The 119,758-nt window shown below is 35.4% G+C and overlaps 19 protein-coding genes and 1 pseudogene across 33 annotated transcripts; 9 read left to right on the top strand and 11 right to left on the bottom strand.

Annotated features, from left to right (window-relative positions):
* Positions 1 to 5,080: 5,080 nt before the first annotated feature.
* LOC18032811 (protein argonaute 10) lies at positions 5,081 to 15,130 on the top strand. Of its 5 annotated transcripts, none has more exons than XM_024180629.1 (23): positions 5,081 to 5,370; positions 5,700 to 5,756; positions 6,332 to 6,996; positions 7,323 to 7,531; positions 7,795 to 7,944; positions 8,051 to 8,184; positions 8,287 to 8,396; positions 8,484 to 8,590; positions 8,814 to 8,952; positions 9,045 to 9,161; positions 9,823 to 9,930; positions 10,025 to 10,096; positions 10,582 to 10,692; positions 10,790 to 10,949; positions 11,036 to 11,157; positions 11,476 to 11,613; positions 11,712 to 11,854; positions 11,972 to 12,034; positions 13,001 to 13,064; positions 13,152 to 13,287; positions 13,390 to 13,463; positions 13,999 to 14,125; positions 14,627 to 15,130. In XM_024180629.1, the coding sequence occupies exons 3-23, from the start codon at positions 6,508 to 6,510 to the stop codon at positions 14,818 to 14,820; spliced, it is 2,967 nt and encodes a 988-aa protein (XP_024036397.1). In that variant the 5' UTR covers positions 5,081 to 5,370; positions 5,700 to 5,756; positions 6,332 to 6,507; the 3' UTR covers positions 14,821 to 15,130. The 5 variants fall into 5 exon arrangements, with proteins under 5 accessions (XP_024036397.1, XP_024036386.1, XP_024036393.1 ...); XM_024180618.1 differs by having other exon boundaries at positions 10,582 to 10,704; XM_024180625.1 differs by lacking the exon at positions 5,700 to 5,756 and having other exon boundaries at positions 10,582 to 10,704.
* A 9,532-nt stretch (positions 15,131 to 24,662) lies between these two features.
* On the bottom strand, positions 24,663 to 33,129 carry LOC18031948. Of its 4 annotated transcripts, none has more exons than XM_024181094.1 (11): positions 32,271 to 33,129; positions 31,686 to 31,950; positions 30,331 to 30,493; positions 29,442 to 30,219; positions 28,903 to 29,332; positions 28,614 to 28,795; positions 27,814 to 27,988; positions 27,073 to 27,300; positions 26,633 to 26,983; positions 25,804 to 25,905; positions 24,663 to 25,270 (listed from the first exon to the last, which is right to left on the bottom strand). In XM_024181094.1, exons 1-11 carry the CDS (start codon positions 32,798 to 32,800, stop codon positions 25,031 to 25,033), a joined length of 3,444 nt encoding a protein of 1,147 aa, XP_024036862.1. In that variant the 5' UTR covers positions 32,801 to 33,129; the 3' UTR covers positions 24,663 to 25,030. The 4 variants fall into 4 exon arrangements, with proteins under 4 accessions (XP_024036862.1, XP_024036867.1, XP_024036871.1 ...); XM_024181099.1 differs by having other exon boundaries at positions 29,442 to 30,204; XM_024181103.1 differs by having other exon boundaries at positions 29,442 to 30,201.
* A 3,519-nt stretch (positions 33,130 to 36,648) lies between these two features.
* Positions 36,649 to 40,835, top strand: LOC18032163 (meiotic recombination protein DMC1 homolog). Of its 3 annotated transcripts, XM_024181112.1 has the most exons (15): positions 36,649 to 36,880; positions 36,985 to 37,067; positions 37,822 to 37,913; positions 38,004 to 38,075; positions 38,164 to 38,202; positions 38,366 to 38,423; positions 38,532 to 38,577; positions 38,687 to 38,732; positions 39,071 to 39,132; positions 39,268 to 39,334; positions 39,415 to 39,507; positions 39,591 to 39,659; positions 39,743 to 39,821; positions 40,068 to 40,234; positions 40,353 to 40,835. In XM_024181112.1, the coding sequence occupies exons 1-15, from the start codon at positions 36,864 to 36,866 to the stop codon at positions 40,395 to 40,397; spliced, it is 1,035 nt and encodes a 344-aa protein (XP_024036880.1). In that variant the 5' UTR covers positions 36,649 to 36,863; the 3' UTR covers positions 40,398 to 40,835. The 3 variants fall into 3 exon arrangements, with proteins under 3 accessions (XP_024036880.1, XP_024036878.1, XP_024036884.1); XM_024181110.1 differs by having other exon boundaries at positions 40,068 to 40,835; XM_024181116.1 differs by lacking the exon at positions 39,415 to 39,507 and having other exon boundaries at positions 40,068 to 40,835.
* LOC18032147 (stem-specific protein TSJT1) lies at positions 40,736 to 42,969 on the bottom strand. Its single transcript, XM_006419981.2, has 4 exons — positions 42,659 to 42,969; positions 41,568 to 41,808; positions 41,316 to 41,436; positions 40,736 to 41,151 (listed from the first exon to the last, which is right to left on the bottom strand). Exons 1-4 carry the CDS (start codon positions 42,856 to 42,858, stop codon positions 40,964 to 40,966), a joined length of 750 nt encoding a protein of 249 aa, XP_006420044.1. The 5' UTR covers positions 42,859 to 42,969; the 3' UTR covers positions 40,736 to 40,963.
* A 2,547-nt stretch (positions 42,970 to 45,516) lies between these two features.
* On the top strand, positions 45,517 to 46,110 carry LOC112096736. The gene has a single exon (XM_024180351.1). The coding sequence runs from the start codon at positions 45,517 to 45,519 to the stop codon at positions 46,108 to 46,110; it is 594 nt and encodes a 197-aa protein (XP_024036119.1).
* A 439-nt stretch (positions 46,111 to 46,549) lies between these two features.
* Positions 46,550 to 47,495, bottom strand: LOC112101132. Its single transcript, XM_024191503.1, has 4 exons — positions 47,453 to 47,495; positions 47,270 to 47,365; positions 47,038 to 47,166; positions 46,550 to 46,938 (listed from the first exon to the last, which is right to left on the bottom strand). The coding sequence occupies exons 1-4, from the start codon at positions 47,471 to 47,473 to the stop codon at positions 46,780 to 46,782; spliced, it is 405 nt and encodes a 134-aa protein (XP_024047271.1). The 5' UTR covers positions 47,474 to 47,495; the 3' UTR covers positions 46,550 to 46,779.
* Positions 47,496 to 48,822: 1,327 nt separating this feature from the next.
* Positions 48,823 to 49,709, bottom strand: LOC112096735. Its single transcript, XM_024180341.1, has 3 exons — positions 49,185 to 49,709; positions 48,951 to 49,115; positions 48,823 to 48,864 (listed from the first exon to the last, which is right to left on the bottom strand). The coding sequence occupies exons 1-3, from the start codon at positions 49,707 to 49,709 to the stop codon at positions 48,823 to 48,825; spliced, it is 732 nt and encodes a 243-aa protein (XP_024036109.1).
* Positions 49,710 to 51,086: 1,377 nt separating this feature from the next.
* Positions 51,087 to 54,486, bottom strand: LOC18031189 (transmembrane emp24 domain-containing protein p24beta3). The gene is made up of 4 exons (XM_024191607.1): positions 54,185 to 54,486; positions 53,282 to 53,468; positions 52,936 to 53,043; positions 51,087 to 51,366 (listed from the first exon to the last, which is right to left on the bottom strand). The coding sequence occupies exons 1-4, from the start codon at positions 54,401 to 54,403 to the stop codon at positions 51,233 to 51,235; spliced, it is 648 nt and encodes a 215-aa protein (XP_024047375.1). The 5' UTR covers positions 54,404 to 54,486; the 3' UTR covers positions 51,087 to 51,232.
* Positions 54,487 to 58,399: 3,913 nt separating this feature from the next.
* Positions 58,400 to 61,376, top strand: LOC18032040 (perakine reductase). Its single transcript, XM_006419978.2, has 7 exons — positions 58,400 to 58,620; positions 59,405 to 59,575; positions 59,728 to 59,931; positions 60,046 to 60,218; positions 60,340 to 60,436; positions 60,586 to 60,739; positions 60,948 to 61,376. The coding sequence occupies exons 1-7, from the start codon at positions 58,561 to 58,563 to the stop codon at positions 61,121 to 61,123; spliced, it is 1,035 nt and encodes a 344-aa protein (XP_006420041.1). The 5' UTR covers positions 58,400 to 58,560; the 3' UTR covers positions 61,124 to 61,376.
* Positions 61,377 to 61,898: 522 nt separating this feature from the next.
* On the top strand, positions 61,899 to 62,793 carry LOC18032368 (early light-induced protein 1, chloroplastic). Its single transcript, XM_006419976.2, has 2 exons — positions 61,899 to 62,153; positions 62,253 to 62,793. The coding sequence occupies exons 1-2, from the start codon at positions 61,998 to 62,000 to the stop codon at positions 62,673 to 62,675; spliced, it is 579 nt and encodes a 192-aa protein (XP_006420039.1). The 5' UTR covers positions 61,899 to 61,997; the 3' UTR covers positions 62,676 to 62,793.
* A 2,810-nt stretch (positions 62,794 to 65,603) lies between these two features.
* On the top strand, positions 65,604 to 66,553 carry LOC18032149 (early light-induced protein 1, chloroplastic). The gene is made up of 2 exons (XM_006419975.2): positions 65,604 to 65,866; positions 65,967 to 66,553. The coding sequence occupies exons 1-2, from the start codon at positions 65,705 to 65,707 to the stop codon at positions 66,357 to 66,359; spliced, it is 555 nt and encodes a 184-aa protein (XP_006420038.1). The 5' UTR covers positions 65,604 to 65,704; the 3' UTR covers positions 66,360 to 66,553.
* A 414-nt stretch (positions 66,554 to 66,967) lies between these two features.
* Positions 66,968 to 67,850, top strand: LOC18032143 (annotated as a pseudogene).
* An 859-nt stretch (positions 67,851 to 68,709) lies between these two features.
* Positions 68,710 to 75,536, bottom strand: LOC18032734 (dymeclin). Of its 2 annotated transcripts, none has more exons than XM_024182437.1 (18): positions 75,008 to 75,536; positions 74,348 to 74,587; positions 73,958 to 74,021; positions 73,746 to 73,875; positions 73,514 to 73,658; positions 73,113 to 73,361; positions 72,790 to 72,874; positions 72,342 to 72,444; positions 71,901 to 72,026; positions 71,710 to 71,823; positions 70,671 to 70,789; positions 70,476 to 70,551; positions 70,255 to 70,347; positions 70,044 to 70,136; positions 69,731 to 69,850; positions 69,536 to 69,627; positions 69,225 to 69,282; positions 68,710 to 69,054 (listed from the first exon to the last, which is right to left on the bottom strand). In XM_024182437.1, exons 1-18 carry the CDS (start codon positions 75,195 to 75,197, stop codon positions 68,974 to 68,976), a joined length of 2,178 nt encoding a protein of 725 aa, XP_024038205.1. In that variant the 5' UTR covers positions 75,198 to 75,536; the 3' UTR covers positions 68,710 to 68,973. The 2 variants fall into 2 exon arrangements, with proteins under 2 accessions (XP_024038205.1, XP_006420036.1); XM_006419973.2 differs by having other exon boundaries at positions 70,044 to 70,133.
* A 7,244-nt stretch (positions 75,537 to 82,780) lies between these two features.
* On the bottom strand, positions 82,781 to 84,508 carry LOC18032490 (heat stress transcription factor A-6b). Its single transcript, XM_006419971.1, has 2 exons — positions 84,215 to 84,508; positions 82,781 to 83,569 (listed from the first exon to the last, which is right to left on the bottom strand). The coding sequence occupies exons 1-2, from the start codon at positions 84,506 to 84,508 to the stop codon at positions 82,781 to 82,783; spliced, it is 1,083 nt and encodes a 360-aa protein (XP_006420034.1).
* A 5,899-nt stretch (positions 84,509 to 90,407) lies between these two features.
* LOC18032152 (1,2-dihydroxy-3-keto-5-methylthiopentene dioxygenase 2) lies at positions 90,408 to 94,446 on the bottom strand. Its single transcript, XM_006419969.2, has 7 exons — positions 94,332 to 94,446; positions 92,253 to 92,364; positions 92,075 to 92,169; positions 91,701 to 91,815; positions 91,499 to 91,623; positions 90,890 to 90,960; positions 90,408 to 90,774 (listed from the first exon to the last, which is right to left on the bottom strand). Exons 1-7 carry the CDS (start codon positions 94,344 to 94,346, stop codon positions 90,708 to 90,710), a joined length of 600 nt encoding a protein of 199 aa, XP_006420032.1. The 5' UTR covers positions 94,347 to 94,446; the 3' UTR covers positions 90,408 to 90,707.
* A 1,138-nt stretch (positions 94,447 to 95,584) lies between these two features.
* Positions 95,585 to 97,446, bottom strand: LOC18032474 (1,2-dihydroxy-3-keto-5-methylthiopentene dioxygenase 1). The gene is made up of 5 exons (XM_024180961.1): positions 97,385 to 97,446; positions 97,207 to 97,294; positions 97,024 to 97,118; positions 95,941 to 96,180; positions 95,585 to 95,836 (listed from the first exon to the last, which is right to left on the bottom strand). The coding sequence occupies exons 1-5, from the start codon at positions 97,394 to 97,396 to the stop codon at positions 95,708 to 95,710; spliced, it is 564 nt and encodes a 187-aa protein (XP_024036729.1). The 5' UTR covers positions 97,397 to 97,446; the 3' UTR covers positions 95,585 to 95,707.
* A 383-nt stretch (positions 97,447 to 97,829) lies between these two features.
* Positions 97,830 to 102,026, bottom strand: LOC18032134 (protein TIFY 4B). 4 transcript variants are annotated; one of them, XM_024180955.1, is made up of 10 exons: positions 101,572 to 102,026; positions 101,253 to 101,381; positions 100,988 to 101,102; positions 100,690 to 100,780; positions 100,432 to 100,603; positions 99,831 to 99,890; positions 98,854 to 98,917; positions 98,535 to 98,746; positions 98,427 to 98,449; positions 97,830 to 98,233 (listed from the first exon to the last, which is right to left on the bottom strand). In XM_024180955.1, the coding sequence occupies exons 1-9, from the start codon at positions 101,693 to 101,695 to the stop codon at positions 98,433 to 98,435; spliced, it is 984 nt and encodes a 327-aa protein (XP_024036723.1). In that variant the 5' UTR covers positions 101,696 to 102,026; the 3' UTR covers positions 97,830 to 98,233; positions 98,427 to 98,432. The 4 variants fall into 4 exon arrangements, with proteins under 4 accessions (XP_024036723.1, XP_024036714.1, XP_006420029.1 ...); XM_024180946.1 differs by having other exon boundaries at positions 100,988 to 101,118; positions 101,233 to 101,381; positions 101,572 to 102,022; XM_006419966.2 differs by lacking the exon at positions 98,427 to 98,449 and having other exon boundaries at positions 100,988 to 101,118; positions 101,233 to 101,381; positions 101,572 to 102,022.
* A 2,793-nt stretch (positions 102,027 to 104,819) lies between these two features.
* LOC112098563 (EPIDERMAL PATTERNING FACTOR-like protein 4) lies at positions 104,820 to 105,808 on the top strand. Its single transcript, XM_024185175.1, has 2 exons — positions 104,820 to 105,087; positions 105,221 to 105,808. The coding sequence occupies exons 1-2, from the start codon at positions 105,015 to 105,017 to the stop codon at positions 105,433 to 105,435; spliced, it is 288 nt and encodes a 95-aa protein (XP_024040943.1). The 5' UTR covers positions 104,820 to 105,014; the 3' UTR covers positions 105,436 to 105,808.
* A 3,153-nt stretch (positions 105,809 to 108,961) lies between these two features.
* Positions 108,962 to 113,092, bottom strand: LOC18032144 (DNA-directed RNA polymerase III subunit RPC9). The gene is made up of 6 exons (XM_006419963.2): positions 112,594 to 113,092; positions 111,425 to 111,559; positions 110,901 to 111,006; positions 110,643 to 110,760; positions 110,408 to 110,560; positions 108,962 to 109,400 (listed from the first exon to the last, which is right to left on the bottom strand). The coding sequence occupies exons 3-6, from the start codon at positions 110,906 to 110,908 to the stop codon at positions 109,188 to 109,190; spliced, it is 492 nt and encodes a 163-aa protein (XP_006420026.1). The 5' UTR covers positions 110,909 to 111,006; positions 111,425 to 111,559; positions 112,594 to 113,092; the 3' UTR covers positions 108,962 to 109,187.
* A 223-nt stretch (positions 113,093 to 113,315) lies between these two features.
* On the top strand, positions 113,316 to 117,578 carry LOC18031821 (hsp70-Hsp90 organizing protein 3). Of its 2 annotated transcripts, XM_006419962.2 has the most exons (8): positions 113,316 to 113,676; positions 114,202 to 114,295; positions 114,380 to 114,430; positions 114,536 to 114,709; positions 114,941 to 115,120; positions 115,376 to 115,495; positions 116,285 to 116,418; positions 117,081 to 117,578. In XM_006419962.2, the coding sequence occupies exons 1-8, from the start codon at positions 113,543 to 113,545 to the stop codon at positions 117,154 to 117,156; spliced, it is 963 nt and encodes a 320-aa protein (XP_006420025.1). In that variant the 5' UTR covers positions 113,316 to 113,542; the 3' UTR covers positions 117,157 to 117,578. The 2 variants fall into 2 exon arrangements, with proteins under 2 accessions (XP_006420025.1, XP_024044674.1); XM_024188906.1 differs by lacking the exons at positions 116,285 to 116,418; positions 117,081 to 117,578 and adding an exon at positions 116,165 to 116,203.
* Positions 117,579 to 119,758: the final 2,180 nt, after the last annotated feature.

The following is a 119,758-nucleotide window of genomic DNA, read 5'->3' as shown; positions in this document are numbered from 1 at the left end:
TAAGAAATCATAAGCGATCTACTTTTTTATGTATACAAATAAGTTTAATTCAACAATTGTTTGATTTAACCCAAAAAAATGGTAATTAGACTTAGATTTAATATTTTATATATATATATATATTTCTATCTAAAAAAAAAAGTGAATAGGGGCAGAAACATCATTTTGTAACTAATGGTAGAGATAGATTGTTACAAATTATAGTGGTAGAAATATTATTTTATAACTAATTTACTATTTTCGTTAAAGTTAACGAAATGTCACCCACTTGAATATTTTTAAAAAATATACCCATTTGTAAAATTTGTTAAAACGTATGTCACATGAAATAATTAACCCATAAATAAATGAAGATCTTACACAGCTTTGATCCTACCACTGGTATGCCAACAAATTACAACAGGCAATTTAACACATCCAGTACAACATAAATTTTTCCCCCCCAAGAAGAAAAGGCATCTACTATACCAAGTTCCACTAAAATGAATACCCAAAAAGTGCTTTAGTAAAATTTAAGAGTAAAAAGGCTGTCGATGGCCTATCACTTTATTAGTAGTTTGAGAAGAAGGAAGATAAAGAGGAGAGATCAGAATGGAAGGCACATGCTATTGCTATGTGGGCAAGTGCTACTATTACTTTACATTTTATCATGCTATCGTAAAAAGTCATGGCTTTATATACAAATCCCCTTTTGTGACAACTCACGTATTCCATCACGGCCTTCATATTCAAATTATTAATCATATGATCTAATTTTGTATTTGGTCACATCTCTCTTTTTAATTATGAGGTCCACATTGTGATATGTTTGAAGATGTTGACACCCATAATACAAATTGGGTGCTTGGACATATGATTTGCATCTACTTGCAAAAAGAATGAAATGATTAATGCTGTGGAACGCATTGGGACCCTTTCATTTATTTTTTTTATCATAAATGAGAATAAGGTTAATTGGATAATGATATCCCAAAAATATGAAACGTAACCCTCTTACTTTTAGCCACTCAAGACAATAATTCCAAACCCAAACCCTAGATGTAACACATCGAGTTGTTGTTGTTGTTTTTTTTTTTTTAATTACTACTATATTAAAACATATTTGAATATGAAATGTATTAGGAATTTTGATACACGCATTTATAGTATCATTTAGAGATTTTTCGAGCATAACTTATAAATTTATCGCTACTAACAACAGGATAGAAATTAGTCTCTATTTCATAATTTATGAAGAGAAGAAAGGCCTTCACAGGAGACTCGAATTTGTGCCCTTCAAGTAAGCCAAATGACAACATATTACGTTTAATATAATTAAACAATAATTTAAGGGATAGAAAAACTTTGAGGCTCTAAGGGCTTTTTAGAAAAGGTGTCATGTGTGGGTGTTGTAGAAATTTACTTCGATTTAGTATTAATTTTTTAAATTTTGACCCTCTCAAATTTATAATTTTTATGTCACGGAATTTTGTACTTTATAGTTTCTGTATTATGGTTCTATTGAACCAAAATTCTGTTCCACCATTTGCATCGATTTGAGAGCGGATTGCACATAAATGAAAGTTAATATACCACTTGACCGAGGAGTCAAAGAGGTTGCTGCTTTTTCAAGAAAGCTAATATACAGCTAAATGTAGCTCCAAATATTAACAATTATCATATTCCCTTGTCACAAAAGGGGTCTTTTATTGAAAAAAAAATTAAGAAGAAGAAAAAAAAAACCAAGAAATGAAGCCAATCAGGGAATGACACACTAACAATTTTAAAAGAACAAAAATAAAAATTGTGGCAGCACACGCATGCATCGGCAAATCATTAAGTAGTGTATTAAATAATGGGCATAAAAGAGGGTAGGAAAATCTTAACACGATATCTAAACATAAATGCTAAGCAGATGTCGGCATTGCTATGATGGCTGCCTTGTTTCATGATGGGGAGTAATAATATCATATACTTGTTCGTTTTTATTTAATTGCTTTATCCATAACCCCCAGCAAGTTGTGAAGATGACCATCCCTCTCCTACATTCGACCCATTATCTCTTCCCAAAATGTAGATCGTTATGTTTAAAAAAAAAAAAAAACACACGTGAACTTGGTACATGATCTTTATTAATTTAGTATCGAATTGCAAGCAATTTATAAAATGTGGATAAATTTGAAGAGAGGTCATTCAAAAGGGAGGATCAAGTAGTCAAGTACCATTGATGAATGATGGGGGTGGGGTTGGAAGCGCAAATCAAAGGTGCATGGGGGGGATGTGCATTGTGTGATGTTTTCAATTTGCTAATCTTAGAAGCACAATGTTGAATGAATGTTTCCAACAAAGCAAAGCACCCAACAAAACAGTGAGATGGGTGGAATCATAAGCAGCAATGGAGCAGTGCAAAAACAATGCAGCTAGCATCCGTTGGGATGTGTGTAATGTGGAGAATAGACCCCACCACACGCATACTTCCTTTATACAATTTTTTTTCTTCTTTTCTCATTGGGGCAAAACATCGAACACTTACTTGGGAGCCTCAACCTCTCCCTCAAATATCCCTCGCTTTTGTCCGCCTCACTATTATTTTATTTGGTGACAAAACAGTAATCCCCTAGCAGAGCTCAAAGCAAAACAAACACTGCCCATCTTGTCATAGTGTGTATATATTTTCCTAAACGATTTATGTATATCTATCTCCATTGATTTGAATTGGAAACATCCAAAATTTTTGCGTCAAAACAAAATAAAGGCCCATACGCCACAATTCTACGCTAACATTACCCTCCTCTTTTTTTTTTTTTTACCTTGTGGGAGTAATGATTTGTAGCATTTATTGTGCAATGGAACTTTGTGTTCATGCCCACCAGAACCGTCCAACAAAAGGGTACATTCTTTATTTCCTCACATCACAAGATCTTGTGATGGTACCTATCCGTTCTTTTGCACATTAATTTACAGGCCTTTTTTTTTTTTTTTCTTTTAAATTTCACTCTCTACGGAGTCCGAGACTCTGTTGTGCTGTGGTCCTGCGCCCTTTATTATTATGGTTATTGACGTTATTCATGTACTGGGTTTTCACAGCTCTGTTACGTGTCGAATTTTACGGTGTGTTTATTATAGCCTGTGGTGCAAGTGCAACGCAGGCTTTAAGCATGCTTAGCCGAAAAAATCAGCTTTTTTAGTGTAGCCACTGCAACTTTGTGTAGTTTTATATCTGTTGTGTCTACTAGTTTAAAGACAAGAATACGAGTTAGGTTTCCCTTGTCCTTCTCAGCTGCCGCATCTACGATTAACACAACGATATTTTCTTGGAGTGCAGCTGCTATTGGTTCAATCACTGTCTATTTCTCTAAGCCACTGTTTGGCATTGTGTAATGGACGCTCTATCAGTCGAAAATAACGAACTGTGCTGGTCAGAACAAATAGAGCTTAACCAAAATGACCCTATGTGTGTGTGTTATATATATATATCTATATATCTATAGCCAACTTTTGCTCTCAACTAACAGACAGCAAAAAAAAACATCAAGACCAATTGAGCTATATCCGATGGACAACGATTACATTAAGACTCTTAATAACATATGATGGACAAAACTAGAGTGCAGCCAACATACTATAAGTGATTTTGAAATATTATCATTCTAGTATAGGGCTCGAACTATGACATCTTAGGGTACTGTATCACACGATAGATAGATATCGTTAGATAATCAGAAAATTAACGAAATTTAATCTTTTAACAGCGACTAAGTTGTGGGACGGTAATCAAAGCCCTAATCTAGTTTGGTAACTCACCGGCCAATATTAAAAAGCACAATTTCGTTTTACAGCAATATGATATCATTAGTTGAGGAACACATTTTCTTCAGTATACATATTTTCTTCACTATATGGGTCATCACACTCAATAATTTCTAGCCATCTTCAAACTGGGTCAACAAAGTAATGATCCCACCCAGTGCCCCAATCACAACCATCCAAACTACAGTGAGTAGGCTTTCATGAAGCCAAGTTTGATTTTCGGCAAGAAAGATGGCTTCTTGGGACCCAACATCTCTCTCAAGTCCATGTTGTCATAATAGGCAATCACTACTCAGTACTCCCCGCACTCACTCCTCTCTGGCTATACTGCCTTTTGCTCCCCGGTGTCAATGCCGTACCTCCCTAATCTCCATCCCGTTTTCATGACCACTCCCTACCATTTGATCCTTGGACCCACGTTCACGTATTATCAAATCAGACAGCTCACAACATTTGAATCTCATGGTGATATGACTTGTGCCGAACTGTTTGTCTTGAACATTTGATTAGCCATATATTCTTATCCAAAACTCAACTCATAATGGGGGCCAGTACGAGGGTGGTGGAGCTTATTCAAGAAAGCAGTTTACGTTTAGCTGTTAATTGTACATCTTGTAAAGCGTGATCGAATCATTAAGTATAAGGGGAACATTTTGGATATTATGGGTTGCAATGCAGAGGATGTAAACCGAGGGATTGTGGCCCCAGAAAAACAAAGAGAAAGCGCTCTAATCTCTATACTGTATCGACCGTTACGAGGCTTAGCGACTAAACTAATAAGCAGCTAAAAGATGGGTGGTGGTGGTAGTGGTGTTATAATATATTTTGAGTGGAAGCATTAAAAAAGAGTTTAGGACATAATAACATTTTACATAGGGACTGGAGAGAAAATAATAAAAACCCAAAAAAAAAAAAAGAAAAAAGAAAAAGGAGGACTGAGCACAAATGGAGAAGTCTGCAGGAGAGATGTCTGCAAGTTCGAATTATTCTTCTTCTGTGTATGATTGCTTTTATATTACCCAGTAGCTCTTTTGGCCTATCCCACCAACATTTTTCCTTTTTTAAAACTTGTAATACATAGTCTAATCAGAACCAAAACGCCCGTGCGTTAGTGAGAGAATTTGGGTTTTGTGTTTATGACTTTTAAGTTTGTGAAGGAAAAAAAAAAAAAAAAAGAAGGTGAGCAACTTAGCAAGCATAGCAAAGGCTTTTACACGTGATAAAGAAAACACCAAAAGCACTTGCATGCGTGTATAAAGAAAGATTCATCATCATCATCATCATCTCTTTTCTTTTTCTTATTGTGAATTGTTCTGAATCTCTCACAAGAAAAAAACCCATCTTTTTATTATTATTATTATTTTTAACGTTAAGCCAAAAACCCATCTTTTTTATCGTTACTTTTTGGTTCTCCTTTAATAGCATCATCACATTGTTTAGCAAAGCTCATCTTTTTAAACCCTTCCCCCCCACACTCCCCCTCTCATTTTCTTCATTCAAGCTCACTGCTCAGTGGAGTACTTAAAACCTTGACTTAGCTCTTGCAACTGGGTTTGGTTTGGTTTGGTTTGTTGGTTGGTGGTGAGTCTTCAAGACTTCTTCTTTTTGGTGCTTTTAAGATTGTTTGTTCAAGCTATTTGGTGGGTGGTTACTCTCTTGAATTTTTTTTGTATAGCAATAAATTTTGATAGGTATCCATCCTTCACTTGGATAGTGATTTCACTGCCCTTTTCAATGTTTATTCCTTCTCTTTGTATATATGTTCTTGTTTTTTGTTTTTTTCTAGATGGTGCTATTCTCTTTCTATAGCAGTCTCATGGTTCCAAATGTATCTGTACAATAAAAAAAATTAATTTTTTTATGCTCTTCTTGTGTTTTCATCTTCTTGGGCTTATTCATCAATCTTTTAGCTGGATTTTGTAAGTCTTGGATAGGGACAAGCCTATGAAAGTGGTTCTTAGTTGCAGGTATTTCCATTTCTTGGGTTTCTCTTTGATTATCTTATTGTTTTAATAAGCTCCTTTTCTTCATAGTTAAGCTCATTGTGGGGTTCTTAATTGAAGCATGTGAAGAAGAAGATTTTTTTTTTATTTTTGTCTTTGCATTCATCTCATGAGCTGAGCAAATTCCTGTTTGGGGTTTCGTGTCTTGATTTTCTTCTTTGCTTGGTCTGACATTTTGAGCAAAATTTCATGGAAAAAAATCTTCGTGAAGAATGAAAATCCCTGTATGATTGTATATTCTATTTATATCATATTTTTCGTATGAAGAGTTATGGTTGAAAGAAATCGTTTCTCTTGTTTTTTTGGCCTTTTTTTATTTTAAAAAAATTATTACGAATTATTATTTTTAAAAAAATTTTTGCATAGGAATAGTAACGCTTGTAATGTTGCAACAAAGGCTGGACATTTTACCCATTCCGTTTTATTGTGTGTGTGTTCAACTTTGATGCTGCTTTAACATCGTCATTATTTCCACTTCTTTACAGTTTCTGCAGCTTTGGTAATGTGACTGACATACATTTTCCCTTTTTTGTTATTAGGCATTTTCCAGCAGAATTAGTCCTCGAAATCTTTGAAGTAAAGAGTAAAGACTAGAAGAAAGACGCTGGGTATTTGCGTGTAACATTTGGTGAAAAACGGAGAACCCATCACCAAGTCTGTACTGCTCTTGCATTTCCAGTTTTCAGTGACCAAAGTAAAACCAAAACGCCAAAGCATGCCTATAAGGCAAATGAAAGATAGCTCTGAACAACATTTAGTGATCAAAACCCATTTGCAAAATACCATGAATCAATCACAGAAACAACCCAAAACTGCTCAAAATGGCAAGGGCCCTCCGCATCAAGAACTCCAGAACTCAAAACCTCATAATCAAACTTCACCACCAACAAAAAATAGAGGGAGAAGAAGAGGGAGAGGTGGAAGAAAATCTGATCAAAATGATGTGTTTATGAGACCAAGTTCAAGGCCTTGCACTGTGGCGCATAAGCCAGTGAACCAAGTTTGTGATCTTGTTGGTAGTAATGCAAATGGGGCTGTTGGAAATGGTCGTAGTTTGTGTGCAACGGAGATGGGGTTCCCTACTTCAAGCAAGTCTTTGAGTTTTGCTCCTAGGCCTGGTTATGGTCAAGTTGGGACAAAATGTATTGTTAAGGCTAACCATTTCTTTGCAGAGTTACCAGACAAGGACTTGAACCAGTATGATGTAAGTTATCTCTATCTATATTTCTTTTTTTGCCTTCTTGGCTGTTAGTGTGCTTAAAGCAAAAAGAATTAAATTTTGATCTCTTTTCTTTTTTGTGTATTTCAAATTGAGTCATGGCAATTGGGCCCCTAAATCTGACAATGAACATGGTGGTGTTATTGTTTCATCTTATTTTCTCTCTTACAATTGCAGATAAAATTGAATAATTTTTATATTTTAGACCTTGTCCTTTTCTTCTAATGGCATTTATGAGATTTAAATCTTTGCCTGCAACATTGTTCTTATTGTTTGCCTGCCTTTTGCCAATCTGTGTTCTGTTTTTGCAGGTTACCATAACTCCTGAGGTGGCATCAAGGACTGTGAACAGAGCTATTATGGCAGAGCTTGTGAGGCTGTACAAAGAATCTGACTTAGGAATGAGACTACCTGCTTATGATGGCAGAAAGAGCCTGTACACAGCTGGTGAACTTCCTTTTGTTTGGAAGGAGTTCAAAATTAAGCTTGTAGATGAACTGGATGGAATCAACGGTCCCAAGTAAGTTTTCTTTTTTGCCTTTGCTTGTTCTTTTTACATTTCGCTTTATAACTTATTTTCTTTTCTACTATCTTGGTTTTTCCTCTCTTGGTTGGTTAAAATTTTGATCACTGCAAATTGCAGTATTGATAACCATCCATCATAGCAAATTCAACATGCCAAATATCTCTCTTTTTTTTTTTTCAAATACAACGAGTGTTGCCTTGACTTCATATGTCTATGCTTCCTTGGAAGTAAATTTAGTTGATCCATTAAATTTTCAGAAGAGTGAGAGAATACAAAGTGGTAATCAAGTTTGCGGCAAGAGCCAACATGCATCATTTAGGCCAGTTTTTGGCTGGTAAGAGGGCAGATGCTCCACAAGAAGCTCTTCAAATTCTTGACATTGTCTTGAGGGAGCTCTCAACAAAGAGGTATAATTTCTCAAGTGATTGTGATCATATTAAATTCTGTTGAAGATTAATGAAAAATGCCATAGTCAAATTCTTATTTATTTGATATTGCTTTTGATTTGTGAAGGTATTGTCCTATTGGGAGATCCTTTTTTTCACCTAGTATTAGAACACCGCAACGGCTCGGCGATGGGTTGGAGTCATGGTGTGGGTTTTACCAGAGTATAAGACCTACACAGATGGGCCTGTCACTGAATATTGGTATGTAATAACTGTAACATTAATAACGGATGAAAGTTACCTGGCTGTTTCTTAGAGTGATCTTTCTCATTTTTCCTTTCTCGTGCTTTATTGTGCTCGTAGACATGGCTTCAGCTGCATTTATTGAGCCTCTTCCTGTAATAGAGTTTGTTGCTCAGCTTCTTGGAAAAGATGTTTTATCTAGAACATTATCTGATTCTGATCGCGTGAAGGTACTTTTTTAATCCTTATGAAATTGTTTTGGAATTATTTATGGGCATTTAGTTTACTTAGAACATTGCTTTCAAATGTTTAACCAGATTAAAAAAGCCCTTAGAGGAGTGAAAGTTGAAGTGACACACAGAGGTACTGTAAGAAGGAAGTATCGTGTTTCAGGATTGACGTCTCAACCTACAAGAGAACTAGTGTAAGTTCTGATCCTTTCTCGACACTGAATGAGATAGCCGTTCTCTTCTTAACTTACAGGTTTCATTGAGAAAGCATGCTGATTCGTACTATATAGTAAAGGCCTTTGGTTTTCTATGAGAAGGCTATACAAAGTATTCATCTGTTTCAGTCTTTTCCAAATAATTCTTGAATTTGATAAGTTTTGTGAATGTGTTCTGATCATTGAAGGTTCTTTTGTTCAGGTTTCCTGTTGATGACAATTCAACAATGAAGTCAGTGGTTGAGTACTTCCAAGAGATGTATGGCTTCACCATTCAACATACTCATTTACCTTGCCTTCAAGTGGGAAACCAGAAAAAGGCAAACTATTTACCTATGGAGGTCGGGAAAGATGTCAAAACTCCTATATCTATGTTGATTGATTTCTTTTCATTTAATTCGTGCATCTTATCTATATGCTTTTGATTTGCCAGGCTTGCAAAATTGTCGAAGGACAACGCTATACGAAAAGGTTGAATGAAAGGCAAATTACTGCTCTCCTAAAAGTTACATGCCAAAGACCTAGGGATCGGGAAAATGACATTTTGCAGGTATTTCTTTAGTTTAAATTTTCTCCTTGAATAAATAAGCTAATGTTTCTGATAACTTTAAGAGCTTGGGTTTCTGGAGTTAGCTTGCACTAGATTTTTCTAGATTCTTCATGCTCACAAAGAAACAACAAAAAGGGAGAAGCTTTAAAACACACCATCTCAAAACATTTTCCTTGGTCATTTTGCCAACCAGATTATACGATGTTGACTTTGTATAACATATTATTCTTAAGGATTTACATTGTTCAATTCGGAAGCTGTAGTGCACTCAGATGATTTGAAAGAAACAACAAAAAAGGGAGAAGCTTTAAAACACTCCATCTCAAAACATTTTCCCTGGTCATTTTGCCAACCAGATTAAATGTTGTTGACTTTGTATAACATGTGGTTCTTAAGGATTTACATTGTTCAATTCGGAAGCTGTAGGGCACTCAGATGATTTGAAAATGAGACTAAAATTGATGCTCACTAGGAGTCATAAAATTGACAATTACCTTATGTGCTGGAGTTTTCAATCATAGTAGCTTTGTTATGAATCAAGCAATCTTAAGATAGTGCAGGCCATTAACAATAGAAGTAGTTTTCTGGATATGGCATGTATTGCTTGTTGGTTTTGGATCTTCTACTAATAATTTATCCTTGAACTTTTGTATCCAAGCAGACTGTTCAACAGAATGCTTATGATCAAGACCTATATGCAAAGGAGTTTGGGATCAAAATCAGTGAAAAGCTAGCATCTGTTGAGGCTCGAATTCTTCCTGCCCCTTGGGTAATAAGCTTTCTCTAATTGTTTTGACTAGTTTAGAAAAAAGGCGCCGTGTTATTTTCCATTGTTTATCATCTCATGGCTCTCTTTCTTACAGCTAAAATATCATGAAAATGGAAAGGAAAAGGATTGTTTGCCTCAAGTTGGTCAGTGGAACATGATGAACAAGGTACCCAACATTGTGCTTTGCACTCTTCGTTTTTCCAAATATTATTAACTAAAAGAGGCCCCTAGGGTCTGGGCTGAGTGGTTTTCAAGCAGCCTTTTTCAGTTGGCCACTTGAGGTCAAATCCCAGGGGAGATAGGGGACTGAAAAATTTATTTAAGGTTGCCTACCTACCTATCCTTAAAGAGACTAATCAAAATTAAATAATTTACATAGGAATGCTTAATGAGTAGGTCTTTTATCAATTAGATTTGCGGGTTTTCACCAAACCAATTTCATATTTGGAATTGATAGAAAGCAACAATTGATACTAGTCTCTATTCTTAAAGCTTTGTCAATGTTGGTTTCAGTTTTTCAGAAATTTTGTACAGTGGGTTGATCAACACTTATGTAAGCAATGGACTCCCAAGTGACAAAGCCATTATTAGTTTTGTGCTATTCATTATAAAATTTCTACTGCTTATCTGATCTGCTGCTTTGTGATGCAGAAAATGATTAATGGGATGACTGTAAGTCGATGGGCATGCATTAACTTTTCACGAAGTGTGCAAGAGAGTGTTGCTCGCGGTTTTTGCAATGAGCTTGCTCAAATGTGCCAGGTATCTGGCATGGTAGGTTTCTTCTTGTATCAATCCCTTTTAAGATCAAGTGCTTTAGTTCTGCTAACAATTGGAGTTTTAATCCATTCTCTTTCAGGAATTCAATCCAGAGCCTGTCATTCCAATCCACAATGCCAGGCCTGATCAAGTAGAGAAAGCTTTGAAGCATGTTTATCACTTATCAATGAGCAAAACCAAAGGAAAAGAATTAGAGCTTCTATTAGCTATTTTGCCAGACAACAATGGTTCCCTATATGGTAGGTTATATGTGTCAACTGTAAAATCAGACCTGATATATGATCGTGAACTGACACTGTTGCTCTTATATATTTCTATTTTGCAGGCGATCTCAAGCGAATATGTGAAACTGATCTCGGTATAATATCCCAATGCTGTCTGACAAAACATGTCTTCAAGATCAGCAAGCAATACTTGGCTAATGTGTCCCTTAAGATCAATGTCAAGGTTTGTTTAAGTTTTAATAGCTCAGTCGGGCTCAATACAATTCTATGCTACTGAATACGATCATCTTGCATTTATTAATATCAATGACGACATGTCCAAGTCCTGGAATATGTGGGCTTTTTTTATTATCATGGATAACATGATTTGCACCAGAAAGTACTTAGGTTAATAATATTTTGAGAATGGCATGGTATGCATCCTATTTAAAAATCTTAAAATTTTCCATAGATATATGCCTTGTGTCGGGAAAAATATGCACTTTTGAAGTCTCCTCTCAATATTAACTGAATCTTGATTTATCCTTTTATCCTTATGAAGATGGGTGGCAGGAACACTGTCCTTCTGGATGCTATCAGTTGCCGTATACCATTAGTTAGTGACATACCAACCATTATATTTGGAGCAGATGTGACTCATCCAGAGAATGGGGAAGACTCCAGCCCCTCAATTGCTGCTGTACCATTCTTTACCTAATTTTATGCCTTCGTAGACCTTTCCATTCCCCAAATAGTTATTGAAACATTGGTTGATAATATCTGTTGGTCTGACTGTAGGTAGTAGCCTCCCAGGATTGGCCTGAAGTGACAAAATATGCTGGATTAGTTTGCGCTCAAGCTCATAGACAAGAACTCATACAAGACTTGTACAAAACATGGCACGATCCTGTTCGTGGGACAGTGAGTGGTGGCATGATCAGGTACATAAATTAACTTCCTATTCATTTTTTCCCCATCTATGTGCCTCCAACCAAACCCACATCATCAACACAGCATATTTAAGTATTAAATTTCTATGCTACATATTCTTTCTGCAGGGATCTTCTAATTTCCTTTAGGAAGGCAACTGGGCAGAAGCCGTTACGGATTATATTTTACAGGTCATTATTCTTATCTGTACTGAGAGTTAAAGTGGAAATCATTTCTATTTGTGTATGAACATTCTGTGACTCGGCGGTGACATGCTGAGGCAGCAGCTGGAGTTACCTCACAACTTGCTCTAGTTTGGTGTAATCTCCCTGTTCTTTTATCTTCGTTAGAATTTTACTCAAATGTGGTATGTCATTTGAAACTTCTATGGGAGGAAAACTAACTTGGGTGGGGTATTGTCGTGGAAGGAACAACAAAGTACTTACCCAACTTTGGTCAGCATTAGCAAAGTACAGTTTTTTGCTTCCAGAGAGAATTTGAAACAAAAGCCATCCATATAGACTTAAAGAGAAAAAGAACTTTTATGTCACAAGCAGGAGCAAAGTTAGAACTCCCTACTATCATAAAACCATCTTACCTTTGCATTGTGTGCTAATTCCTTTGATTTTGTTCTATTTATCTATCCCATTAATGTTATTCAAATATGAGGGTTTCCTTGTTTAATCTTAACCAGTGCATCTATCGGCTAATCATACTCTATAGAGTTAGGATATTCCAAGACAAAAAGATAGAACCTCTAGAATTTAGAATTTTGGGCTTGGCCCACTTCTCTATAGTCAATTATCATTTGTTGCCTGGACCATGCCAAGAATGTTGCTGCATTGACCTAGAGTGGTGGATCATAGGAATTACATGTGCCACTAGATTGTTTAGAAGCAGTGGTACAAAACATCTGAACACTGTACATTTAGTTGCATAGTATCTGTGTCATTCAGATATATGATTTTTCATCGATCGATATGCTGATACATTCTTTGTGTACAGAGATGAAAGTAGTGAAAAGAGAGGAGTTGCCCATTTTTATGTTTATGCATTTTTATTACACATGCAATGCACGAGAATTTCACTGCATATGTTGCATAATATATATTCATCATAAAGTTTTTAGATAGAGTTCTAAAAAGTGGTCTGAACAGGGATGGAGTAAGTGAAGGGCAATTTTATCAAGTTCTACTTTATGAGTTGGATGCGATTCGAAAGGTGAGAGAGAAGTCATACTGGTTTTCTCGTGTTCTATGTTGCAACCGTAAAATGTCAGTGGCTTTATATATATAAATCTCTGTTTAGGCCTGTGCTTCTCTTGAGCCGAATTATCAACCACCTGTGACTTTCATAATTGTACAAAAACGACACCATACTCGGTTATTCGCTAATAACCACAGGGATAGGAGCAGCACAGATAGGAGTGGGAACATTCTGCCTGGTAATTATAACTTCTTGGAAAATAAATAATTCCTGCAGTACATACCTGTGCATCTTTTTGTTTTGTCATTGCTTATCTAATGACATGCAATGTGGGTTTCAGGCACTGTGGTTGATTCTAAAATATGTCATCCAACAGAATTTGATTTTTACCTATGCAGCCATGCTGGTATTCAGGTGACGTTCTCAATTTATGATTCTATGTGATCCTGGAACCATGTGGGTTTTGTTTTAAGAGAAATAGAAACATTTTGGATGGATGATTCTTAATAACATTATAAGGGGTGGTTGGAGACTCTGTCTATCCATAGGTGTCCTACAGAACACACAGATGCGTGTGAGCGGAGACAGCATATCTGTCTAAGAGTATAATGTGATTTCCAGTCTCAATGGCAATCCAATCAATTAGGAATATAACAGATAATTTTATCTGATTTCCACTCTGACTGCATATGATTCTTTCCCAATCCAATTAATAATGATGGATATATTTTACTCCGACTGGATTTCAAACCAGACCTGCATTGAGTTGCTGTAATTGGTGCTTTGCCTATTTTTCGTCAGATGTTTGACTGATGACTGTTACACAAATCAATTGCATGATCATTTTAAATAAAATAAAAATCATGAGTAGTTTTCTGATTTGATGTGAGTAGTTTGCCGCATATTTATTGAATCTTAAAAAGAGTTCCTTTTGCTTCTAATGTAACAGGGCACAAGTCGACCGGCACATTACCATGTGCTATGGGATGAGAACAATTTTACAGCCGACGGAATCCAGTCTTTGACAAACAATCTTTGTTACACATACGCAAGATGCACACGCTCTGTCTCTGTGGGTAAGAAATGTTTTTCTCAGATTACTTTATGGTTGAAGATTAACCCTTTTGAGGTTTACGTATTCCCTGAAGAATTGGAAAACCTAGGATATGGCCATGAAATCAGTACTGAAGTTCTCTTCTGCCCCAAAACATTAGAAAATGGTTGATCTAATGGATCAAGTTCTGTTCTTGAAGGAAAGCTGTTTTAGTTTGATGGAACTTAGAGAAGAAAGATCTAATTGACTCATTGTTGAGGAATTTAATTTAGCTGAAATTGTGTTAACATAAATCATAAATGAAAAGCACCCTTGCTTACAGCAGAAGCATGTGAATACATAAAATGTTAAAGGGGTTATCTGTTTTTGCGAGAATGTATTATATCCCCTTGCCAAGCTTATCCAATAATAAGATTTTAGGAAAATTCTATGATTTAACAAAGATGACCGAGGAAAGATAGAGGAGTGGCTTATTGTTTTAAAACATTATGCTGATATGGCAGCACATTTGGTTTCTGTGTAGTTCCTCCAGCATATTATGCACATTTAGCTGCTTTCCGCGCCCGTTTCTACATGGAACCAGACATGCAGGAGAATGGCTCGACCGATGGCAGTGGTCATACCTCCACTAAGAGCACTCGGGCGGTAGGAGAGTCTGGTGTCCGGCCTTTGCCAGCATTGAAAGAGAACGTGAAGAGGGTGATGTTTTATTGTTAAGATGGGGGATAAGGAGTTGATAGTAGCAGGGGAAGAGTAGTAGCTTGGGGATATCAATGCAGCAATCACGTTCATTTCCAAAATTTCTTCTGTAAATGTATGATCATGAAGATTTGGCATTGCTGCTAGTTTCTCCAACTTAGATCAGTGATTACATAATTAAATCAAATAGTTTTAGCCTGTAGGCCATCAATCATGTGTAGAATGTGAACAAGCGCTATGTAAAGTAATGTTTTATCTTATTATGAATCCATGTCTAGGAAGTTTTGCCTCAATTTCAATATAACCAGCTAATCTAGTTCACATCACGCGATTCAAACTTGAAAAGCTTCAGAATTATTGGTACGAGAGAATCCTATTTTTCAGGACGACACTTAGTCCTTTCTTCCATTCTGAGGACGAGGTGTCGGCTTTGTGTTTTTGGCCGAAGACGTTGTCAGTTTAGCTATGTTAATGCAACGACAATCACAAAGGATTCTGATATTTCAATAATTATAAGGAAAATGATACCAAGGAAGCAGCATTTCAAAACTTCAAAATAATAGAGCTGCTTGCAAATAACTGCCATTTGTTATCACATATTGGGTACATGTACCTTGTGTGGCAGTGACCCAACTAATTGATTTTAAGTTTTTAAGGAAAATTGATTGATGGAAGAACTCTTTGACAAAAATTTGGTTTGACATTTGAGTTTTGGAGCTATAATATATTCTGTACGAACCTCGATTGCATTAAAGTCTTGGGTCAAACTCAAGATTATGGCTGCTGTAAATTTATAACCATCATCAGTCGATGTTGAATTATCTTAAGAAATAATTGTTAGGGTACAAAAAAAAAATTGCTAGAAGTGTAAACAAAAGAAGCTGAATAATTGTAATCAAATTGGTTGGTGGTTGGTGTTGAGGTGAGCCGAAAGTACTTTCAAATCTCAATAATTTCTCGTGTTTCTCACGGTGCCTTTTTATATGAAATAGCTAGCTGCAGAAGCCTTTTCAAATTGTACTAACCACTCATTGTGCTTTAAAGGGGTAATGCGACAATCATACTCGACCAACCAAATTTGTAGGACTTGCAACAATGATTTTGAGAAATTTAAATCTCAATCTTTAGTTATTTACATTTCAAACTTTTTTTCCTTTTAGCCTCTTTTTTCTGAAATGTTTAGCCAAAATCAGGTGTTGTATGAAGATTCTTTTTTATTTTCTCTTCCATATGTTTCCTCAAAGTTATATTTCAGTCACCATGATGCAACAGCAACACTTGCCTAGAATGGAACATTAGCTAATTCCATCTTGTATTTTATGCATCATTCATGAGATTGAAACTGTAGCTTGGTGTAAATCTCAATACAATTTCCACAGCTCCCTCAAAACCCTAGTTCTAGCTAATAACATAAAAGGTGATCAAATAAGAAACTGAGGTAAACATTTATTTTTATTTTTGGGTTCTTAGTTTCACTGTTGAAAGATTGGTCTTCGATTTATGCATGAACTCACAATTTCTTCTTGTCGTCCATTAAGGCGGGATGATTTCTTTCTTCGATTTACACCTCATAACAACTATGAGGTGTGAACGTCTGGACTTTATAAAAATACAAATGACAAATAATTACAAACTTCAATAATTAGCTGAATCCGTATGTTACAAAATCCAGACATATGCACCCAATAAGGATTGTTCATCTAATAGCTTGATCGAGACTTGCAAGTTGGCATATGACAAAACTAACTAAACAAGATGGATTAGTTCGTGATTGAAGCTTTTGATATCTCATATGCTCATTCATGATCATATACGTAGAAGAAAATTAAACACAGGTGATAGCATATATACACGTGAATATTTAAGCCTGGTGTGTGTTCATGGGGATATGCAAGTACAAAGCTTTTGATATCTCATATGCTCATACATATGTAAACGCGTTTAATTCTTTGAACAGAAGCATAAATCCAGCATTGAACTGGTTTAAGCCTCCTCAATTTGTTTTGATAAGTTAGTCCTATGTGTATGTAAGCACTCAAAATATTTCCAGAAACTGAAATTTTCCAAAGATGGCAATGAATAGTAAGAGCTTCTTGTAGTATTTTCTCTTGAATTCAATATTTGACCTAATTTGCAACTCAAATGGATTTAACTCGAAATTTGAAATCCAGTTGCATTATTATCAAATTAAACAATATACAAATCAAGTGAACATGGGCAAGGTATTTAAGAAAAGAAACAAAGCAGTGTTTTTAAGTATGCATTACACTTCATAAATTATCAATTTTGCAACAAAGTAGCATATATAGCAGATAACTACTACAATTCTGAAAAAGAAGAAAAAAAAATTGATTCTCTTACACATCAACTCTCTTTAATACACACACAAAAAATTCACTTGCTTTTACTGATATCTCGCTTTCAACAATTGATCCAGAAATGCAACAAATTAAAATGATTATAATGCCAGTGCCTAACACTAGTGTTCTTCCCAAGAACATCCTTAAATGGCATGTAACAAGCACTCATCCTCCAAGAATCCTCCACCTAGCTAGCTAGCTAGCCTTATTCATGAATATGATTGCTGACAGATCAAAACCCTGGAAATAATAACTTGGGAAAATCAAAGTGATGACATTTTTTCGATTATTTGTGTACTTATATGATGGCTACATGGAATCTTGCCCACAAGGAGCTTCTTACAAAACACCATCAATAAAGGAGAAAGCAGAAAGCAAATTAACTTCTTGGTCAGAGAGAAAGCTAGCTAGCGGCAGCAGTAGTTTGTAATTCATACATACATTTTCGAAATTCTGAATTCTGTTTAATTTTGAATTGAAACCAAAAAAAAAAAAAAAACAGATTTGCTATTGAGTTTAAATGGTTTTACATAGGACAAACTCACTATTCCATTGCAGTGTGATGATCATTTGCAGCTTGCTTCTCTATTCCACGTACTGTTTTCATGAACATTTGCTTTGCTTGAGAAGAAAGATTATGTGTAGAGATCTGCTTTTTCACCACAGCTACAATTTTGATGATACGCCTGACAAATCTATATTTACATTTAAGGAAGCATAATCTTCTCTCTCTCTCTCTCTCACACACACAGAGACACAGACTGACTGACAAACACACAAACTTAACCAGAGGAGTTTATCACTGAAGAAGAAGAAAAAAAATGGAAGTCTCAAAAAACATTTGAGGAAATTAATGTTCAAAAGTTCATATTTAATCTTTGTCTGAGTTATCTAGTTGAATCACTTGTTCGAGCCACTTTGTAATTAGTCTTAATCTTTAAGGGGCAAGCGTCTAAGTAAAGCTCAAGATGTCTCCCCTGTGCTTTCTCATCAATTCTATTGTAGTCCGGATAAGAATGAAAAACCCACCATGGAAACCCTAGCAAATGGAAAAACTTAGGGTTTTAAACCCACCATGGAAACCCTAGCAAATTGAAAAACTTTTTACTCCCAAATCGGTATTCTAAAAATCCTCTAAACCAAAAAAGGAAAAAAAAGAAAGAAAAAGATATGGTGTTCAAATTTGTATCTTATGCAAAGCAATTTAAGAGATTCATACCCGATTTAACCAACAAAATACTGTACAGAAGATTAAAGAATTATGTCATAGCTCGATCACCAAAGAAAAAGAGTAATTAGAGGGATATTTTTGAACTCATCGAAGTGCCCCGAGACCCAAAATTCCTATCACTCAAAAAGTGAAAACCCTAACACAAACCTAGGACTACTACTCAAGTTTCACATGAGAAAAGAAATGATGAAAACACAATAATCAATAAAACACTGTACATAAAAGAAGCAAAATATTAGTAAAAACAAAAAGAAAAATGAAACCTAATTCCCTGATGAGCCAAAATCATTTACAAGAAAATCATCACTTACCCTACAGTAGTCATGTAAGGACATATGTAGAAATGGAATTAAAATATAACTGGACTCGTAATTTCGTGCAACCAACGAACAGGTGAAACTGCCGCATGATCTGTATCATTCCTCGAGCAAAGGAGGAAAGTTAAGATCATGCTGGCAGCTTCATCTGATAGTGGTGCCCGATAACATAATGTGCATCCTCCAGTAGGCTGTGCCTACTAGGGCACGCAAACACATTTGATTCTTGCTCGAGGTGATGAAGAGAAGAGAGGATAAAAGGGTGTATAAATAGATGGACGAGGGGAGAGGATCAGAGGGTAATTATCAATTTGATGGAATTTTTAGTATAGGGGGACTGAAAAGCTAAAGTTTTAAAAATATTAAATAAAAACAAAATTATGTAAGAGATTGTAATAAGCTAAGCGTGGTCCCAGGTGATTGCAAATTGAATATTGTCACGCCAAGGCTTAGGCTCCATGCAGTTTGCAGACAGGTTAGTGAGTGTTTCCATATATATTGTAAGAGCATTAATAACTTTTAGGTTGGGGCCTGTGAGTTGTAGGGGACCCTTACTCTTTCCCTTTCTTCTCTTTCTCTTTCTCTCTAGAAGAAGAAAGAGGAATCAACCATGAGCCAAAAGAGTGCGTAAACGCTACTTGTTTTATGAGGGGACCATTTTGCATGGTTTCTTATATGTTGCATAAGGTTCACACATAAAAGAAGATGAGAGAAGAAAATAATCTAATTTAAGGTTAATTTGGGATGGTTATTAGTTAATATGCTTCTAAGGAAATTAATAATCAGATGTGTCATAAAGTAATGTTGGTAGACTACAATGTTAAGAGTGGTGCAAGTCTCAAAAGTAGTACATGCTTTTGATAAGTTTTATTATTTATGACATAGTATTTAATAACAAATGGATGTAATTTTATTTATTCACATAATTCACTTTGGTTTATGATAAAATTGTCTTTTCTTCGAAAGATATAGTAATATAAGAGTGAATTTGGATTGTTAAAAAATACTGAATAAGTTTCTTTGAACGTTTTAACTGTAATCTCATATGGGGACCATATGAAATCTCGCGAATCCCTCTCTTTCTGTTTCGGTATATATATTTGTTTTTGTATGTGATATTAAGAGATATGCAATTAATCCGATACCTTAAAAGCATCTCTTCTTTGTGCATTGAGCTGGCCTTTTCTTTACGAACGTTTGCCAAATGTTGATACTTGCTAGTCCTGCATCACATTGGTGCCAGCTACTCAAACACTAGTTGTTAGAAACAAATATTTGATAGGCAATCAAGAAAATGACCTTTATTATGTTTAAACTTTTGAGATCATGTTAATTACTTAGAAATCCAGTAGCTATTAATTTAGTTTTGTTCCCTAGCTCTAGGTGTGATGATGGAACCAACACTTGCGCAACAGCAGCCGCTCTCCAGAATAATGCTTAATTCCGAAACAGATCAATAAGATGAACATATAATGATCATTAATTAGTATTCTAAAATCTGGTGAGATTTGCTTATCCTCTGGAGATTTTGGAAAGATGTATGGAATACTTAATATTTTTTAAAACCTCTATATATAATTGGTTTTGAACCTTTTTTTTTACTTTGAACATATTCGTTTGGTGGATATATCCTTCAAACTACCCTAGGAAAGTTCCTTGAATCTGTATAACAGTTAGCCAATAAATACTTGACATTAATCTAATTCAGAAAATATATATTTCTCAATATGACCAAGCTAGGTTATATATTCTAGCTACCTTGGCCTAGGGCGGCGGGGTTATGGCTTATATTCTCCATATTTAGATTCTTACACACACCCACACAGAGACAGAGACGGGTCCTCAAATGTTTGACTTCAAATAATTTAATGGCACTTGTAGCAAATTGTTATATGTAGGAGAAGATATGGTCATTATTCTAGATATCGAATATCTGAGTTCCATCTGGATTCATATCTCCCTCATAATCCAAGTGTCAGTGGCGGAAAATCATGTGTTTGATATGATATGCATAATTAACAGAATTTCATAAGCCTAGCAAAGAATTGATTAATTAACAAATGTCTAGAGTATATATCCATTGTTTATTATAAATTTGATCATTGTGAACTAAATATTAAAATAAATCACTAGCATCTATTCTAAAGTATAAGTTGCCACGTTAAATCAATATAAGGTTTATATCCAACAACAAATTACGAGCTTTCTCTTCGATTTGATCTGATGTTTTGTATCTGACGTGTTGTATTCCTTCACTTTAAGGTATATCGCTATATAATATCTTTAGGAGATTGCCACTTTACCTCTTTTAACGAATCGTTTTGTAATGGGGGTCAATTCTTAGCTATATATTTATAGAGAGAGACAGAGAGTAATAATGAGGTGTCTTAAAAAAAAGTAAGCAGTACCATCAAGCGCATAGATCGGTTGGCATGAGGTTGCTCTATCTTAACCAAGGTTCGAGATTTGGGAATGATGCTGCGTTAAATACTTGTTGGGAGAGCTTTGCCACTCGGTCCTACTTGGCTCGAATCTGAATACCAAATGTTTTAATATACCAACAAAAAAAATGTAAGCAGTTAAGTGAAAAAAAAGGCCAAAAACATTACAGAGAGAACATCAATTTCTATAATAATCTTAATAATAATCTCGGATATATGCTTATGGAGACTTTTTCTGTATTTCGCATTACCCTTTCAACTTGCCCTACTCTCATGTAATAATGACGTGGTCTTGAATCACTTTATTGAATACCCCTAAGTTTCTAGGCTTAATTGTAAAGGAGCTCAATTTGGTAGATTTTTAATTAGTTCAAATTTATTGATGAATCTTGTGCTAAAAAAGTAAAACCGTCATGAGACTTTATCAAAGGCAATGCTATGGCATGCAACCACACTCCCCCGGCGGCAAAAAAAAAAAATGAAAGACAAAGATGTTATTCTCTTTTAAGGTAAAAAAGGAAAAAAAGAGAGAGACACTTTAAATTTAGGGATTATTACAGATAATGTTAATCTATTGTTGTGTATCTTAAAATTACGTATTAAAAGAGCAAATTTATTAGTGAGATAAAAAAAAAATGATCTAGAGTATATAAGTTAATTTAGTAGATGTCTAGAATTAAGAAGATAAATTAATTTCTTATGGTATTCCTAACTTCTTAGAGATAAAATTAAATTGTGCAAGATATCCCGGTCTCATTTCGGGCAAATCTATATATAACAGGAGCTATCAATTCATCATATTTCACCAAAACCGAAGCATGATACGTGGTTTTAAAGAATTAAATAGAAGATTGACAATTCAATGACCGGAATGGGAGAATGCCGATTTTGAATTTCAAGAGAGATTTTAACAAATAGTATATTTTTATTCACTTTATTAATAACTGAACTGGTTCTAGTGTATATATCATAAAAAACTTTGCCTTTTTCTATATTTTCATTGCGATTGGATAAAAAATTAGTACTTCTTGAATAAGGTATTCAGCAACATGAATGATTAGAAAATGAAATCATTAATGGTTTTACAAGCGCTTCAGTTCTCTATTATAAAAACTCCAAATTTTTCTATACATCCTTAAGTTTTAGTCATTCGTCAACCAATTAAGCCATGCATCAATTCTTATTTAAAGGTTTCTAACGCATCTCTAAAACAAAATATAACTTGTTCTTAATTACAGAAGGGCGGCAGCACTGGAGTAACTGGACCACGCCTGTGAAAGAGGCGTCTAACATGGGCGAGTGGTGATGCTAATTTGCTGAGCCTGAGATATATTTATATACATATAACACATTTTTGGCCTCATCAACTACAACTTTGTTTATTGTGGTCCAGTTTGCTGCGCAGAGGCGTGCTGTCAGCGCGCTAGTTTTTTAGTTACATCACTTATTTTGGAAGCCTTCACGAAAGTCCTCTGCTATCTTCCTCCCCATGCTCATCCATTTGCTCATTCAATAACCTTTAGCTTCTTAACACTAGACTTGGAATTATCATCACCTGCCGTTAACCTTAAACTTCCTCTCCTCAGAGCCTTTTTTTGTTTCCACAAACTTCACTTCAGATTGTTAAAGAAAATTAAACTTAGGTTGGATGAACGTACCACCTCGTTTATTCCTACATTCGATCACTAAGGTTTTGATTGGAATTAGTCAATCATATAGCGAGAGAATCAAAATAAAACACAAGCGGGCATGAGGCGATCGGACACTTACACCTAATATATATACATATACATATACATATATATTAACATCACAGTTATTAATTTAGCTTAGCAGATACCAGAAAAAATTAACCGTGGAATTGGATAGCAAACAAGGGGCACATGCAGCAGTGGGCGCCAAGCAGAATGAATGATGCCTAGAGATGCGTCAAAACACGCATTTTAACTGCTGCAAGAGGGAGAGTTTCACAAGCAAATGCAAAGACTTGGCCCCCCACTCCCTGTACAACAAATATTATATATATATATAGATATTCCTGCAGGGATGTGATTCTCTTGGTGTTTGTATATGCGAAGTGTAAGCTGTAGAGAGAGGTATCTAATATTAATACCTGTTACATAGAGCCTAAGTTATTAAAAGCTCTGCTTTCTGATTTCCTGTTTTGAGCAAGGGTTAAAGCCACTTGGGTTTGAATGGGGGGGTTAGCTAGCTAAGCTGGAGTGGTCCCTTGCGTACAATTTAGGGAACATTTACTCTCTCTCAGAAGCATACATTTTATAGTCACAAAATAGGCAACACCAGCACACTGTGGGAGGATACAAGCAGATACTACCCAATTCATTTTTGGAAGGCTAGATAGTAGCTATTGTCATGCACTTCTAACCCACAGGTAGACTTGGATAGTTACATACATATGATGGTACTACTACTACTACTATTACAGTATTACTCACTTCACTTGTCTGTTGTTTTGGGTTCCCAAGACCACCACCACCCCACCCACTATGTGTATCTTAGTCACCTTCTTTTCCATTCATCAGAAAGGATTCGAAAGCGGAAGCCACCCACATATATACATTACCTTTCAAATCTCGCATGTGCGTTGGTGGGAGAAGATTTATTTATTTCAAAGTGAATGCAGCCTAGATATTATGGGATATGAGAATTTCTAATTTGTTTTAAATTAATATTTTATAAATATAATGAGATAATTTTACTAATGACATTCTTAGGGCCCGTTCGAAATTACTTGTGGGAAGTTCAAAAGTAATTGAAAAGTTAAAAGTTAATTTTAGTATTTAGTAATTTTTTTGAAAAATCACTTTAGTCAAAATCACCACATTGAGGCTTTTCAATTTGATTTTGAGAATTTATTTTACACTTATTACATTTTCATATATACCCTCACATATATTATAGAAATCTAAAATTATATTTATTCAATTAGGAAATAAAATCAAAGAATTTAAAGAGATTAATATTGATACCAATAATGTTGATATGAAATAAAAATATTTATCTTAATTATCAATTATTATATATGCACAACAAAAAATATTATTTCCACAAAACATTATTTCTACAGAAAACTAACAACTATTCAAACTCAGTAACTCTTACTCATTATTATCAATTATTATAAAGTTTATTGACCAAATGGGAGAATAGACGATTACGTCACTAATGAGGTCATGCTGCTTCTAATTGATTAAGGTCACCTAACCCCAAATTTAACACCTTTTAACAATTTCTTGTTAACCTGTAATATTATTTGCTAGCAAATACCCAACTAAGCACGAAAAAAGCTTGTTGAATTGATTTAGAAGTTCAATCCCAATCGATGAGGTGATCACATAACTCATTAAAAAATTTAGCAGAGATCCCAGCAAAATTTACATAACAGATGCCAATGACAATTTTAAAAGCTGCAATTGAAGAGAAAGGGAAAGTAATAATAATAATAATAAGGGAGAATATTTTAACTTAATTGAGACAACTTATTGTGAACAAATAAAGTGATACCTGAGAATGGTACAACTTCCTTGTTGGATTAATTTAAAGAAGAAAAAAAAATATATAGATCTACAGCTTTTGAAAAGGGGGAAAAATAACTACAAAATTTACAGATGTTGGATATTAGATACATGCTCTGCCGCATGCACCCAACCCCTGGACATTATTGGTACAGAAAATGTGATACAGCCTGCTAAATCAAAATCTAACCACTACAATTGAGGTAAATAAAATTACTCAAGTAAACCCACAAGTTGATCCCGAAAAGAATAAAATTTTACAGTGAATGTTGGAGCATCCTAGGGCTACAAAAATTTGGGAATGGGGCAGGATAGTCACGCATATGAGAATCTGCACTGGCTCCTAACTCCTTGAACTGATTGAACTACTTGTGCGTGCAACGAACATTTCATATAGATCTCCAGCTTTAGGACGTTCTGTTGGATTTTCCTCCGTACAACGGCGAAACACATCAACAAGGAAACTAAGTGTTTCTAATTCTGCCTCCGGTTTCTCAAACCCTGAGCCGGATTGAGCGACTTCATGCTCATGGCACGATCCTAGGGCCTCCAGTTCATCTGTTAGCCGCGGGCGCTTACCCATCTGCAATGATCAGAAGCAATAAACTTCTTATTAACTTAAACAAAATATGATGAATTTTCACATTTAAAAAACCACATGTCAATATACATATGAATATACAATAGAAGTATAGGTATCGCTTATTTATTATTGAGTTTAGCCAAGTGATATTGCAGAAAAGTTCAACCAAAAAAGTTTTAACATAGTGATACAAGAATCATCAGTGTCAACATTAGTAAGAAGTGGAAGCTTAATAAAAATCAGGACCATGACATTTTTGTTTTATTCTCAAATATAATATAAGTTCCAAGCAAATTCAAAGGTCATATCCAACCTCACTTGACAATCAAGAGCCCATGAATAGCTTAATCCAAATGACACTTTCTCTATTATTTAAGCATCTGGCATTTTAACATAATTGATTTGAGTAACAAGACTCATATCAGAGTATCTTAAATAATTTACACAAGATTTCCTTTTCCTTAAACACAATACACACACAGGGGGAGAATATAGAGAGCTAGATAGATACATGCAGAGAGAGAGAGAGAGACCTGAATAAGATCGTGAATCTCTAGTTCAGACAACCCCATATATGGGACTTGCAGAGTCAGCAACTCAAGCAGCAGGCATCCATAGGACCATATGTCAACTTCCTGCAGCCACATTGGAAAGACTTTAAAATTACAGAAAACCAAAATCAATTTCAAGAAAACACTGATAATAATGGAAGCTGAATGCCAAAATAAGGAGTTCATTCTTAGGGAATGTTTGGTTTCAATATATTTTACAAGGGCCTAATGTTCTAGAAGGAAAATTCATGTACCAAAAATAGATAGCCATTGCTGCATCACCATTGCATATGGAGGGGGGGAAAAAAACCCATTGCAAAAATTCAGCAACAGATGATCTATCCACTACGTGGAAGTATAACAGAATGTTTACACAATACCCAAGCCGCACATAACTTCATTTCGTCTCAAAGTCCATTCAATCTTTCATTAAAAGCTTATCAAATTTCTATTAATCCCAGCTCTTTAATTAGAGGCAACAAATTCCAGCTGTTAGTAAACAGTCTATATACGCATACAAAATTCTCCTCCAATGAATTTCATTTTCCATCCTAAATTATATATGCCAGCTATTGCTTTGTATACAAACTCAAGTTAATCTTTACATAAACATATCAACAGCATTTTTGTGCCCAATATAACCAATTAGACAGAGGACATGCGCATATCATGTCAGATAGTGGTAGAAGGTGCTCCTTTCAGCAGGAAAAAAATGGTAGAATAATTTCAAATAACGAAACTGAGGAAATATTACCAAGCAGATTATCAATTTAGACTCCACCTTAAACTGACAGAATAAGGAAGAACTTACTAGTCCATATAGATTTGGTTTATGCATTGCCCGCAAAACCTCTGGAGCCATCCACCGTGGTGTTCCAACACAAACGTCTGGAGCAGGTATCCCCCTATGAGCAATACAGCATGTGTGCAAAAAAGACCGCAGAGGCACTGCTCTATCAAAATCACAGAGCTTCACAACAGGCTTTCCGTCAGCTTTCTTCCTCTCCAGATCAATCAATATGTTTTCACTTTTTATGTCACGATGCATAATATGCTTTGAATGCAACTCTACCAATGCTGCTGCAACATCTTGAGCAATAAACAATGCCAACTTCACTGATACATGTTTCTCACCAGTTTCTGATAGCTTCTCTATATAATTCTGTTACACAACAAGGAGGAAAAACAGTAAGGCATCTATCAAAAGTTAATCAACAGCAGTAACTCAAAGCAAATAAAATGGCTTATTACCTTCACAGATCCCCCCTTAACATACTCCATGAAAATCGCAGACTGTAACAAATGATGCTCTGGATTTCCATCTGCCGAAGGGAGCCACTTGGAAGATATCTTATGCCCATACATTTCTACTATGCAGGAATGTCTCAGAGCACCCAACATTCTCACTTCTCCTAAACAACTATATTCAAAGTTTCTGATTTCATCAGCTGAACTCCCACAAACCTTTAAGGTATGCACCTGAAACCATAAGCAATGTAAAATTACTACCTGCTTCAACCATATTATTAAGGTGTGCTCTTTAAAAAATATATATATATATATATATAAAATTAACTAAAAGAGGAAGACACATCAGGAGTTATACTGAACTGATGAGACAATACTTTTTCTAGATGTACTTGGTCAAAACTGGAGAAGAGGGGAAAAAAAGAAGAGATTCTTTCAACCTTGTGCTTGCGTTCTCTGCACATATTTCCGGGACAATACAGCTAGAAATAACTTATCTTTGCATAAGGGATATGTTAAATCATAAGTTAAACACATGGACTATAATTATCTAAATTTTTTTAATTTTCTTAAATTTTTAATAGAGATAGGTCAAAATCATAGTATAAGCCTATGGACAATAGCTATTTGAATTCACCGACAATCATTGACTAAAAATAATTATGTGGAAAGAGCAAAAGAAGGATGAGTTGGAAATTCTACTTAATTAAAAAATAAGACTGATAAGAATATTATGGGAGAAACCTTTGCTGCAGCATCAGCTGATCCAAATTTGCACCGAAAAAGAGAACTTGAAACTGATTTCCCAGCTTCATCACAGGAGCTCAGGGAGGGAAAAGAACCAGGATCAAGACCAGAACAAGGACCGTGATCACTTTCAGTTGAAAAAGGAGCTATTGTCCTATAGAGAGGAATGTACCTGAAACAACAAAACATATCCATAAGAGACCATAGCAAAATACAACAGTCCACAGCAACCCTGTGTCTTCGTTTCTTAATGAGTAATTAAATTCAAAAATACAATTGATTAGACGTGGAGGCATAAAATGACATATAAGCTAAGATGGTTTTTGCATATCATTATCGTCATAATAGCTCTTTTTGATACACATACAGTTAAAGAGGTAGAGCAAGATGGATTCTCATAGTAAAGTATCTCAGCATATAAATTTCTATATGGGACTCAATGGGCATACTCTTAAGTCAGCCAGAGTGAACTAAGCCACTCCAAATAATGCAGTAAGCTAGTAAATGCACCCACAGACACAAGTAAATAATCACACTACTAGTAATCACTAATCATGCATACTTCGGAACATTTTAGGCGTACGGACTTTCAAATCAGATGGTATAAACTGACAACAGATCAAACAATAAAAAAATCTAAATTTTAAACAGAGTATGATGCACAAAGGGAGTATCTGCTTATGAAATCTGATTCACAACATACCGATAAACTGCTAAGACAGTACAAGAGGCACAGATCATCTTTAAAAATGAAGTGAATTCCCAGAACCATATACGACAAAACAGAAGAGAATTACCTAATAAAATATTCTGGATCTGCCTCTTCTCTTATATCATGTGGACGGCATGCATCGACTATCATGCGAATCCATGAATCACCCTTCTTAACAAGGATGGTATTCCACGCATGTGGTTGGAAATCCAAGTAACCCCTAACAAGCTCGCAAGGAACAGGAGGTTCAACCCTATCACATAGATACTAGAGCAATTGAATTTGTATCAGATTATAAGGACTAAGATATGAAGACATAAACAAGCAGATTGAAACATAGAAGTGTAGAAACACAAATACAGTGAAACAATTACCTTCAAAAGCACTGCTCGGTGTCTACAGACACCAAACTGCACACTCCCTATAGGAACTACAACAGAATTTCGCTTTGACTTAATAGAACGCAGAGATTTTTCACAGAGATCAGATAAAACTATATCTTCTACAGCATCCAAAATCTGTTTTTGGGAAGTGTTAGCACTGTCGCTGTTCCCAGTAGAACAAGTACAAACAAAAGGCTTCCTGTAATTTGAACCAGATACAGTTTTTCGTGTCCTTTCAACAATACCACTTCTGTCACTGCCTCCAAAATGATCTGATACAAAAAGAGCAAGCAACAATGCTATCTGCAGATTATCAACAGGTTCTATAACCCCATCTTTGGTTAAACCATTCAACTGCTTTAAATGAAGTACTAAAGCTTGAGCAGAAAGAGCAATTGCATCCAACTCTTCATCACTTTTTCTAAAATAGATAAACAAATAAAACCACATGGTCAGTTGCATATGATATGTCCATCATGACGATAATAAAAAAGTAATGACACTCTCAATATTAGGTATAAAAAATAAACCTGTCCACAAGGATGACTTCACGGGAGTCGAGATGCGGAGTTTGCTCATAACCTGTCAACTGCATGAAGGGCCGGTCACGTCCGGCATCATAAAAACCATCTGGCAGACGATCCTCAATGCTGCAAAAAGAGACACTACTATATTTCTGTGATGCATTGGAGTTCTCCCCCATCGATTTTCGGGATTTGCATGGCTTGGGATTATCAAGATCCCTGTCAGAATGCCTCTTTGTCTTACAAACAGCTTTAGAATTTTCAGAAGATGAACCTTCATCCTGCTCAGTAGCTCCATTTGCTGTAGAGAGTGAAGATGAATCATGCTTGGAACATTCATCATTACCCTCTTTTCCTGTAGACTCAAGACCAGCACACGAACAATTCTCTACATGTAACCCTGTGCCGGATCTGATTTTATCATCTTCAACACTTAAAAGCAAATTTTCACTTTCAGCCTCTGGAGAAAGTAATTGCTTATCATCATCATCCAGGCCTATGATGTCTGATGCTTCTTCTGAAGGAGTTTCAGAGGCCAAGGCATCTAAATTGCCCGATTTGTATCTTTGACCTTCCTTCATTGATGTCTGTGCGTGTCCTTCACCTCTCCACTTCCTGCTGTTGTTTAAACGTTCTTGTCGAGCTCTCTGTTGCAGATGATGTCGCTTCCACTGCTTACTTGACTTTCGAGCTGTCAGAGATCTACTGTTTGAGGAGGATACAGTTGATATGCTAGACGAGGTGTGACGGGAACCTGCATCACTTTCTGCTAACATAAGATCAGCTTCACATATAAGCAATAATGAAAAGTCAAATTAAAAAATGAAAAATAGAAAAGATGGTATCTAAAAAGGATTTAAAGGAGAAAAAATTAAGGAAACTTCACAGGCCTTACCACTAAAAGAAACATTTCCATCATTCTCCAGCATCGGGCCTTCATATACATCCATTTCTGCCGAGGAACTGATGAAATCATCATTGGATGAGTCTTTGCCATTTCCTTCTAAATTACAGCATATCCATGAAGGTACTTGACAATAACTTAGAAGCTTATTGTACTGGAACACACATGAAAAAATCAGAAACAGACAAAAAAAAAATTAGATATAGAAACCAGAAAAGCTCTATGCAAAAATTAGCCAAGTTATCATGACCAACCCACAGGATTACTGCTTTCCATAACAAATCTGAGAAACAAATAGAAATGCATGAGCAGAAGTACAAATAGAACCAAAGCCAATAAAATAATCATTTTCATTATCATAGTTCTTCATATAATGTGCAAACCACAAGCAGCTATCAACTTAAGTACTACATCAGTTTAAGTAACAGAGGAAAGAAGTGATATGATAAATCCAGATCGAATGACGACCAAACATCTGCTCCACTAAACCAGTAAAGACTAAAAGGACAAGAAGCAATCTTTTCTAATTAAAAATTCTATAGCACTTCAACAATCTTAAGTATAGCATTAAAACAGATAAATAAGAATGTAGCAGATAATTCGGTGAAAGGTGCAAATTTAAGACTCTACTTGTACTGGCCAAAGTGAAAACCCCAAGAAGATAGGCACAAATATGGGGCAATGAAATAGAAATGTGAAAAGGAAAAGTGGGAGATATATAATGAACTAGAAAAGGGAGATAAAAATAAGACTTGGGAGAAGCCCAATTTCCATTATACCAAAAATCAATCAAAGTCTTTGATTCAGAACCAAACATAAGGCCGAATAGATTCTAATTGTTTTGGTTTTTCATCATTAATACATTTACTGGCTTCACATTCCCCCCCCCCCCCCCCCCCCCCCCCAAAAAAAAAAAAATCAAAAACCAACCATAAGCCCAAATTAATGGTGGCCAAAACTTGATAAGAGATTCCAGGTATATATAAGTCTTGCATCCATGCATAAATATGTGTAGATCTTTAAGATATCATACATCCGCCAATGTTAGCAACCTATATAAAAGAAGATTCAGCCCTAAGGAATGGAAACAGTAATTCCTAGCCAAAAGAGCAAATTCTGTATAAGGAATAATTGTATAAAGGACAAATAGCAAATGAATTTTGCTAGATTAAAAATTCAAGAAAAAAAAAAGTATTTGACAAGCAAACATTTAATACGCTCTTCCTAATCCATTCAAATTGAATAACAGGAATGAAATGAACCATAACAAAATCAGTAATGTCTAATTAAATCCTTACTGATTATGACGAAATGATTGATCTTAATTATAAGTTATTGACATGTACCTGAAGGTTCAAATTCTGAAGGTTGTGCATTAAGCAAAGGTCAAGAGAACCCAATGAAGTCAGCCTATTATTCGAAAGGTCCAAGTTCTCCAGTCTTTGCAATAAGTATAAACCAGAAGGTAATTCTACCAACTTATTATTCGCAACCTTCAGAGATATCAAAGCCTTCAAATAACATATTTCAGTAGGCAAATACTTCATCTTATTGAATGAAAGATCTAACTGCTCCAAATTACTTAAGCAGCCAATCTCAGGAGGAAGGTATCTACAACAAAAGAAAATATGCATGTATTAAATACTTCCAGTTAATCAACATATATAGCTCATTAACTATGTTCATTCGACCAAAACTACACCAATGTGCCCGCCTATTCTACAAAATTTCAATATGCTATTCAGAAAATCTGAATTTACACTCTTTTTATCCTGTCATATCACGCCAGTGCGAGTCCCAGTATTACTTCTACTTCTAATGCATTTTAACATCCTAGCATTTAGAGATTCATACTTTCTCTATTCCTACTTCTTCCTCAAAAGAATTCAAAAATTAAGCACCGAAAAGTAAAAATGTTTAAGAACACTAACATAATAGAGAAATGACAAACAGAGAGCTTAGTCAGGCACTTGAGCCCAGCAATCTCACTCAACAACGTCAAAACTGAGGGTCGCGGAGGAACCTTACTCAGCTCAAGCTCCTTCAACCCCTTCAATTTATTCAAAGCGAACCCATTAACCCCCGGTGACGATATTTTTATCTGCAAGCATTCTAACCCCAACAAATTCCCGACCTCAGACGGAAACAAATTTATCTCGTTTCCAAAAAATTTCAAATTTCTCAACTTCTCGTATCGACCCACCGATTTCGGAATCAAATTCAACACATTCTTGTACAAATACAAGCCCTCGACCGAATTATCGCCGCCCCTGTTACCGTAACTCTCAATTAACGGAAAATCAACGGTCTTCCCGGAGACGTCAATGACTGAGTCGTCGTCGTCGTCGTTAACACTGCTGTTTTTCTCATTATTGGTTTTGTTGGCTTCTGATGGAAGTTTCTCTTTTATGGGACCCTCAGGAGATTTCTGAGCGATTTCAACGGAATTTGTTAGCTGCATTTGGTCAGTTGATGAATTAAAGAAAACAAAAGGATCAATCTTGGACCTATTTTCCTGCTAACAAAAGGAGGGGTTTTGGGTAAGTTGTGTGAGAGTTGAAATTGAGATCTGTTTGGGAGGAGGAAAAATTGAGAGGAAAAGGCATATGAAGGAAAGAAAATTGAAAAGGAAAGTGAGGGAAAAATTCGAAGCCGCTGGCCCGCTCCAGGATGGAAAATTTGGGAGAGAGAAAAATAAAGAAACCCTAGGATCTAGACGAATCGTACTGCAGTTATTTGAAGGAAGCTACCCGCTACGGCAGTGGTTTCCACTCGGCACTACGATTGAACTTTTTCTAAACGGCGTCGTTAAGAAAGTTGTTAGAAGGTCGCAAATAACCTTTGCCCAAGGATTTGAAAGTGGAGTTCAGTCAAAGTTTGTGGCGGGTCAAAAGAAAATTACGACGTGGAGTGCATCAAAAGACTTAACGTTATTTGTAGGCTATCTACACCTGCGCGTTAATCTTTAAAAAGAAATTAAAAATTATCATAATTCTCTTCAAAAAAAAAATTTTTTGAAGACCATCCACGAATATTTTGAAAATTATGTATATATTTTTTTTATAAACATTTCAATATTAAAATATATTTTACCAATAAGCCTATAAAAATACACAAATTACTTCAAAAAAATCCAACTCATATAAGCTCACTAATCCATCAAATTAAATTATCTTTCACAGTTATTAAAGAGACTCGAGTCCTCTACATTATATTTAAAATAAAGAGGTGTCAACTTATTGTTTTTAATTATGTATATATTTTTTAACTAGAACCAATTTCATAAAATAATCTCAGTTTCAACAATGAGAACAATACATACATGTGTGTATGTGTGTGTACGTATCTATGCATATATATATGTGTGTGTATACTGTATAAGTCGAATTAAGATATAAGTACGATGATATTATGAAAAATTTCATTTGTCATAAAAAATAAATATAATTTATAATTTTTGTAATAAATGTGTCCACAATATCACAATATTAGTTGTGCGTCATCCTCAAATCACAAAATAACTTAATTTGCATTTAATTTTGACTTGTAAATTAAGAAAGGAAAGCTATTACCTTGAAATTAACACTGTGCTAATATGAACCTTACATCACGACTTAAGTTAAGCATTTAATTTATTTAATTTTGACTTGTAAATCAAGATAGGAAAGCCATTACCTAGAAATTAACTTTGGGCTAATATGAACTTTACAGCACGACTTAAACAATTAATTTATTACATTAAACATGGAATCACTTAGTTAAAACGATAAAATTGAGCAAATTATCGCTGACTTGAAAAAGAAAGAAAAATCATGACATCATAAATTATAATTGCAACTTCTGTAACTCTCTGTCTTGAATTATAAAATTTATAGGATTGAGACCTAAGTAAACTGTATGTTAATAATTTTTCAACGTAAAGCCCAAAAAGCAAGGACGGCAAATATCCGGCGGGTGTCCATCTATGTGCAAATTTATAATTATATACATTTATATTTATATCTAATTTTAGATGGTGGATTTTGATTTAGATTTTATCTACATGCATGGACACCGATAATAACATATTAATATCAGTATAATAAGATATTTATATCTATTTACAAACACACTATTAAAATAAATATCGGTTAAACCTACTTTTTTGTTTTTCGAAAGGTATAAGCGTACTCAAAAACTTTAAATTTAGACTTACTTTGTGTAATGAATTATAAATCTTTTCCTTTAATAATTCATACGCTATAAAAATCCCGTTAAATTAATAGTATTGAGACCATAGAAAATCTATTAATTTAGTAAATATTAATATATCTATAAATTAATAAATTATTAATTAACAAAAAAGTTTCTTATTCTTGGAAAACATAATCTCGTTTATATAGTATTTATTTATCTTGACTTAGCATTTATTATGTTTTTCTGGAATATTAGTTAGTTATCTTATATTTGTAGTAATTAGTTATCTTATATTGACAGTAATTAGATCATTAAAGAGTTTTTATTTTTTTATATTAAAGATGACGTATGGAGTCGAGCTTTCTGGTTGCTGCAAAACAATAATACAAACTAGAATTTTGCATTACAAAAAGAATAAAAGATGAGATCTAATTTCAAATCAATTTCAAGAAACTAAAAAAGTTAACAATAGGAACATATTTTTCAAAAGTCATGTGACATCGTCGATTTAATTTCAAATTAGGCAACTATTAATTTATATCTTAAGTGGGTCTTATAAGAAAATGGAATTTTTTTAAAAAATTATTATTCAATAAACTTATCAAAATATTATTTATTATGTTGGTCAAATTTTTATTTAATCAAAATTATAAATTTATCAAAGTACTACTGTATATCTCAAAATCTTTAAGGTAGTGTTTACTTTATGGAGTGGGAGTGTGGAGTGTGGATTTCTCCCACTCCAGTGTTTACTCACCTTAAAAAATGGGAGAGTGGGAGTGGGAATCCGTGGATCCCACTCAATTTTGGAGTGGGGAGTGGGATTCCCACTCTCATGGGGGGAGGTGGGAGTGGGAATCCACTCCCCCCTCTTCCCATTTTATCCATATAATTAAATAAAATAAATAATATCATATTTATTAAAAATAATAATAATATCATATTTATTAAAAATAATAATTATATCATATTTATTTTATTAAATTTAATAAAATAAAAATAAATAATTATTATATTTAAATTAATAATATTAAACATTAATTTTAATAAATATTAATTATTTATTTAATTAATAATAATAAATATTTTATTAATTTTGTACTATATTATCAATAATAATATTTCATTTGTGTTGCTATTATTAATAATTTTTATTCACATAATTTAAATTTAAATTAATAAAAAATTATGATTTACATAATTAAGAATATTAGTAATTATTATTAATTTAGAAATATAATAAAATATTTATTTTATTTTCCAAATATTTTTTATTAATTTTTTAATTACAAATTATAATTATGTACATAAAGATAAAATTGTAATTTAAAACAATTTACTCCCAATCCAAGACAAAGTAAACAAATAATTAAGATTCTGATTGACAATCCATACTTTCATTTAGTCTAAGTAAACACTCTACTCCTACTCCCACTCTCACTCCACACCATTATTCCTACTCCAATCCAAAAAGTAAACACAGCATAAATTCGAAAGAATTTTGAATGCTCGGAAAGCACAATATCCTATAATTGAGACATTATCATGCTGCGTTACAAAGAATGTTAAAATAAATAAATAAATAGTTGATGCAGCGATTGATGTCTCCAATGGAATTACAGGTTTGGGTCAAATTAGTACTTTAAGACTTATAAGCTCAATTGTAAGGTGCTCATTGGAATTTGACAATAATTAAAATCACACGAAAGGCAAAAGCTGGAGTATCGTACAATCGAATTAAAATAGCCAGACGTGTTTTTTCTTAATTTTTTACTAAACAAAGAAACGCAAACAACAATAGCTCTTAAAGGAAAAACCATAATACCCACAAAGCCACTCAACTAATTTCCTAGATATATAGCCTTATTTTTTATTTTTTTAACAGAAATTAATTTTGAGCATTTTGGACAGAAATAAAATAAATTGAATTCCATTAGCTGCTGGAGAAATCACACATGTTTGTCCGTAAATGGTCCAATAACTCGTGCTCGCATCACTTGGTGTCAGCCTCCATAATGTGATATAAGCCACATGGCAAAATCAGAGCCCTTACATTTAGTGACTGCACAGATTGTGACGCGTAAGAGGAGAGGCAAAGTGCAAACAAAATCACAACAAACTCTCCCAAATTAAACCAAAATCCAAACCCGGAACCCAACCACCTTCCTATAACCAATTTAATTAGCGGATTCAATTCCGATTCCCGCCATATAAACACACGCTCTGCCCATACAATTCAAAATAACAACTCACAAATCAAAATTCAAAATCTCTCTCTCTGTGTCTCAAAGAGAAACAAACACTAAAAAGCAAATTAACAAGAATTTTTCTCTACTTAAAATACGAAGATGATTGCGACTCTCAAGTAAGTTAACAAATCCGAGCAACTCATTTTATGCCTTTACAATTTTGTATCGCATAACAGACGCGACGGCGTTTGATCCTCTTTTGTGCTTGATGTTTTATCAGAGCCGAAGAACAAAGCCAGTTACAGCTTGTGGAGCGAGAAGACATAGACGACGAAGAAGACTTGTTTGAAGCGATTGATAAACGTGCGTACTCTCTCTCTCTCTCTCTCTCTCTCTCAGCTCGACGATTCTAGTATTTTGTGCTTCCTCGTTTGTTTTCTTCGAAATTCAATTTGTTTGCAAAACGTTTGAGTGATTTGCGCTATTTGATTGGGAATGACAACGTCAGCAACAGATATCTTCGATTTAATATTTATAGTTGTTTCATTCTTTCCGATTCTCGATTCGATTATTTGTTTTGCAACAATTTTGAGAAATTAGTTGTGCTCGACGTCTGAGTTCTTTTGAATTGCTATTTGGCTCTTTTCTTTTGTATTTTAGCGGAATTCAAATTATGACAAGCAATTTTTGGTGCCTCTTTATTTATTTATTTATATATTTTTTTTTTTGGTGTTGTATTCATAACGATGATTCGCTATGAGATCGTTCGGTTGCTGTTTGTTCTTCGCATCTAATTTTACGATTTACGAATTTAATGAATCTGTTCTGTTTTCCAGTGTAATCTAGACCTCCAACTGATTTTGATTTTGATTGCACTTGTCTGTTTGGAATTTCAGTTGAATCAATTGTATATTATCAGTCACTTCAGTCAAATATGTACGTAAAAAATCGTTTGAAAAATTATTTTGTACGAAATGGTTCCCTGATTTGACATCGATCATTAATTTTTAGCTAATTCAAGTTACCTTATTGAAATAAAAGACCGAAAAAAAATGAATTCAAGGTCTGTTAATTTGTCGATTGGTTAGTTGACAATGTTTATGCGCAATTTCTTCAGTGATTTCTCAAGGAATCAATGCTGGAGATGTGAAGAAGCTTCAGGATGCAGGGATATACACCTGCAATGGCTTGATGATGCACACCAAGAAGGTTTAGTGTATATTCTCAATTTCTAATCATTTAATCTGAGAATTTTTTTTTATAATGCAACTCAATGTCTGTTAAACTCTGTGTTTGTAGCACTTGACTGGAATCAAAGGATTATCAGAGGCAAAGGTTGAAAAGATCTGTGAAGCTGCTGAAAAGATAGTGGTTGGTGTTTAGATCTCTCACTAATTGCGTTTTAGTTATGGAATATCTTTGAAGAATTATCATTTTTTGTTTTCCTTTTATTTTACAGAATTTTGGATATATTACAGGAAGTGATGCTCTGCTCCGAGTAAGCTCCAATTTCTTTCTACTTTTAATCTAAGCCATAGATCAGATATGACCTTTCTCTCTCTTATAAATTCTGTTTGCTGTGCTATGTTATGTTTAACTAAAAGCTTGCATTAGCAATTTTGGTTAATATAAAGGTGATCCTTATCTTTTTGGGCTTATAGAGAAAGGCAGTGATCAAAATCACAACCGGAAGCCAAGCCCTCGATGAACTGTTAGGCGGTGATTTTACCCTCCTTTGATGTTTCATTAATACTGATGATCATCTATGCAATTTTTTTTTTATATCAATCATCAGTCATAATTAATTTGTGTGTAAAATTTGAAAAGGTGGGATTGAGACTGGAGCCATCACAGAAGCTTTTGGGGAGTTCCGGTAAGAACAATTATCTTTCCTTTTCTTTAATTACCGTATATCTGTAAGCTTTGCTTCATGGTCATCCATCTGTTTAGCTGTTTAACTTGTTTACTAAAACTTCATTCAGGTCTGGGAAAACACAGCTTGCTCATACCCTATGCGTTTGCACGCAGGTTCTTCTTTGCCCTGATTATATATGCCTCCGGTCCTCTACATGGATAATAGTTAGTGTATTAGTGCAACAATTAATTACTGATTACATAGTGAGTATGCTTTGATTGCCCTTGTACTGTTGTACAACCCTTAGATTCAACACATTAGAGGAAATGGAAGTGAAAGGTAATCCACCTTGTTAAAATGAAATCAAATTCCATTGTCTTTGGGCTATGAATTTGAAAAGTTGCTATTGTAAGATATGACCTTGGCTCAAATAGGCTATGCCTTGTATTACATAAAAGTCATGTTATGCACATTAATCCCGATGATTTGAATATTCTGGTTATCATTGCAGCTTCCTACAAATATGCGGGGTGGGAATGGGAAGGTTGCTTACATTGACACTGAAGGAACTTTGTGAGTTTCCTTTTCCTCTTGAAATCTAAAATGATTTGTTAATGTCTCTCATTGATTGAATTGGTAAATCATAACTACTTTTGCAGAAATCAGTCAGTTTCATTGTGTTTTCTTCTTTAATATATGCACTTGCAGCCGCCCTGATAGGATTGTACCCATAGCTGAAAGATTTGGAATGGACCCAGGAGCTGTCCTTGACAATGTAAGCATTTTCTTCCCATGTCATTCACTAATTTCGCCCAGGGAAGAACACACTTAACTAAAATGTCTTTTCTGAGAAAGATCATTTATGCTCGTGCGTACACATATGAGCATCAGTACAACCTACTTCTTGGTCTGGCAGCAAAAATGTCTGAAGAACCATTCAGACTTCTGGTGAGATTTCAACAGTAGAATTATCCTATGATACATAAATCAGAATGTATTGAATTAATGTTCATGTCAACACACATTTTCAGATTGTGGATTCAGTGATTGCCCTCTTTCGAGTAGATTTCACAGGAAGAGGAGAACTTGCAGATCGACAGGTTACTTCAGATTCCTCGAGATCCCTACACTATCTTTAGAATTTCTCTTCATTTATCCTAAAGTGAACAACTTGCAATTGCAGCAAAAATTGGGACAAATGCTCTCCCGATTAACAAAGATATCTGAGGAATTCAATGTTGCGGTCTACATGACCAACCAAGGTAACTCTTACTGCCATGGTATCTTTGACCTTGTAGTATGCTCGTTAATCCAGAAAGCTTCACACTTAAATTTGGGACTTGATTCTGTTTTCAATTTGATTAGTAGACCTAGCATTCCAAATGTTTTTAGCAACTCTTTTATCAGCGGTTCTAGAATTGAACTAGTCATTAGTGCATCTGTCGGCAAGCTCGCCACTCAACAATTTGAACTATTGCTGAACTATTTTATATGATTATTGGCGGCAGTTATAGCCGACCCAGGTGGGGGGGTTTTCATATCAGATCCAAAGAAACCGGCAGGAGGGCATGTGCTTGCTCATGCAGTGACAATAAGATTGATGTTCCGGAAAGGAAAAGGTGAACAACGCGTCTGCAAGGTGTTCGATGCCCCAAATCTGCCAGAGGCTGAAGCAATATCCTTTTCTTATCATATTATTCTAATTAAGGTTTTTCATCATAATTAAACATGCCCAAATATGAAACAGCAATATCTTGTTATTTCTATACAAAGTTGTTCTTGACAGTAAATACGTATTTCAGATAACACCAGGTGGCATTGCAGATGCCAAGGACTAGCCAAAATATCATCAGCTCAAGACCCAGCAGCAACACCTCATGCGGCACATTTATAATGTTTCAGTTACTTCATATCTAGTTATGGTTGTCTAAGTAGGAAAAAAAACAACTGGGAATTTAGCTTAGTTGCTTTTTCACTTAAGCTCTGTAAATGTTAATCCAATTCCAAAGTGTCTGCTACCCAAAGTAATTCAATAATAGCTTATCTTCAACTACCTATAAACTTTCATATGTATACAGACTTGCTTGCTTTGATATACCACCTAAGTTGTTAGAAAAGAGAGATTCCAGGACACTATAACATCATACATGCAATTTACAAATTATCAACAAAGCCATTGTCCAATGTAATATTATTGCATGTTATATGCCACAAAGCCTGGGCTTAGTTTTGATAGTAAGCAACACAGTTTGCTGCATGAAATCTCTAATAAACAATGTAAAGCTCGGTACCAAATAAAGCATATAAGTCATATGATGGTAACGGGAACTGCAAAAGTGATGAAATAAACCCTCGGAAGGCCCAATAATAATAAAAACCTTCCCGGAAAGTTGTAGTTATGAACTTAGAGGTTTGTGGACCAGTTGGCAGCACTCCCAACTCTTGGCATGCCGGTTTCTTTCTTAGTCTCAGCATCCACCTTGAAAGTTGAACCACAAACCTGACCTGAACTATCTACCCTTGGCACAGGCTTCAGCTCATTCATGGGGTGCTCGAAGCTCCTCAATCCACCAGAAGATGTAAAGAAGCATGCTAAGAGAAACAAGATTAGTGAAATGAGAACTTCAGTGTGTAATGACAATGAGAAGCACAAAAAGTGGGTGGCAACAAATATGAAGAGATACAAGATATGAATTGATGTACACATTCACTACTATCTATGAATTAACATAATTTCATTTATATTTCGTATATACCTTTAGGGAATGGTGCAAAAGACTTCCCACAGCCCTTCTTCACAATCTCTACATCATCGGAAAGAACAAGATGGCCTTCAGAATCAGTACCCCAGAAGAAGGGAACACTCCCATCAGCATCCTGCACAAAGTCAAAGTAAATTAAAAACTTGATCCAATAGTGATGCAATGCTGATGATCAGAATCCATGATAGAAGAGATCAACCAGGATAAAAAAAGCTACGAGGAATAGAGGACATTCTTATTACTCACAGAAGCTAAGAATGCGTTTTTCGAAGAGCTGTCATAGAGAATAAACGCAAACTTCCCTTGAATGTCTCTGACAACCTGATCGGCAGGATAAGGACCTCGATCCCTGAGAGTTCTGTAAGCCTCAATGACAATGATGACCTCATTTGCTGTTTTGTTTAGTCCATATTGCTGCTTAAGCAGAGCAACGTTCTCAATGTGGCCTTGGAACAAGCAGAAAATGTCATCCACAACCGCAAATAATCTGACAAGATTCAACAAAACACATATGAATACAAATCATTGCGTGCGGCAAAAATGAGATACTAGGATATAAAGAAAAAAAGCTTTGCAAATCCCCATTGAGTGGTAGAAAGGAAAACAGCAAACAGATGTCTTTTTGAAAGATTAATCAAACCCAAAATCCATTAAATGCTTAGACACGGCCACTAAAAAACAAGAAACTCAAAAGCAACAAAGGAGTCAGTTTCGTTGTCCAATTAAAATGAAACCCTAGAGCGCTGCTTCCAAAATTGAAATCTTCCCCAACGAAATGATTGATTGAATATTTCTGTTATATGGAACATCCAAACAAATAATACACAAAACAGTTGAAATCACATAAATTAATACAACTAATGGACACCATCATCTTTGTCTTTCTTAATAATATTAGTGAAAATAAATTAAATAGACGAGCAAATAGAACTACAAACAGACAAACAAACAAGCAGGATCTCTGGATTTGGACTATATGCCACCGTAACACCACATCACCTCATAATTAAAAACAAATCAAACTTTTAATGCATTTCAACCGAAACAATTAATTTCAGGCACCATCCAACAGTAACAAAAAGTACCAATTTTTCTTTCCTTTTCTTTTTCTTTTTCTTTTTAAATTCACAAAATCTCACCAAGATCCATAGAAGAAATTCAATTATGTATCATCAGACCACCAAAGAATAGTCCTTAAAAATGGGACATCAACATGTATCAAAAAGATAAAAGTGATCCAGATCGGATCATCATTCAACAACCCAAAAACGAAAGACCAAGAAACAACGCAAGCAAGAAAAAAAAAATTGTTTAATGATGTGGGTATTAATGGTTACCTTGGCAAAAGAGGATTTTGCCTGTTAAGGGAGTAAGCAATGACGCCAGAAGAGCCAAGATTCACAGTGACAGAGCCAGGGTGAACAGAGCTAAAGTGGTTAGCCAATAGACCATTCTTCAGCGCGCAAGCAGACTCGGTCTGTGGACTCTGCAGAGCCTCTGGGGCTTTGGCCACCGATTTGTCAAACACTGCCAGCATTTTCTCTCCCTCACGATCGTTCTTCACTGGCCACGATAAAAAGAAAGACAAAAAGTTTTGATGCGTGCGCTCGATGGAAAAATGTCAAGCAGTTTTAACAGCAACCAATTGAGGTCGTTACAGGTATATATAGAAAATGCAGCCGGTGACCGAGTTAGGTGAAATTCCTTTATACCCCTTGATTGTTGGTAGATTTGCAACTGTTTCACTAATATGTTGGTGGTAATATCTTCACATTATCATACCCTTTCTGTTATTTAGTTTTATTTGTGCAACCTTTTCTTTTTAATTGTCTTCCATTATCCTTGTTGATATTATATTCCAATATTCATTATGTCGGGTTTTAATACTTTCCTTCTTTTCTAGGGAAATTTACAAAAATAACCATAAAATTTTTTATTTTTTCACAATTAACATTCTCAACTTTTTTCTTTTAACATTAGCCAAACACATGCTTTTCTCTCCAAATTACCCTTCTTTACAAACCCTTCTTTACAAATCAAAAGCAACATTCTTTCTCCCTTTCGTCAAAAAAAGGCAGCTTCCACTCTTGAATCATCAATCAACGGCAACGGCAAAAGGCAACGATAAAAAGTAAAATTCAATCATAATTTATTCAGATCCAACACTAATCGGCATCACATAGTGGTATTAGTTATTTTGTTGCTCGTGAGTTTGACTGAACTGCGAATGATTTCGTGGGTGAATCTGGGGACAGGTTGTCTGTCGCACCAAAACTTGGAGCGACAGGCAGCCTTTCGCACCAAGTTTCGTGCGACAGTCAGCCTGTCGCACCAAAAGCCAGATTCATTATAATTAACTATTAATTTGATAGGGCTGAAATAATTTATTTTTTTATAATTTCAGGCTTAATGGATTCAGTTGTACTTGAATTGTGTTACGATGGTTGCTGGGAGACATTAGAGGATGGGCGTATGGAGTATGTCAATGGTAAAAATAGAGTTTTTTTTGTTGGAAAAAATTATCTTTTTGATCAGTTATTGGCAAGAGTATACGATGTGTTACAAACTAATCCTAATGAATATAGTATCACAATGAAGACAACTTTGAGGTCTAGTAACACATTATATCGTGTATGTGCACTGCTCATGGATATATTTGATAATGAAATTGTGAGGGTTGTGTTACATATGGCATCCGACGTAGCTAATTTTGGATGCGTTCCTATATTTGTTACCACATCACCTCAAGTTCCGAGTGGAGGTATTGAGCCACATGTCGATACAGAAACTTCGTTTAGAGCAAATATGTCTGGCCCCGATAATGAAGAAGAGGTGTTGCCAAGGACAATATCACTGCAGCAATATTACTCTCCAATCCACGACAATTATGACAACATTGATAATGACGGCGTTACATTACAGGATGTTGGAGCAACGGTATTTCCAACGACGTCGTTGGAGCAACGGTATTCTCCGTATCACAATAATGATTTTCGGGACAATGATGATTTTCATGATGAGACAGAGGGGGATAATGTTTGTGCAGAACCTTCTAATAATATGAGGGGTCGCTCATTTCAATAATGATGGTGATGATGGAGGAGCCGGTCCTTCGAATGTTCCGTCGTTTCAGCATGAGGATGAGTGTGAAGACAATACTCCTGTGAATAACAGAGGCAATAGACCTATTCCAGCAATGGTTCGATCGAGAAGGAGAATTGACCCTCTCACAAGTCTTGCTCCAACTTTGCCTTCGAACATGGTTGCTCCAAGTTTTGTTAGCAGTTGTGACTCAGATGCTATCAGTGTGGGTAAGCTATTTGCTGAGAAGAATGAGTTTATATTACAACTACGCAAGGTTGCCTTTCGGGATAAGTTTGATTTCAAGATTGCACGGTCTACTACGACACGTTTCGAGGCTCACTGTAGTTCAGAATCATGTAAATGGCGTATTCGAGCAACTAGATGTTCGAACGAGGAAAATGTTCCTTGGGTGGTGCGGAGAATTGATAATGTACACACTTGTCATAATGAGGTATTGGTTGCTGGACGTCATCAAGTCAGGAGCCACGTTGTTGGTCATATTATCGCAGATAAATATATTCAAGACAAGAGAATTTATACTCCGAATGACATAAGAGCAGATATGCAACAAGAATACGGTGTTCAGTTAACATACCAGCAGGCATATCGGGCGAGAGAAGTTGGTCTTGAAATAGTTCGAGGCAACCCTGCAGAGTCATACAACTTGCTCCCTAAATACTCTCACGTACTAACTGCAGCGAATGAGGGTACAGTCACTCACATCGAGCAGGATGGAGATGGTAATTTCTTGTACTATTTTGTAGCACTAGAATCTTCCATCAAGGGTTTTATGCAGTACATCCGGCCTGTCATTGCTGTAGATGGTACTCATCTCAAGGGGCTATATCGTGGAAGCATGTTCGTGGCAACATGTCTTGATGGTAACAATCAATTGTATCCGTTAGCCATTGGGATCATGGATTCAGAAAACAATGATGCTTGGGAATGGTTTATGATGAAGTTACACTGAGTGATTGGCGATAGACCTGAGTTGGTAATTATATCTGATCGATGCACTGCCATAAGGAGAGCCGTTCTTAAAGTATTTCAGAATGCAGCTCATGGAGTTTGTTTTTACCACGTGAAAGGTAACATTAAGTCACAGTTTAGAATGTCAAAAGCTCTTTGGGATCAATTTGAGCCTGCCTTTATTAATGCAGCAAAAGCATATGGCCACGAGGAATTTAAGAGACAACTTGAAGGGTTGTGGATGATCCACTCGGGTGCGGCTGACTACCTAAAAAATAATGTCGGTACGTGTAATTGGGCAAGGTCTCAGTTTGAAGGTAGGAGGTACAGCATACTTACCACCAACATCGCAGAGAGTGTTAATTCTTTTGTGAGGGAACCGCGAAAATTTCCTGTTACTCATCTTGTTGATCACTTTAGGAAAACGCTGCAGCAATGGTTTTATGATAGAAAATTTGTGGCTGAATCAATGAGTACTCGGCTAACAACATGGGCAAATGAAATAGTCACTGAGCGGAGAACTATGGCTGAAAGAATGATAGTTCGGCCGGTGTCTCCGCATCGATTTCAAGTTATAGGTGGTGGGCTTAAGGAAGGTTTGGTTGACTTGCAAAAGAAAACTTGCTCCTGCAGAGTATTTCAGCTTGATCAGCTAGTATGTGCTCATGCAATTGCGGCGTGTCTAACACACCGGGTGGATTATATTAATCTTTGCTCGGACTTTTACACTACATAATGGTTGGCGATGGCTTATGCACAACCAGTGGAGCCAGTTGGCGATGTGGCTGATTGGGAAGTTCCAGATGAAATTCAGGAGATGCAAGTATACCCTCCAGTTGAGGCACCTCCACCTGGCCGTCGTAAAGAGCTCAGAATACCCTCGGCTGGCGAGGACGTTAACCGGCGAACTGTAAGATGCGGGCGGTGTCATGAACTGGGCCATAATCGCAAGCGGTGTAAGAATCCCATTGCGTCGAATCGAAGTTAGTTGTATTGTTTCAATAATTCGTTGGTTAAAACTGTTATACTTTTTTAGTGTATTGTATACTTATATGTGAGTGTGATTTTTTTTTAATATTAAAATGTGAGCATTCAAATTATATAAACTTAAGTGCGCAAATTAAAATAAAAATTTATATTTCAACATTGAAATTACTACAACGGTTTACAATATAATATCGTCATTAAATATGTCAACCGCAATCTTCTTTCTAAAGTACTCGACATGACTAGCGGTAAACTCTAATGTAAGCCCGAACATTAAATACATCGTAACCATCAATACAAAAACACCGCAGTTGCCAGTTCCGCGCTCCTGTTGTGGCGCACTCCTAACTGCGATAACTTTCCAGGGGTCGGCACTCCGCAACTCAGGTCGGATGTTGTAGAACCCAACATATTCCAATCATCGAGGGAAGATAACTTCAAGTGGCTTGAATTTCAACATGTATCTTTTGTCGTCGCGGCATGTGAGTAATGAGTCATAAATCCAGACTTTGTTTTTCCAAAAGTCTACTCGTGCCAGTACCCAATGCTCGCCGTCCAAGTTAACAGGGATGAGTAACTGTATATAAAAATTCAAAAACATCTTCGTTATATATGAAATTGAAAAACAACTAAGAAAAATCGACAACTTGTATATGAAATGCAATAAACTACATACCATATCGACATTCGTCATCGATTTGGACATTGTGTGCTGTCGCCCACAGAGATAGCTATTCAAGCGGTCTTCGAATTCTAATGAATCGACCGCACAATGGCCATTGTTCCATACCTGAGTCAAGAACACCTAATACATAGATAACCAAAAAAATGCATTAATTAACAAAACTTAAATGCGATAAATAAAAAAAACATAAATAGTATTTATGTTCGTTATGTTGGCACGTTACCCAAAAAAATGTGTCGGTATGTGTGACACGTTGAAGTAAGGCATTCGGACACTGGCGTTGTTTCTCGCTAATCAAGCGAAAATACTCGTGAATATGCTGTAAATAAACATAAACATTACGATATAAAAGAAAATATTTATATACAAATCCACATTACTCAAAGCACTTCGAAAATATAATTACCTCATCGCCTAGCCATCCCATCGAAGTTAAACCCAAAAGTATTTCAAAGAATGACCGTGGGTGCCGTACTCTCCGAACCACTGTCATATCACCAGCGAACCATCGATCAAACTCAGCAAACATACTAGAGTCCTCCAATCCTCTCAGTGGATTTATATCCACAGTCGTACTCATGTCAATCGCATGCTCCAAGATTTGGGGTCGACGCAAAGGCCAGACGTTCTGTCTTCGCATGACTGGAGGAATCATGTAAGGACTGTTATAAACATACGACGGTATGTACGCGCGGCCGAACTTACTAACGCCGGGAGGCACCTCAGAGAACACATACACGCTCTCCCCACTAACATCCACGTATAAACTATACAATGACGTGGGCGTAGACAAATTTTCATTGCCCACGTTAATATACACTCCATAGTCATCCGGGGCCTGTCCATTCGGCAAGAAGAACATATTAAACAACTATCAAATTAAAAGTTAAACGAACATAATTATTAAATTTAAATTTGCTCACCGCATACGAGCGTGCAGTGGGAGAATCTTTATTTGGACGTTTAGAAAATGTGTCGATGAAGCCAACACCAGTTTCTTTAAAATCTTTTAATTCTGACTTTATTTCATACACGTTACGATCAAGCTTATCCAGCCGTCGTCGTACGTAATCATTAAACTGCTTTGTCCTCGACTATTACAAAAGGAAAAAATAAATTTAGAATAATAAAAAAATAATAATAATTTATAAAGGAAAAATATCATATATTATTTATAACCTCAGAATCCCGTGCGTCATCAGAGTTGTCTGTTTGCTGCTGGTGGTTATCAACAGCCACCTCATCCTCAAAAGTGTCATGACCCACCTCATCATCAACCTCAAAAGTGTCATGACGCTGCTATGGTATTGGGTTTGGTATGTCGTCATGATCGTCATGCTCGTCTGATTGCCTTGTAACCGACGGCATCGCGTTGATTGAGGGTTGATGCTGTATAAAGTATCATTTAAAATTAGTAAATGAAAAGTCAAAAATTTCGATTAACAAATTTTTAGTACTTAGAGTATACCGACCGTATGAACCCAGTCTGAAATGCTTGGCAAGTAATCATTCACAGAGAGCCAATATTTTCTGCTACTCTCCTTTGAATTTGGCTCAAGAGTTTGTAAAACGTCCCCCTGCCATAAATTCAATTGAAAATTTTAAGTAAGTATACATTTCTTAAATTTAGTAAAGTTAAAAAAATAAGTAATACATATTACTTACAAGACGAGATTCGTCGTTGAAGAACGAATAAACCTCCGCAAAGTTGATTCTCGAAGACGCCATGGGCTTCCATTGCAGAATGCGAGGAATCTTATTCTTCGTTTTGACGACTCATGTTGATGGCAACCCTCTGATTGCTTCGTAAATCCAAGCCTACAACAACCAAAGTGAAAAATCAAATAAAACAACTATCAAATATTTAATACTATAAAACTTATTAATAAACAAAAAAAAAGCACCTGAACCCCAGACGTAAAGCCGTAAAGATTGTATTTTTCAATATTATGATCTGGATTTTTCAACCGAGTCTTCTTAAATTTCTCGTCTTTCTCGAACAGTACATTGTCAAGACTCTCGTAAATCATTTCCCACGACAATAGACCCCATGGACGCTTTCGGAAGTACTGGATATCATTAACTTGGTCAAGTCAATCGAAATTAATTTGACAGTGATTTTTTCTTGCATTTAGTACTCTGTCCACAAAATAAAACAGTGCAATCTTTAATGCGTCCATATCGTCCATTTCCTCGAATTTCAACTCCTTAAATACTGCATCGAATTGCTTCACATTAATCTTACGATGCACCCCACCAAAATACGTATTCCGTAGCCTCTGCTCCATTTCATCATTTTCTTGATTGGTATCAACACCAAATGAAAGTCCAGTAACCAAGCACCATTCGACAATTGACAAGCGAATCAAATGCTTACCAATTTGAAACCATAACTGATCCTCACGACTATCTTCTTCATGGGCCACTTGCCGCAGTAAAAGATTGTGCAAAATTACCCCACTAAATGGAAAACTTCGACACTCCAAGAAATGCCCAAATATATCCTTTTTGAACATACTCAACTGCCGCTTTGTTAATTTTTCCTCAATGGCTTTTACGACCGAAGATAACATACACATGCTCGAAATTCGACCAGGAAAATGATCAGCATAACGAAAATACATCTTGCCTACTTCAATATCCGGTGATTCTGATTTCGTCATGTATCTGTAATATTTATAAAATTATTACATTAAATTTACAGAAAAAAAATTGACTCGTTAAAAAAAAAACTCTAATTTTTGGTGCAACAACAAGCCGCGCATGGGCGCGCGCGCGCCCTGCCCCTCTCCCTCCCCACCCCCAAAATTAATCACTCCAAAATAAAAAACAATACTCCCAAACACCACCAACCACCACAAACATCATCACCACCACTATTATTCTCAAGCTATAACTATTATTATTCTAAAATCTCATTTTAAATTAATGAAAATAAGAAAAATAACTAACCTAAGTTTTGTTGAAGGTTGTAGATCGTAGATCGGATGCCGGTGAGAGATGGAGCCGCCGCCGACGAGGGTTGATGTCGCCGCCGATGATGGGAGTTGGATCGGTTTGGGAGAGATGAGTGAAAGGGAGTGTTGGGAGAGAGATGAGGGAGGGGTATTTTGGTCTCAAATGTTGTTTTATGGCTAATGTTAATAGAAATATTTTTGGGGGGTTAAGATGAAAAAAAGTAAATTTTTTTTTATTATTACTGTAAATTTCCCTCTTTTCTATCAATAAGTGTAAAATATTTTGGACCCTCCGATTTATTACCTAATTGGACAGCATTGCAGCCAGCCTCAAAGAATTGGGGGATTTTGGTGTATGAGCCAAAATTTTCATCATCCCAAGTAGATTCAGGGACTGGGAGTGACAAATATCAAACCATCAGTGGACTTGCGAGCCATCTGATAAATAATGTACTAAACTATGTGTTCCTGTTTTCTGATACATCGTAATTCATGCACACAATCTTCGAGTAACTACCTATTTGTAATTACAATTTCATAATTAAAATTATTCACAATAAAATTATTTAAAAGTTGGAGCTTATCCATAAGCGAGGTGATGGCGTGTCACGAAGTAGGTCGGTGGGAAACATATGAATGATACGCTTTTTGGTCAAATGAATCTAGGGAATGGCCAGTCAGCCTCCTGCTACGCGTTTGGGTATATAATTAGTTAAAATGAATCACCACGTGGAAACATTTTTCTTCATCTCTCTAGAAGTTTGCTGGACCTTTGTGGTTTTCTTAATTATCCAAATTGCTTTGATAAGCATAGATTTCTGTGACTTGAATTCTATAATCTCCAATGATGGTCACATTCAGAGTAAGTCATGAATTCAATTTTCTTTTATCAAATAACATATTAAATCAGCGCAAATGGAGCTTATGTCTAAATGGAAATGAATATGTAATCGACCTCGGTTGCCTCACTGCTAAATTGCTCGCCGTAATCGTAGGCAGGATTCAATCTTCGTGAATCTCGCTCGGAGGTATACAAAGATAGGGTAAGAAAGTAAAATAAAAAGAATCAAGCTAGTTCTTCATGTTCAAAATTCAAATCTATTGTGAAGTACAGGAAATAAATAATATAAACCAATACAGGGTGTAGTTTCCGCAGAATTCACACGTTTTCCTGAACTTTAAACATTCATCCTCTTGTAAATTAAACAGACAAAGAACTATATGGTGCTTCAAACCCGGTTGTATGCAACTGACTTGCTAAAGAGCTTGCGGATATATAACACTTGAAGGGCACTTGCCATGGCCAGCAGAACATATTCTCCAATCGTGTAGCCTAAAAGACGCTTTCTTGTGCTCTCATTTGCTGCAGTGAAAAATACATAATGTGGCATGTAAGTAATAATCAATAGGAGGTTACATCGTGGTACAAACTTCAAAGCATTGTGAAATCAGATAAAGGTATTCGAACTGAGAAACTTGTATCTTCAAACAAAAATGCTGAAGACAAACTAACTAAAAAGTCCTTGTTGAACTAGAGAGATCACCACCCACGGAAAAGGAAAATAAAAAAATATACTTCCACCCTGGATGGGTACGCCGCATCATCACCCACCTTGACGCACTACTCTACTTTTTGGGTCAGAGAGTGAACTTTTAAATTAATGTTTGATATTCAAACTTTGGAAAAACAAAAAAAAAAGACAAATTCCTACCCACAGTATTGCTCAATACAGTGAGTGGAACGGGACTTTCACTGAATATTTATATAAGATTATCGTTTCCACAATGCCCAACGCAGAGGCAGGGTTGCCATATCAAGGCGAAACTTTAAATTATGCTAGAACAAGGGGTAATAAAATCACTTTCCAATATGTCTACCCTATTCCTTCAATCAAACATGAACAAGATGAAATAAAATGAAACTAAATAAGATCTTGTTCAAAGGTAAACATCAATTGACACCTACTACAATAACTAAAATTGCATTGCCTAGGGCAACCGTTAAAAGAAAAATGAAGAACAAAATGGTAAGCTCCCTGGTGATGGAACAGGCAAATGTTCCATGGACTACAATCTACAGAGAATTGCCTGATACTTCGAAATACACAACAGAAAGAGGGTAGGAACAAACATAGCTCCTTAGACAATCGTCCTATAGACACCATTAGCACATCAGAACCCTCTGAAGAGCATTTAAGAGAAAAGATAGGTGGTTGCTGAATCCTATATGATTGCAGAGTCGTTTTAAACCTCCTTGTGGTTTCACCTGGCAACTTCTTGGACAGTCATAAAAATAAAAGTAATTTAGATAACTAAGGGTAAAAAATGTCATTGTGTCACTCGTAACCATTTCAACCCCGTAAGAGTTTTAGTTTATGCCCTCAACTGCATTGTTGGTTCACTAGTGTTATTGGACTACAAGAATTGGAGGTCGTCTTTCTCATTATCTCTATGTAAACTCGATTCCATCCTAGTTTTCTTGTAGAAAAAGTAGAGCCTCACCCAAAACAGACAGTTGACATACATTCGCAAGAAACTGCAGTTTGTATGTGCCAATCACTAATTTGAAATTGAAGAATTCAACATATCTTATGGGACATGTGCATTATGCATGTCAATATATACTAGAAAGATGAGATTTTCTGTATAACACACACACTGATGCAAATGAAACTTTGTGCCTACAGGCAAATGGTTGTATCAATATCTATCACATTGACTATCCAATAAAACCCTTAAGACTCTCACCCTAATAGATCAGAAATGTGTATACAAATACATTAGGAATATGAAAACTGCTAATCTAGCAATATTGCACATATGCACACGAATCATAAACAGAGGTATCAACAAAATAACTTGGCTATATAGATTTATGATACAATCCAGGAAACTGAAAAGGGACGAAAAACCAAGAGATGAAACATCTTACTATGACGATGTCGAGTATCACGTGCTCTCAAGTACTTCTGCTCTGACACGACAGACTCCAATGCCTCCCTCAACTCAGCAATTTTCACATTAATTGGGTCTAGATGTTCTGCAATACATAACCAAATATGTGTCAGAAATAAAGCAAAATAGGGAATTATAAATAATAAACACCAGCCTCAAACATGTTGCTAAGTCAACAACATTCAGCAAGCAATTTAGGATGCACAAATAAAATTTGAACCACTGTGTATTGCAGATATTGGCAGGATGAATTAATACAGACATGGATACGAACTACCATATACTACAATGAAAAGAATATTAACACAGGAATCAGAACTGACCATCTTTGGCGAGGTTATGCTCATTGGGAATATGGCCCACATGAATATAGAAAGAGACTGTTTCTGGTGTAGAATATGGATTATTAAAACAGAACTTGTACATCCCACTTCGTGGAGCCTTAAATTCAAACTTGTCTCCAGATGTCCCCTTAACAGTGTGTACAACATTTCCAGCAGGAGATGTCACCTGCATGAAAACCCAAGATGATAAAAATGCTCGACTAACATATGATAAATCAATCTAATATCCACTCCAACATATAGTGTCACTATCTGGTAAATTGATCAATGTGTCAAAATAATACATAAGACAAATGCAGCTCATAAACCACAATATTGGCAATTGTCATATATGTATAGAGACTCCATGACCACAAGAAGAAAACCAAGGTTCCCAAAGCAGAACAGCTCATAATCCGTACAGTCAACCTAAACAGATAGCTAGAAGGACTTTGTAAACCCTTAATTTCAAGAAACAACCACACTAATGATTTCTTAATTTCCAAGTTCTTATGCACATATTGCTCATTCCACCATTGTTCAAAATCAAAGTATCAATGACTATTCCATCTCAAGTTTGTAATTTTGCATAATCAGTACAAAGCCTCAGCCTCTAAACCTACAAATCAATATCCAAAACTATGCAAAATAAAATTATCGAATCAAAATTGAAGTTTATGGACTAAATATTGATGAATTTTAAGCCAAACATGCAAGTTTTAAGTTAAATTCAAAACCCTAAAAGGAAGCAAACTTCACCATCGAAATCCAATGTAGAAGCAAAAGAAGTTCATAATTTCGTCAAACTCTACTTATTTAACCCTAATCGAACCAAAACAGCATGCATTAATAAAACAAGTCGATGCAGTGAAACTATAAAATGGCGCGAATCTCCATACATACAGTGAAATCAATGCCGGGGTGATCAGTGCTCCAGAAGATGTCGTGGTCAACGACCACGAAATTTCCCGCTACGGTGTCGCCTTCGTAGATGACGTACTCATAGACGCATTCCACGTCATTTACCGTCACCGAGAGAGACGACAGACGGCCGATCAAGCTCATTAAAAGAGCTAGGATCATGTACGTCGCTACATATCTGTGTCTCTGTCTCTTCTCCATCTTTGATTTTGAGATCCTGCGTGATGACCGATGACGTCGATAGCTGAGGCAGAGCAGAGATGGAACTGTTAGTCAAATGACTTTACATTTCTGCTATATTGAAAATTTTTTAATTGTATTCAGTAAAACGACATCGTATATAGCTTTTTTCATTGTATTATATATTGTCGAATTACTTGGCCCATTGGACTGGAGTGTTGAGTTTAGTTACATTGTGAGCAGCTGCTCGATCATCCCATGTATTAAAAATTAATTACAATTCAAAGAGGAAAATTACAATTGAAAAAAGTGTACATAAATTAAAGTGGCATTATGGATTAATAACTTAAAAATATTACTTATTAATTCATTCCATAACCAAAGAAAATAATCATTGATCTTTCTGTCATCTTCTTTTTTGATGTTGTGTTAGTACATGTTCGGTACGGCTTATCAAACAGTTATAAGTACAGTGCTTATTCAATTTTATAAACCCTTATTAAAAATTTTTATTATTATTTGATTATTTTTCTAATAAATTTTTTTTAAAATTAAACAAGTTATTTTGTCTCTAATAATAAAAGGTCAAATTTTAGGTTTTAGGAATAAAGGTTAAGAAGATTTTTTTAAATGTTAAAATGTCTGAAATATCATTTACTTATTTAACAATCTTATCTCATTCTTTTTACATCATAACTTCAAAAATTTATCTATTAAAGTAATTTTATGATTTTTAATAAAAATTCTAATTAACAACCAAACAACTAAAATTCTACTTAAATAATCTATATCCAAAAAGCTACATAAAATGAAGCCTTAAGTTAAACATAGTGCTTGAAATAACAACCGTTAATTTAGTATTTTGTATTAAACTTGGAATGAAAGACAAGACAGGTATAATTTCTTTGTCTTTATAGCCTAAAATGGATATAATAAATAGGAAAATTTGATTATTAATGAATTTTTAATCTGGATATATATGGATCCCTATCATATTGAAACAACTCTCATTATTAATATTAAACTGATACCCATTCATATAAATTAAATCTTCTAATTGAGGATTAGTCTAAATAGCGAACTTTAATTTAATTAATTGATTTTTCTCCCTAGCCAGATATGTTTTTTATCCTGACATAACTGCTGCTTTTTACGTTATTAAGAAAATACTATACTTATCTGCATGTCGTTTTGATTGTTGAACCGAAACAAATTAAAATTTTTACTTTGAACTGAAACAAAGTAAAGTCGAATCAAACAAGTTCGAGAGCTTTGTTTTAGTTGTATGTATTCATCATGTGATCGACCCGGCACCACAGCTCGACGATAACATCACAAAAAATGACCACATTTAATACTGTTCGTGGTTTATATCCATCGAAAAAAAAATTTGGGAAATTTACCCATTTGACTTCCTTCCAATTGTCAATATAAAAAATGACCACATTATAATTTTCTTACGACAGCAATCATTTACAAGGTTCTTAGACCAACGTACCGCTAAAACTAAACAAACAAAACCCCAACTCCCAATCAACATCTGAAGCTCTTCACACCCCATCAAAACACTCCCTATTTCACCTCTCTCACATTCATAAAACAAAGTTATTTATCCAACTGTCACAAAACCCACATTTCACCCATCTCACGTTCATCAAACTAAAATATTTATTTAAGCATTAAAGATAAAATCAAGCAACAAATTAAAGAATAATAATAAGTTAAGGTTGGTATTTCTTTAACTTTTATTTATTTATTTTTTTAGGTGGAATTTTATACAAAAGGTCGGTTGTTTATTTTATTATAATGCGAGTACAATAGATTTATAAATTAGTAAAATCATGGTGAAATTCAATGAAAATGGGTTTTGAACGATATTGAAGACGAAACCCAAAATCAAGGCGACAAGTACCTGTCACCCTCGCGACAAATGACTTGTCGCCTGGGCGACAATCACTTGTTGCCCAAACGATAGGATATTGCATGTTAGATGGTTAGTGCTCGTGTTGCTATACAATCGCTTGTTATTCGGGTGACTTTTTCTGTCACTTGGGCGATAGTGCTATGACCCGAATCACTTGAATTTGTTGATAATTAATTATTTAATTAATATAGTAATATTATTGTTTGGAGTGTTATTAATTAAGTATTATCATATTTTGCATCATGTTAATGGAGTTAGTTGTGCTTAGGCTGTAGTTTGATGGAGCATGGGAGATTTTGAACGATGATCGTATGGAGTACGAGAATGGAAAAGATACTGCATTTTGTTTTCAGAAAGATGCAATCCACCATATGTACTTTCTTCTTCTGATACTTGAAAAACACGAAGAATACCATCTACTGGTGAGGATATCCCTCGATCTACTATAAGTTGCGATCGGTGCAAGGAGCAGCCATAACCGAAAGAAGTGTAAGAATCCCCTTCCGATAAATCCATAGTAATGGTGTCTAATAGTGCGTTTGAAGTTTAATTTAATTTTCTAACTTGTATTATCTAATTTGGAATAAGTTTATTATGTTGATAATTAATGGTGTCATGTTGTTGATTGTAACTAAGCAATTGACAATTATCGAAAAAATCGAGCATCAGACTATGTCACCATGAGTAAAATATGTGATCTTGTATGACATAGACTCATCGCCTGGGCGACCCAGCCTGTCGCCCGATTTTCTAGAGAAAGTTGTTCATTGCTTGATTTTGTAATAAATAAGTAACTCTTGGAAAAATCAAGCGACAAGATGTGTCACCTATGCGACAATCTATGTCACAAGCATAAAATGGGTGACGGCATGTGTGGCGACAGGCTTGTTGCCCGAGAGACACATCTTGCCGCCTGGGCGACACATCTTGCCGCTTGATTTTCCAAAGAGTTGTTCATTGCTTAGATTCTGTGATAAAGAGTTGTTCATTGCTTAGAGGCAACTTTCAAAAAAATCGAGCGAGTTATCAATAACAATCTTCTTCTTAAGTAAATCTCCAAATTATTGAAATTAGGTGTACGATCTAACATTAAATAAGACACGTATGTTAACATAAATACTCCAGAGTCGTCACGTTCTATATATGGGCGAATCTACAGTCGCCCATATGCTTGGTTGGGTGACGCAAGCATGTTGCCTGCGTTGCACAACCAAATGGCCATGCATGCCTTGGGCTTTTTCTAGGTGAAAGGGGTGTGTCGCCTGCGTTGCCCAACTATTAGCTCATGCCGCGCATGGCCATTTGGTTGGGCAATGGGGGGAAGCCACTTGCGTTGCCCAAGCTTGGCATGGCCAAATTTTGGGCAACATAACCAACCACCACATTCTCGATTGGCCGACACACCAACCGTCTCTTTAACTTCAAAATAACTTTAAATTTAGATCAATAATTTCTTAGAGGCATTCAAACAAGCATGTGACATTTATTAGATATTTTAATCATAAGAAACTTATAATATTTTCATACCCAATACATATCCTAATGATTAACAATGATCGATGATCAATCAACCAAACAATTTAAACAAAAATTAATCTAAACTGATTAAAAAAATCGAGAAAATACCTAAGCCGCCAAAATCAAAAGTGAAGGAACTTGTTAGAATCAAACTATAACTTACACAAATCATCACTAAAAGTAAAGGAGATCACCACTAGAAGTGAATGAACTCGCCGGAATTTAAGAAACGCCTAAAGTGAAGCAACTCTTTTGGACGTAGTTGGGGGCTTGGGGCAATAAGAGATGTTTTTGGACGATATTAGGCAAAATATTGTGTTTGTTTAGTTTTGAGAATTTAGGAGTATTTTAATCTAAAAATCTTGTAAATACTTAATATTATAAGAAAAATTAAAATGTGGTATTTTTTGCTATTAAAAATTAGAAAGCGGTCATATCGGTAAATTTTCCAAAATTTTTCGCTTCACGAAAATTGATGAAGAGTAACATAATTATTAAATCTTTCAAAGGTGAAGCCGATAACATTTTTTGTATGAGAGGAAGGCTTATTAAAAAAATAAAAATAAAAATGAAAACAAATGTTATCTAATCACGGGCTGTCCATGTGGTATTTGCCTATTTGGTGGGTTGTTAGTTGGTCCCTCACTGAACATGAGAGCTGGTAAGTCTAATTTTTTGTTAGGTTCTTTATGTTGTCTCTGCAAGTCTGCGGCTAAGATCTACTTTCTGTGTAAAAATGGAGGAGAAGCCTCAAGTCCATGTTCCGAGAGTGAAATTGGGCAGTCAGGGTTTAGAGGTAAGCTAATATAGCAAACATTCTGGTTGTAATTATCAACAAGATGAGGTTCGGTTCGTCGCACCCATTATACACTGCACTTAGGAATTGAGATTTTTGCTTAATCAAATGCTAGCTTCAATTTTCTGTCCTGCCATGGTTCCTTGGCATCGATGTTTGATGAATTGTCATGTGTGTTTTATCTGTGGGTATAGTTTGCAAGTTGTAAGGGTTTGAATTTGTGAAAATGTAGTCTATTTGCTGAACAGTGGCTGTGTTAGTTGTCTTATTTTTTAGCTGTTTATCTAGGATGTTGCACAGCTTGATATATGTAGAGAGGACTGAAGTTCAAGGCTCCATGTGAAACAGCTCGAATCAAATTAACATGGACGAATTTGATAGCTGGTACTGCTTGACACTAAATGAAAATAAAATTTTAAAATAATAAAAGAATGAAGGATCGACTCAAGAGAAAGATGTACCTTTTACGTTTCTGTCTGTATATTGCATTACGCAAGTGTTTGTATGGAAATATTAAATATCCAACTTGTTTGGTAGACAATGGGTTGGTTATTTACTATGATTTCTGTTCCTTCTCTACATTACGTGGCCCGATATGGATACTTTTGCAGGATAGGATCAAAGAAAGTAGTAATTTAAGGGGACATTTGATGAACCAAATTCTTAGATTGAAAGCTTCAATTTAGGAGTGGATTTTAAGTGTTGAAACTAATATGAGGTTAGGCAAATAAACGAGTGTGTGTGTGTGTATCGAAAGCTTTTCCTAATAATATCATGATTTCAGGTTTCCAGATTGGGTTTTGGCTGTGGGGGACTCTCTGGGATATACAACAAACCTCTTTCCCATGAGGTCGGATGTTCAATCATCAAGGAAACTTTTAATAGGGGTATCACCCTTTTTGATACATCAGATGTTTATGGGGTTGATCATGACAATGAGATCATGGTTGGCAAGGTACTATTTTCGGTTTCAACTTCAAATTATCTGATAACTGATCTGAAATAAACCCAAAGTTGACAGAGCACACAATTAATTTTAAAGCTCACAAGGCTTAGAGAATGGTGACAGTATACACTGGTTAAGAAATCTAATTCTCATATGTACAGGCTTTAAAGCAGCTTCCTCGTGATAAGATTCAGTTAGCAACAAAATTTGGTTGTTTTATGCTAGATGGGGTTTCTATTGGGGTAAAAGGCTCACCTGAATATGTACGGAAATGTTGTGAAGCCAGTCTAAAGCGACTTGATGTAGACTATATTGATCTCTACTATCAGCATCGTGTGGACACCTCAGTATCAATAGAGGATACGGTAAGAATTATTTTGTTATATGCATTTCCTGTTCATTGAGTTTTGTTCATTCTATTATGTTAATTAAGCTAATATCTTGAGATCTGATAAAGTTTGAATTTGATGTTGTGTTAGATGGGGGAACTCAAGAAGCTAGTAGAGGAGGGAAAGATAAAATATATTGGGTTGTCTGAAGCCAGTGCAGACACAATAAGAAGAGCCCATGCTGTCCATCCCATAACAGCTGTACAAATGGAATACTCGCTGTGGACTCGTGAAATCGAAGATGATATAATTCCTCTCTGCAGGTTTCTTCACATATTTTTACCTTACAATCCTTCTTTTTGTCTCCAGGAAGCTTTTATTTTCAATTCCTGGCAATTGCTATTGTTCTACAGATGTTAAGTAATATTTCACCTTTCTCCTCAGAGAGCTCGGTATTGGCATAGTGGCATATAGCCCTCTTGGTCGAGGTTTCTTTGCTGGGAAGGCAGTTGTGGAAAGCTTGCCCAGTGAGAGTATTTTGGTATGTGTTACAAAGCAAATCTAATAATTAAATCTACAATTTTATCCATTTGACTTTCCTTTCTATTCTTCCAGTTTGTAAACAGGCACACGTTGTTTCACAATTTCACATTTTTCCTCTTTGAAGCTGTTTTCTATTTTCTGTCACAGGCAATGCATCCTAGGTTCAGTGGAGAGAACTTGGAGAAGAACAAACTTTTATATACTCGTTTGGAAACCTTGGCTGCAAAGTATGGGTGTACTACCCCTCAATTAGCTTTGGCGTGGCTTCTCCATCAAGGGGATGACATAGTCCCTATTCCCGGTATATATTAGGCTCTTAAATTCTTCTAAATGACCTGTTCAACATGTTTGGATTTGCTTTTCAATTTTCTTTGATAAAAGAATGGTATAACATTCATACCTCTCTTTTCTAGATAAATAATATTTCAATGAATGTAAATTTTACTCTGCTGTGGGATTTCTAGCTGGTTCTTGCATGACTTGTTACTTTTCACTTTCATATTATACAGGGACAACTAAGATTACAAACCTTGATAACAACATTGGTTCTTTGGCGCTGAAGCTTAAAGAAGAGGACTTGAAAGAAATTTGCAAGACCATTCCTGTTGACGAAGTTGGTGGCCATAGAGACTACAGTAATTTGTCTGGTTATGGGTACAAATTTGCAAATACTCCTAGAAAGTAAATATTCCAAGTGGATTAAACTGAGGTGTGGAACTATGGAGGCATGTCATTTCATCTCTTGCTTCCTTCTTATGTGTAGTTTATTGAGAATTAAGCAAGAAATATTCGTGTAAATGCTTGATTCGTACATTAGCGATTAGCCCTTAATTCGAACATCTGTTCTCGGAATTTTTTTTTTTTTTTTAATTTGTAAAATTGAACGTTGTATTGACAAACAATAACAGGAACAAATCCAGTTCGACGGTTTACACACATTTCTGCTGCTTAATTATACATGCAATAAGGTAGCACAATCATCGTCTCTGGAGTCTTGGTCATTTCTGTTCATCTGAGTGCACGTTAGCCCTGTGAATCTGACGCAGTGAGAGAACTCGTCAACTTTATGAATTGCTAGTTAGTAAAGTAACGACGGCCAAAACCAAAGCACGCATGCAGACTGCCAAATTGCATCGCTGGAAACAAGCGAGCTGGCTAAAGAAATCAGACTAGCAAACCATGTGACGAAATAATTACGTCTTTAACTAAGAAACAAGAACTACATGTCGTGGTATGAGATGAACCACTAGAAGTAGGAAGCACTTTGGAAGTGACATGTTTCTGGTGAGTAAGTGGCCACGTCACAAGCTTCCATTACATGTGGACAAAGCAAACCCACGTGAACGAATTAACTTTTCAAGAAAGATCTAGACTACGTGGAACCGAAATATCCACCACTCTCTTCGGTTTTCGGTTTTCAGTCTTCAGCCCAACCTACTATATATACCATGCAAACTTTGCTCTCTTGTCTCAAGAAATTGCAAACAAGGAACCCGCCGACCTGAAGCACCCAATTCCCGAATTATACTTTGTTCTGTTTTCTACTTCATAAATTAAAAATGGCCGCATCACTTGCTACTCAATCTATGCTGGCAAGTCCTGTAGCAGCTCGTGTGACTGGTATCAGGAGATCCGGGGCAAACCAACTTTCCTCCGTCAAGTACTTGCCTAGTCTGCGTAGAAATGTCAACTTATCCGTGCGCTGCACGGCAGAGGTAAGTGAAGCCACGGTTCCACAATACGAAATGCGGAGCTTTACCTAACGTGAAATAACAGTTTTACTAATTGCATGGGGTATTGATATAATTTTACAGGATGAGCAGCAGCAGCAGCAGAAAGATGATCAACCAACCATACCGAAAGCTGAGCCTCAGCCACCAAAGAAGCCGCGGATGAGCACGGGGTTCTCTGAGGTGTTCGCGTTCAGCGGGCCGGCACCGGAGAGGATAAACGGGAGGCTTGCGATGATTGGGTTCGTGGCTGCATTGGGGGTGGAGATATCCAAGGGTCAGGATGTGTTTGCCCAGTTATCAGACGGTGGGGTTGCCTGGTTCTTGGGGACCAGTGTTTTGCTCACGGTTGCGTCCCTGGTTCCTTTGTTTAAAGGTGTCAGCGTGGAGTCTAAATCGGATGGGTTCATGACTTCGGATGCTGAGTTGTGGAATGGGAGGTTTGCTATGCTGGGCCTTGTTGCTTTGGCTTTCACCGAGTTTGTTAAGGGTGGCACCCTTGTTTAAGCTTAATTTTGTTTAGATCTGTAGATCTGTATTTTTTTTAACTAATTAATGTATGAGATCCTACTGTAATTAAATCTCTATTTCTCATGCCATTCTGTAATTCAACCACCATTTTCTAGTTTTTTTTTCCTTTTATTACTAACTAATATCTAATCATACAGTCATAAGTTTACTGGAACAAATATGGATTAATATTATTATGATAATTCAGAAATTTATTACAATATTGAGATGTATCTTTCTTTGAAGATAAAAAAAGATGTGTACTCTACTCGTATTCATGATTAATACAAAGTTAAGAGTTGAGACTTAAACTTGTGCCCTCAAGTTCATTGCTACGAGCCCAAGAGTGCCACACCCAGTTGTGGAATACTTGTAATTTTTTTACCATGGCCACAAAATTCTTCTATGCAATTTGTGTCGCACTCAGGGAGCCGGCAATTTTAAAGCTAATATTCATTAATTTACATTAAACAGTAATTAACGTAACAACATCGGATCATTTTTGAAGTAGAAAAGTTAATTGAATAAGAACAGGTGCAAATGGATAAACTGAAGTATCTATGGAAGCTTAACAATTTTTTTTTTTTTTTTTTGGTTTCATATGTTGTGTTTGTTGAAGATATGAGCTCATCTAGAGGTATGGTGCAATCCTGAGTTTGAGCCTATCTCTGTTCTCTGAATTCTCATTTGCAGAAACTGAATGTTGTTAGTGCTTTATAAGGCAAGAAGCCAACCAGCTAAACTATTATTAAGATCATATGGCTCTAACTGAAAAGCTGAAGTAAAATTAAGAAAATTAATTTTAATCGCTTCGAAGGAATTGACCTCCGAATTTGGCGATGGCTGAAAGTTTGATTTATTGCTTGAGAATTAGCCTTCGTGACATTAAAATTTATAGTAATAGCTAAACCTTGAGTTTGAGGAGGAAATTCCGAATACTAAAATATGAAGAAAATAAAGAGTCATTCTTGGATTCCGTTTGGTATAATTTTTTAAGTAGAGATTATTTTAAGTAGAGCTTTAGTTAATAGAGTTTTTTATTATAAAAATTTTAGTTGTTTGGTTCTCAATAAAAGTTTTTATTAAAAATTTAAGAAATTATTTTAATAAACAAGTTTTTTAAAATTATATTATAAAAAATAAAATAAGATTTTTAAATAATTAGAGGATATTTTATATATTTTAACATTTAAAAAAAGTTTTTCAACATCTATTCCATAAAAGTTTAAAATTTGAGCTTTTACTAGTAGAGATAACATATCTTATTTAAGGTTCAAAATCTTTATTAAAAAAATAACCAAACAAGAAAAAAAAACTATGATAAGAGTTTATAAGATTAAATAAGCACTTATACATATTAAATAAGTCATATCAAATATGTATTTATACATGAAACTAATTGTGTGGAAAAGCTAAACCTCCGAATTTGGCAATGGCTGAAAGTCTGATTTATTGCTCAAGAATTAGCCTTTGTGACATTAAAATTTATAGTAATAGCTAAACCTTGAGTTTGAGGAGAAAATTCCGAATACTAAAATATGAAGAAAATAAAGAATCCTTCTTATACAGGAAACTAATTGTGAGGAAAAGCTTTTGCTTAGGGATGACAAGAAAATTGGGATCTAGTTTGCATCCACAGAGATCGGAATCTGCATAATAAAAAATGTGAATCAAGATGTGGATATTGAGGATGGATAACTAGGTATTCAGATCTGCATATTTTTTTTAAAATTAATTAAATAAAAAATAAGACATATATAAGAAAATATAAGCCCTAAGTTAAAAACACATCACACATAAATAGGATAACACACCCAAGTATGCTTAAACATTATCTTATATTATTTTAGATTTGTTCAGTACTTTATATTATTTTAAATTTGTCATTTGTGGTGCTATTAACTTGGATTGTTATTAATATTTATTCTAGATTTGTTTAGTATTGAATGATTATTATTTTTTTTTATTTTTTATATTGGTAAAATGTTATAGTTTTGTAAATAAATGTTTTAAATGTGCGGATCCACATATCAAGAATATTCGCTTAGAATCTGTATAAATTTACCAACTTCTGAATCCTGAAAAATTAATGTGGATTCAGATTTGGATGCACCTACACTTCAATTTAGATTTTGTCATTCCTAAATTGATTATCTTTCGAGAATAAAATAATTTAAACAATGTCAAAGATGATATTAATTCGATCAGGTAGATTATCAAGGCTTGATTTTCATTTATTTATAAAATTATCACTGTATTTAACATGACATAAATGATTTAAGAGATTTTACCAATCGAATTAATTGACACTCATTTGTAACCAGAATATATAGTTACGATGAATTGAATTGTTATTCTTGGTTTTGGATAAATCGGAACATCCAGTTATATTCGAATGAAATTAATTAGAAATTAAAATTACATATAATATAAAATTGAATCCGAATAAATATACGGGAGGGAGGTGAAACTCATTGACTTGCAGGCGCCATGCACCTCGAAAGCACGGAATAACTTTTGCCAAGTTGATCGCTACAGACTGCAAAAAAAAAAAAAAACACAAGCAAACAAGCTAAGTAGCTGCTAGCCAGCTAAAGGAAGAAACAAACACTTAGTGACAAATTTTGTTTCCGTGTTCAAGTTAGGACCAGCTATGAGCATGTGGCGACATAAGATGAGATGACTAGAATGACCTAGTCGTAGTCGTGGCCTAACTCGAAACCTAGGAACAACGTTGGCCTCAGATTCACAAGCTTTCCCTCCGGTGAGTGTAACCAGGCCACGTCCCAAGCTCCATCACCTATGTGGACCAGCGAAGTCACGTGAACCAAGTAACTTTTGGCGAAAGATCTAGACTACGTGGAACCTAAATATCCATCACTCTCTTCCCCTCCCCACACTTTATTACTTACTATAAATACCATGCAACGTATGCTCTTACTGATCATCAAAATTGCAAGTAAGGAGCCCATTAACCTAAAAACTCCCAGTTGCTAAATTATTCCTCCGTTGCATAATCTACAAAAATGGCTGCTTCACTCGCCACTCAATCTATGCTTGGAAGCTCTGTCGTCGCAGCTCGTGTTACCGGCATCAGGAAATCTGGGGTGTACCAATTTTCCTCTGTTAAGTACTTACCTGGTACTCTGCAGAGAAATGTTAGCTTATCAGTGCGCTGCATGGCTAAGGTAAGTAAAGGCTAGAGTTCTGCTTTATATTTACTTTTTACTTTTGCTTGAGAACTAGAGACTTTACACTAATTGCATGGGTGCAATAACAATTTTGTAGAATGAGCAGCAGAAGGATCAATCAACTCAGCCACCAAAGCTACCGCGTATAAGCACGAAGTTCTCTGACGTGTTTGCGTTCAGCGGGCCGGCACCGGAGAGGATAAACGGGAGGCTTGCGATGATTGGGTTCGTGGCTGCATTGGCGGTGGAGCTATCCAAGGGTCAGGATGTGTTTGCCCAGTTATCAGACGGTGGAGTTGCCTGGTTCTTGGGGACCAGTGTTCTGCTTTCGGTTGCGTCCCTGGTTCCTTTGTTTAAAGGTGTCAGCGTGGAGTCTAAATCGGATGGGTTCATGACTTCGGATGCTGAGTTGTGGAATGGGAGGTTCGCTATGATGGGTCTTGTTGCTTTGGCTGTCACTGAGTTTGTTAAAGGCAGTACCCTTGTTTAGTTAAGTCCAATTTTCCAGTGATATGCGGACTGCAGAGTCTTGAAATGATAACAAGACCCTATTCTTAATACTTGAAGCGCACGTCATGTTTCTTCCGTGGCTAATTATTGTGTATGAATTATGGTGGTGTTGTATGTAAATCTCTGTTTTCCCATGCCAATTCTCTAAATAAATCACCCTTTTCCGTGTTGAAATTGGAATATATGCACTTTTTAGTTTTTAGGGCTTGGGCCAAATGCTGGTTAACAAATTATTTTTGCATTAGTTGACTAAAAATATAAAATAATAAAGATAAATCAAGCAGCTATATTATATTACGTTAGTTTATATAATTTCAAAAATTACTTAAAATTAAATTTCTTTTTATCTCCATTAAAATTTACATTTTAATCAAATATTCACCATGCATCGTGATGGTGCCATTATGAATAAAAGACAAGCAAATCTGGACTTGTAAATTCGGAGATACAAGAAAAAAATTTAACATTCTCTAATTTTAGATCAAATATTAATATGTTGAATCGCCCTAAATTGAGTCCAATAATGCTAAAGTCAAAGGTTGGCAGGTGGCTAATGGCTCCCTTTCGTTGCAATTTGATATTTTGGGAATGAGTTCTATCAAATCTGTTCAAGAAAGAACATGTATGCAAGTGACATGACATTTAAATTGGACAACTGAAGCTCAACCTACGGGCCCATATTGAAGCCTCTTAAAGAAGAGATCGTGCTTCACAAGCATCAATGGAACAAAAAATGTGAAAGATCAGTCCATGATGATAATGCGATAGAAAGGTAGAATTTTTTATAACCAGCATAGACACGTGAATTGAATTTTTTTTTTTAACCTTTTTTGATCAGGGGTGAACCAATTTTCCCCTGTTCAGTACATTCCCAGTAATCTGCGTAGAAATGTTAACTTTTGAGCGCGTTGCCTAGCTGAGGTAGTCAAGTAACGATACCTTTTTAAAAAAAAAAAAAAAAAAAAAATTCTCTGCGGTTTATAACTTGTTTTGCTTGACAAACAATTAACTGAACTGCATGGTTGAAATAATAATTTTGTAGGATGAGAAGCCTCAGCCACCAAAGCAGCCGGGGACGAGCACGAAGTTCCCACACGTTTTGGCTTTCAGTGGGAGGCTTGCGATGATTGGGTTTGTGGCTGCACAGGCAGTGGAACTATATCCAAGGGTCAGGACGTGTTCGCCCAGATATCAGACGGTGGGATAGCGTATTTCTTGGGGACCAGTGTTTTGCTCTCGCTTGCGCTTCTGGTTCTTTTGTCTAAAGGTGTCAGTGTAGAGTCGAAATCGGATGCGTTAGTGACTTCGGATGCTGAGTTGATGAATGGAAGGCTGGCTGTGTTGGGTCTTGTTGCCTTCGCTTTCACCGAGTATGTCAAGGGCGGTACCCTTGTTTAAGTCAAGTCTTGTACGTCTTGTAGAACTGTGTTTTTGCTAATACATAGTTTATATGGAAGATTGAAATAAAGAACGCGCGTTGTTAAACACCATGCTTCTTTGTGGCTATTTGATTTTATTGTACACAAGTCTCTGATCTCCAAACTAAGGTGGCGTTTGTTTTTTAACTTAATGACTTAAAGTGATTTAATTTAATTAATTAAGTTAATTAGAGATATTTATTTTTATAACTTAATAAGATTTTTAAAATAATTTTGACTTAATAAAATAAACTAATTTTTTTGGCTTTTTACTTAATAAAGACATTTGAATTAAATCAATTACTTTCTAATGTCAAAAATATTCCTGCTTTATAATTTATTTTTCATGTCTATCCCAAAATTCACCCATAGACATTTACCTCACATAATAATCTCATCATTATTTTTTTATCTGTCATGGAATCCCTCCTCACTTTAGTATCAACTCGTCAAGTACTGAAATTTTGTAAGAATATGCTTTTCGAATTTGCTAATACTAACTGAAAGAAACTAACCTCCCTTTGCCTCTAAATCTTATGAAAAATTCAGATAATAATTTCTTCAAATCAATATCCAAACACCCTACCTCTTTATCTAACTGAGGATCCTGAGACCTGAACCTGGCATCGCCGTCACCGTCAATGAAACAGCATCTAAACAGAAAAATCAAGGAGCGTTCTGGCACAATCTGATATCTCTAAATTCATTCGTTCATTCATTCATGATGCTTTTTGATTATCTAACAATCAATTCCTCATCCACTGTACACCAGCTAATTACAGAGTCAACGTCCATATTAATGAATCCAATCTCTTGCATCATATCCATGATTTTCCAATTCAAAGCACTTGAAAAATCAGAGTCCATCGAATAGCGAGGTCTTCCAAAGATACAAATTTATAAGTGGTGGTCTCCAATACAGCGAGGATGCAAAAGACTCGGTACAGGATGAAAATTACCAAGTAAAATAATTTTTTGATTTTTATATTACTAAGGTAGAATTGAGCGTGCTCTCTTATTCATTACATTGTAGGTCGATCGATCTTGTATCTATGACAAAATGGCCTCTACAGTGTCTTAAACATATTGACAGAAAAGAATGAGAAGAATACATTTTTTAAACATGTAATCTATTTACATATTCACCATGCATCATGAACATCCGGAATCATGCAGCTATGGATCAATATTAACTCTTTGCTCATTCAACTCCCCATTTTGATGTTTGTTGGGTTCCCCATCGTCATTACTCTCCTCCTGCAGTCAAGTGAACAATGATAGTCATGATGAGTAAAAACAAGACAAATTAGAGTTTGTACATTCTAGAGATGCATGAAAAATTAATAAGCTCATACTAAAAATGGAAGCTCCAACTTTAGATCAAACATTAATACCATAACAGATTCAGAAGAGATCACAACACTTACTTTTACAGGCAAATCCACTGGGAACAAATTTATCGCACTGGGATTAAAGCTGAACCCACTGAATGAAGTTAAACAAGAAAGACAAGATATTAGTGACATATAAGAAGTAGCATGCAAATATTAAAGAGAAATTTTAAGGATTAAAAAGTGACTAAAACGTTGGATCATGGTTAACCATGAAACCAAATTGCTAGGAAAAGTCAAACCAAATAATCACATCAAATATTTGGACCCTATCAGTCTTTTCCCAAGGACAATTTGCCTAAGTGTGGTTATCTGGTTAGTAAGAGAGAATGGAGTAGGAAAAATACCAGCGTGATAGAACCAGTTGCCAAACATATGGAATAAAGAACTCCTCTGGATGACTCTCTTGTTCATATGAGAAATATAATCGAGTAAACATCTGTCATAAAAGGATCCAGATTTTGTAAAATAAAAAGGGGAAGAATCATCTGGATAAAAGTCCCAAGTTTAAACAATAACATCCAAAAGCGATCGGCTTTCACCTTTAAACCATCGCCTCGCCAAGATCTACAATTGATAATTATGGACTGCAGGACCTTTTCCACAGACCATTCACCGTCCACTCTTTGTGCATCAAGCCGACTATTGAAAAAGTCCAACACCTATAAAAGCCAATGCAGTCATCCAATTTGGTCGCAGCGAGAAAGAGTAAAAGAGTGTAAAGAATAGAATTTAGACACTCAGAAGCCTTATAGATAGGCACTACAACCGCTACCGATCCTTGTGATATGCCAAATCCAAATACTTAATATAAGAGAGAATATACAAGTTTTGACATAGAAACCATCTGCTTACCGTGTATATATTTTCTAGCAGCTCATTGAATCGAGGATGACTCTTGAAAGGCTGAAAAACCTCCTCCCTGTGCAATATTGCATATACAACCTGCTAAGAACATTTAGTTAAGAATAATGACAATGTGAAATCTGCCAAATGGCTTATGATTGTTAGGGGAAAAAAAAAAAGGGACAAAACCTTGTCTCGTGACTTAAATGGAAACTGATACCTCTGGATTTCGCGGCAGGGCATAAGTCAAAATTGCATTTAATATTTCAAGGACAATTCTCAGGAAATCCGTGTAAATGTGCAATTCTGCTGACTGCAGCAAAAATAATCTAGTTTAGCAAAAGAAAAAGAAAATATAAGATACGATAACATTGGAACAGCAAAAAATTTTTAAGTTATTAATGCCATATATACAAGGATGAAAAGGATCAGAATGACTACCATATCTTCTGCAAAGCTGTCTTGTTCTGTTAAGTTGCCTTTCTTGTCGTCTCTTCGATCTGCTATTTTGTTGTACCTGAAGTTGATAAATTCGGAAAAACAATATATAGATCATGCATTATTTTAAGAAACAAAAGTCTGCTTGAAAATTTTCAAATTAACACAGCAGAAACAAGAGAGAACGGGGGGACATACTTTCGTGAGAGCATATAAAAAAGGCTGACCAATCTCTGTGATGCATATGCACTCAAACGGTGGACATGAGGTGCCATGTTTGCCAAAGTTGCAAGACAGGTTGTATGGAGGTAGACATCCTGTTATAATTTAACATGTAAAAGGCTTTAGTAGGACGAAACTTGCATAATGAACAGAGTATAAACATCTACCATATGTCTATCCATCAATCTAGAAACTTACAAAACATGTCAAAATGGTGACTACCACAGGGAAATATCAAGTGTTTTGAGCATAAAATATGATATAGTAATGATAAGAATACAAGTCTCTACCAGCATAACAAGATTTAATCAGCGTACAACATACAACGGATCCTCAGTATTAAGGATTTTAATGGGGTTTTGGGTGAATTAAGGGAATCCAGTTCATTTATAGTGACATATGGACCGAATCTAGAATGATAGCATTGATTCCTCATACAAAATTATGATCTGACCAAGCATTGCCTAACAGATGGAAAGCACATTTTATCCATATACAGAAAACTAGTTTGAAAAACTGTAAGACATCTCAGCTCCTTTAATTGCCCACTTCCCATGCTCATCATAAGGTTATGTCTTTCAAGACTTCATGTTTTTGTCATTCCATTGATTAAAATACAACAATAGGTTTTCTTGCACTAAATTCTAGCTTTCTTCATAGTATAAAAACAGTACAGTTAGCCCCAATAATATGTGAAAGCTAGCATTTGCTTTCACAATGTCAAATTAGCAATCACCTCGTTTCTATCTTGCCACAGTCCTAGGATAGGAATTCTATACAATTTTCAAGGAGCACCAAGATCAACAGACACACCAATTGATTTATAAGAATCTGACCTGACATGTATAAAAAAAGAAAGGTACTTAAACTGCCATAAAGTCTATCAGAAGCATTAGGTGGCCACTTTTTATACGATAACATTGACATAAATGATATTTTAATCAAGCAATCAGCTGTAACACTCTCAACTAACATTCAAAGAAAACTTAACAAGTAGTAAACTTTCAAGTCATACCCGCAGCTTGGATAGGTTATACTTCACAGTCCTTATCAAGATAATGACCAATAGAGATCCAAGAGATGTCTGATGAAGGAGGTGCTCTTTGTACCATGGAACACTGGGAAGAATCTATACAAAATACCAAATATGTCAACACAATCCTTAAGTAATCCAGTCAATGGTTGGCCACTAGAGCAGATCCTTACCATTTTGTGAATGCTTGCATTGAAAGAAGAATCCTGACTAAGTATGAGAAGGATAATCAGCAACATGTATATTTGATTAGGAGTCTTCTTTGAAGCATTGTATAATGTTTCCAAAATTGGCATCAACTGTCGATTCCATAGTAAAATAGAATAATATTAGGATGAGCAGCAGCAAGCTCATATAACTAAGACTTGATTAATAACTTATTACAGCCCAAAAATAAATTAAAAATAGAATAAAATAAAAAATAAGGTAAGGAAAAATATCTCATATAACTAAGCTGCACTCAAAAAGCAGCATGATATTGAGATATGGCCCTTGAGATGACAGTGTAAGGCTTCCTTTTTTTGTGCTATGTGGAGGGGCTAAGAAATAAAATGATTGTATTCAGAAAGAAGATTTCTGCGAATATAAAGAAGCAATGTTCTGTTGTTTCATACCAGTGTATCCAGATCAGTTCGCACCAAAACATACTCCAAAAAGCCAGAGTTCCCTTGCACCAATGAGTAAAGCAATAGAACTGCAGTCTCATCAGCCAAGTACCTGCAGAGCAAACATTCATGTGAGATAAAACTGATGAAGGGGAACAAGTAATTACAACTTAATGATGATGAAGAAATAGAGTCATCAGTGGTATGCCAGTGCTTTCAGATTCACCAAAGAATTATTGCTCACGAAGGGCGTGGAGCCCAAGCCATTGAAAAAATACCAGCCATCCAAACTGCTGGTAACATGTGCAAAATTCAATATAACTAAATCTTAATGCGGTGCATCCTCATTAAATTTTAACCCACAGATCAAGTTTGGCGAACTGAAGCAGAAAAGTATCAATATAACCTCACAACAAAAAGATTCTAAACTCGGGAAGAGGAAAAATGGGGCACTCACATTCCAAGTGTATCAAATAGAGAAGCAAAAGGTAGCCTCACAACTGGACCACTATGTGCATTCCCCTCGAGATCCATATGACCAACTGCAAGCAGGAAATATTTACCAACAAACATACAGCGTGTCAACACAAGAAAAGAAAATGAATAAATAAGTAATGATTTACCAAACTACCTAAATACCATTCTTTAAAATTAATATTAATGGAAAAACAAGGTCAGCCCAGACACTGCTAAGGAACTCTAGTTTAAGACTGGGGCCCCTTAAAATATTGTTGCTATGATGCTATCATATAAATAAACACAAAAGAAAGCAGAGCTCACATTCAATATCCCTTGCATTTTCTAATGCATTGCAGTAAGGATTTACAGTAAAATGCGTGCTCGATTTGGCCAAAGAATCGGAAGTGGCACTGTCGTCGCTTCTATCTGTTATGGATTCATCATTCTCAACACATTTATGGTAATGAATGAGAACAAGTAGGACAAGGAGGCTGCAGTCAGTCAATGGATTGCTTGAGCCTTCACCATTTGAACTGACCAAATAATTAAACGGCAACAGCACAATCGTTGCTGCAGGTCAAATATATAATGTCAACCAAACTGCCTGAAAAATACATCCATTGTCTATCATCTACAAAAGAAGAATCTGCAATACATGATCAATAAGACTCCAAATGAAAACAATTTCAATGTAGAAAACAAGCTATAAAATAACCCCATACCGGCAGCAGAACCAACTCTCTGCAGAACACCAGGCTGGTTCTCCTCTGAAAATATAGAGTAAGATGAACTGTTCACAGAGATACGAGGTCGTGTTATGTAGTTGAGTAGCAATCTGCAGACCACTGAACATACCAAAGAACTTTCCTGAAAATTTAAGTTGAACTTTAGAAATTTCAACAAGTTTGGAAATCTTGAGATAATGAACAAAAAGTCTAAATTTCATATTGTAACCTCAGTCATTGCCGCATCAATGAAAGGGTGTACATCTTTTGGTCCCAGCGATGGCACAGAAAGAAGCTGAGTCGACATTGCAACGAGCATGAAATTAAGAAGCTCCTGATGTAGGTTGTATGTATGGGGACTTGCAAAAAGAAAATTCTTACTTATAAGAATAATGGATATATATCTCAACAGCTAGAACACGCAGAGATTCAGTGATATACCTTACATCTACCAAGGCAATAAAACTCAACACACTATGCATAACAAGATTTTCAATGTTTTGATCTGCAAACAAAAACAAAGCTTCAGGTTGATGAAACTTCATAAAGAGTGGGAAACCTTTATTAACCAAAAAGAAAATTTCCCAAAGACAAAAAACTGGAATCACAAAAGGTGGACCCCTTTCAAATGACAAGTTTTGAAGAAAATACGTTACCATTGCCAGAACAATGCCTACAGAATTTATAATTACTATTAATTTGAGACTCAAGAACAGCCATTTCACAACCCCCTCTTGGCCACTCAAGTCAATAAGCCCTCAGGATATTTGTGCTTTGTTTCATTCAGAGGATCAAATTAGAATTAACATTTAAAAGATAAAAGATAATTACCTAACACAAATTCCTTTGGAAGTGGTTCACTTTCGTCAAGAGACAGATGTAATTCCTCAAAATTCTCGCTCTCAGCATTTTCTATTAGGTACTTGAGAAAAACTGACGAAATGTACACTGCATTAATAGCCTTCATAATAGCCACTGATGCAGTGCCAGAAGATGAAATACACTCTTGCAAGCACCATGTCAGGTGAATCAAAATCTTCGCAAGATGCCTAGTATAACAGTTGTTTTGTGCTGCGCAACAGTAATACAAAGAGACCAAATCTATCAATAATGTATAAAGAAACATACAAGAAGGAATGCACATTAGTAATCTATAAAGAAAACCAATTTTTTATTGTTATTTTTGCAATTTTTTAACGTTGTAGGTATTAAACCTTAATTTCTTCTCATTTCTTTCTGTTCTCTATTTTCTTATTAACGTTGAATTATTCTAAGTACTTTAGTTACCAAGATCAATTCAAAAATAACGAAAAATTCAAAGAATGAGCATTTCAGTTCATCAAACACAACAATAATCAATAAAACCACACAAAGACGCCGCTGCTCAATGGCCTAGAAAATTCTTCGATCAAGCACTAAATTCATCAAATAAGCAAATGAAATAAACTCAATGCATTAAAAAAGTAAAAAAAAAAAAGCTAAGTGACTGACCGAAAGCCTCGCAAGCTTGGTGGACTCGGTGAGACGGCCAGTGGAGGCTGAGCGGGAGTTCGAGAAGTTTCTGCCAGAAATCAGAGGCCAAGGGGAACGATTTCTCGCCGACAAACGTAGCAATTAAATACTCCGCCGTGTCCTGTGGCCGCGAGTCAGCAAAACGCGGCGTCGAAGGCACTCCGCCCATTGTGTCAAGACTCAAAGCCTTTGATCAATTTGGTAGTGTTAACGGCTCGGTTCGGTTCGAGTCGCGAGTGCGAAGTTACTGAGTCAACTCTGATTTCGGAGACCTGAGTTACGAGATCAACGGCATTACGCGGAGAGAGTGTCCGAGACGTGGATCTGTTTCTGGCTGCCTTTGAAATCGAAAATGAAAAATGAATTTAGAAATTTGGAGTTTCTTTTGTTTCGTTTATAACAGATAGAAGCCAAGGGAGCGAGCTTGTAAACGAAGCTTGTGAAGGGAGGGATAAATCCACGACTTTTTAATTTTCTTTTTTTTCTCTTTTTCTTTTTTGTTAAGAGAGAAAGGCTATTCGTTTGCGGATGATGAGGCGTCATTAACTTCAATTGCTTCCCACTTTTGGACGAAAATGTCCTTCTAATTAATTATTTAATGACGCATCTAATAATGTTTTTTATACGACTTCTCTACTAGTCAAAATACGTTTTTAGATTCCAAAATCTCTCTCTCTTTTTTTTCTTCGCATTGCTAGGTTTGTTTGAAACAACTTTTCAAAAAAAAAAAAAGTTTATTTGAAACAAAAATAAACTTATAGAAGATAAAATATATCTAATTTATTTTTACTTATCAAAGAGGTTACAATCTCTCAATTAAATATTCGAGTTCTTTCTTAAATATATTTAAAAATTTACTCCCAATTAAAACTTAAGTTGGCATCTTTCTAATTAATATGAGTGGAGTAAATATTATTCCAATCTTTACAAAGATAAGATCGTCTCAACAGATTTGTAGTGTCAATATCAATATATTTTTTATTACAATATACAAATAAATATTAAAAAGAAAAGAGGTTCCAAAATTTTTACTAAATTCATAATTAACATTAAAATAACTTTTTCCAAACAATATATTAGTATATGATCTATTTAAAAAGTTGCAATTAAAATTTATACCATATATTTTCAAAGAAAAGAAATTATACCAAACTCTAATATTCGATAGTATAAAAGATTAACTATTCTTATCCAACTAAAAATTCCCTCACGAATATTTTTTTTATTGTTAATTCCATAATATATTTCGAATAAAACATGCCTTATTCTTATTTCTATACTATTATGATATCATGTATTATCTGATTCATTAACATTTTAAAATTAATTTTATTTAAATAAATTTCCGATCGAAGATGTCTCAATGACCTAATATGAATACTTTTCTGCAACTACAAAAAAAATTTATTCATTCAATTTATCTTGGAAATTTTATTTGGAAAAAAAGACTTCATGGGCATTTGGGTCATTGCAGAGAACGGAGGATGAAGTTTCTCTATTAATTGTAGATCTGTAGTCGTTTGCAACAGTAGGTTTTAGCTTCGTCGGCAAGACCCAGGCCAGGAGGCCATCTGTAAATGCTACACTAAAGCATATAAATAAAAACAAATAAATAAATACCATTTATATTTGTTTATTTATTCATTTGGGCTCTCAAAATCAGTAACACTCTTTTTTTTTTTTTTTAAGTCTGTTATACAGAGATATTATTGACATTACATCAGACATTACAATTAATATTTACAATCATACTATATAACTGCGACCACCATCATACATTGACACACTGAAGTATATGCCCAGATATTTTAAACCCTCTCTAATATTCGAGGGGTGCCTGCTCCACTCACATTTCGTAAGGGAGAGACTGTCTCCACTCAATTAATTGATAATTGAGGAAGAACTGAAACTAATCTCCATAATGCTCTTATGGAGGCTCGAACCCTTGCACTCAATATTGTAAGTGCAAGGCTTCTCCCATTGGACCAAAGGCCCATTGGTAGTAACACTCTTATTATCCCTCCATCTAATCTTAAGATAAAAGAAACAAACACGCCTTCATTTTTCTTTCATCACTGTTACGCAATTTTTAGCTTAATTGAGGGATCATCACCGAGCAATCCATCCAATGAAAAACATACCGTTCTACACGTTTCCCCCGTTCGTAGGCTGAAGGGCGTGTTTTGGTTTCGCTAATTGGCGGTTTAATACGAATACCAAGACTCGATCCCATGCTGGACGTGCCACCAACTAAATGTGCACCGCGGCTTTCACCGCCGTTGACTTTGCGGATCCCAACTCTTCGTTTGAATAAATATTTGAAATACGGCCACGTCCTGAAAAGTGCAGGTGCAGCATGCGAACGCAACAACATTTGAAAAATAAACGAACACGAGCGTGTACGGTGACTTATGAAACAATAATCTTGTATTCCCTCTAAAAAATCTTCTTTTATTACTTTTTTTAATACATGTTCTTGGGGGAGCCCCAACCGCCCCAACCGCCCCAAACCTTTGTGTTTAATTTTGAAAATTAATGCAAAGAATGTGTATAATTTCAATTATGCACAAAATCAAATGAGAAAACGGATCACGTAGAGTTACGTAATGACAATAATGCTGTTACCCAAAGTTAATACTCGAGTGTACTCCTCGCGTCCTCTAAAATTATTTTAAAAGAATGCTAAATTAAACTAAAGGCTTAAAAATTACAAGTGTTCGTGCGTTACACATCACTCGGAAAACGAGTTGCTTTGATTTGATGGGAAGAGATCAACGGCGATAAATGAAATAGACAAAAACAATCCCGTGGGCACCCGTCGCTCTGGATCATCGATGTGTTTGACTTTACAAGTCTAGGTCGATTGAGATTGAGATGGGTGTTGGGCTGTGTCGGTGGGTGAGTGCTTATCCTTTTAGGCCGAGGCCACCGAAGATAATTCCTTTGTTGCATATCTTTAAAGTTTTGTTCTCATGAAAATAATTTTATATGATTAATTCTCTATGTAAAAATGCTTAATTTTTTTTTTCATTAAAACAAAAATATTTTCTATCCAAAGAAAGACAAAAATTAATAATTGTCCCAATCACTGAATTGGCTATTTGAAAATAAATCTTTATGGAAAACCCAAAAAAAAAAAGAAAATGAATCTCTATTGGGGTCAAATCCAATTTTGGTGGTGTTGACCGTTCTGAGGATAAAACAAATTTCATCAAAAGGGAGAGCGACACTACATGCTCTTCGTTGGAGCAAATTTTGAATTCACTGACACGTGTCTATGCAAAAAGATAACAAGTGTCCATTAAGTACGATTTCCATGCGAACCAAACGAGTTTTTTTTTGTGTGTGTAGTTTAATGCTATTTCGACTAGAGTTTTTAGTGCATTTAATTTTCAATTTTTTAGAAATAGAGGTTATAGAATTATTTTACAAATCAAATTATTTAAATGATCATTATTTAATTTTATAATGTCATCTCACTTTTATTCATAATATAGTCTTAAAAAGAGTTTATCTATAAAAAAAAAAGTAAGTTTATAATATTTAATGGTAGTTCTCGTTGACAACTAAATAATTAATATATAATTTTTTTAAATAACACTTACTGATCAAAGTTTTATTACTGATCAAAGTTTCATTGCCATCCTACCAAACACAAGGAGCCACGTGTCTTGAGGGAGTTGCAATGTTTCATAATTCTTTTACTTGACTAGTTTTAACTTGTCTTCCATGGAGTCCTTTTCTTCATGTCACTTATAATATTTCTGATGACTCGCCTTGTTTTGAAAAATTCATCTTACACTCTTGTGTCAATAAATCAACCACTTTGGTGATGGCAACCCATCTTAATCACATCTTTATTTAGAAGCATTTTCTCTATTAGAATCAGAAAAAAAATATTTCAAATACTTTTAATAAGAGCGTTTCAGTAGTGCATAGGAAGTTTGGCACTGTCAATTTTTTCAAATTTTGGGAAGTTGAGTGGTATTTTGATCTATAATCTATATGTTATACCTAGCCAAAAAAAAAAGAATTGGTAAGTACTTTTCACAAGAAGCACTTTTTGTTTGAGGCACCCTTTAGGCTTTGGGTTAGATTTGGGCCGCTAAACCCATAATAAGCTTGGTGAAGCCTTGCATTACAAGAAACGTTTTTTGTTTGAGGATTTGGGTTATGATTTGGGCCGCTAAACCCATAATAAACTTGGCGAAGCCTTGCGGTTCATGCCCAAATAGTGGCTGAAATTTTTGATGGGATCTCTGACAATTAACATACGCATTACAATACCCATTCACAACGACAACAAAAAAGATGTGAACTTTACACAGAAGAGTGTAAATTGATATTTTTACCGGAAGTAAAAGCAGAATCTGGGAGCAGTTAGTGAGAAAATGCCTTTTTCTTTCATGGGCACTCTAAACAGAACTTTTAGTAGTTATAATGGCAATAATTTTTCGAAGGGCGATTGCCATAAATTTTCTCGTATTCGAGTCAGAAAATGTGGTGACTGCCAAGATGTTATGTACAGAACAAAATGGTTAAAACTTAAAAGAAAGTGGAGGGGGAAAAGGAAAAAAAAAAAGAAAAAAGAAGAAGAATCATTTTAGTGGGCATCAACATATTTATGGTTTCTGAGAATATTGATGGACTTTTCACTTGAACCCATACCTCTGTTAGCTGGATCTTTGGCACTGGTCACGAAGGGCATGTGCAATTTTATCTCTGGAGCAGACAAGTGCGAACGTCAAATGTGATCTAACTCAAGTTATAATGGTGGATGGCATGGCACCCTAAAAGTTCATGATCCAGCTTTCTTTTTGTGCCCATGAAAAGAGAAAATTTGTGTTTCCCCCCTGCTTTTTTTTTTTTAACTTTTATTTTATAAAAGTAGGAGATTGGTAAATTTCAAATTAATTTTTTTAACACTTACTTTCTTCGATTTAAATTTAAATGTTCAACTAAATAAAATCACTCCGCAACTTCCTTGGACTACCCAACCTTACTTAACCTTTCACACATATCATAATATATATCTTCATGAGATCTTAAGCTAGAATATGCTTTTCAACACCCCTCGAAATTCCTATGAAACTTTTTTCTAACTGAAATAACTAAAGATAAATTTATTCGTATCTTATCTTTTGAATGGAAATTCAATTAAACACTTAAAACATAACAAACTTTTTACGCTCATCCTATTTCATCATTTTATATTTATATTTTTATTATTTAATCAAAAATATTTTTTTTGAAAAAAATTAAAATTTTTAGAATTATGGAGATATAAATTATAAAAAAATATTTAAATTTAGGATTTGTATGTTCTCGTGGGAAGATAGTTAATACTTAATAGTATGAATTTATATTTTATAAATTAAATTAGGCGGCTGTTAAGCCGAGCCCCAAGAAAATAACCATGATTAAAAATGAATTCTCATTTTTTTTTAATTGGAAATTTTGATGGGACATATACCCCAAAGAATAACAATTGAAAAAAACAAAAAGATACCCAATTTCTTTAGATAGATTTATCAATAACCCACGATAAACATCTTCAATCAAAGTTGTGATTTTTGATGGGACATATAGCCGACTTCTACAATGACCTAATTCATAGTTAAGTGATTTTTTGTGGATTTCGTTTTAAATAGATGGCAGCACTTTCTAGCTTTGCTCCATTTATATAAAAAAAATAAGAACAACATGTCATAAAGCTCACCCGTACCGAATCTGTGATCAATATAGGTATGATTTCAACATTTGTATTAATCACATACTTAACATGATGTCTCGTTTACAACTGCGGTTATAAAGTCACATCTAAATTGATCAAATATAATAATATGGTACCTATTTTTTAACACCAACCGTTAAGATTTTATTAAGTGAAATTCGTACCTACGACCAACTTATAAGAAAAAAGAGTGTGAAATTAACCCCTACTCCTAACATTGAGTTGGTGAATAGACCTGCATCCCAAATCCCATTAAATTTAATAAAAATAACCTATACCAAAATTGACTACACGTAAGTGGGGACAAAAATTATTACTTGTTTGGAGGAAGAAACAAAGATTTCACCTGCTATCTATACGACACAGTCGACTGAAGGATGATTTTGATTGAACCGGGAAGTGGTTAATACTGGAACGTGCTAGATTACAAAGAGACAAAATTCCAAATTATGCCTCAAATATGAAATATAATATAATTAAATTAAAACAATCTGATCAAACACAATTGACAATCAAAGTATGATTTTGTATATAATATTTGTGAAAAGCTCACATCGAACAGAACGTGATCACTTTTTCTCCAGTGTTCCTCAAAATGCCGTTGAGACTTCAAGCTTTTAATCATTTTGGTGGTGCCTCCCAGCATCATCCAGGACTTTCGTGAAGAAGCCATAGACAATTATTAAAAATGTACAGCTCCTTTAAGAGTTTTATATTATTAGTAGTAGTATTACCCGTTTCAGAAAAAAAAGAAAGAGTTTTATATTACCGACAGTGCAGTCAGAGACAAGGAGCAGCAGCAGCAGCATCCTGAATGTTCTCAAGTGTACCTCAATCCTCTTTCCAAGTTTAATTCCAATCAACCCAACTGGCCCCAGTAGGTGGCATGTAAGAGGGTTTAATCTTCTTCTTCTTCAATTATGTTTGTTTTATAATTGAGTGAAGATAATATTCTCATGAGAGTGAAATAAATGTTTCTCTCGATTATTAATAAAATTAAGTAAAATAAATTTTTTTTTATAAAATATGAATAGAGTAAATATTTCTCGAACATCAAAGAAAGTATAATGTGAGTATTGTTATATATAAGATTCAATGAAAAGTAATCCAAGTGATTTCTTAATTATGTAATTTAAAAAAAAGTTCAGTTACAATTGATTCCATGCACATCAACGAAATAATATATATATATATACACACACACAAGAACATGCTACAACACAAATATATTTTGGTACAATACTCTTATTAAAGAATAATTTTTAATATACAATTCATGTACCTTACACCCACTTACATGAATAGTGAGTAAATCTCACACCACATACTATTTATGTAAATGGATGTAAGGTTCGTAAAATGTAACTTCGAGAGACCCTTATTAAAGACCTCTGAATTTTGTAAGTCATCCGCCATTGACATCCTAAATGTTACACTAGTGCATATATTTTTATACATCATTAATAAAAATTTAGAAAGTAAACAACCCAACATTTTAAACACTCAGGTTCTTCAAGGGAAAGTGGGTTGGGAGTTCTGCACCGAAGAACGTTGTAATATGGTCATTATCTCAAGAGAATTGGATTTTAATTCAGAAGAAGTTAAAAAGTTGGATGTCGGTAAGATTACAGCGAAACGACTGTAGTGTTGAAATCTATCCAAATTACATCAAGTCTCTCATTCTAGGATATATAGTGGTGTCAAGAACAATTGCAGACAAAAGCTTTCAATCAAAGTAAACAATATGCATAGCGCTCTGAAATGTTTCTGCAAAGAAAAGTTCCTTCTTTTACTCACCAATCACCATGGAGTGCATTCTTCCAGTGTTAATGCGTTGCCAGTATTGGGATTCTCCGTTCAATACCAAGAAACCCCATCTGCAAATTTTCTTGGAGTTTTGATTTAAATCAAAAGAAACAAGAAATGAGAATTAAGTTAGGTAGCTAGGTAAGTGTTGTTATAACCCGGATTGAAGAAACAAGCACAAGAGGATAACAAGCTCCTTAGCGGCTTCTTCTTTACTTTGGACTCGAACTCAGGAAACCCAATTGCTCAACAAGCACTCGCACATTTTCATCTCCTTCTCCCTCACCAGCCAACATCTCTTCTTCAACATCCTCATTCAAGAAATCTTCCCAAAATCTCTGATCAATTGTGAACTTATTTTTGCTTCCATGTTCTTCTCCTCTCTCAACAAACTCGTCATCTGGGTTTCTTTGTCTTTCACTTAGTCTAGCTTGCATGTCCATTGCAAGCCTGTCCAGCTCTGACAATCCAAGTTCAGCCAGGTCACCATATTCCTCGGGTTCAATTTTCACAAAAGGAATGTCAACTTCACCTTGGCCTAAATCACCAACGTCAATTTCACCAGGGCCTTGATCAATATGCCGCCGTCTCTTCCTGTTAATCATATCCTCAAATTCTTTCCTTCTATCCTTCTGCTGGGCTAATTGCTGTACAAAGCTTGGATTTTGCATTGCTCTAGCCAAGAAACTCATCATATGTTGCTGCTTCATTTCAGTTCTTCTCAGTTTTTGTTCCATTAGTTGAAGGTACTCTCTAGTATTCTGCTGTTGGTGCCTAAGCTTTACCAATTCCATCATTAGAACTTGCTTGTCACGCCTTAATCTGTCAACTTCACCATCTAGTCCAAATCTTCCTACTTCAACACATGCGTCTAGTGCTTGCTGTGAGGCTGAAGACTGCGTTGTTTTTCTTCTCCTAATGTTCTTTAAAAGATTCCTTTGCCCTCTAAGAAACCCTTCATTTGCAAACTCCCATCTATCAGGATCAACCTTTCTAAATCCCTACATGAACCCACATTCTTGCTCATGATTTTTTCCTTCTTTTTTTAAATCTTTCTTTTTTTCGACAAGTAAATAAGAATTTGTTTACATCAGATAACATGACTATAAAAGTCCACAGCATAGATGATTAACAAGACAGATTCATCATCAAAATCGAATTTTAGGGTCATAAATGTTCACTTAACTTAAAAAAAAAATCCAGGACCTTACAAAGATAATAAAATTCCAGAACTAGCAAGTTGCAAGGTAATATATAAAAAAATACCAATGCGGCAGCATAATGCAGACCAAAAGCAAATAAGCAGGCGAAATTACCCAATAAGAGTTTATCTTGTATATTTTATGTTATGATCTTTTAGCACATTCCAAGTTTTCAAACCATTAAAGAATGAAAATATCTACATTAAGTAATACCCCAATAGACGACAACAAGGCAGCCGAAAGGACTTATCAATATTTTTTTAACCTAAAAAAAGAAGAAGAAAAAAAGTAACCAGAAGAGAAAGATAGATGAACAACAAACATTGTATGTAGCCGTTTCAGGACCATAAATGACAAGAACAAACAAAAGAAGACATTTCATATAATTGTGAAGAAAATTTCAAGATCACAAAAGAAATTAACGTGAGGTGATGAAGAGCTTACATAAGTGTTGAGTTGTCTAACAAAGCTTGAGAAATTGTTGTGCTTGAAGTATTTAGGGAGAAGGGTAATGGAAAATGCTTGAGGATCCCAAACAACAAAGCTGTTGCTGCCCCTGCTCCAAGAGATTATGTGATTGGTATTGCAGTCTTCAACTATGTCATAAGTTTTTGTAAGGAATGGAGGAGGGCCAGCATCGTGAAGCCCCTCCCTTGGTTGAGGAGGTGCAGAATAGGATGCTGATGATGAACTTGCCCCTATAAACTCCTCCCTCTCGACTCTACCTGTTGGATGCATCTCTGAAAAAAAAAAACTGAACAAATTTAAGAAAAAGTAAAAATCTAATCTTTTTAACAAAAATGAAGATATAAATCTGTTCTTTGAAGTGATGAAATGTAGATGAACATGAATTTTTTTTTAAAGGGTTTTATGCTTAGAAAAGATGGCTTTAATGGGTCTCTGAAATGTAAGTTAAAAACAACAAAAGTTTAGAGATTTAAGCTGAAAATATGAAGATGAAAAATTTAACCAAAAAAAAAAAAAAGGAGAGTTAGTGAGGAGAAAGCCCAGGGTTTTGATATTGGAGATCAAATGAGGGAGAAAAAGGACAGGTGAGGACTGAGAAATAAGAGAGAGAAGGATGTGATCTGGGTATCAGTAATTTAGTTGCATAATTAGTTGACAAATTATTTTTTATTCTTCTCTTTCTCTATCTCTCTTCTTCTTTTTCTTTTTTCTTTTTATATTTTATTTTGGGGCTAGTATCTACTAGTCTAAGGGGCTAATGATGGAAACTATCAAAAACGGCAATGGGATATTTTTCTTTCGCCCCAATTCTTTCTCCTTCGGGAAGGCGGATCATTGGCCAATGCTCCTGTCTTATTCTGTCAATGCCAAGGACAGATTTGTCATATCAGTTTTCAGTGAAATAAGAGAAAATATAAATATTTTGCTCCCAAAAACCAATTTCTTTTCTGAATTTCGGGAATCCAAAGGGCATTTAAGGTTAGACCTCCTGCCCGCTGGCTGCGTACATTTGTATTTTTGTTTTTTCTCTCTTTTTTTTTTTTCCCCCTGAAATGCAAATTAAAATTTAATTTAGAAAGTTCTGGAATTCTCCGTAGATTTACAATGGTGCGAGAAGAGGATCAGTTATGACAACAGGTCAGGGTATTGTGCACGGATGCTAATATTCATTCTCACGTTTTTTTGATAGAGATTATTCATAGGGATGACAATGGGGAGGGGAGGGGAGGGGACCAATCTCTCCATACTCATTTCTGATATTTTGCGTATGTCCTTGTCCCCTCCCCGTCTCCGTCAAAATTGCTTGAGAGAATCTTCATCCCCTCCCCGAATAATAACAGGGGATCCCTGAGGGTCCCCAGTCCCCGGTCCCCGAATAATTAATAGTCTAATACATTTTTTTTATTTTTGATTTTAAATTAATCATATTAAAATAAAAAATTCAGATAAAAATAAAGTTTAAAATATATCTTACATTAATATTGATCCATTACAAAGTCACATTCAAAATATAAATTATTAAAATAATTATCTTTGTCAATGTCTCAATCTTCATAATCCTACAATAAAAAGAAAAAAAATTATTTTTTATATCGGCAATAAAATAAATGAAATAAATGTAGATACTTAATTAATATTTTTAATAAAACTATTTACCTCCTACTCGTCCTGCTCCTTCTGTTCTTCCTCGAGAAATGTGGCAAATTGAGAGATAGCCTCAGATTCCAAACCTAAAACAATAAAAATGATATAAGTAACGTAACTTATAAGTGCAAATATTAATAACTGTATAATATAATTACAATGTAAAATAAACTCATACTGTTATTGTAAGCTCGTAACCAACTTTAACAGCACATTAAGGCCTCCAATGTGCTTGGATGAAGTTTGTTACGATGTGGGCTCACAACTCTACCACCGGTGCTAAAAGCTGATTCAGAAGCAACTGTTGTAATTGGAATTGCCAAAATATCTCTATCAATTCGAGCTAATGTAGGATACATATTAGCATTTGTCTTCCACCAACTCAAAATATCAAAATCTTCCATCCGGGGTATAACTTTTTCATCCAAATATGAATCTAATTCATCTGCAACAACTGCACAATCTCCATTGTTTACGTAATCATCAAAACCTGTTATCCATTTGGTTGCTTTCTTATAAGAATCCCCTGTAGATCTAATAGAAGAACTACTACCAGTATAATCAAAGTAATAAACAGTTGGTGAAAACTTCAATTGATACTCTTCCACTAATTCCCGGCAAAGGGTGACCACTTTCCCAACATACAACTCTTTAACACCACCATAAACCATAGAAAAGTAATATTCAATGAACTTCTTTTTATACCTTGGATCAAAGATACATGCCACACCCAAAATTCCACTCATATCTTGCCAATATTTATAATTTTGTTATTTATTTATTAGTAATTTTAAAAATAAAAATAAAAATAAAAATTAAAATGGGGAAATGGGTAGGGGATAGGGATTCCACCTCATCCCCGTCCCCTCCCCGAATAAAAAATTGGGTCAAAAATTTTTCCCGTCCCCTCCCCGAATAAAAAATTGGGTATAAAATTATCCTCGTACCCTCCCCGAATGGGGAAAATCCCCGAGGGTACCCATCCCCGTGACGATTTTTGCCATCCCTAATTATTCAGATCATTCATTTTTATGTGGGTTTTGATGGGTATTAATTTTTCAACAAAAATGAGAGATACTCGTCCTTTTTCCTATCTCCTATATCCTTTTTTTACTTTTTAACATATGTGTGTGTATATATATATATATTAAAAAGTACTTTAACTGTTTAGCTCTAGATGAATATGCAGTATTTTATCTTGAAATATTTTAAAAAAATTATTTTCAATTTTAGAAAAATATTCTTTATAATTTGATGTTGTAAAGTTTAATTTTTATCAACGTATTACTAAATATTCAGATAGAAAATAAAAATCTCTAGTTTAGTATTTCCTTATCCATCATTCTCTCCTTTCAAGTGATCTTGATTTGAACATTGTTTTATTGTCATTTATTTTTTATTAGGATAAGATTTTGGATGGTCTAGTAAATGTCTAGTCCATTAAATGACTAAAATCTCTAGTAAATGTCTACGATAATATCATATTAAATGGTCATTTTGATTACTGAGCTAATATTCATATTCACGTTCATTTGATAGAGGTTATTCTCATCATTCATTTTTATTCGTCGTGGATTTGAATGGGCATTAATTTTTCAATAAAAATTTGAGATACTCGTCCTTTTTCCTATTCCCTATATCCCTTTTTATTTTTTAACATATGAATATACATTTTTTTTAAAAAAGTACTTTGTAACTGTTTAGCTCTAAATGAACATGCAATATTTTATATAGAAATATCTTTTAAAAATTATTTTTAATTTTAGAAAAATATTAATTGTAATATGATGTTGTAAAGTTTATTTTTTATTAACGTATCACTAAATATTTGGATAGAAAATAAAAATCTCTATTATGAGATTTCCTTGTCCATCCTTCTCTCTTTTCAACTGATCTTGATTTGAACATTATTTTATTGTCATTTGTTTTTTTATTAGGATAAGATTTTAGATGGTCTAGTAAATGTCGAGCCCATTAAATGACTAAAATCTCTAAGTAAATGACTACGATAATATCATATTAGATAGTCATTCCGATTACTAAGCTGCTGAAAGCTAACTTTTATATTTTAGGTTTTTTAATTTGTTTACCTTAATATTTACTTATTTTAACTTTTAAAATATTAAAAAGAAGTCGATAATCATACGGTTTCAGTGAGCGGTATAGGTATTAGTGTTTATACTCGTACTCGACTTGTCAAGGAGTATAAAAATTATATCTATACCCAATTTTTATTTTATTTTATGAAACGGAGGTAAAATTAGACTCAATACTCAACTCAAAGATAATGAACCCCGACATGCTTCCATACCAAGCGAGAACTTTAGGCCATCCTCAAAGGAATGCATTGCCGATGAAGAACCCTAAAAGCCAAGCAAATTTTCAAAATAAAAAAAACATATCCAAGGGTGCTTAAAATAAAAATTTTACCACAATTTTTTAAATCAATTATGTGATGACACAATTTGTATGATCATATGGGTTCAAAGCCACGTAATTCTACTTCAAAAAAAATTGTCGGTAAAATTTTCATTGAATGAAACATTAGAATTTATATGATTCTTGTTTTCCTTCCCCCCCCCCAACAATCTCAAAGCATAAAAGAGTTCAGATGATGGAATAAAGATGAAGGATATTAACTTTATTTGATCTTATATTCTAAGTTTGACATCAATATATTAATAAGAGCTGTTTGTAAGCTACAGCGGGAGAATTTAGGAACGTTGTAGACTCGGGAGGTGAAACTTTTTTTTTTTTTGTTTTGTGGGGAGCAGGACGTGGAGCTAGAAATTGCCTCAAAATATCTTGGCTACTTAATATTATTATATGCATTAATCAAACCACCACGCATCATTACCAAGTCGCGGCATTGCGTCAAGCTAATTTCAATCTTTTGTTGATCTTTATGTTTCGCTAGCATATAAAATTCTCCATCAAGATGTGGATGAATTGATCTTTGCTTTGTGCCTGTTCAGGCAATCGTGACATTACAATATTTTTATCAGCGATTAGAATCGCATCAACCTGTATTTGGGCGTTTGTTCTTATTCAAACTTTTTTGTTTACCATCGACGACAAGGCGAAGCTGTTAGCGTGTCACGTATTCATTAGTCTGTAAGCAGTTCTCAATCACGATCAATTGATGAACAGTGCAAGTAGTAAAAAAATGACGATGCATGCATTTTTAAATGTTTCTTTAAGCGGATGCAAGGAATCTGATAATTAAATATCTGCACGGGAGCAGTGTTTAAAATTTCACTAATAAGAAGCACACTTGCCCCATAAATATCTTGTATAAAGTGTATTTTAAAAACCCCTAATCAGATCTCGAAAACCCATAAAAGAACGAAATCTAGACAAAAATTAGAGAAAGGCCAATGAGCATTAAACCCAAGCAATTAAACCATGTATTATTACTATTATATTTCTCCCCCCATTTTTTTTAATTATTTATGATATGGTGGTACACAATTAGCCACCTCAATGATGCCGTCGTGCACCGTGCGCGCAGCAGTTGTTTTTTTATGACTTCAAATAAATAAGTAAATATATATAGATATATATATATATAGTTGTATGGTTATACATGTCTCGCTTTTGAAATAATCAATAAGTTTAATTGTGCCAAGATCTTTTATATTCTGTACTTCGGTTCAAAACTTCTAACCTTTCGACGCTAATTAAAGCCAAAAAAAGGGTCGTCCAATGGCGATGACTACGTGGCCCCGAAGGGTCACTGACTCGCTAAGAGAACCCGCGTCGTTGTTCATTCAACATGCAATAACAAGTAAAAGGGTTTTTCTAGTCTATCAATTTCTGACAAGTGGCACATTTCCCACAGCTCGAAGCTACGGTAGGACACGTGTTGGCATCACAACGCGAGCATGCAGCGACAGTACAGCCCTGGATTACTCGTCAAGAACTAAACGAAAGGCTCATGCGCTGTCGCGTCATCAAAGCTTTGGGGTTTAAACTTTAAACTGATGAGTAGTTTTAAAAGGGAACTTGAGGATGAATGTAGAAGCAGAAATGGCGCCGAAAATTTTTTACCCGACAGGGCCAAATCCGGGGAGAAATCCAATCACTCATAAAGCAAAATGGGTACAGCGTCTGCGTGCGGTTCTGTATGTCATTTTGGCTAATATAATAAAACTTTATTAAGCTAATGCCAATTATTGCCCTAAAGATTTACAAAAGCAACAAAACATAATGGGATATGGATTTGTCAAATAATGCAACGCGCAGCAATTTCTACAGGGGGAACTATCAGGAAGCTGCGGGTAGGCAACGGTCAGGGTTATTGGTACTACAGATCTGTAGCAGATATAACAAAAACGAGCGCACCTAATTCTAGCTACATCTACATGGCACTATCCGCCGCCTAGTCCCCAGTCCCCACCAGGCCATCTACGACTACGAGATCCTCTAATAAAATCTTTACCACATACATATGCATTAGAGAAATACCAATCACAGGGAGTAGGATAAGTCTTAGATGGTCTTGTAAGTAAAAAAGCAACAGAGAGGCTACGCCGTGAGAACACACGCTCACAAACGTGACACAAGCAGCAATCTACATATATATATTCAATATTAGAATGTATTATAATATATATGGTACTCTTGCATACAGAAAATGAAGGACACAGATATTCATGGTGAGTTTACAGCAGTGGCTGCAACCAAGCAAGCAGAGATGCTACACAAGCAATTAAACCACACAGGTAACTCCAGGAGCCTCAGACACAGACAAACCATATAAACAGAAGTTTCTTTATTTATTAAAGCCAGTAGTATTGATCCAATGAGCAAGGAATTGCACAAATTACGCAGCAGCATTGATAGGGCTGTCACCAGCTTCCTTCTGCAAGAAATTTTGAACATATCCCTTCCTGCGATATAACTCCCTTGGTCAGACTCAAGAAAAGCCTCGAGTATTCTGTGACCATATGTCTATATACCAGAAGAAAGAGATGTACATAGCACAACGGGAAGGCAGAACCATACCTTGCGGGTAAATGATCATGGGGACGGTTGAATGGAGTCCAAACGGGATCACCTACAAACAGACGCATAGCCTGAAAATAAAATTATAAAATTAGCGTATATCATTCACTACATACATTCACACAGGCAGCTGAAGGTGAATATCTGGTAGAATAATGAGACAACATCTTCATTATCCACCTAGGAATAACTAAGCAATTCCCAGGTAAGAGGATGTGTTAATATAATTTATTATGATATACTTTGTCATTTTCAGAAATGGCAAAATCACCATTGTATTTGTTATTTGTTCATAGAAAAGGATATCTACAATGAAATGATAGTGGTTCCAAATGAGGTAAGGAATCACAATCATTAAAAGAACTAAAAGTGAAGATGGTGGTGATGATAGCATTTGCTTGTACAAAATCTTCATAGAATCCTACCACACTACCATTATGCAAGGATCAGGATAAATCTAGCAAGTGCAAATTGGCATCAACTTTTTTAAGGCAAACTCCATTTGCCAAGGGGCAGAAGGGGGGTGTTTGTTGGGAGAAAATGATGTTTGAGAGTCAACAGGAAAACAAGTAAAAATGAATTTCACATATGCATGTACAATGGCAATACCTTGATATAGTTGTCTGTATCCAAAGTAAAGCGATGGTAACATCCAGCAGGTAAAACAATCATTCCTCCTTTCTTTACCCATATGCGAATCCATTTTTCATTATGGTCCCTGACATCAAAGTAACCTATACCAGAAAGAAAACCCTCAATACCAAACTGATAGATATGTGGTGCCAGCAACTGAATATCAAACTAATCTTACCACTTCCTGCCACACAGTAGCGGATCTCTTCATCTGTATGAAGATGTTCTTCGAAAAAGTTTTTGATCTTCTCTTCATAATTTGGCAGTTTTTCTGGGCAAACCTCACAAAAGTCCTGAAAAAAGGTTCAAGAGTAGACTCATTGCCACAATGCACAAATAAATGGTTAGGGGGTTCACAATAAAAAATTAAAAAAATATTTTCAAATATCAGCTCTCAATAATGTGATATTTTACATCACTGAAGGGTCTAAAGCAGAAACAACCATATGAAAACCTTATTTTCAGAATAGAAGAATAGGGCAGAGGAAAATTGTTCCTTTCACAAACCAGATAAGAATAAATACATAATCACTGTGAGTTACTGTGACAAACCATGTAAGAATATCCGCGATCTTCACGAATCTTCTTCAGTTCCTCATCAGTTTCATAGTTATCAGCATCTAATCGCCAGCTGAGTACTCCAAGTTCTACATGTCAAGAAGAGGTTGCAAACTTAAAGTTTGGCCATATCATCAAATGATCAAATCCAAATATTTGCAAAGATGCTTACCAGAAAGCTGGTCCAGGGACACAAATTCCTTTGGATCCTTGTGATGGGGGAGTCTTTGATCTTCATCACTATCATCCATGTACCATGCCTGAATAACTTCCTCTCTAGGATCCTGCATAAACACACATTTTTTTTGGAGGGTGGGAAAAAGAAATTACTTTACACTTTTTTTTTTCTAACAGTGATACAATCAACTCAACTTAGAAGAATCCAAGAACATATCTTATGGAGTAAAATCTTTGACCAGGCGAGATTTTGTGTCCTATTGGACAAGAAATTGAACAAATGAAAAATAAATGTTTTAAGACTGTTGCATGATCATTAATCCTTACATTTGGATGTACCATGCAAACCTTTACAACCAATCCTTCATTTCAACAACTCAATTTTGATTAAACCATCCTCTATAAAGCACACCAAGAAAGTAGTGATAACAACATAATCCAATGCAAGTTTGCTTTAAGAAAATTGGTTATCATTTTTCATTTGAGAAAAACAATTAAGCTAATCCACTAATCTGAATGTCAGCAAAGCTTGGCAAGTAGAACAAGAGTCAATATAAAATCGTCCGGAGACCCATCTGGCAGCACAATCATTAATATGCTTCATTCTAACAGAAACTGCTACTCAAGCACAAATACATGCATGAAAATCGAAACTTTAGCAGTTTCAATCATGAATTTGTTTTGTATCAGATAAGAAAGCCAATAGTTTTGTATCAGGATTACATACTCATGCCTATCACAGTCAAGCCAATGGAACATTAAAAATCCAAAAATACAAGGATTACATTCAATCAGTTGTTGCATACTAAAAACAACATAATATAACAGAGTATTACAAATAGCCCGACACAATTAATGTAATCACAAAGTCTGCAAGTCTTAAATCTACCTTAAAATTCTACAAACTCCAGTAAAATCCACGTATATGGTAAGATAATATCTACTGCCGAATAGATCACTTCTTTCACACACAACAAGATGCCAACCAGGCACAATCCGTATGCAAAATCAAGAGTACAAGCAAGATTATCTGAAATAATATACAAAATACTACTGATCGCTCAGACAAGAAACTGAAGTCCTTGCCACGCATTTATTTTGCTTAAATTGTTGTTTTGAGTTACCATCATACCCTAAAGATTCTTGGAAACTCATCCTATTAATAATTCGTTAAAAACAATAAGCTTTTTGTGTATAAACATATTTCTATTTCTTGATTACACAATTTAGGCTTTATTTGGTATTGAGGTACTATGACTTTTACCAAACATTTTAGTATCCAACCGCAATATCAAATAGTGCTTTAGGTGTAGCATACAAATACGAACACAAATCCATAGCGTCTCGATTTACTGCAAATAACACACCATAAAACTAACTACCTTCTCTCTCCATATGAGTTCTGCACACCAAGTACGAGTATTTAAAAAAACAATAATATGATGAATTCCCCAAAATGTTAAAATCACTGATCTTAAAAGAGACAACACTCGCAGAACCACAAAATAGCATAAGAATTGTCGAAAGACGTTCCAAACTCATTAAAAGTACCTAACACATGAAAGCTTTTGCAAAATAAACAAAATTGACTAATCTTTGACAAAAAATTACAAATATTCAATTTCACCAAGGCTTAAGCACTCAGCTCTGAGCCCCGACATCTAGGTACATAAGCTAAACTTAATTTAATTAACTTAAACTGACTGTTAAACAACACAACGAATAAAACCAAAAAAAAAAAAAAGGACAAAAGCAATAAAACAGAAAATTAAACTAAAATTACTCAGTTGATTACAACACAAATGTGAAATACGACACATCACGAAATCATCATTACAAAATTATGAAGTTATCTAAGAGATATTCAATAACAACGACAACAACAATAAAAATAATAATGAAATAATCACATAATCTCAGGTTCCATTGGATATAAAAAGTGATCACACTAGATTGTTTAAAAATTTAAAACAATAACAAAAAAAAGAAAATACAATTATTATTTAATAAAAGCGGAACAAATTTTTTATATATTTAATTCATGAACAATAAAAAGTAGGGTAAATCGAAGTACCTGAGGGGCGACCATGGTTTCTGAAATTCTTTGAACAACGCTTGGTGGCAACGCAATAGAAATGAGGTTGAGGAAGGGAGACGGAATTTTAAACGCGAGATAATAGAATTCGAATGACGAAAATGTCCTTATTTGTACGCTGTCTGTTTTACTTGGCTTTGGCTCGTTAAATTCGATACTCGGTCCGGATTAAATGAACGGGTAATTGTGACTGAGGGGTATTACTGTCATTCCGCTTGCGCAGTTCGCTCAGCCTCTGTTGTGATTCAAAAAGTATCATAAACAATTCCGAAATGGAAAAATATATATATTAGTCAATTCAGCAACTTCTGTTCATAAAATCAATTCCTGTCTAATATTGTTCTGAATACAAGATTTTAAAATGTGAAAAATTTTAAAAACATGCAGTTTTAAAATTTTAATTTAATAATTAATTTTAAAATTTTTAAAATTTTTTTTTATATTTTTAAATTTTAAATTAAAAAAAAATTATTATGCTGACGCTAAGTTACGTTGCACGTAACTTACGCCTCTTAAAATAATAATACCCAAATCTACCAACGGTACTATTACTATAAGAGGACCGTAAGCGTAACTTAGGGCCTCCCATATATTAATTTACGTTGAAACGGCACGAAAAAGGGTGTTGTTGAGTCGGTCCAATCTGACACCATCTATTACATCAATTATGGAAGTGTGTAACACAAGTGGCACTGTGGCGAACGAAAATTTGATTCTCTCCAATGGGGGGGAATACGGTAGTCAGACAATGATAAAATTCTTGTATGTCATTGGTCAAAGTCAAAACATTGATTATTAGCAAAAGTATGTTAAAAATTTTACACGATCCTCCCGATTACATTAGCTTTTGGAAACTTTGCAAATTACGTTTCGATGTTTGCTTTTGATAGTTGACTGCGCGATTTCATCAAACCGCACGTGCGGCAGTCGCCGTTTTGATGAATCGATGCTAAGGTGGTCGGTTTTGCTCTGGAAAGATCCTTTTGTCTCGTTCAAGATACGTCGTCACTCTTACTAAAACATTACTCAACAGTAAACATTATGCTTTCCATTTACAAGATTAAATGTAACCCTTTGCTCTTTAGATTCCATTTCATTCGATTTTTCTGGAACTTTTTCATAAGGTGACTTATTTCGATTGGTGAAATTTTATAGTACAAGCAAAAGATCAATGATTTAATTTATGGTAAATAGTATGCATTTGCCAGCATTAAGCTGCTGTATATTAAATCTCATCAAAGCACCAAATGCATAGACATAAGGTTTAGCTAAATGTGGTTTATCAGAAGTCTATATAAATATAGTTACATTAACATACACATACACAAGTGTAAATGGTAAAGTACTCTCAAACTCTAATGAGCTTCAACTGGCACCCCTGCCTGCCCAGTCAAACCTTTGATGTACTCCTTTCTGGCAGGATGATCCTCCTGTGGCCGATTATATGCCGTCCACACTGGTTCTCCCACAAACAACCTCATCAACTGCACATCAACGAGTCAATCAATAGCTCTAAATTCTAATTAACCAACCATTGCATTCATTGATCACTTTGTCTTTGCACACCATAACTTAAAATTTGCATTACCTTAACATAGTTACTAGTGTCAAGAGTGAAACGATGGTAGATTCCAGCTGGCAGAACGATTAGATCACCCGCTTTGATCCAGATTCGAATCCACTGATCACTCTCGTCTCTAACATCAAAATATCCACTTCCTTCCAAACAGTAGCGTATCTCTTCGTCGGCATGGATGTGCTCCGTGTAAAAGTTCTTCAGCTTCTCCTCATAGTTAGTCACTTTCTCCGGACATAAATCAAGCAAATCCTGCAAAAGCAACAAGATGATCGATCAGTCAGTGAAAGTTACTGACAGAAACAAAACCTCTGTAAATAATGTTAGGCAGGAGTACAAAGCATTCACCAAGCACCTTATATAGGCCACCAAGTCAGAAAAGACTTCAATTTATTTTCAATTCATCTTTTTCCCTCGAACAAAAGAAATAAACCCACAAAAACTCTACTAGTCATTGACCTTCAAAAACCAAAGTACATTTCAACAGCCCACTCATCGCATATAAAATTTGCCTCCCCCTTCTAATTCTTAGCTATTATACTTCACAGCTGAAACAAGGCTCCACACAACCAAACATCCATCAAATTGCTAAAGCCGAATTTGACCAAACTCATTTGTCACCCATTCGATCTCAATCATAATTCGAGGCTCCTTTACTTGTGAAGTGTAAACAAAAATTGTAAATTTGGACAAATATCTTGGTTGAAGTCTGAAATTACAATACGGACTACATGTATTAAATATTACCTACTTCCACTCTCATTTCACCTCAAATCTCAAAACTAAGCTTTTTTCAAATCTCTGAGCTCAAGTCTAAATATGAGATGTAATTGTTGTCACAGTTACATCTCATATTTCTTCCTATATTACTACTATTAAATACAATGGTCACGCCAGTTCAAAACTACTTGGACAGTTGAATTCAATTTCTTTTATCTTGCACTGAAATTCAATAGTTTAGACTTCAGCTGATTACTCTTAGATACAATTACCAGACTTAGGCTACGCTTGGTATTAAGGAGCTGTGGCTTCTATTTTCTAATGGAAAAATTAGAAAATAATAAAGCAAAAATGAGACTCAGAAAATTGAAGTACCATGTAACTGTAACCTCTTGCTTCTCTGATCTTCTGCAATTCCTCATCGTTCTCATAGTTTTTCGGGTTCAAGCGCCAATACAGCACTCCCAATTCTGCAAGTTTCAAAAATTTGTTACCAAAATAAAATTAATAGACAAATAAGTGAATGAATAACATTGAATCAAGAGATAATTTGAATACCTGCCAATTGGTCCAACGATACGAATTGCTTCGGGTTGAGGTGGTGAGGGAGCCGTTGGTCTTGACTACTTTCATCCATAAACCACGCCTGATTAAATTCAAATTTCACTTTTGATATTAGAAATGTCACTGAAGACTCAGACTGAGCAAAGGATGACTCGGTATAATAACAACTCACCTCGAGAACCATCGGTAACTAGAACTCACTCTTCCAGCCTGAACTCGGAAACTGCCGCGGGTATAGAAGAGTTGTGAACTGCGGTTGATTTAAGTTGTTTAGTTATGTTACTAGAGTTGGCCACGTGTATGGCTCGATCTCCTCCGGTTTATTTGTGGTTTTTAAATCAAAGCCTATTAAATATCAGTTTTGGCGCCTACCAGAAATCCTTTTTCACTGCATTTTGTCAATTATTTTTGTTTTTACTGGAATTTTCCTCTTTTTTTTTATTTATTTTTCCTGTGGCTTATACATGTCGATTGGAGAAACTTGATTTTTTTTTTCCGTGCCACAAAAATAAATAATTTAATGGCATCATATCCAATTCTATGAATAAATATGAGTTAATATAAAGTTCTTATAATATTTACACTTCAAAGATGAAAAAACAAAAACAAAAGAGTAATAAGGTAAAAGTGGACTAATAAGCCAACATTTTATAAATATATTCATCGTTATCAGTTTTATATGATTGCATCTAGCTTCATATTTTAAAGCCGAGAAACCTTGAACCTCAGAATCAGAAACAAGAAATTCCTGATAACACTAAGATATTTTTCATAATTACAAAATTGATCATAGTCCTGCTATAAAACTCGTACCACCTGGAGAAAACTCTTTCCGTAGAATCTAATAAACCAGTAAAGAAAACTCGTCCGCAATACAGCAGCCGAAGTCATGTAAAGGGGAAGACAGGTTGATGAATGATGTTAATATATAGTCTCACTTTTCCTTCTTTTCCAGCTTCTCACAAATGGCTATGTATCCCAGCTCCATATGACTATTTCAAAATGCTTCAGTCTTGAATATCTGTAGCGCAGGCAACGAAGAAAACATATGAAATATTCATACATATCTTTGCTCTATTATTAACTAAGTTTTCTCATGCTTGTTGATAAAATGGCATGCAAGATGACTAAATACACAATCCTTCTATATCCTTGGCAATAAAATAAAAAATCAGCACTTTCATATGGTAAACAGCAACCAGAAGAAACCATACATCCGTCTATGCACTGCCATTATCTGTAAGCATAAAAATTTGTGAATTACCAAAAGTTGTTCATATTTTAAGCCATCAATCATTCATGAATAGAACTTCTTAGACTACCTTCATTGTTGAGATCAACCGGAAGCATGACAGTCTTCGCCTGGTTGTCTGGGGAGGTCCCCAATGTGTTGGACAACTCAGGCTGGGTCGGAGAGCTTGTGTTGCTCTGGCTCTGTTGTCCATTGGAGGCATGTGTCTTCCCCGGATGGTTCAGGTACATCTCCAAACTAGGAGTTGGTCCTGTATTTTTCTTTCCCTTGAAAAACCTTCCCCTATAACATCAACATGAGCAAAATGTTAAGAAGAAACATTCATACGAGAACATGAAAAACTAGATTATCAGTGCCATCGAGTGAACAATCTTAGTTACTGAAAGCACCTGTCTTTCCGCTTTTCAAGATACCTCTGCAACGAGACTTTTCGGTTAACCTGACCATCCACATCTTAAGAAAGAGAAAATGTAAATAGACATAATAATGGCTAATGATTCTCATAAATTACAAGGAAAGCTTATTGAGTTATCTAGCCCTCAAACGTATGACAGTTAGCATCCTATGGCTCAGGCTGAAATTCTATTTATGCTATAAATTTCGGCTATGCTTCTCAAATAGGTATCCTTAATAAATAAAACAATTGTAACAATTGTGTCTAGGTGTGCCTTTTAACTGCAAAGATAAAAGGAAACTGCATGTTTTGAAGCAGCAGTGCTGAAGACTTTTTCCAGACACAGAGCTTGAGGAAAAAATGTTGACTAGTGGTGAAAAATTGCTACTGGTGATTGGAGAACAGGAGTTAGTTTCGAAGATCATTTCCCAAGGCTGAGGTTGCAGTTATCATTTTGCACAGGACTATGGTACAACTTGAATGGTGTAACATAGAACAAGGTTCAGCTTCCTTCTCTTGATGGGGATCAGTTAGTCTGGTGATCTGACTGCCCAGGAGGAGCTCAAACACCTTGGGGAATATCACGAGCCTCTTACATTTCTATGAGATGGGGAAACCAATTTAGGCAATCCGCATGCATGGAGGTCATAATAGCAAACTGTTTAGTACATTGCTCCAGTGTCGTGTTTAAGATCATCAAAGATTTGCATGCATTTTGAGAAAACACGCTCCCACATAAGGCCCATGAATTTTATGAATTCGTTGAAGTAAGGTATTGAATTTTCTCTTATTTGGCTACAGATGTAAATTGTCGAAATTCGAATTCTACACCATCTCAAGCAAGATCACTGGAATTAATATAATTTCCCAATTAAGACAACTGTTATATGTAATATCACTCTGAAAGACGACTGTGAAAGCATTCTGCATGTACAAAATTCCATAAAAAAAAATTAGCAACAAATTCTATACCAGAGTCATGAGTACTAATCGCTTTCTCCCTATACTCCTGAGAATAATCTGCTATCTTCCCTGCAAAAGTCAATCATAACCACCACAAAGTTAAGTATGTTAAAATGAATATCATTATAGTAATTTTAGCAATGACATTGGAACCATCATTATGTAAGTGGATGAATACTGTTCTCTTCAGAGCAGCAAAGACTTAAATATTATCTGTGGCAATAAAACATTGAGAAAAATAAGATAGAGTGCAATACTTTATAACAGAGGATTTAGGAAAGTGATCCAAATAACCATTGAAGAATTTTGTTTTCCATTTGGTGTGGAAGTTGACATAAATGAAGTGAAGAATAGGTAAGCCAGAAGTCTTTGCAATGTACAATGACTACGTGCAAAACATAAAGATGCCTTCTCTTTCTACTGAGAAAACTGTATGGTTTGTCAACAAGAAAAGCCATGTCCCAAGTATGAGAAGAGGGAGGAATCTAGAGGTATCCAGTGCAGAGTCTAGAACAGTTCAGACCAATATAAGCAACAACTTCTTCGAACCACAAAGATCTTGAAATTTAAAAAGAGTTGGGCAATCAATACTTCCATCTTAAACTCTTACCTGTTTGCATGAACTGAGAGATCATGGCAGCAGGACGAAGAGGGAGAGACACATGTCTGTTGCTTGTCACTTGTAAATGGCATGGAATGGCCCTATATGCCGTAATTCCACCAAATGAACCGTTCTGGGAAAAATCAATTGGAGTTGCTGCAAGGTGCATAATCTCCTGTGCCTGCAAACCCATATTTGGATACATTGGAAGACCAACTCGTATCATTCTTATCTCCAGCTATCCATGTAAAGACCAGGCTGCATTACCTTATCAGTTGGCACTCCTTCGTACACGTTCACCTTGCCACAATAGAAAATCGTCATCTGCCCTATGGACCCATTTGCTTCACAGGGATTTCTGCAATCACATTTCAATATACTTCTGATCAGTTCCCACAAGTCTCTCACTCTTAATCCAAAAGCTTTACCAGACATACAGGGATCTAGGAAAATAATCAAATTCAAACAACAAAAGCAAACTCAATCATTAGTTTCTTGACTAGTTAATGTGCATTTTTAATATTAAAAGCATATCATCCAGAACAAAAGTACTACCCAAATGCACCTGTTAGAGATGGTCTTGTTATCTGCATCAACAGCACAGTTGCGAGGGTACTTCCGCCTATACGCACTGTTTTGGTCTCCAGAAACTGAGATGGTCGGTTCCTTTACTAAATCAGCTGAATTTGAAGTCACCTACAGACATAACATTATTATTTGAACAATAACCATATACTACTTCATGCAAAAAAACCAAAAAATACATATGCGCGCGTGTGTGTGTATATATAAAAATTAGTTACAGCATACATTCACGCGCGGCGGCATACTTTCCGGAGGCGAGACGAGTACTCTGCGTAAAACACCTGAGCCGGAATCGCCGCTGGACTCGAGCAAAGCTTTGAGAGAGATCACCTGCTGGATCGCCTGCGATTTGTTCCACGATGGTCTGCGCATTCCTGTTCCGCCACGTGTCCATACATTTGACAACAGAATCAATTTGTTAATTGATTTCTCTTTAATGCCTTCTTATTTTTAATTTGTAAAGCGTCACTACTTACAGACCTTCAGCTCAGGTACCGGAAAAATATGGAAAGAGTGGAAGGGCAAAAATGGAAAAAAAAGAAGAAACTGTTTCAGTGATTTCACCTTTCTCCTTGAGAAATTTGCGGCAATCTTCGCGTGTGAGCTGCGTAATGTCCTCTTCAGTGAGCTGACTGAGAGGTTTCTCGAGTATTGACCGGCACGACGTCACGCCACCGTCCACGTCCATCAGATTCCGTCCAGATTTTCTCCGTTAACTCACGCACGCCACTCAGCGGCAGTTATTTGGACAGTTTTGGTGGCAATTACTGAAGTTTAAAGGGGTGAAAGCGAAGCAGAGAAGAGTGAGTGAGCGTGTGGGAGTGGCGAGGGGTTGAGAGAGAATGTGGCCGCGGCGCCTTTGCCTTTGTGAGAGGGGGAGCTTTTTAGGCGCTGCGGTGCACCCTAGAGTGCCACGTAGTGAGCTGTCTGGGTTGTTTTAGACAAAGTAATTATTATTACGGGACAATATTGGACTTAATTATTCTGTTAAATTGCCTCCTTGCCACTGAAGAACGTTGAAAATCGCGGCTTTAAGAATATCTTGACCTTGGTGGTCTACTCACTCAGCGCCGAGGGATTAGGAAAATCGTCTCGTGTCGTTTAGCAGAAGCTTAGGTTACGCGCACGAGCTGGGGAATGGAACCTTCATGGTTTTATCGAGAAATTTTATAAAGAAGAAAACAGTAAAAACAGAAAGATTTTTTTGTTGAATAGACACTCATTTATTCGGTAATTGACGCTGGAATATGCAAAATTATTTATTATTTTATTTCATCATTCATTGATTAATTAATGTTAGCTGGCAAGCATTAAACCACTGTTTGGAAATTTAATATTGTTACCTTATTTTTATATGTGTGTGTTAGTTTATTTAACTAGTAAAAATTTTTGTAGTGGCACTAAATTGAATTATTCGAAATTTTGTTCCCGAGAAAATTTAGTTGCCGTTAAATAATATTATTCCACTTTTTTTTATGTTACTTTATTATTATTATTACTATTATTATTATTAGTAATGCATGCATAGATGCGCACTAGCAAATATTCAAACACAGAACCTGCATCCTAGGAGGTTGTTTCGTACCACAATGCACATGGTACTCTATTTTAAAATATAAAATTTAATTTTTTTTTAAAACATAATGTTATAGTGATTTTGCATTATACTCGCCACAAAATAGTACTTGAAAGTTGTCTTCCCTTTTTTTTTTCTTTAATGTTTTTCTCTTTTTAAAATAACTCATGTAAACAAATTAATTCCATACCATTATATGAGTGATATTTGAATTTCAGTGTCTTATACCACCCAAAAATTACTATCAACTGAATCAATTAGTAGCATACACATAAATTTCTCATTTAAAAGAAAAAAAATTCTCATTACCGGATACATAATCACGAACCACAATATTATTCTTATTTGCCTTTATATTTTAAGAACAAATTTTCGAAAACAATTGCAGGCCCCCATCCCTTCCATGCGCCATCACCTCTACCTACCATTCAATATGAGCATCTTGTAAAGACCCATGTCAACTTCAAAGACCGCATTTTATGCCAAAAAAATAAAAATAAAATAAAAAATGAAAACCACTAAACAACAGTGGAAAGAATAATAAATAAACAACCAAAAAAAAAGTGTTTGTTGGGCTTTTGAGTGTTATTTTAGGCCCAAATGATAGGAAAAAAAAAAAAATTTTGAAAACTCATTATGAAAAAAAGGGGATGAAAGGAGTCCTTTGTTTGTGAAGGCGAAGTGTCCCTATCGAGTTTTTGAAACCCGATGTTTCTGCAAAAACCAACACCTAAAAAGGCGATGGTTGCTTCCTGAACACCTGCCCTAGTTTGTCCCTGTAGTAGGGGCCACTTTTAAAATCAGGGGGCCTAAACCTATCCTAACCTGCTCAGTCATACTCAGCTCAGTCCAACTTTAGGCCCGCTTTCTGTTTACAGTTGGCCCCTTTTTATTCATCCGTAAACCGTAATTACTCATTTTTATCCTCTCTGTTCACTTACATACGTGCACTCGTGCGTGTATTCATCGGATCGTATAGCCCTCCCTTGAAATCAAAGATTCACCGATATTTATTGCTGTGCTAAAAAGTGTAGATGTCTGCAACTAATTTCAACCGCCAGATCGCAACCGATCTTGACTCGAATCAATAGAGTGAGCGAACCAAGTTTTTACTTTTTTTATTTTTATTTTTAAATCAAATCGAGAATCAATTCATTATAATTTTTTTTTTTCTTGCACACACCTTGAAAAAAAGAAATATGACAAACAATTTCGACGGTCCAAAAGACCCGTAAAAGAAACATGGAATGAACCCAAGCCTTGTTGATTAATTTCTTCAGAGTCCAGAGATAGTAATGTCAGTTTTTCGAAGTTTGCTTCATTGCTTTATCTGGTACCAAAACCTTGGCGGTTTGCCATTTCGAACCCAGATGAGCCGGCTAACTATGCCAAAGCCCTGAACCAGAGCCCTTGCTCCGCTCACAGTCCTTTCGCCTTAAATGCCACCAAACCCCACCAACTGCCGTGAGGCCCGCAGCTACAGTGAAAAAGACAGTGATCTTTCATTTCATTTCATTTATTACGTAATACACAGACACACACACACACACACACACACACACACACACTAGAGCTAGACAGACTAAACCTGCTATGCTTTGCTTCCTATTTCTTTTTTACCGCAACAATTAACCACGTCCTAGGGAAAAAAAAAATTATAATGCTCTGACCCATTGGGTCCCACGTCAAAACTTAATAGCTGTGGCACATCGTCCTCAGGTTCATAGTAAAAGGTGGATTCAATAATGGTTTAGGCTTAGCTGGGGTTGGGGTTAGGGTTAGGACCTTGACTCAGATGTTCGACCCGTACGCGACAGCACTAGCATTCTCCCCACACGAACGCAACCACACGTGCGCTGTTGTAGCCGTACGCCTCAACACCCCGGTTCTTCCTCAATATTACGCTCGTTGCCACCACAGTATATCTCTCCCATCGCCATCGGCATTCACACGGCGGTTAAAATCGTAATTAAAACGCAGCACCGAGGACTGAATTTAACTCGAATCACAATTATTCAAGCCCCCTTTCGGTGGACCCCGGGCTACCCATTAGCCAAACACGAAAACCCAAAAAAAAAAAAAAAAAAAATTCCGCCCCCTCCTTCTCTCATCAAAGCTCTTGAACATGTTTCTTTCTTTGACTAATTGACTTAGACTCACTCACACGCTCACACCGTCACACGCAGAACTTTGCAATAATAGCTCAGTAAAATTCACACACACGCACACGCACAGGCACAGACACAGACACATTCACTTAACAAAACTCCTCTCTTCAAATTTCAATCAATTCCCACTCCTGCCTCCTGCGCCTGGTCCTGGCCTCCGCTTTTGTTATAACTTACAGAACTGTTTCTCTTCGAGCTCAGTACACAGTACGCACACTCAAGCGTCTAGATACTGCTAACTTGCGCCATTTCCACTTCAGGCGATGTGGCGTCACCGCCGGCTGCTCTCTTCCTTCACTGCCTTCACATTCCTCTTCTTCGTCCTAACCCTACTCGGTACGTGTCACTTGATGATAAATCGTAATAACAATATTAATTCAGAATGTGTGACCGGGGTTCCTGCACCTGACCTGCGTCTGGTTATTGTGTGGTGAATTAAATTAATGTGTGTTTTGGAATTTTTGTGCAGGAACCGGCGGGGCGCAAGAGAAAGAGACGAGGGTTCTGGATCAGAAGCGGATCAGCGGACCCGGTTCGTCGCCGCCCACGTGCAGGTCCAAGTGCGGCAGGTGCTCGCCTTGTAAGCCGGTACACGTCCCGATTCAGCCGGGTTTGAGCATGCCACTAGAATACTATCCAGAAGCCTGGCGCTGCAACTGTGGCAACAAGCTGTTCATGCCCTAGTTAAAATACTTAAAAAAAAAAAAAAGAAGCAATTTGAAAACCAAAAATAATATTATTACTCTATAAACAAACATAGTATTTTGGTGGGGGAAAAAAATGAAAAATTAGGAATGTACTTGTTATTATTATGATTATTATTAATGGTATTACTATAATGATGATGATTTTGCTTTCCCTGTGAGGGGACAGGGGGACTTTGGAAATGTAAGTCACTTGTAGTTGTAAGTGGGAGAGATTATCAAGGGAGATCTTTTTATCTCCTTGTTAATTAATTTTTTTTTTCTTTTTTTTCTCTCTTTCACTTGCATTGATGCAAGTCTGTTATTATGGGACAGATTGGAAGTAAAAGTTTGTAATTAATTAAGATGACCAGTTGAGCCTCTTTTCTTTTACAAGAACATCAGTTCTTTTTTCTCTTTTACTGGGTTACTGCTGTTTTTGAGTTTCATTGATGGTCATGACTCATGAATGTATGATTTTCAGTAGAAGTATATGCACGAGGGGCACAAATTCGCCTGAGTACCTGAGATTTCTTTGTATTCTTAAATGTTTCTGGGTTTTGTTTTAAATTTGTGTACCACCACTGCAAGCATATTCATTCATTGCTCCTTAAATTAATTTTCTCAAGTGTGATGAACATGATGCATGATGATGATTCATGAAAGGGTATAAAAATAAATAAGTGAAAAGAAAGGACACTTGTTTCAATCGCATTCATGGGAATTATTTTGTAATGGGAATACGGGACATTGTTGTTTTCTAGTGTGTTGAACTTTTGAATATGACATTTTATTTTCTTACTCCGTGATCTTTTCTCTTTGAATGTTGAAAGATACGACAGCAGGCATTCATTTCTCAACGACTATTTTGATTTCTTTTCTTTTCTTTTTTTTTTTTGCCCCCTCTACTTGTTGTACATTGAAAGTCTCTTTATTTCTAGTTTCCAAAGACACCCTCACTGATTTCGCGAAATTCCTTTACCTTTGGACGGATGTGATGGATGGATGGATGGGATGATGTAATAATAATGTTGGGATTAAGGAATCAAGTTGTTGGTTATTAGGTTTAATTATTTAGCTATTGTAACTTTAAACTCACAATTAATTAGCATTTTTATATTTAATTAGTCAATACTTGCACTTTGAAAGTCTTAAGTGATTTTATATCACATGCAGAGTTGTTTCATTTAAGAAAAAAAAAAGAACCCATATTATTTTTTTCATTTCCGTCGAAAGTCACATTCATCAATTGTTGCCTGGGGACTTTTTTGTGATATGAAAAGTGATCGGATGAGGTACGGGATTAGGATTAATTAACGATCTTTGTCAAAATCTTTAATTAGAAGGCAATATTTTTTTTCCATCATGAAAATTCTCCCTATTATATTATGTTTGATTAGAAACAAATCGTTGATCTTTAGTTGTTCATGTAAAAACTCAGAAGAGAAGTATAATACTTAAATTTCTACCTTGAATATCATCAATGCGGCATTTATATCTATCTGTGTATTTTAATAAAATCATTTTCTGAATTTGCTTAGCACAAGAGAAGGAGAAGAAGAGAAGGGTCGTATTTCCCATCTGCATGGGCTAAAAAGAATCTCTGTTTTACAGTGTTTTTTTTTTTCCGAGTATTTCTTGGCATGTGGAATGTTGGTTTACGAGGCACAATTTGTTTCCAAGCTCATGTAATTTTATCTTCTTTTTTTTTTCCAATCCTTTTCTTGTTATCAAAATCTTCGAAATATATTTCGCTTTGTTTCTATGTGAGGTGCAATTTTTCTGAATCAAGGAATACGTACAGGAACAATAGTAAAAGATTAATTAAAAGACCCCACACCCACTCCTACATTATTTATTGTCTTTTTGAAGCTCGAGAGCTTATGTTCTTTGCATTGTATTGTAGCTTCTTGATCATTGAGATTCCATTTCCCATTACATCAACACGGCCGTATGTGTATTCCCAAAAACAAAATCAGTATGCATCCATATTGTACTAGGGTTTATCTGATCATAATTGTTGTGAAATATAATCACTAATGGGATGGGATCATGAGAAGCTCATCCCAACTTGATTTCAATCTCTATCAAATGAAGTATGTGAGCTTTCTTTTGGCAATAGATATCGTACTTATTGGTCCACATTTATGAGATATGGACGATAGGTCCCGACTGTAACATTGCTTGTGGAAACTGAACACATTTTCCCCACATATGCTTTCGGCAAAATTTGAATTAATTTTCAAGTTCTCTTGCACCGCTTATCATCCAAATTAAGCGGCACGGCACCCACCGTCACATCGTAATATCAATTGATTTTACAATTTGGAAAAACAGATATCGGTACTCAAAAGCTGTGTCCAGAAACATAAAGATTACAAAAATCTTAAAACCCCAAGAAAGTGATAGAATGAAGAACGTATATTTTATTAATGGTAGTGTTACTATATTTGTTTACTTTCACTGCAACCCAGTCGAAATAGCATAGACTTTTAGGCAAATTATCAGTGTCTACTGTCTAGTACCACGCACGAGGGCGGGGTCAAGTGTTTGCTGCCTTTGCAATTTTGGTTGACACAAATTAGTATTGGTATGTGCATGCTTGTGGAAATGTTGTTTATATTTGAAAAGGCAACTTGAAAATGAAAAAGGACTGTAGGAAAAGAAAAGACCTCCTCCACAGTCTTGCATTAAATAGAGTAGCCCCCACCTCCCTCTTGGGCCTTGGGCCCCACTTTAAGTCAATCAAAGGGACAATATTCATAGACTGTTCTCAGAGAATTCTAGCCACCCTCCGTTTTCCATATGATGTCTCTCTTGTTCAACTGTCCCTTCACAAGACCCAAACCTGACATTTTTTTTTATTTTATTTTTTCATATTTTTTGCTTTTTTTTTTTATAAAAATAATAATGGAGTAATTATTTTTCTGGATTAGGTGAGACAAGTTGACAAGAAGATGTGAAGAGTTGGGCTTGGTAGCTCCGATCTGTATTCAAATCCCGAGGGGTATACGGTGCGTGGTCTAGTCAGGTTGCCCATTTCGTGATTTCTCTCTCACCACGCCCACATTCATTTTCATCAACTTTGGCTATCAAAGTTGGGAAAAGAAAGATTAGGTGGTGAAGTGATATTTGAGTTGACAGTGTTGGGACTGGACTGGATGATGGAGTGGGTGGTAAAATGCAGACTTTGTAAGATCTCTCTCTTTTCATCTATCAAAGCTTTTGCTAGTGCCCACATGTCAAATCTGTCCATCACTCCAATCCTTATGACTTTTGGAACAGAAAATGACGAAAGAAAATGAATGAATTGCTCACATGATTCTGTGATTGATGCTCATGAGAACGATAAATTTGACTTGCCTGCTTGGGGCAAGTTATAAGGTAATTATAATCATGCGATGGGATATGACCTTTCTCAATATTCTGCTGAGCTTCAGGCGGTATTCATCTCGGTGGGTTTCCTATTTTCCCATTTTCTATGTGGATTGTGGAAAAAAGCAGCTTAGTATATGGCACACTCAAAGTGTAAAACCAAAGAGATAATCACTCTCCATTTCATTTACTCCAAATGCAAAGCAATCAGGAAACCAACATAGTATCATCAACATGTAACAAAAGCATCCAATTAAGACTATTCTGCTTACAAGTTTACCAAGTTCTAGATGCTAGCATGCCAAAAACTTCTGGTAATATTCACAAAAATCTTGATTTGATCAGTTTTTAGTCAAACTGTATGGCACATTCGGCTCATCAACCGTCAGTCATTGGGTCATCATCTGCTTTTTCATCATTAACGCCTTTAATTCCTTCACCATCCTTTCTTTCTGTAGCCCCTTGTACATCTTCATTTACCTCTTCTGCGGCGTTTGGTTGGTTTGAAAGAGGCGGTAGCACTTCTACAACCAAATCAACTAACTCTTGGAGTTCCTCTTCTTGAAAACGCGTGTCACATTGCTCTATAATCTGAGAAATATTAAACAAACATAGATAAAGCATTGGAAAGTAATCCAATTTGACAAAATGAATAAGGATATAAAGCGAAGAGATAAAAGCAATCCTTATTATAAAGAAACGTCTTTGTAAATGTAGTCCAAAGTCATTATATATACAAACACGGCAAGATACTAAACCTTTTCTAGATTGAGATGACTACAATCGCATGTAAGTTTGCATCTTATGAAAGAAAATTACTATTCCTTCCAGAATAAAAAGAATACTGGAAAGATATACTATTTGAACATACATATTACAAATAAAATACAATTTTTGTTGTTTCTGAAAGAAACTTAAATGGCTAATTTTCTTGTTCTTGAAAATAAAATTCCGGCAATATAACCATTCCCTGTCCAGCTAATGGTCAATTTCCGGAGAAACAGCATAGCACATTAACTTTTATAAAATTTTCAGGTCATGAAGTTGGACTCTACCAACCACACAATGTATGGGTCATAGAATATTTTACTCCAGAGTGTTCAACATAGCGATTTTTCTGTAGAAATCATTTAGCCTGCAGTAATTTCCAGAAACAAAAAATTTAGAATTTTAATGACTTTGGCATTAACAATTATTCCATTCTTTCCACTCGGGTTGTAGAGTCAACAATTCCTTACCCCAGACTAAAATTTTCTTCATTTAACAGATAGAAAACAGAAACTGTGTGTTAAGAGAAAGGAAGATAATACATGCGCAGACCAAGTTGTCTGATAAAAAAAGGAAACGACCCAAAAATGGTCTATGTATAGCTGTACTAAAGTACAGAAACAACTCATGAAAATAAATCAGATTAACAATGCACAGCTGCACACAAATCTTACTTGATGTGTGGCATAGAAGATATAAATCAAATAACATGCATGGTATGCTTAGATGTATTCCAATATACAAAATGGTATAGTGTGAAAATATTGTGAATTTGATAAAACAGAAATGCAAAATGAAGAGTATATAGCAGAGAGAGGTAGTAAATTTACCGAGTCTACTTCAACTAAGGAGGACGGCCGGATGTTGATGATATTGAGAATCTCGGCTTTTGCAAGTTTGAACTTTTTACTCTTTTCTAGAAACTCATTGATTATATTTCTTGTTTGATTGCAAGCAGCACTCTCCACCAAATAATCATAAACCTACAGCACAAGTTTGGAAATAAAATACTCTAATCCAATAACAATATGACGACTTGGAAGATCAATGAGAAAAAAATTCAACCTTGAACTCAGACGGTGTTACTGGAACAAGAACTCGCGTAGGGTCCTTCGAAGCCCCTTTAGATCGCAGAAAATCAAACACTTCAAAATTGGTAAGTGGCCCGGCATTAACTTCCAATCTGAAAGACATTCAAGCTGTTTAGCTACACAATACATGCTGATAAATTTAAGAAAAATATGAACAATTATGCTGTCATAGAAAATTCAATTCATTTGAACAAAAAATAAGGTGCAATTGAATAAGATTGCAAGCACATACATCTTCATAACGAAAATGATTTCGTCTGATTAACTGTAATGATAAACTCCCTTAGTACATATATATAAGCAAGTGTCCCCCCCAGATTCTGCTTTTATTTACCTCCCTACAATGAACCCAAAAGAACAAAAAATATAAGTCAGCCATCTGAGGCAATAAGTAATGTAAATAACTGTCATTTGTGGAGGAGACCACATTCACTGAGGAATTTCGTCGAACATGAAGCATGCAAAATGAAACCAATCATATCTCTAGCTTGTCCTCACGTTAAGACAGTTCCTTGTATTGCATTCACATTTAAATAGATCAAGACATCACTATATGTCATTTACTTGGTGAATAAAAATAATTTCAGCAAATATCTTTCTTTTATTTTTTTTTTACAACGGCAAATATCTATTATCATGCAGGACTTAAAAAGATGACCAAAAATTAAGCAAATTAAAGATACCCGTACGATTGTTTTGATACAGAAACATAAGCAAAACACAAAATAAAAGAGTTTATTTGGATTGAAACTGTACCGTTTCCGATATCATGGTCATAGTCTCATAGAAGGACAGTGAAGAGTCTTTTTATTTTTTCCTGTGGTTCTCTCTTGTTTGAGCTACAGGTGGTAAAAATATCTGCCCGGTTCAGATCCTGGCGATTATCCGGCCCTGGTACGAAGTTGAGTCAGTCTTAGACAACACTTGATAAATTTGGAGATTCAGTCTAAAACTCAGATTTTATTAATATATATTATTTTAAATATTTTATATTTATTTGACTTATCTATTACGCATATAAAGTTTTAAACATTTAAAGTTTATATTTTCATGTCTAATTTCTTTGAAATAAATTTAAAAATTATAAAATTACAAAAAAATTTAAAAAAGTATACATATACAATATTAAAAAAAATAAAATTCAGGTATAAAAACTTAATTAAAGATTACATCCGGGTCGGGTCTGAGCATTGTGATACCCGAACCCAAATTTTGCCAATCCTAGTTTGAACAAATATGTTATGCCAGTAGGATTGGCAATTTGCGGCCTGCGGGCATGGGCCGGCTGGGCTTTTTCAAGCCCAAGCCCATCAAAATCTTGAGCGGGCTGGGCCAAGTTTGGGCTTTTATTTTTTTATTATAATTTTTTAATAAAGCTATAAACATTTCAAAAAACACACACACACACTTAAATTATAGATGATTATCCAACCCAGAAAACACTAGCAACACAACATAATAAACTATAAATACTAATACAAAAAACAAACTAATCCAGTATACCACCAAAATTAGAGCAGGTAACAATTTGCCAGCAAAGTTTCTTTATTCTGTTAAATTATAAATATTACAATTTCAAATTTGTTGAAAATCTAAATGCATAAACATGTAATGCAATTTAAAAATCGGCATTGATGCTTCCTAATCAAATTCTAACTTTAGTGTGAAGATCAATTATCGCAAAAGTAATACATAAATTAATATGTATATAATCAAATTAACCAAATTGTAACTTTATAAATTATAATCACATTAATATTTATTGCAAAACTAATACAGAAATTTAATATGCATGCAATCAAATTAACCAATATTGTAACTTTATAATCAAATTAATATGTATGTATATATAGATTCAAAATTAATACATAATTTTTTTTTCTACAAGAAATGAAAAAAAAAAAGAAAGTGGGGCTGATTTCTACCTCAAAGATCACATGGGTATGGTGTGTTCAAGGCAGAGCGGGTTCGCTGCTGCTAGCGTCCGAGCGTCGCGCTGCAGTCGCTGCTGGTGCTAGGTTCAACGCGTATTGGTGCTCGCGACTCGCGTGACTAGCTGGCTGCCTGCTGGGTGCTGGGCTCGCGACTCGTGGTGCAGCGCGCTGGGCTTGCGAAGATCGGCCGGGAGAAAGGAACAATTGTGAACAGGCAGGCGAAGATGGGAACTGCTTCTCAAGGCTATAACTAGACTTCTTTCTTTGTTCAATCTCTCCTTCGTTCTTAGTTTGGATGCGAAGATCGGCGGTGATGATGGCTGCGAGTGAGGTAGTGAGGAGTCCTCACTGAGGACTGAGGGTGTGGCTGTCCGCTGTCGGCTGTTGAGGCATAGTTGGCGGCTGGTGTGTGGCGTTTGCAATGTTTGTTTTACTTGGGGTTACTGCTTACCAAGTCAGGGATTTCGTTTTTTGATTTTTTTTTTTTTTGTTTTCTTTTCCTTTTTGTCGTTTGTTATGTTGGAAACGAGTTTGTTTTTAGTCGGCGCGGGCCGGGTAAACCCGGACCGAATATCTAAGATTTTTTACATTCCTTCAAAAAAAAGAGGGCTGAGTGATAATTTTTGTAGAATGTGCAACCTGATTGAAATAAATTAAAAGATTGGGATCCATATGAGTTTTGCCACTTTTGATTTATCGTCTCAAACAGTCAGTAACTCAGTCATGAGTACTTTGGCTCGAAGTCTCGAAACAGATCAATTGAGCCCCGCCCCCTGACTCACAGGAACCCAAATTAGCACAAGCATCAAACCTCGAAAAGAACCAAAAAGAAAAAAACAAGTTGTAAACGTCTAACATAAACCCTAGCAACCGAAAAACCACAAAACACAGTGATAATTTCTTCTTTTGTTGGAAAGATCATAGCTTTATAACTGAAAGTATGGCTGCTGAAGCAGAGGAAATGTCATTGAAAGATAAAGGTAATGAATTTTTCAAAGCTGGGAACTACCTTAAAGCTGCTGCTCTTTACACTCAGGCAATCAAACAAGACCCTTCTAATCCAACTCTTTTCAGGTACTCTCTATTAATCGAAATGCAATCTTTGTTTGGTATTTGAACAATTCACTTGAGTGATTCAAATGGGTTCTTTAATTTACTTGTGGTTGGACTTTGAATTCTTCTCAAATTTCTGTTTATGTGGCTCTTTTGTTCACGTCTCATTTACTTAAATGCTTCTTCTTGTTTGAAAATTGATGGGATTGCATTCTATGCTAATTGATAAATAAGATATTTATGATTAGGATTAAAGAGTTTTTCTTTCTTTCAGATTGATCACTGGTTGAATTTATACTAATCATAAGATATTTATGATTAGGATTCAAGAGTTTTTCTTTCTTTCGGATTGACCAAAGGTTGAAATTATACTCAATGCCTTCTTTTACTCCGTTTATAGGCATAGAGTAAACTTCTGTTTTGTGCTTTCATTTATTTTCTTCCCCATTAGTTCCATTTGTTATATATGTATGCCTGGAAATCAGTGTATTGTTTTGATAATGCATTAACGCATGTTCTCCGTTTCTATGTTTTATTATTGGCCAGCAACCGTGCTGCAGCATTTCTACATCTAGTCAAGCTTAACAAAGCACTTGCTGATGCGGAGACAACAATCTCATTGAACCCCCAGTGGGAAAAGGTTTTTGGTTCTTTTGGTGCTTTTGGTTCATATTCTTCGTGCTTGTTTTCTTTTGAAACAATTATCCATCGGATGCACATGTAGGGATATTTTCGGAAAGGATGCATATTGGAGGCCATGGAACAATATGATGATGTATGTCTGTTAATTTGCTCTAATTTCCTTTCCATTGAGCCTTCTGAGCAATAGCATATGTTTTTGCCTTCTGCTGCTTATTTCTTTTCTGTTTGAATGTTGTAGGCCTTAAGTGCCTTCCAGACAGCTTTGCAATATAATCCACAGAGTGCAGAAGTATCGAGAAAAATAAAGAGGGTTTCCCAGTTGGCAAAAGACAAAAAGCGAGCTCAAGAAGTTGAGAACATAAGATCCAATGTCGATATGGTGCAGCATTTGGATGAGTTCAAATCTGAAATGGTTAGTATAATAGCTAAAGTAGAAAGATTGTATCATGATCTTGCATGTGTATAACACATTTTGTGAGGGATTTATCATAAATTTTTAATTTTTTTTGGGTCTTGGTGTTATATTTTTCCATATTCTCTTCTCTCATAAGCATGAGGTCTGCTCATTCTCTGAATTGTATAATGCGAGAATGTTTTCAATATTTTCCAATAAGGACGATGAAGTTGGTCTCCCTCTTTGCAGTCTGAGAAGTATGGAGCTGAAGAATGTTGGAAGCACGTCTTTTCATTTGTTGTTGAGACAATGGAGACAGCTGTGAAGTCGTGGCATGAAACTTCTAAGGTGGATGCTAAAGTTTATTTTCTTCTTGATAAAGAGAAGACCGACACTGAGAAATATGCGCCCATTGTCAATGTTGATAAGGTAAATAACCTTCTATAAGCATTTGTTTGCACTTTATAATGCCCTTCTGCTGTTTGATTTTGGACCTACCTTTAGCTTTATGCGACTCCTTTTACTTCAGTTAATTATTAGTTTGTACCAAGCTTCTAATTTGAAGATATATGTGCATATATTCTTTGGTCCATTATTCTCTGCTTGAACTTATATTTACATTTTTCTATGTTGAATTGGTTAATTTGTATATCTGACTCATGGTGGTCACTGTGCATTGTGCAGGCATTTGAGTCACCCCATACTCACGGCAGTTGTTTTCAATTTCTAAGGCAATATGCTGATGATTCTTTCTCTAGTGCAGCTTGCCTAGTGGCACCGAAAAGTATCATATCTTACCCTCAGGTAACATATAGTTTCTTTATATAAGCTTTAGGTTGGGTATGCGTCTGCTTGATTGGAAATTGCTTTATGTTCTCTATCAATCATGCTTGCTATGCTCCCTTTGGATAACTACCATATAGATACTAATTGACGTGAATGCATATTAAGCCACATAAAATATAATGTGGAGGAATATAATACTTCTTTAGCTTGCCAAAATGAGTTGGTGTCTGTTATTTGGATTTGGATGCGAGACTTACGATAATCATTATTAGTTGGTGTTTGAGTTATTCTGCCCAGTTTAATACACACAGGTTCAAGCATCCAAACCCCCCTCCCCCCCCCCCACCCAAAAAAAAAGGAAGGAAAAAGAACGAAAAGGAAATGCAAACTCATCCTTGTGAGGGTGGATGACATTCTGGAGTCTTAATTATTCTTGGCCAGTGCCAATTCTTTCGTTCCTATTGAGTAACTATAAAATAAATATACTAATCCTGGATAATGATTCCACACGAAAAATCTAGTGTTTGATTATGGGCAGTACCTTTCTTGGAGTTGCATGCTTTCAACTTGAATAAAGTCTGGTATTTACCTATCAACTTAATTAATTGCTTAGGCTGAAAGAGTTTGTGTTTTATGAATATCTCATGTTCCTTAGCTTTAATCTAGCAGTTTTCCCTCCTTTGCTAGGTTGACAAACCCATTTGTGAGTAGGCTGGCCTCAAACCTTAAGTTATGTATCTACTGTTTATTTATTTTTTTACAATGTTGAATCCTAGAGTTCTGATTGATAATGTGCTGTCTTTTCAGGTTTGGAGAGGTCAAGGATTACGAAAGTGGAGACATAGCCAGCAGGATGGTTTCTTCGTTCAATTTGAGTCACCTCTGCTGCGAAAACTATGGTTTATTCCTAGTTCCAATGAAAAGGGGAAAACACTATGCAGGTCTCTCTTTCCCTCTCTCTCTCTGATATGCTGATAATCTTATTCATTAGGAAAATTCTCCCATAATTAACCATGAAATCAAAATTTCTGGATGGCTGAAATTAATTGAAGAAAAAATCTCGAAGGTATTACAACAGATACATAATGTGTAGTTGCAATATTTTCGAATTTTTCATTCTACTTCCAACAAATTTCTGTTACAATTTTTGACTGTTGACAAACCCCAATCATATCTCTAACTGCTGCAAGTGATTGGATTAGATGGGCTTTTGTTAGTTGGTGATTTTGCTAAAGTTCATGATTTGAAAACTTCATCCCTCTTCTAGAGCTTTTATGTCATAAACTCAATGAGATGATCCACTCAGCTCAATATTAGAAACTTATGTTATGATTGTGTTCGTTGCTTCAGAAGATTCAATATATTAACTTTACCTTTTTGTCATGGTGAAGATATATGTTTAAATTTTGGTCTCCCAGCTTGCTTTTTTTTTTTGGGACAGAACACTCTGATTATGCTTATTCCTTTCCTTTAGTCCTACATGGCATTTATCAAATGAAACAATTTGAATGGTTGATTTATCATGCAAAATGATAGAACCTTTTTTGTGCAATTTTATTTTTTATTGAAACTGGTGATACATAAATTGCATGTCGTTTTCCAGGGACCCTGAAGTTTTGGACATCAGTGCCCATGAAGTATTCCCACGCTTATTCAAAGAAAAGCTGTCAAATTCTTAGTAGCCATTTTCTTTTCACTTGAATCAGAAGACAATGTTGGCACGCTGGAGCTGTTATGCCATTAAACACAATGGAAACATTTGGGTGTATTCCTTTGTCCTCAAGTTGGTATGCAACACTACTTGGGTATAATAACTCTAGTGCAAAGTGCTATCTTGGCCATATAATCCATGCACTCAATTTTGGACTCTCGAGAGTTTTTCTGTGCTTGTTGAGTGGTTTCTCTTTGCAGACGTTCTTTATTGTAAAAATTACTTCCTGTACACTCTGTTACAGGGGCTTTGACCCCTTAAATTTTTTGAAATTATTTGCTACTCTGTGTGTATTGCTTTTATTGGTGTTGCAACACTTAATGTGGAATGGGTTGCATTGCACTCCACAATTGTCTTGATACTTTTATATAGAGAGTGCTGAAGATAAGTCCTGCAGTTGTGCTATGTTTTATGCATGATGTAAAATCATGACCTGTTTCCATAATTTTCTTTTCAGTATGATGCTGTATAATATCTCTGATTTTGCGATCAAATCTCATTAATGATTGATTACATAAGGTTCTGTAGGTGAAAATTATGCTGTGCTTTGCCACATGCATTCATGTTAAATTTTTAATGTTTATACTTAAGAACCTGAATGAGGTTTGGACTGTTGGCATGGTACTCCTTACAACTGGAATTTGTGGTACAGCATGATTTTAGTGGATAGTTGTAGATGTACCTGCTGTAAGAAAAATTTTCCTCTCACTATTTATATATTTAGCAGACATGGCAGAAGTATGAATGCACGTAATTACAGAATTACAGAGTAAATTACCAAATATAGTGCTGATTATGCATACTAAAGTTTTGCCTTTAAACGACAGTTTAGATACTCTTATCTGAAGTTACTTCTGACATATATTTACCATGCTAAAAGTGCAAAATACCTTGTTTCTGGTTTGGGGTGTAGTTATCCTAAGGTTGCTTTTCGGAGGGCAATGGAGGTGTTAGCCTGGGTATGTCTTGCTCTCTTCCGTTACGCTCTGCTACGGTTTCCAACCTTGTAAACCTGCAAGTACTTTCTGAAAGATTGTGCAATAATATTTCAGTTTCAGCCTTCATATATCTTTGAAAGTACAATATTATCTTTGTATGGTGAAGCCAACCTGCATCCAGTAATTTGAAACAAGAGAACTTGGAAGAGCAGCCGGAGCAGCAATGTAAGTAGCTTCATCTGGAAACAATTAGTTCGCTGGAAATGCTTGAAAGATTCTTGTGTTCTTGTTTTGCTAGACTCGAGATTTGTTTGACTGATGGTCTAAACATGACATACATGGAAATTATAGATAATTAGTGAACAGGTAACTGAACACATTTGAATATTTGGGCCATGGATTTTGTCGGTCAAAGTTGCATACCAATTGTTGAATCATCAATATTCTATGAAATCAGTTTTCCTAAGGAATCAACTCCTTATCCTACCATTTATATTTTCCAAGTCTTTGCTTTGAAGTCACGCCTTAATTATGTCCTATGTTGGGTATTAATATTTGCAGCATTGCAGATATATTTCAGATCAAAAATTAGATTTGAAAATTTCAGTCTAAGTAGCTCCGTCAGCTAGTCTGATGTTTTTTCTTGTTGAAGTTACTTGGAATTTATATATTTACTTTTTATCTTATTCCAACTGCTCAAAACTTCATCTATAATTTTGTTGAAGCTGGTGTACATAAATATTACAGGTCGGTAACCTTGCTTTGAGCATCAAAATCTGAAGCAAATCATTTATCTTTGTTGACTTTTCTGCAAGAGCTTATTATCTGTTACATTGTAGTTGTTGTAATACACCATTAGAAACGCAAACAAGCGTACTTTTTAACAAAATGCTCCTCAGTCATCCAAACCAAGATAGAAAAAAATCAACAAGCACAATCAGTTTATGGCGCATCTTGTCCTTGTGTTCCACGGGAGTTAATGGACCTCACCAGGGTCCTTTCCTGTTGGAGGCGATGGTGTTGGCCTTGGATTGCCTCCTCTTCCCTTAACGCCCATCATCATTCTGCTGAACCTGCCAGGATTTGTTTTATTTTGAGGCTTTAACTGGTAAGTCACTGTTGCATATCGATGACAGTTTCTTGTAGAGTTAATTACATACCTGGCCTCAGTAGTAACCTGAGACAGAATCAGAACTGCGAAGAGCAGCTGCAGCAGAAGAGAAAATAACTTCATCTTATTTGCTTTCAACTTTGGATTGGTTTTAGATTATAGTTTGAAAGAGTTCTGTTCATTCTGCATTTGTTGTAGAACTTTGGCCGTGCGTTATATAGAAGGGTAAAGTATGAGAGATTCATAATAGTGTTTACCACAAGATGGAGGCTGGAAGTCTGGATACGCAGTTTTGCAATTGGGTTGGTCTTGCGACCACGTAAATGTCCAATGTATTTATTGTTTAGTTGATGGAATGGTACGTAGTCTACATCATAACCTATTCTTTGTCTTTTGTTTGCACTGAGATGGTGAAGTCTTTGCCATATTGTTTGGTTTAAAGAATGAAAGCCTAAATAAATAATAACCTATTCAATATCTTTTGTCCACACTGAGTTGGTGAAGTCCATGTCTTCGTCCAA

Source organism: Citrus clementina, unplaced genomic scaffold (assembly GCF_000493195.1).
Source record: "Citrus clementina cultivar Clemenules unplaced genomic scaffold, Citrus_clementina_v1.0 scaffold_9, whole genome shotgun sequence".
Classification (NCBI taxonomy): domain Eukaryota; kingdom Viridiplantae; phylum Streptophyta; class Magnoliopsida; order Sapindales; family Rutaceae; genus Citrus; species Citrus x clementina.
Note: the sequence above shows the minus strand (reverse complement) of the source record. Positions and strands in the feature narration are given on the sequence as shown.

Excerpts from the sequence above, each read along its gene's own strand:
- LOC18032811 (XM_024180625.1), top strand. The coding sequence starts at position 6,508 with ATGCCTATAAGGCAAATGAAAGATAGCTCTGAACAACATTTAGTGATC. Across the intron at positions 6,997-7,322 it reads AGGACTTGAACCAGTATGAT|GTTACCATAACTCCTGAGGT; the intron begins GTAAGTTATCTC and ends CTGTTTTTGCAG. Across the intron at positions 13,464-13,998 it reads GCAGCCATGCTGGTATTCAG|GGCACAAGTCGACCGGCACA; the intron begins GTGACGTTCTCA and ends CTAATGTAACAG.
- LOC18031948 (XM_024181094.1), bottom strand. The coding sequence starts at position 32,800 with ATGCAGCTAACAAATTCCGTTGAAATCGCTCAGAAATCTCCTGAGGGT. Across the intron at positions 28,796-28,902 it reads ACCGAGCAGTGCTTTTGAAG|TATCTATGTGATAGGGTTGA; the intron begins GTAATTGTTTCA and ends CAATTGCTCTAG. Across the intron at positions 25,906-26,632 it reads AACCAAATCTATATGGACTA|GAAGTTGACATATGGTCCTA; the intron begins GTAAGTTCTTCC and ends ATGTGGCTGCAG.
- LOC18032163 (XM_024181110.1), top strand. Across the intron at positions 39,133-39,267 it reads ATTGACACTGAAGGAACTTT|CCGCCCTGATAGGATTGTAC; the intron begins GTGAGTTTCCTT and ends ATGCACTTGCAG. Across the intron at positions 39,508-39,590 it reads AAGAACCATTCAGACTTCTG|ATTGTGGATTCAGTGATTGC; the intron begins GTGAGATTTCAA and ends ACACATTTTCAG.
- LOC18032147 (XM_006419981.2), bottom strand. The coding sequence starts at position 42,858 with ATGCTGGCAGTGTTTGACAAATCGGTGGCCAAAGCCCCAGAGGCTCTG. Across the intron at positions 41,437-41,567 it reads AAAACGCATTCTTAGCTTCT|GATGCTGATGGGAGTGTTCC; the intron begins GTGAGTAATAAG and ends GACTTTGTGCAG. Across the intron at positions 41,152-41,315 it reads TTTTGCACCATTCCCTAAAG|CATGCTTCTTTACATCTTCT; the intron begins GTATATACGAAA and ends TGTTTCTCTTAG.
- LOC112096736 (XM_024180351.1), top strand. The coding sequence starts at position 45,517 with ATGTCAAAAGCTCTTTGGGATCAATTTGAGCCTGCCTTTATTAATGCA.
- LOC112101132 (XM_024191503.1), bottom strand. The coding sequence starts at position 47,473 with ATGGGATGGCTAGGCGATGAG. Across the intron at positions 47,167-47,269 it reads ATACCGACACATTTTTTTGG|GTGTTCTTGACTCAGGTATG; the intron begins GTAACGTGCCAA and ends TCTATGTATTAG. Across the intron at positions 46,939-47,037 it reads CGATGACGAATGTCGATATG|TTACTCATCCCTGTTAACTT; the intron begins GTATGTAGTTTA and ends TTTTATATACAG.
- LOC112096735 (XM_024180341.1), bottom strand. The coding sequence starts at position 49,709 with ATGACGAAATCAGAATCACCGGATATTGAAGTAGGCAAGATGTATTTT. Across the intron at positions 49,116-49,184 it reads TGTTTTATTTTGTGGACAGA|TACTTCCGAAAGCGTCCATG; the intron begins GTACTAAATGCA and ends AATGATATCCAG. Across the intron at positions 48,865-48,950 it reads GCTTTACGTCTGGGGTTCAG|GCTTGGATTTACGAAGCAAT; the intron begins GTGCTTTTTTTT and ends TGGTTGTTGTAG.
- LOC18031189 (XM_024191607.1), bottom strand. The coding sequence starts at position 54,403 with ATGGAGAAGAGACAGAGACACAGATATGTAGCGACGTACATGATCCTA. Across the intron at positions 53,469-54,184 it reads ACCCCGGCATTGATTTCACT|GTGACATCTCCTGCTGGAAA; the intron begins GTATGTATGGAG and ends GTTTTCATGCAG. Across the intron at positions 53,044-53,281 it reads GCATAACCTCGCCAAAGATG|AACATCTAGACCCAATTAAT; the intron begins GTCAGTTCTGAT and ends TATGTATTGCAG.
- LOC18032040 (XM_006419978.2), top strand. The coding sequence starts at position 58,561 with ATGGAGGAGAAGCCTCAAGTCCATGTTCCGAGAGTGAAATTGGGCAGT. Across the intron at positions 58,621-59,404 it reads TGGGCAGTCAGGGTTTAGAG|GTTTCCAGATTGGGTTTTGG; the intron begins GTAAGCTAATAT and ends TCATGATTTCAG. Across the intron at positions 60,219-60,339 it reads GATATAATTCCTCTCTGCAG|AGAGCTCGGTATTGGCATAG; the intron begins GTTTCTTCACAT and ends CTTTCTCCTCAG.
- LOC18032368 (XM_006419976.2), top strand. The coding sequence starts at position 61,998 with ATGGCCGCATCACTTGCTACTCAATCTATGCTGGCAAGTCCTGTAGCA. Across the intron at positions 62,154-62,252 it reads CCGTGCGCTGCACGGCAGAG|GATGAGCAGCAGCAGCAGCA; the intron begins GTAAGTGAAGCC and ends ATAATTTTACAG.
- LOC18032149 (XM_006419975.2), top strand. The coding sequence starts at position 65,705 with ATGGCTGCTTCACTCGCCACTCAATCTATGCTTGGAAGCTCTGTCGTC. Across the intron at positions 65,867-65,966 it reads CAGTGCGCTGCATGGCTAAG|AATGAGCAGCAGAAGGATCA; the intron begins GTAAGTAAAGGC and ends ACAATTTTGTAG.
- LOC18032734 (XM_024182437.1), bottom strand. The coding sequence starts at position 75,197 with ATGGGCGGAGTGCCTTCGACGCCGCGTTTTGCTGACTCGCGGCCACAG. Across the intron at positions 72,027-72,341 it reads GAACTGATCTGGATACACTG|TTGATGCCAATTTTGGAAAC; the intron begins GTATGAAACAAC and ends TGGAATCGACAG. Across the intron at positions 70,137-70,254 it reads CCCTGCCGCGAAATCCAGAG|CAGGTTGTATATGCAATATT; the intron begins GTATCAGTTTCC and ends AAATGTTCTTAG.
- LOC18032490 (XM_006419971.1), bottom strand. The coding sequence starts at position 84,508 with ATGCATCCAACAGGTAGAGTCGAGAGGGAGGAGTTTATAGGGGCAAGT. Across the intron at positions 83,570-84,214 it reads TTAGACAACTCAACACTTAT|GGATTTAGAAAGGTTGATCC; the intron begins GTAAGCTCTTCA and ends GGGTTCATGTAG.
- LOC18032152 (XM_006419969.2), bottom strand. Across the intron at positions 92,170-92,252 it reads GTCCCTGGACCAGCTTTCTG|AACTTGGAGTACTCAGCTGG; the intron begins GTAAGCATCTTT and ends CTTGACATGTAG. Across the intron at positions 91,816-92,074 it reads ATCGCGGATATTCTTACATG|GACTTTTGTGAGGTTTGCCC; the intron begins GTTTGTCACAGT and ends ACCTTTTTTCAG.
- LOC18032474 (XM_024180961.1), bottom strand. Across the intron at positions 97,119-97,206 it reads ATCGTTGGACCAATTGGCAG|AATTGGGAGTGCTGTATTGG; the intron begins GTATTCAAATTA and ends TGAAACTTGCAG. Across the intron at positions 96,181-97,023 it reads CAAGAGGTTACAGTTACATG|GATTTGCTTGATTTATGTCC; the intron begins GTACTTCAATTT and ends TTGCTTTTGCAG.
- LOC18032134 (XM_024180938.1), bottom strand. The coding sequence starts at position 101,695 with ATGGACGTGGACGGTGGCGTGACGTCGTGCCGGTCAATACTCGAGAAA. Across the intron at positions 101,119-101,232 it reads GTATGCCGCCGCGCGTGAAT|GTGACTTCAAATTCAGCTGA; the intron begins GTATGCTGTAAC and ends TTATGTCTGTAG. Across the intron at positions 100,781-100,987 it reads AACAAGACCATCTCTAACAG|AAATCCCTGTGAAGCAAATG; the intron begins GTGCATTTGGGT and ends ATGTGATTGCAG.
- LOC112098563 (XM_024185175.1), top strand. The coding sequence starts at position 105,015 with ATGTGGCGTCACCGCCGGCTGCTCTCTTCCTTCACTGCCTTCACATTC. Across the intron at positions 105,088-105,220 it reads CTTCGTCCTAACCCTACTCG|GAACCGGCGGGGCGCAAGAG; the intron begins GTACGTGTCACT and ends ATTTTTGTGCAG.
- LOC18032144 (XM_006419963.2), bottom strand. Across the intron at positions 110,561-110,642 it reads TAACACCGTCTGAGTTCAAG|GTTTATGATTATTTGGTGGA; the intron begins GTTGAATTTTTT and ends CTTGTGCTGTAG. Across the intron at positions 109,401-110,407 it reads CCTTAGTTGAAGTAGACTCG|ATTATAGAGCAATGTGACAC; the intron begins GTAAATTTACTA and ends AATATTTCTCAG.
- LOC18031821 (XM_006419962.2), top strand. The coding sequence starts at position 113,543 with ATGGCTGCTGAAGCAGAGGAAATGTCATTGAAAGATAAAGGTAATGAA. Across the intron at positions 115,496-116,284 it reads GTATCATATCTTACCCTCAG|GTTTGGAGAGGTCAAGGATT; the intron begins GTAACATATAGT and ends CTGTCTTTTCAG. Across the intron at positions 116,419-117,080 it reads AAGGGGAAAACACTATGCAG|GGACCCTGAAGTTTTGGACA; the intron begins GTCTCTCTTTCC and ends GTCGTTTTCCAG.